At 41.6% G+C, this 106,560-nt stretch overlaps 1 protein-coding gene and 1 pseudogene across 1 annotated transcript; both read right to left on the bottom strand.

Annotated features, from left to right (window-relative positions):
* Nucleotides 1-13,751: 13,751 nt before the first annotated feature.
* Nucleotides 13,752-34,431, bottom strand: LOC119140904 (mucosa-associated lymphoid tissue lymphoma translocation protein 1-like). The gene is given in 13 exon segments (XM_037372568.1): nt 13,752-14,947; nt 15,677-15,802; nt 16,696-16,853; nt 18,303-18,454; nt 19,127-19,252; nt 20,326-20,400; nt 21,755-21,932; nt 27,550-27,750; nt 29,573-29,608; nt 30,747-30,773; nt 32,526-32,558; nt 33,294-33,375; nt 33,977-34,431. Coding segments are annotated over 13 exon segments (1,914 nt in total). The 5' UTR covers nt 34,238-34,431; the 3' UTR covers nt 13,752-14,488.
* An 11,104-nt stretch (nt 34,432-45,535) lies between these two features.
* On the bottom strand, nt 45,536-96,340 carry LOC119140905 (annotated as a pseudogene).
* Nucleotides 96,341-106,560: the final 10,220 nt, after the last annotated feature.

Raw genomic sequence — 106,560 nt, forward strand, 5'->3', positions numbered from 1 at the left:
CCTCTGCCTCAGAAATTATGCTCCCATGCAGCTGCTGCTCCCTCACTGATGCCTGCCTACACCAGGGGCTCAGCATCTGTGGCTTTGTTCCAGCCTGGACCTCACCATGCTGCCATGCCACCCCTCCGTATCACCTCCATCACATGCCCACTGGCATGTCCCAAGGTGGCCGATGTGACCCAGCGGTGGGCAGGTCATGCCGTTGCCCTTGGGGCAGCAACCTTGAGGAAACTCTCCAGGTTTTGGCTGCACAGAAAGACCTTTTCATAGGATTTTAGTGGAACTGAAGTTCTCTGCAGAAGAACGTTGACACCTGGCGGCTGCTCCAGCCAACTGCTCAGGTGGCGGCCTGCAGCCCTGCCGAGGGCTTCCAGCCAGCCAAAGGAATGTTAACAGGGAACTGAACAATTAAACAATTAGAGAAACAAGTACAGATTTACTGGCATTAACTATGTGCTATCCTGTACGCATGTGTGTGACAGAAGGGGTGTGTGTGTACACACTTGAAGGACCACCAGAACCAGAGCTTCTGTTAATGAGCCTCGACGGACCTGTCCCCAGCCTCAACAGGCACAATGTGTTCAACAAGCATGCATGCACTAAAAGCAGCCCTGTAGGCAAGGGCAGGTGGAGAAGCAGAGCAAGAGCTTCCCAGGGTCCCATCACCTGGGTGAGCCCTGCACCTCTGTGTGCAGTTACACATGCACAAGAGAGTTACACACGCAACAGACCTTTGCTTGCTTCCTCCCAGATCTGGCCTACAGGGTCCAAGGGAAGAGGTTTCACCGCAACATCCCTGGTGTCAGGGAGAGGCACGGAGTGGCACCAGGCTGTAGCAACCTCTCCACAGCATCGCAGCAGAACCCGTGGCAGAGGATGGAGCTTCCTCTGGCACGGCTCTTGCCTTGGGTCCCACTCTTGCAGCTGGTGGCACATCGCAATCACTGTGAGCCTGGTGAATACTTTGAAGGAAGTATATAAAGCCAAAAAAGCCACTCCTGTTGAAATCATACCGAAAATTAAATAGCTGAATAAAAACTTAAGTTTGCTATGAAAGCACACAGTATGAGATAGTCTACTGAACTCCCACCCTAAAGGTTCAACAGGCATCCAGTGTTTACACTCACAGTAAAGCAAGGTTTAAAAAAACCAAACATCGGGAGGCAGTTGTAGAAGTAGCTGTTGGGGTGCAGCAGGGTCAGGGCTGGCCACACCGGGGGCTCAAGCCAGAGGGGATGTGTGGGGGACCCCAGCATGGGCACTGCCCTCACCCGCAGGCACAATCCCACCTCCGACCCTGGCAGGCAGAGCCAGGGCTGGCAGCAGGGTCCACTTCAGAGCCCCTTACAATTTCAGGAGAGAAAATAACCTCAGAGTCTTATTTTTACCATTCTGTCCATTAAAGATGGATAAAAATTATTCAGTAAGTGAGCTGTGGACTTGTGATAAAAACAGAATGGTAAACAGCAAAACCTGATCTGAACCCTGTTTAGTCTGTCATTCCCATGAGCCAGGCTCAAAAGCCACAGCACAATCTCTGCAGGCAGAGAAACTGTGACCCAATTCTGAAAGCCTTTCCCCACCCTCCCTTCTGCGGGAACAAAACAATTATACAAGCCCAACGTGTGAGAAATGGCTTGGCTTCAGATAAGGCAAAAATTTACATTTTGTACTGCATGCACGCAAATAATAATCTAGGTAGCAAAGTCAACTGCTGAGCATCATCTCTCTACTCACTATGGTTTTTTTACTTCTTCTTAGAGCTGTCCAAAAATGTCTGTCTTACAGAATTAAAACCAACTCCAGTTTTTAATACATCAAAATTCTAATTATACCTTTTCTACCTTATATGCACACCATAGTTTGAACATCTTCAGATCTGGCAGGCAGATAGAGTTTAACAGGAACTATTACATCAACAGATGCTACTACCTAGTTATCTTTGCTCAGCCTGGGAATAAATTGAGGGGTAAGGCAAGAAAACATGTTTTCTTACAGAGCCACCATCTGCTAATTTGAGAAGCTGCTGTCACTGATGACTCAGTATCACTTGTATATATGGAAATATTACTAATATCATTCTCAAGGCAGCTATTATTATATGTTAAGTTTATTAGAACTAGCACCAAAATGATAGCAGTAAGAAAATATTGCAACTAATGAGTCTAAAAGGAAAATAAATAGAATTAGTTGAGAAAGGGCAATTATTTCTCTTGGGAACCTTTAGATAGCAAACCTGGTTTTCATTCTTCTTTTTTATCGTATTCTGTTCAGATAGGGAAATGTTTGTTGCTTGACACCAGACAGAGCTTTTCCACTTGTGGAAACTTACAGTTTCACACAAACATAAGTTTTGTTTATCAGAGTTTATAAAGAACTGCCAGCAGCAGAGACAAAGAGTCACAATTATTTGTTTTATAAAACAAGCTAATGGGAGACCACGAGGTATAAAGGTGTCCCAGCATGCATGGGGCACCAGGGGCCTGCTCAGCACATGCCTCATCTCATCGGGATTACAGAAGGTAAAAATAAGCTGATGGGAAGATGACAACTGAGCAAAGAGTAAAAACCCCTCATTCTTCACAGCCGCTAAACAAGTAAAAATGACCCTGTACACCAGGAGGGCTTGCATGACTTGAATTCTATCACACATACACATATAACCAAACCACAAGCCAATCCTGATTTTGCCCCAGCAGACAGACAATGAATTAGCCTTAGCTAATTATTATTTATTTATTAATTAGCACCGCTTTTCCTTCCCACTGCCCAGTGCACTGCACCTCTGCACACCAAGTACCTGCACTACTCTTCCCATCTCACTGGCTGGATTTGGTCTTGTTTCCTTGCCCCAGGAAAGTACCAGAAGACTTGATGTTTTACAACCAAAAGCAAAGATACATTTGTGTCCCAAGCAGTTACTACCCTACCACCCACAAAGAACCAGGTACGCTCAAACAGCGTGCCTGCACACCCTTAAATTTTCCTAAAGATCATTAATATTTTCTTACGTATGAAAGTCAGATGCACCCCTTAGACCCCTCAGGAGCTGTCAGACCAGTCTGTCTTGTCAAGCTGTGTCAGCTGGCATGAGGAGACAGCCACATCCTCTGCTCTTCAGATTTTGCCAGCTCTGCAGTTTCTCTCAAGTAGCTTCACCTGACACGAGCACCTGCTGCCCTGCCCTCTTTCATTCTTCACAAAAGGGATCTCCTGCATTTCCGGTGGCATGCCTACAAGCAGAATTTGACCCAGCATTTCTTTTTCACTTCTGTTTTCACCTTTCCCTTCACATCTCACTCTATCCTTTCAGTCTTGCACCCTTCAGCCTACTCCCCACAACACATTCTCACCCTGAACCCGCAGTAGGGTCAGCAAGTCCCGCCTGGCTGGGAACCATGCCCTACAGAGAACAGGCAGGTTTGGGGAGGGGCTGAGCTCCCTTGCAGCCTGCTATCGGCAACAGGTGCCAAAAAATATGGATTTAGCATCACAGCTGGTGAAGGAGACCCTTACAGGTCTGTCCCTTTGGTCAGCAGCTGTATACTTCTGTTCACCCACTAGAGAGCATGTGGCTGCACAAAACCCACACAGCAACAAATTCAGTCTCATAAAAGATCATATTTTTCCAGAGACATGCAACACCGTGTATTCTATGAAAAGAAAGGGACTGTTACAAACCCACACACCAAAAGCACCTCTTGTTTTAGTGGCTACACAATTTCCTAGGACATCTGGTCCCGTCTCAAGTGGATGCAGGTACCCTGACTCCCAGGCCTGAAATTTTGCACCAGGATCTTGCTGATATTCTTAGAGACAGTGACAGAACACGGACCTCTGTGCAATGACACTTAAAACAGCAAAGATGGAAAGAAATTTCCTTTTGATGTACAAGTATGTTATCAGAATAATTTCACAATTGGCTCTATGAGGCAATTTTATTATGTGACTGTTTCAGGGATCAAAATCTGCAGGAGTAATTTTGCAACACAGTGAAATGGAGTGATATTTTAAGTTAACATGTAGCAGCATTTACTTTATATACCATTTAGGGCATCTCTATCTCTTGGCATTTATTTTTTAGGCATATTTAAATGCCATGTACTCTTAAGAATGATGGGCTATTAAACTATACGTTCACAGACACAGTATAAAACAAGTCTTTTTGAAAGCTTATTTAAAAGAAGTGTATCAGGAAAAAGGAAAAACGTTCTGGTTAATTTTTCTGCAAGCTGGTTGCAGTGGTATTAATTGCCTCACGCTGGCCACTTTTCACTGTTTCTGGTCTCTGATGCCCAGGGTTGAGGGAGTGAGGGCAGAAGCTTTTTGCTGCTGTTACTTCAGCCTGGCTGCTGGAATGCTGCTTGTGGGCTCTGTGCTGAAGACATCAGTCAATTAGGATTAACAGTCACTTCAAATGACTAAAAGCAACATGAATGGGCAATGCAGAAGTGAGAAACTCTCCAAAAAGACAACATTTGCTGGCCTCTGCCATGCAAGCTGTAGAAGAGAGCAGAGCTGTGGACCAGTGCAGACCAGGGTCCAAGAGCTTTCTTTTGTGAAGTGCTGCAGCTTCAAAACTTGCTATGATGGGAACAAAAGCAGCTTTGTACTTTAATCTCCAGAGAGGACATTTAAGATACAGAACACAGTGTCATTACTTAATATAGCAGTAAGCAAGCCAAATGCTCATTCAAGACCCTTCTACAGCCTAGGTATCCTGGACACAGCTAAATCCAGCACGTGAACTCTCGGGTGAGTACAACCTCAGTGGGCAGCTCCTTAGGCCCTAGCTGCCCAAGCCTCCTTGCAGGCAGCAAGGTCTCAGAGAACTGGACTCAGACTTCTTTGTTCAACCTGAACTATTCTCTCCCTTTACAGATATTTGCTTTTGGGTTGAAGATAATGACAATTTTTCATCACAAGCAGTATGTTTTTTGGCAGAACACAGATGTAGGCAGAAATGTCTGTTTGATAGAAAAGCTTCTTGCTAAATTTTTTTTTTTACTAGCTCTGGTCTTCATCATAAATAACTTCATAAATAGCAAAGTAACTGGTGTCAACCTCAGTAATACAGTCTGAATCTGACCAATTTATTGGTGCTGCTTCAGGGAGTGTTTTAGTAGTAGTAACTTTCTCACATGAGAACTGAAATAAAAACTGCTACATGCTAAGTAGAATGTGCACTCTAGAAATATCTTTTTGCATCCCAGAGAATGAATGACCTCACAAACAGTTGTAAAGTTGAATGGAAGCCAAACCCCCTAGAAATTCCACATAGAATCATCAGTCCAAAGCTAGAGGCCAAATTTGGAGGACCATCAGTGAATGAAAAATTACAGATCCACAAAAATTTCAGAGTTTAATTTATTGTAGATTATTTGGTGCTGAAGATGTGAGCTGAATGTGGCCAAATCAAAAGCAATGGACATCTGTTTATCTATTATCTTTATATAAAGTAGCACTACATCTGAGAAAGGATGCTAGAGAATAAGGTGCAGATGAATTGCGACCTCTTCCATCCATCCATGATCCGAAGTTTAGTGAATATAACTACTTTAGTCAAGTGTTTCTTTTATGCAGGACGACTGTAAGCCAAAAAAACTTCTTCAGCTAAAGCCTATGCAGACAAGTCTTGTGGAAAAAGGAGTGTTCTAAGTGCCATTTATTGTGAAATTAAATGGCAGAGTTTAAAACACCAGACAGACTAGGGTATTTTGTAACTATTCACTAACTGCAGAAAACTGTCTCCAGCTCAGCCTTAGAAGAAGTGGTTGCACTGCCAAATATTCATGCATCCACCACAAACAGAAGATGACATACAAACTCTCAAGCAGGAATTTGAATGTAGTCCCCGTAATGTGAGCCCAGTGTGCTAGACTCAAGCATTACGGCTGGAGAAAGAACGTCAAAAAGAACTTGGAAACTCAGTGGATAAACAGATCACCTAAAAGTGTCCTGGGGCTTCTCAAATGGAACGGTGCTGGTGCTTGCTAAATCAATGAATGCTTAGGCAGCAGAAACAAACTTAGGTGCACAGATGTGAATTCTGTAAATTAAAAAACCAGACCATGATGGAAAGGACGATGAGAGTTCGGTGGTTGTTCGCAGTACCCTTCTAATACTCTACATCTCATACTACATTTTCTATGCTTCCATTCAGGGAAAATATAGTACTGTTGAGGCCCATTTAAAACAGTGAAAATCATACATATATGTGCACATAAACTTCATACTTTTAAAGAAGCATGGTATGCAGTAACTAAGAGTTATAATGCAAAAATATTTCCATAATTTTAAATTTAACTTATTAACAATCTACAGAGCTCCTCTGAAAGCATCCTTAGAATTTATGGCTTTAGTTGGTACTAGGAGATTTATCACTTTGGCTCACCAAGTAAAAGAGTTCATGACTTAATTAGCTCTGTGCACTCAAGTGAATATTTATTTCACTTATGTCCCTCTGTTAATCATGCAATTCTGCCAGCATTTTTCTCCTGCTGTGTTTAACAAAATCTGGCTCCCAGCAAGCAGGCAAGCTCTAGCACTTGCAATTTTTGTGCCTCCAAAGTCAGCATTTCTAGTGGGAAAGTGTTAAGTACCTGTTTCTCCATCACTCTGAAGGCTGCCCTAGGAAAAGCCCAGGAGGGGCACAGGAAATGGGCTGTGCCTCGCTGATCTCAGGCTAAGGTTAGAGCAGTTTCCAGAGGAATTGCAGCCTGCACAGGTCTGAGCACATCCCCAGTTTTATGCCAGCTGAGTGTTGCCATTGCTTCTGAAGGGTTACAGCAACACAGGTTTTTTCTCTTTCTATACTTCATAAAGTACAAAGTATTTTAATGTGGGTTTCACTGACATTTATAAACTACCTCTGTTGGGCTTACAGTGTCTCATCTGACCCCACAAGAAAAAGAAACACTCCTCAAAAAAGAAGAGCCAAACAAAATATATTGTGCACAGCTAGCAAATGGTTTGCTCCCATATATCTCATCAGGGGAAAGTGTGTTTTAACATGACGGGGCTGCCCTATTATAACCAGGATCATGCCAGTGAAGATAGTATGACAGAAATTAGCAGGGAGTCTCCCACTGTAATGTGTAACAAGCCCCATCTCTGATTTATGTGCTGCAAAACCCACTCCACCTTTAACCAGCAAATAATTTCTATGATTACAGCATAGTGTGCAAACGGCTGCAGTTCTCTACCTGCCAGGACAGGTAAGTGGCTTGGCATGAAACAGCTATTTTCTGATTAAAATGAACCCATTATTTCCAGTAAAAGCAGAGCTGATAATCTAATAGGTGTTCCAAATAAAATATTTTCTTTGCAGCTACAACATTGAAACAAGAGTCTGCAGCAGCCTTCTGCGTATCACTAAGGCAGGCATAAAGCAAAACCTACAGATCTCTGAGAATCTGCAAATCACTGTTTTATAGCTACTCTGTACTTCCTTGAAAGACTGTAATGCTTCTTACAAGAAAAAAAAATATCAAATTTGGTACATTCTGACCACCTCAAAGCAGTTCTTAGGAATTTCTGTACCAATCCTCACTTGGTCCTGTGAGGCAAGTATCATGGGTACTACTGGCATTCAACAGAAGGGAAAAGAAAGGAGAAAAGCTGGCAGACATAAAGAAGACAAGATGTGAATAGAGAAGAATCCTGGGACCACTTTAAATACCTACAGCACTGAAAACCACCACATTCAGAGAGAAATTAATCTGAGCAGATTCAGCTCTGCAGAGGGTAGACAGGCTTCTCTAGGTCTCTAGGCTGCCTGATGGTAATCAATAGGAGAGGCACCTGCCCCCACAGGGTAACTTGTGCTGTCCTAGCATGCACACCCAAAGTACACCCTTTTACAGGATATCATAAAGTAGAGCTGCCTCACTCTAGAGAGGTGAAATAAATCCTAACTGCCACATAAAGACATAAGAACGCCCAGGAAACATTTGAGAGCTGTCTGATCTTATGTGTAGTGCAGTCATTTGCATAACAGGTTTAAAACTTTTCATACTAATTTCAATTGACTTTGAAAAATGGAAGCAGGGTGCTATCAAATGACTGATTCTGTCTAAAGAATGGATGGGGATGTCCTAGTCACGTCCTCTGGCATCCGCTGCAGATGCAGGTGTGGAGGCTGGTCACTGTGGTAACACTCACCCACATGGATCCTGGTCCCATGCTAACAGTGTATGGCAACAAGGATGAAAGGCAGCATTTTTTCTTATTAGCTCTTAAAATAAGCCTGGTATGGCTAAATTGCAGCAGTAGTACCTTAGAAATTAAGTAACTGTTTAATTTCAAACAACACAGGTGTTTTAACTCCATTTCTAGACTATTGCAATTACTAAACTAAAAGGATGACCAAACTTTCAAACTCAAATTCCCAACCCTTCCTCCCACACCTGATACCCTAAACCTATCTCCAATTCATGGCAAACACCATAGATCTCAAAATACCACACTTCACAAAGCACGGAGATCTTACTACGGCCGAATTAAAATTCTGTGCAAGGAAGGAGTAATACAGAAATGCATTATACTTACAGGAGTCAGGAAAATATATCAAGGTGAACGTAGCCCTGAAGCTTAATGTATGTGAGAGCTGCCAAAGTTATTAATTAGTTGCCAGAATGAGGGAAAGTAGTTGATGCATTAAGAAAAACAGTAACTAGAATGACAGTAAAGCCAGCCTTGCAATCTTAGTGAAGAGTTAACACAGTGCAGATGGTCTTCCGTAGCCAAAGAGACGGTTTAAGGACTCTCAAGATAAAAGGGGGTTTTACTGAGGAGGTAGCTTGCAGAGCTTTATATAGACACAGAAAGTAAATTCAACCCTACCATTTCTCCGGAGGGTATTTCTCTGATGCAGTATGAACAGTGCTTTGACTGGATTGCAAGAGGAGATTGCTTGAGCAAGTCAAAAGGTGGCACTATTCAAATACCTCCTGCTGTTCAATCAGTTGCATTTTGAGAGAAATAGCCATGTCTCATGCTGGGCAAGGAAAACTTGAAAAACTTCATTAAGTCAACGCACTACATGAACCAGACTGAGGATAAACCTTTACCCATGGTATCTGGCTATTGTCTTTCCACAATCTCAATGTTAGGTATGACGTTCACTGGTTTCTGTGACCTCTGGTGTTAAATAGTGCAATTCAGCTGATCATCTCTACTGCAAGAAGGATTCAAAACTCAGCTGTGCCAAAAATCAGGTCAGAGAATTACATGGCTTAATACTTCTAACTAGGGTAAACTTTAGGTCCAAGCCGATATTCTAGCTGTTTGATGCCTTCATGATGTAACAACTGTTCTGACGTTCCCACAGCATGACAAGTGGTTAACAGCACACTAGTACAGAGTTATGCAGGACTGTAAAATCCTTCCTACCAAACCTACCAACAGCATCATGATTTTAGAGTGCTATTCCAGAAACACCTCAAGAGAGAAATCTTCTGCCTTACAGAACTTGTACAAAGTGGAGAAGACAGAGAACAAAGTGGAGTGGCAGAGAAGGATGCTCATACAGGACTATACGAATATCTTACTGCTTATAATAGTATAGATCTCCTTTGGTGGTTTGCCACAACACAGAAATACACAAAAGGATGCTCACCAAAAGCCAGTGGCAGTTGGTGCCATGGTAAGTCCCAGCACTGTCTTCTATAGATCACAGAAAGGCACGGCCAGCATAGTTAGCAAGGCCAAGGATACAAAATTCAAAATGCCAAACCAAAAGAATTCCAAGCCATTAATTTTGGAGACCTCTTTTGTTATAAGCCTCTCATGCTCCTCTATTCCTATTACTTGCTAAAAATGGGATCACTCTCAGAAATCTAACATTGCATTAACAATATCTTCTTGCATTTAAATTACCCCACCTTAATGCAGTGTGGGGAGGGAAAATGGAAGTGTATTGGCCTTTTGGAAGCACAAGAACTCTTCCTTTACCAGAGACGCCTAAGGTTATTTGGATTACCTCAAAACCTTTCTTCCAAGCCTATTCAACATCCAAAACCAACTAACAAAACCCTAAGCTATACAAAAACCTACAGCTGTGGATAAAGCAGACAGCAAAGTAACTTAGCCTAGCAGATACTTCAAGCAAAAAGTAAGTATTATCCCCAAACAATTGCACCTCAGGAAAAAAACAAACCCAAGGCTTTGGTTCAAAAAGAGCATCACAAGCCAAAGAAAGCTTTAACAAATGCCTAGGTTTATTCATGTATTTTAATTCCACTGATTTCACTGGGATTTAAATGTTGGTTTAATTTATGCATGCTGATCTTGTAAGGTGCTTTACTGCATATGGGCCAAAAGAAATGGGCAGCTTGCCCTTAAGAACCAGAATATTTCCGCTTAACATCAATGATTAAAACTGTTAAAGAGGTTCCTGAAGGCAGCAATAAAATATGAAAGTACCTTTCCATCACCATTCCCTTTTTAAGGAGAGCTCAGAACAATATTCCTCCACATACCCTACTGCCACAGGTAGTTTTGTCAGACATTCTGAAGAAGTCCTTCTCCAATCTCTACCGTTCTTGTGATGTTCTCTTTACCATGTTCGTATACAGTTACATTTCAAGCATCTTAGGTACAGATCCACAAAGTTTAATCAGTTCCTACTTAGGCTGACAAAGACTACCATCCAACAACATACTAGACTTGAGAATTAATCAGTGTACGTTAGAGCTTTCTAGTAGCACCAAATCCACTAAGAGCTGACCAGCTATTCTGCTATACTTGCACCAGCTGACTGCTAACAGCTAATTTAAAATTACGTTGGGAGACAGCTATTCACACATCAGCACTGCTGCTCCTGGAAGCCCTTCCTGTGCCGCGAAGGAGTGCACTTACAAATAGACAAGCAAATACAGTTAGCAAGTTCCCCTACCTTTCTCTGGACATCTTTTAAGGTTTAATAAAATAATGGGATTCTTTCTCTAACCACATTTCCTAAGGAAACTGACAAGATGTTACTGAAACTTGTTTGAGTATCTTTGTGAGACAATGGAGAAGGATCACTTAGGTTTAGCCAGCAGTGAAGTGAAACTTGTGGGGAAAAAAAAGTAAATAAAAATCTTTGAAGTGCGTAGTTAGAAAGCTGTATAGGCCCAGGGTGCAGATATGTTTAACTTGAGCTGAAGCTTATGATTCAGATTTCCCCTTCTTTTTTATTAAGAAAATTATTCTATTATATATATTGTTTTAATCAAGTTGTGGTCTTTTTAAAACTGGGAGGAGTAGGAAAGTATAGCAACTACATATGCACAGCTATATTGCTTTGTGGACAATTTATTATGCAGTAAGAAAAAGAATAAGCTTTGAATAAGCTTTTATACAAGTCAGGAAACTGCAACAAAGTATTAGCTAAATATTACAGTACTAGACCATGTCTTAAGCTATAATTTTTGATTTATAAGTCAAATGCACGGGATACTTAATGCACAAGTAGATCTCATTCATCAATATTTCACTATTCAATACCCTCCAAAAGAAAGGAGAAAATCAGAAACTCAAGCTCATTTCCAGATTACTTTGAGCATGGCTGTCAGTCTGGAAATAACTACGTTAATACTCATGTACATATATCCATCTTTCAGCACAGATGTATGTGAAGATCAACAGATCTAGTTAATGATGTGTTAAAATTCCCATCTGAAACCTGTTATGACCACATACAGCACCTCCTTCTGTGTCCAGTCAACATGCTATAAGACTACCAGACCCCACCAGAAGGCAGCACTCTCAGCTGAAGTTTTAAACTGGTCTATCCACCACAATGAGATTCAGTTATTTTATTATTTTTTTTTGCTACCTACTTCATGAAAAGATTATGATAATTTTGCTAAAATAAAAATGTATTTAATGATGGGGATCTTAAAGCAATACTGCTTATCAATATTACCAGGGCAGGAGAGGCTACTACTCTTATCTGAAAACTCCCTTGAATTTTCATTACCTCACACCCCAGTATTTTCATGCTTTCAAAGCATCAAGACATTTAAAGACCTAATAAAACATCAGCGTTCTCACACTCATCTGCAGATACGCATAGGCAAGTCACAGATTCTTCAGCATTTTTAACCAAAATCAAACATAAAAAAAAAAACCCTGATGTGTCTTTTTTGAGCAAACTATTCAACCTGAATATGCAAAACAGTTTGGTGAGCAAAACTGCCCTTTCCCAAACACAAGATCAATAAATTTTACATCATGTAAAAAGCTTGGTAGTTAGCCCAAGCTAGGTCTATCTATTCCCTTTGTTCAATGAAGCAATAAAGCACCATATGAAAGTAGCTGTTTGCCTTTCAGTAGAGGATCAGCTGTCTTCTGAAGGTGCCTATGCCTCTACCTCCAATAGCAAGATTCTGGGGTTCAGAGGCTAAAGGACCTAGAAGACCAGCTTACTTCTGGTATCTAGTCTGTGGAGAGGCGAACACCACTTTTGAGCTCCAAAGCAAACATACACATGTAGGGCTATATAAGAAGTGTCAGTTTGTGACATGAGGCAAACATTCCTCACCTTTGGCACACTGCATTTAAAGTTGCATTATCTTTTATAAGTTTGCGTGTGCTGGAAGCTTTACTTTGGATTTTCACAGTTTTATGGTAGACTTCTGGCACTTCTATTTGCATGAATATGAATTAATTTGGCCTGAAAAACAACTCAGTAGGGGGTTTTTGTTTCTTAAAATCACCTCAGAAAAGCAATGTCTGTTGTCCAGGAAAAAACATCCCTACATTTCAGCCTGAAGAACCCTCAAATTTTCACTCATCTTGCTCATTCATTTTTAGCCTTCAGCATGCCTTACTGCATGACTAACTATACAATACTTTGCTTGCTATGAACAGGCATTTTTTCCTCACACATCCATTTAGTGTTCTTCCAGAACATGAAAAAACTACCTTTCCAGAAATCAGATCAGTAAAAATCTTGTGTGTTACGTAAGAGAAAGATTATCATAGTAAGAACAATCCACCACAGTATGAATCTCTGAATTGCTCCCTTGTCGCGACGGAGGGAAGACACAGTCACTCAATATGAGTGATCAGCAGACTTCGTTTATTGTCCCTTACAGTCACCTTTTATGCCTTCTTATAATTAGCTCATACATATTACAAAAGTTAAGCTCATTATTGGTTAGTTGCCTAAATACCAAGCCCGCCCCTAGTTTCTCTTCTGTAGTTTTCTGTTCCCACCTGCAACATTCTTTTCCCACCACGATCTTCCTGTTATTAGTAACAAGAACAGCCAAAGACAGTGTATTTTGCTTTACTTCAGATAAGCTGAGAGCGATGTGCATTTTTGTTCAGCCAGCTGGACTATGTCTATGTGACCCTTTTCAGCTAGCCAGTTATCCACACTCCCTCTTGATGATTTGTAGTTCTCTTAAAAAAAACAAAACAAAAAAACCAAAAAATGGATAACATTAGTTTACTAGCTCAGTTCAGGTTTTGTTTTCCTTGCACAGCTCTTCATCCATCTGTCAGTTGATGCCAGACACTGAACATCTGACCATGAGAGAGAATGCAGTCAAAGCTGATAATTAGCTACATCCAAGGGACTGGAATATCAGTGACTGATCCCAATGCATACATGAGGAGGGAAAGAAAGTGAAGCTTGAAGAAGCACTGGAATATTAAACCATGGCGTCTTCACTTCTGTAAAAGCTCCCTCTCTGCTCAGTTAATTTACATTATGTGTCATCTTACGTACTCAATAGGAGGCTGTTACAATATATATATATATAAACACATAAAACCTTATTTTAATGTAGTATGTAAAAAGAAATCCCTGGATATTGAACAACTGAAACTGAAAGATGGAAAAGAGAAAGATATGGGGCTAATGGATTTTTTTAAAATCATGTTAAATCATAGAGGACGTGGAAATTCATCTTCTTGCTTAATTCTGTCAACATTTTTTCCTCTGACAGCTATGCATGTTTATCTTGGTTTTGTATAGGATGAACAATTTCTCTCTGAAAACAGAAGATGTATGAAAAATGCATTTACAGGAAATCTTGCAACTCCCATAGGTACTAGAGAAGTAGCTGGGAAGATCCAAGGCTTTACTATTTCAAGAGAAGCTCTGACACCACAGCCAGGCTTTCATGCATTCACGCCCTAATGGAGATAGGCAGCTTCCTCCCAGAAATGCATGACTACTTCCATGTGTTAGCTGCTTGACTGCCAGAGAGTGGAACAGAACACTCTGATCAGAGTTCAGGTTTTTCCCATTTCAAATGTCAAATGGTAGGAGGAAAAAACCAACCAATCATGCCTTTTTTGTTCCTAAATCTGTCAGTCCAGTTCTGTCTCTTTGGATCTGAAAATTTTCATCACAACCTCATTTCCAGTACCACCTCTAGACTCTTCAATCCCTTTGTCCTGAAGCCCCCAAACTCCAGAGGATGGATAAGCAGTGTGGAGGGTTTGCTACTCAAGGATGATACTCTTGTCTATTCTGTACAAATCACAGCTATGGCTGTTTAGAGAATCTGAGGTTGTCAGACAGAAGGAATTCCAGTTCAACAGTATCATCAGTGGTCTCTACTGGTACATTGCTCTTTTCCACAGGGCTTGAGTAATTCTGTACTTCATGTCTTGAAGCCAATATCCTTGAACTCCTATTGCAAGAACATGCTTCTGGTTGTCTGATGCTGTCTGAGCAAATATGGTTAGGATGGTAAATGCCTGGACAGGAAGTTGTTTGGTGATGACTAGGGATGTAGTATTTAGTTGTCAATGGACTTGAGTCTACATGAAAAGAATCATTAGCCGTGCAACAGGTCTGGAAATAGTTATTATTTCTGAATCCATGATGAAGGCCTAATTTAGCAATAAGGGGCTTCTCAACATTAACTTACTTCCTTTCATCCATTGTATCTTCTATTCCTGGATACTCATAGTGCAAGCAAACAGTAAAGATCAAGTGTTCCTGCAAAAGAGAAAAGGGGGGCAGGGGGTGGGTGGAGAAAAGTTACACTTCCTCCCCAGATAAACAATATAGGAAACACTTAAAGAGGCACAGTCTACTGGAGAAAGACACTAATCTTTTTTAGGAGCTAAAGACATATATTAGGGAAGACTTGTTTACTGAGGACCTCTCTTGCTTAATACCTGCTCATCTGATAGTCTGTTTCTAGAAGCACTTGTATTATACCTGCTGCCAAAAGCACTGAAGAAGAGATACGAAGTAATGTCCAGCACAGATGTTTGTGATACAGATACGGAGATAAACTTAACAGTGCCACAGTATGTTGAAGTGAGAACCTTCCAGAAACTGCATGTCCAAGAGCACAGATTGGAATGGAAGGAGATGATATGTAACATTTTCATCTCCTATGAATGACTTTGTAAGATGCAGCTCTGCTTCAGGTCACATCTCCACAGTGTGCAATAGATTATCTTCACAAAAATAATAATCTTGTCGAAATTCAGTATGGGCCTAAAAAATATAAAGTGTCTTGCACGATGGTATCAGCATCGCATATGCATTGATTCAACTAAGAAACTAAAGTCACTGAATTGCACTACTAGCCATTTTTCCCATCCAAAGAACATATTATTATGCAAGTAATACACAGCTATCTCAACAGAACTGCAAAGCAATGTGATTGATGTAAATTATCTGAACAAACTTGTGAGGAATAATATATATATTAACCCTTAGTTTTTGCAGTGAACTTAGCCTAGTGTAGAGGCAGTGTTTGGGAAGGTCCTTTGATACTAAATAGCTTCCGGTTTCCTCAGGAGTTCCTTTATTGGCCTCTTTAGGATCCACATCCAGGTCCTGTTGCAAGAAAGAAATGAGAACTCAATTGAAGGTACAGAATTTGTAGATCATAAAATAGTTAGCAGTATTTCTTTTTATAAAGTCAGCATTTTCTTCTTAAAAGGAAATAAAACACCAATCTTTGATTACTTGCAAAAGCTGCTGAAACCACTGTTAGTCACAGGCAGCAGAGGTTACATCTGAGTAGGTTACCCTCTTTTGCTAATGGTTCCTGTCAGGCTTGCTTCAGGGTTGCTTTTTTGCATGTTAACTTCTACCATGAAGTACAGTACTATACCACTAATTCTATGAGCTAAAAATACCTGCATTTATTATGCACATTAACTCAAATATTTAATTCATAAAGCATCAGAAGTGTCCTGTTTGTTCTGTCTAAAAAGGTTTTCTGCCCCATGTCCTCTTTCAGAGACATCAAAAAAGACAGTTTTTTGCCCCAAGGAGCTTTCTGTTTTAGTCTTATCCTTCACTTCACTGTGATCAGCTGAGTAACATCAATGGAACTGGACAGGATCACCCAGGTGCAAAGAACTGTAAAACTAAAGCCTAAGAAACCTTGTTCTGCAAGGCAGATGTCTCCTCAGCTCACATAGGAGCTACTGACATTTAACTTCTTTAATTAAATATAACAAATATATGATATTAGACAACAAAAAACAAATGAGACTTTGAAAGAGATGACCCCAGATTAATTTTAATGTATTTTATATATTTAAAAATATGATTAAAAAAAGAAGTGTAAATGTGTGTGTTTGTACAGGCACACATATGCAAGCACCTGATTTCAACATTTAGACCTATTTTATGACAAAAGATGCAGCCTGACATGGACAGACCAGATAATTTTCAGCTTCAGTGGAAGGAGATCACTGAGACCAATAGGAAGCACTTAAAAGTGCGAAGTCTGTAACGTAGGCTCTGCAAACTACTATTTCAGGTGGCTTCTTTAGTATTGGTGTGTAGATTATCATGACATTTGAAAACTCGGCTGCAAACCCCAACTGAATCTGAACACCACATTTGAATTCAAGATACATACTTTCTGGAAGCTCTGCAAATAAATAACACATCATTAAGTTCTAAATCAAACTTAGCATATATATTTTCTATTTTTTTAATTTTGTTTTTAAATTCAAAAGTTTTAAAAAGGTATAGACCTCTTCCTGTTGCCCTCCCACTACCTATTACATATTTACACTGAGGCAATCCAGGTTAGAAGCTAATCAGGCAGCAACAGTGTTTGCTAGTATCACATGGTAACCTGCAGACACTGCCAGAGAGCTGACTCAACTTCTGCTTCATCGGTTTCTTTCCAATCTCTGCAACTAGCAAGGTAACATTTACTTTAACTAGGGTATAGCTTACTGACCCAAGAACTTGTTTACATATCTGTAATCCAACCAGTAAGGTTAATATGGTCTATATCCAATATGTATGAGACACAGCTATAGCATTGTAAGAACTGAATCTGACAGCAGAACAAGTTTCAGGTTCATTTTTTCCCTTTCACAAAGCCTATTAACACGTTCCCAAAGCCTAGCCTGCAGCATTTCTCTATATTTTGGTTCTCTCTCAATCCATAGTAATATATCTGAAAGCACTCGAGAGCCAATGACATCATTTTGCGTCTGTATGCTTTGTACTGATTTTTCTACTCCCACTGGAAGTGGATTATTTAACATTATCATAGACATATCTTTATACAAATATAAAGGTTATCCTCTTCCCAAATTCCAAACACATTCTCTTCTATGCATGGCTTAAAACAAATAAACCATAAGATAATATTATATCTTTATAATTTTTGTTTTGCATTTCAATCATTTAACAACCAAGAATTAAGGGCTTGATTGCACAAATAAAAATCCACATCTGTGAAAGACTCTGCCTACATGACTAGTTGTCTTAAAAATGCCACCCCTGGCCCTCTGTCCAATCTGTTTAAGAAATTTGAAAACGTACTCCAATATGTTTAGGTGAAAAAGATACAAAGATCTTAAACCTCGCTGCCCTTCTTAAAAGAAATCTAGAAAGCCTGAAACCAATCACACCCTTATATTAGTTTTCTTAGTTTGTATACATGGAAATCTCCTTTTTGTCATGCGCCTTGACCATACAGTTCACCTGGCTATTTTAAGTGATGGCTTTAGAATGAGATTAGCGATGTCTTAAAAGCATCATTGTTAGACCCAAACAGACTACTGGGAAATTATTCCAGGAGGTAGACATCATATAAGTCTCCCAACAGCGTTTGAGCTGTTTGAAATACACTTACTCAGGGTGAATTCTATATGTCACCTTGTTCATTACGATCTCATGTAGAGGTAAACCCCAGCACAAAAATTTACAAGACCTGAATGTACTAATGAAAATTCAAATACAAACTTGAATTTCTTCCATTCAGTATCACAACCCACAGACTAGAGATTATTAAGGAAGTATGTCCTCTTATTTTTTCCATCATGCCAGCAGGACCATCCAAAAGTAGACTGTACTATACCATGAGCTTTAGCCCACTGTAGGTTCCGGGCCAGAGACTCTGCAGAAGCTGTCGTTTGTTGAATGGGATCAGTTAATGCCCTTTTCTCAGACAAACTGCTGCGGATCTCCAAAGCTTGCTTGCCTTTGGTAAGGTGACATTTGCCCATATCTAAAAATAAGATGCATACAGCTTCTTTCAAAACTCAATGCTGCTGAAATTGTAACTGAATTAAGTACATCACTGCATTGCTGTGTGGTTGCTATGGTTATGCCAGTGTCAGCATGTCCATAGAAACTTGTAGTGTTAGAAGTATTCATTGCTCAGCTATTCGTTCAGTTAAAGCTAAAACAGCATGCCAGATACCTGCAGAGAATCCTGAGGGTTTTGCATGTGTCCTAGTCAACATGCTCACATGTTATTCAAAAACCAGTTCAAGCAGGTCCTTCTGAGGACTCAGTTAATTGCTTAAACAAACATGGCAACGACTGGACTATCACCAGCAGCTGACACCACAAGACAGAAGAGTAGTTTTTGTGGATGGACAGATCAAAGCTTCATGCAGAAAGACACTCAGAACACATGAGGCTCACTTTTTAAAAAGGAGAGTATAAAATTGATCACTATTAAAGAAGCTAAAATCCCTTTATAATATCACAATCTTTGTTAATGTGCTGCCCAGTAGCACCTGCCTCTTGATAAAAGCTGCTATTTTAACAAAATGCAACAAGAAAGAGCTTAAAGTAACGTAACACATTCACCATGAGAAGAACAACATTTAAACAAAGAACTTTTTAGTAATGCAAGCTGTGAAGACTGTTAGCACAGTAAGCTGGAGTTCATCTTCTGCAACCTCATCAAGCAGTACAGTAATCTTCTTGTCTTCTAACAAACAGTCCTTCAAGAACTTCATGAAGATTCCATTGGCCAACCCCAACTGCTGAATTTCAAAAGCTTCTGCTCCTTGGCACCTATGAGATCACCAATATCAGACAAGGGAAAACCACTGAAACGTCTGTATGATTAACATCAACATGAGGACAAAAGGAGTAAAGTTATGTTGGGAATGGGGAAAAGAAACCCTACAATTTGAAAACCAGGTTGTGTCTAACACCAGCTGCCTTTTCACATTCATTTGCAAGCAACCTATCCTGGGAAGATTTCACTTACAGTCAAGCCACAGACCAGAGCTGATTTCAAACTGCTTATATGAGGAGCTCAAATTTCTTATAGAAGACTTCATTAAAGCTCTACTACTTTTGTTCAACAGCTTTTACATTTGACTTGAAAATTGATAGAGGTTATTTAGCTTTCTGCTTAAGTAGTCTCTTCAAATAGTTTAAATTGCAGCCGTAACTTTATTCTTTACACCAAGAATAAGAAACACAGGGACCAATCTATATGCTACTTCTCCCATAACTCTTTTACTTACATTTCTATTTTTTTCTATAAATTTAACTTGCATTAACACATGACCAAAGAGGGTACAGCATGTAGGTTATAGCTCATAAACTGCTCCACAGTACTTGACCTTCTGTACAAGTTCACAGTGCAGTAAGTACCATTAGAAACACACAGGACATAACTCCCCCTTCCCCATCAGCATAAACATAAAAAAAAAAATAAATCGAACACTATGGTCTGAGGGTAAAATTTGCTTTTTACTTCTCTGGTTTTTTTCATCTCTAATAAATAATACTTTGATGAGTAGAGCACTCCTACAAGTAACCATTAGGAAAAGATCAGGAACACTGTCCAGCAGTTTCTGGTTTGCTGAATGCAGTTCTCTATCTGCCATTACCCCACATATGAATAGGAACATTAAATACTGGGAATCACTACATACGCATTTCCACAGTCAGACTGTGGAATGATTCAAAGAAAGAAGCAAAAAAGATAGTGTGAGGACACAGATACAGATATGAAGTACTGGTCCTTTAACACCACAGTTAGTATTTTGCCTGTAAAAAATTAGCTATACAATCTCAGTGCTCAATTCTGGCTTCAAAATTCCTGTAGCACAGCAGGAGAAAAATTTCCTTACGTTGCATATCCAAAAACGATGTTGGCCGTAACCTTCAGAGCATCTAAGATAAGAATTGTGTCATCATATTCATTTCTACAATAAATGGAAACACATAAAAGAAAAACAATAATGTGAGAACTAACAATGGTAACAAACTCTAGAGTTGTTCAAAATATTGAAACAGCAATTTTATTCTCTCCTGCAATTGTGGAATGAATCCTGACTGCTGAAAGACAAAAATCAGCATCATCATCAGTCTTCATGAAGGCAATGTAGACATAGTCAAGTGTCACATGTTACCCAGCTGAGGGCAGGCTGTATTAACCAATATAGAGTTTGGTTACAATTTCTTAAAAAATGATTTCTGATAACTAGCCATTTGAGGTTATAACAAAAACTGTATGAATTCCGCCGTCCCTCCCCTCCCCCGCCATGGTGTCTGTGTAGTTAACATGAGGCTTATGTAGCTGTACTTTCTATGTGGACAGCAGATTGTAAACTGAACTGGGTCACTGGCATTTCATTAGCAGTGAAGTTTAGAGGCTCTACAAACATTAAAGCACTAGCAATTTTCTATTATGAAAGATTCCTTAGTGACCAAATTTCAGACGTGCTGACTGAAGAGTTGATTTCAAGTGCAACTTTAATTGGATATAGTAGTCTCTTAACATGGAAGGAAAGCAGTAGTTTGTTTAGAAAAATCCAATAAACCAGTTGATTTTTAGCTCTAAATAAAGATACAACATTCCCAGCATAAAAGCAGTCTGCAAAATCCATGTCTTTGAAGAGTTCTAAAATAAGCACTTCACTTGAGCCCTTCTGCCAAATTAACATGCCTTTCATCATGGAGTCTCCTTCCTGTAATGATGAAGATAATAAATGATGCAAGGGGGAAAGGTCATTTTCCTTTTTTAAGATGCCTAATTTTATTTTTATCTAAGAGTGACACTTCATAACTTTTAAACTTTTAACTTTAACTATAACTTTTAAACAAAAGAAGAAGAAATAAATGTCATTCAAATCAAGAGGCAAGTATCTATCCATTGAAACAGAAAGTCTAGTCGCCAGCTTCACATTCCCATCCAAGGCCAAAGGCAAAACAAATCTATGAATGAATCCTATTAACTTTAAAAGTACTCGGGTACAGGCTGTGAATTCTCAGAACCATGAACTTTCAAGTACAGTGAATTCTCAGCCTAAAGTCTTCTCCTCAGTGCGAAGTCCAGCTTTCTCTCAAGATCTCTTGCTAATCTCTCAAAGTGGCTGTTCAGTTTTATTTGTTCATTTTTAAGATACACTCAGTTTCAATCTGTTGCTGCAGTGAATGAACTGAACTTCACAGATGGTTCTCAAAACCACAGTCATACCTTTCCTTCTATCATGAAGCAAAATAATTCCTCAAACATTTAATGTCAGTTTGCACTATTCATGAATTATGAGATTATACCTTTTCCGACACATATCCAGTAGGAATATATTAAGTCCAGTCTCTTTTTCCTGCATTAGTTTGAGGATGTTCTGCACGCACAGACAGTTGGCAGATCGGTAGGGATTTGGAGCATCAATAGGAACCATAAAACTGTTTCCATAGTTTTCGTAGCCATGGCCAGCATAATATAACAAACCTGAGAGTTCAAAATACACGTGACTGAAAACACAATTCAAGAGTACATTTCTATAAATTATAGCACAGTCAAAAACTTAATGCACTACGTCTACACTATGTGTCTGTGGGAGATTAAGATCATTCAAGCTACTCCAAGCAGTTATGGGTTTTTTTGGTATCAATATGTCTTTGTTAATACAGGAAGAAAGGAGAGACAGTGGGGGAATCACGTTATCATCAACTTCACAATACACAGACACCACACATTTTGAAAAAAAAATATTTAAAAAATCACTCATGCATACTGGCATCAAACACAAAGTTAAATACTCTTTAAATGCTTTAAGTAGAATTATGACCTGTAACAGAAATAATCTTTTATGTATGATATATAACTCAGAGACATGAACAAGGAAATGTGCCGACTGTAAAACATATTCTCCACATGTGCAATTGCAAAGCTTTGAGCAGCAGCAAGTCAGTGGAGATTTTCTAGATGGAAAAAAAAAATTACGCTGAACAGTATAGATAGATTATTTTTTTTTTTTTTAGATGAGAGATGCTGTCATCTTTAAAATTATTCTCCCTTAAGTTTTGGGGTTTTTCTACTTACCATTAAGCACTGGTAGTTCTTAAAAGTACTTCAAGTAGAAAAAAATCAAGAGAAAAACCTTGCTTGCACTATGAGAGCATTTTGCAAGTTTTTAGTTTTGCTGTTTCCTCTGTACCGTCACTTCCTACAGTTGTTTTTGTCTTTTTTATAAAAGACATAATATATGTCTTTTATATATTATATAGAGAGAGGGTAAAGAGGGATAAGAAAGATTTTTAAATTTGGGGGGAGGGAAGATTATTCCATGAGCATGTTTGGTAGGATTCCAGAGCACATTCCCATTACTAAACTACCAACAACTGATTTTTAGTTGATTGTATCTACATCTCTTTACAGTTACAGCCTTATGAATCTTGAGGGTCTATTAAACAAACAAATACTTTGCACGCTTACCTATATACAAAAGATTATCCTATAATCACCTCCTTCAGGTGTCAATACACAATGGCCTACAGTATTTTAAGATTTAAAATCCTCAATAAAACATGCAATGTTTTGTATAAAGAAAACATATAATGAAATTTTAAAAAGCTTTTCTTAACCCTGAAAAAGGGAACTGTAACCTAGGGCTTAGATTTTACTTATATGACTAAAAATGTCAAATATTAAAATCAATTTGCCCTAAGATTAGATGATTTTAGCATTAATAACCTCCACTGCTGTAAAATGCAGTTATGAGATGCTTGTATGATTAAATGCAATTTTCCTATTGTCTGCTCCCAGTACTAATTTTGCATATCTATGGCAAGTTCCATCTTCTAAAAAGAAATTTTATTTATCTGTACAAAGTAGTCTATTGATCAGATATTCAAATATTTTATAGTGCTGCAGCTGAATAAAATTCAACAGAGATATGATGATTTATGCTAGAGATATGGTCTTATGTCATTACTCTTACTAAAAATAGCTGTGAAATTTATGTCACTAGAAAACTTGAATATTCAGAAAAAATAAAATAAGGCTCATCCTAACATACTAAAAAGATCTACATTTAAATCAGGTTGAGTAGGTAGGTATGCTAGATGTTTTTATCTTTTCATTACAGATAGCTACAACGAATGAAAACACTTCTCTCACACAGCCCTGTACTTTTTGTAAAGGAATATAGCACTTCAAATTAATCCTTTGGTTCTCTTACTTGTAAGCTCTCAAGTCATTAACAACTATGCCAAGACCTTGCAAACTGCTCCATTCAATCAACAGCGCTCAATTTCTTTTTATGGGAAACATGCATAGTCAAGATAAGCAGCCAGCAAGTGCATACAAGGTAAACTCCAGGGTACAAGGTTTCACTTAAAGAGCCTAACGGTTATTCATCTGCCAGAGTCTTGGAAAATGGCAACAGCTTTATTCAGTTAAAAGTCAGATTTCTAAAGGGCACAGAACTGAAAGTGTATGATTAAAAACCTAAACAAATAAAGATACTATGGGGCTATTTATAAGATATTGGGCTATTTATAAGATTCCAATGGTTACCTGAGACTAGGTAGTTTCAAGAGAGTTAAAAATGAAGTGCCCAGTTGCTGACTCCATGTCAGGTCCTAAGTTAAAAGGAAACGCTTATATTTGATTTCCACAGAGTTTGGATCTGGACCTAAATCAAGGTCATATTTGAAATTATATACATCTGAGTGTATGTTAGATAAGTAACTGGACTGAGTGTTTCTTTAATGTAATGAAATGTTTCTTTAATGTAAAGCATGATTTATCAGAGTATTTCCTCAATGAATAGAAATGTCTCAGAAATAACAACCACATTTCTTTTATATCCTTGGCAGATGACTATGCTATGCTTATTTGATGAGTACCTGCAACAGTTAACATGTTGAGCTCAAGACCAGAAATAAATCTCTGCATACCCAGAGTAAGCAGAGTAAACATGGAGTGCCTCATTAGACACTGTGACACAACAATTTTAAGTAAGCTCAAGTTCCTCGTAGATGTCAGCATTTAAGCAATATCTGCCCGCCCTGCCCCCCCCCCTTTTTTTTTTGTAAAAAAAGAAAGCAGCCTAACTTTCTAGCCTTTAAAACATATGGGTCTATGCTTTTACCTTTTGTGGAATACAATATTAATTACATCTTACATCTAGAATAATATAAACTAAGGTATCAGAGGAGACCATCATCACTGCATTTACTGCTTCTGCTCTTAAAGAATGCTATCTCAAATGCCATTTTCCTGGTCACAAGCAAGAATTACACAATGTCATATTAGGCACCATGAATATGTGTAACAAGGACTAAAACAGAAGTAGCCACTGTGTGTCTTCTATTTGGAGCTATGCCTACTAAAAATGCAATAAATCATTATCTATTTGTGCACTGACAGCATGTTTTATATGCTTTAAGACATTAATAGCCACTATCCAGAAAGAACAAGTGACCATTTAAATTGAAGTAGTTATTGCCAAACACTGAAAGAATACTCTGCTTACCTTTCTGAAATATCAACTTGCTGGAAAAACACACCTGCAAAAATAAGCCTTATAAAAGCTTTCATATGGTGCTGTGGTGAGAAACTCTTTATAGCTTTTCAGTACTGTATTTTCTAAATTCATGTCAACAATTACAGAAAAAAATTGAGAAGGTACAAGAATCTAAAAGCTCTCTCAAATGTATAAGCACATTATTTCCCAGGGAACAACAGAAGAAAACTGCTATCAGAAAGTCTACTAAACTTTACTGCCATACTTAGTTTTCATGCCATACAAGTTTTGGCTCTGATATTAATACGCAAATATCAGATCAGCCAGTTCTGCACAGACAGAGCATCAGGTAACACACCATTCAAAAAGTCATACTAAGAAATAACCTGACCTTGTGTTCCAAAAAAAGAATCAAATAATGTTTTCTTGGGTGGGCATTACTATAGGAGTTCTGCAATTTAAGTAGGATAACCGGCAGAACTTTTTGGTCTCCATTCTAAAGAATTTCTGGAGCTATTTACACTACCTTAGCTTTTAGAAAAATGACAAAAACAGTGGCAGTCGGTAGCAAACTCCTCAAAACCCACAGCAGAACAACTGTTTCTTACACTCCAAACCAGGTCATTCTAGGCCTTTTCCATGAAAGACATGAAGGTTTTTGTTCTGTGCATCAATTCCACTATGCCCTCCCTCAGCTAGCACACCACCAGTTCTGTCTTGTGTTTGTCCCTCAAAATCAAGTTTATGCAAGACAAGGTATCCCAATATATGAGTAACCATCTAAGAATCAATGCCTATCGGTAGTAGCAATGCATACCAGACCCAATTGGTTAGTCATTATCCAAGCAGAAGGCACCTCCTGCGCATGTGGAGGAAAGCTTAAAATTTTTATTAATATTCTATTATAGGTATCTTATAAATGGATGTGACTCAAATTACAAAAAGAAAAACGTGTTAACCACATATCTTTTAGTACGCATACTTTGCTTAATTTGTCTTCCTATAACTTAAACCAATACTGATAAGATGCTGCAGTACAATTATGAAAGCGATGCTGCAATTTAGAGGTGGGAGTCTTGGAATTTTGTGGGGTGTTATTTTTAAGTCTGAAGACTAACAAAAAAAAAAAAATAGATAAGGGTTGCTGCCTGCTTAAGCAGCATAACCCCTATTAAGCTTTCCATCTAATGTGCAAAGACACACGGGAAGAGTAAATTTTTACTATAAATTCAGACCTTCCACAGAACTCAGAAACAATAGTTGTAGTTCTGCCTGAAGAGGAATCTTAGTATTCAACTCAGTGAAAAGTTCTTTATTATTGACGACTGTAGCCAGTCAAAACCTTAAGTCCACAGCTCATTAATTTCTCAGCTAATGCCTTTCCTTAAGCAAGGTATATTCTGCAAAGGATAATGTGAATTCCCCTCAGTTTTATTTTAGTTCTTTAAAGTGCACAGACATAAGAGAACTACATTTTCATTTCACATAAACTTATTTTCAATTTTCTTTTTGAAGTGGAAATCCAGGTTTGCACAACTCGCTCTCATTCCCTGTCAAGAACATTATGAAAAACTCTGTGCTTGCCAGGCCAGTATCACAATAACTGAAAGGAAGCAGCAATTCAAAATAAGAATTTCTACTGAACCTGAAAACCTGGCAAAAAAGAGGGAAAAAAAGATGTCCCACTCTCCTCCCCCCGCAACACACCTGGTATCAGAGTGCAGCTCACTGTCAAGGCAAAGGAAAGCACTCCTCTTCCTCTGTTCTTTACAGAGCTGGCAAGTGAGGACTAAGAGAACAGAGCAGCCCCTCCCAAAGAGCACCAGAAGGATGGAAATCCAGAAGGAAAAAGCACTCTGCAGACATCCAGTAGAAAGACAGGGGATAAACAGAAGGCAAGCCCAGAACATTCATGTTGTACTTAAGGCTGTTCCCCACCTCCCCAACAGAAGTGCAACCTAACAGTCTAAGTAAGCCAAGGGACTGGCTAGTGTGAATCAAATCATTCATTTGCAGGCACAGAGAAGGGAGGAGAACACAATAAAAGTTTACAAAGAAGATGTTTAAATGGTCTCCTAAAGGCACCAAGGACTGCTGCCCAAGACTACAGGTAGTCTTGTATACTGCAGTTACACAGTTCTCAACTACCAGCTCATTTCCAGAATACACTAATACAGGTAACAGAACAGATTATTCTTGCTCTTGCTTCAAAGACTAATGACTTCTAGTACAAATGTGCATCTTCTGCAGAGCATGTTGTCAAATATACTATACAGATGCAGCAGGTTTTAGCAGACAAAACATATCAGTACTACCAAACAAGAAAGTGCACTGCAGTTTTAGGCAGAAAACATAAAGAAAAAAGTTCAAACATTTTATTTGTTCTAAGAATAAAGAAAGAATAACATTTTAACCAAAGTCAAAAGGCATGCTGGTGTGCGTTCTTCACTTTTCCCATTCTACATACATGCCATTTACCATGAAGTTTGCTTTGCTATTGCATATGGTGAGCTGGCAGAGGTAAATACCAGATGTTTGTGTACTTGATGCATCATAAAACTGACCTACTTCAGAAGGGATGTTGCATGTTCTTACCATATACTCCTTTGTCCAGGAGAAGTAAAAATTCATCCACTGCATTTCTCATCTCAGACTCAGTAAGATCCAGCAAAGAAACAACATTGAAATCCAGCTGTCTTAGCAAATTGGTCAATTCATAGACATCAACCATTGGAGCCTTGAGTTGGTGATTCCAGTAGCTCATATTTCCTATTAACAGAGCTACCTTATCTGTTGCTGCAAAGACAAGGGAAAAACAAAACCACATCAGGTTTATATATTCCATGGGTTCAATACCTTTACATTTAATTTCTTCCAAAGTGAAAATAGTATCCAATCTCACTTCAGGCACAAGATTTTATATGATTTTAGAAATCATCCTACATCAGTAATACAGGTCAACTCTCTTCTCATCCAAAAAACCATTTCAGCAAGGTCTGACAGTTCACATATCTGACCTGTGACGCATCTCAGGCTGGATAATCTGTCAAGAAGTGAGTTACTAAGGCTATCTCCCATTTCTTTCATTTTTCTGAAAGTACAATTATTGAATTCCCCCATGCAAGAAGAAAGTTAATAAACATGAAAAATCTTATGGCAAGTGGCCAAAGCTACAGCCGGTATACTTTTCCAATAACCTCAAATTTTCTTATGCTTCTGTAAAAACAAACAAAACCCCACCACACACAAAAACACACTTTCACATGTCCCGTCTCTCTAAACCACAGTACATTTAGGTGGAAACTTTTACAGGTCAGAAGTTAAGTCTTTTTTCTGTTTGTTAAGGTTTCTTTTTACTGTTGCTTTGGTTAAAAACAATTATACAGAGATATAAGAAATTTACAAAATTTGGAGGAAAGTCTACTGATATTCTCATAGTTTGAGAGATGTTCATTTTGATTTTAATATAGTCTAAAGTAATTCTGTCATAAGTAAACAAAGCAGCAATGAAACAGGAAAAAAGTCACATGAACAGAAATGCTTTAGGGACCACTAGCCTGATTTTTATGCAAAAAATTGCAACTAAGTTACAGAAAGGCACTTATTCAAAGTAAAGCATTTCCTCCCTGGTTTGTTACTTCTCCTCTCCAACAGGTATTATAGTCCCACAGCTCTGGTGGCAAATGACGTCATATGAATGCCCAAAATCATCTTCAGAATCAGTAACCCTGCACAGCTAGATTCAGAAGAGCATGTCTGTCCATAGCTTCCAAGTTTAACATTTCACCTCCTTCAAACAAGATGTTTCCAACATTTTTGCAGCTGGAAAACCTCCAAGGTTTTGAACAGTGTAAACTATTTTAAACAGCAGAGACTGATTAACAGTGGCATACTGTCATTGAAAAACACTTTTAAAAGTACAGGCTTTAGAAGTGATTTATAAAAGATGAACCAGAACCGGGGAGCACTTCTACTCCCTCTCACACAGATGAACCTGAAAGTGGTAAAATTTTGACAGAGGCCAGCAGCCTTTCCACCTGGTTTAGCATCGACAAGACAACATGCCTGACCATAGTCAAGTCTACCATGCAAATTTAAGAATGCAGTTAAACCCCAGCAACTATTCTTCATAACACGCATATGCTACACATCCATCTTTATGAGCTCCAGGTCAGGATCAAAGCATCCTCACACCGTGCATAAGAGCTAAGCTTGCAGGGAGAGCATACCCTTAGCAGACAGACTACCAATCCTTTTTAATCATATCATCCTAATACCTCTATCTCCAACTGCCAAAATAGTCAAAGTAATGGAGTAACACACTAGTTAAGGTTGTGGCCAGAGGAATTTGAAACAGTAAACTGAAACTGATGAGAAGTTGTAGATGCTCCACTGAGTCACTAAAAATACTGGTGTCCTCACCACAGTTTACTACTGAAAGGGCATCCAAGCATTATAAAAGGACTATAAAAATACACAGAAGTCTCCCTCCCTGCAGCTATTTGAATGCACTACAGTTATTTCACTAGCAGTGGCAGAAGAAGCAATATTCAGAAGCTAAATGTATTTCCTAGATATGAAATACATACGTTCATTACAGCTACACAAAACTACTTACCAACAGATCTGTGATTTGATTGTTCTTGTAAGTCTGCTTGAAATAGATTGAAAGAGCAGATCATCAGTAACTACAGTCATAGTTGCCAGTGTCAGAAGATGAACTGCACGTTCCATACAGCCATAGTCTATTGGTACTGCTTTGCTTAATATGTTACTAGTTTAAGAAAAAAAAAAGCGTGCTTCTTTTTTTCTGGTGAGGTTTTAGGGTGGTGTTTTTGTCATTGTTGACCTGATTTCCTTCACCCTCTTCCAGCAAACATAGCCCAACAGGATATGAATAGCTAGTTCTACAAGTTAAGAAATAATAGATGATTACAGTATAATTTTGAATCTCATAAACTGCACATCAGCATTTTTAGTAACTTCCAAAACAGTTCATCCTCTCCAAATGAAAGCAGACATGTAAGATTAGAGATGTTTAGCAGAGATGACCATCTGTAGGTGAAAAGTCTTTTATTTTGTACTTCACAAAGGGCTGGTAGAGCCAATGCTGTGCCAAGAGGAACAGGTAAGTGATATGCCAAAGTGGTACACTTTGGGTTACATGTTATTTATCATGACAGTACCACTTCAGTGACTAAAACTAACTCTTGGCAAAACTAAACATATCTTTGATATCTAACCTAGGAAATTATATGACCTTTGTGATTCGAGATTTTGGGAACTCTATATCTGGGATAATCTTTTATGGAGCACTACTCCAGATGTGTGTTTCTATAATAAACATCAAACAGGCTTCAAATCACATTAGCTCACTCCAACATGAATTTAGGAAATATACCAATTCAATCTATCGTGTGACAGTCATCTTACATCTTTTTCACCTTAATCATCTGAAAAAGCAGCAGCATACTAAAACTTAGAATCCAAAGCAGCCACAGACAAGAATGCAAAAGATAATTCCTTCTATATTTGTATAAGTATACATGCAGTATAGAAGACCAGCCTTGTGTGATTTTACAAAGATAATAGCAACCCTATGATTCACTATATTCTTCAAGTTAATGTATTGGAACCAGAAAGCTGTGCTGCTCTTAACATGATATGAACCTCTATTAAGCTATATACTGTAACTATATATTAAACTATATATTGTAACCCTGCTAGGCTTCAGTGATTTGTAACATAAGATGAAGATGCAAAATTAAAGTTTTTCAAAACTTATCACTTACCTGGTCTTTGAAGATCAGTTAGACCTTCTGTGAAGAAATACACCAGTAAAATCAAAACGAGAAGCAAAAAGATACAGTTTTACTAATAAAAATATAATTGTCATGCCATTATTAATAGAAGCTGAGCATTAGAAAACAAACTACCTTTCTAAATACTTTTGGCTTTGCATTTCTGTAAATCTAATCTTTCATATATTTATTCCACTCAGAGAGAAGAGAAAATCCTGTATCAGTACACGAAGCTATGCTAGAAACAGCATTATAACATAGCATATCTCAAATCAAAAAGAGAAACATACTATGCCCCAGTCCCACAGACATGCAAGCAGCTGGAATGAACAAGGAACAAGATAGCAGAATCAACCATTTGAAAAATAGATGGTTGAAGGACTGCTGTAAAAGCAACATCCTGAGCAAGAAATCTTACTTTGTAAAGCCATGTGTATTCAGAAAGACTTCAGATAAAATTTTCAAACATTCTAAGCTACGACAGGTTTCACCTGTTTATTCTGAAGACATTAGAAACTATGGAAAAGAAAAATAATTTACCTGAAGCACCAGAAGTCTCTTAGAACAGGCCTGCTCCATCCAGCAGAGCCCTAGGCAGACCTCTTAAGCCACAAAAAGCAGGCTCATATATCCACGTGAGAGACTGTAGTAACCTAGGACAATATTACTGTAGGTGTTAATATAACTTAGTAGCAGAATGATGTTGCATCCAAGCAAACTGTAGTTTGGGTGTAGACACCAACAAATATGGTGGTTACCTTCTGCTTCAAACAGTAGTTGAATCACAGGCAACAAGGAGGCTTCTGCATGGCACTCTATCAGGTAATACACACACCCCCAAGCTAGAAAAGATGTGAAGGCTCAAAGAGACCACCAGTCACAGAAGCTATGCCATGGAAGCGGCTGATACCGAAATGTGTATCTCTTGCATGTTCCAATAAGTGACAGTATACAATCCCATCACAATGTTAAACCTTTAACAAAAGAGCTAAAGGGGAACATCAGCTCTGGTTAAAATCTGAACAAGAAATGATGCAGAGCAGTTTGATTCCAAGAAAACTCTACAATTCTATGAAAAAAAACCTGGGTAGAGAGTAATTTATTGTACTTTGCAAATCCATTTGTTTTTTTCATTGTTGGTGGATAAGCTGGGGGGGGTGGGGCAGGGGGAGGCTGCTGTGAGCAGCCTTACATCTTTATACATGATCCCCCCATGATGTAAATATTACAGGCTTTGAGATGCTTAGCAATCAAGGGATGGCATTAACACTAAAGTTCACAATGCACTTCTTCCTCCCCACTGCAGCAATGCAAAGGAGAGCAGAAATTGTCCTAATAAGGTTGCTAGAAATACCTCTTGCAAGAGCTGACAGTGGAACTAGCTCTATCCAACTCTCTAAGGTCACCCAGGTTCCTATACACTTTTAGGTTTTCTTGCAAGGATGTTGCCTCCTGAGCCCAGCCAAAGGAATCTCTAGATCTTTAATTTCACAAGAAACTGCAAGCACAGGACAAAAGTCAGTGCAAAAATCAAACAACTTTGAATACTACAGAAGAAGGAAGTAGTTTGCTTTTTCTCCCATGTGCTCTAGATCATGGTATCAAGGCAAAGAAGACAGAAGCACATGCAGAAGGAACGTTGTATCACACATCAATGTTTTAAAATAGACTGAAGCTCTTAACCTACACATGCTTTTCAGTAACACACTCAATCTATCATCCCCATCACTAATTTTTAAAAATCAATTCACAACTAAAGATTTACTTTACCTTCTGTGCACTCCACTGCCATAGCTTTCCTTCCTTGTGTTTTAAGACAGGGCGGGGGGGGGGGGCGGAATTGGAAGACAATTTCTCTCAGTTATGAGAGTTAGCACACAAAGTGAAAGACAAAGGTCACTTCCAAGCTTCTCTACAATCTGGCTTATTTTATAGCAGTACAAATCAGCACTGACCACAACACTGTATAGTAATTATTACTACAATTCAGGAGTACTAAACTAGACTATTTCTTAGGATAGGAAACAACTTTTCATATGAATTATGTAATAGTATTCCCAGCTAGATCTGAAAGCTATACAGATCTTTTCTTTAGTATATTGCAAATATACGCACATACACTAAACTGTGTTATATTCATTTATTCTGCTTGCTATGAATAATCTCACCTGTTCTGATTGCTAAAGGACTCAGCGTAACACAGTTCATATCACCAGCAAGGGTTAAACCATATTTTAGTTGTCAAAAAACACGAAGAGATCAGCTTGCAATCTGCTGACAAGCCACATACATGTTAGCAGTGCCAAAAAGTGATAGCATTCCTATGCTGGTTACCATAAAAACTCAAAGCCCTTTATAACTGATAAAGCTCTAAAATTCCATTTGCTGCAGGCAAGCACAGCTATTTTAACAAATGGATAAACTAAAAAATGCAGAAAGCACGTTCTTAGCTTAATACTGAAAGCTTCAAAAGTAAATTCTAATGATAAGAAAGAAATCGATAAATCAGATGACCCGTATCAGAGAAAAACTCCTTACCTATTACAACTTCTATCTTCTTGCTGTCTTGATCTTCCTGGTCATTGAATACATGACACCAATACGTCCCTTGATGTTCCATTCACATGAGTTACCTATGCAAGCATCATCATAGTCACCCACCAGACTCCAAAAGAGCACCTGTATCAGTTTCATTTAAGCCCACATGCAGGAAAGAGTAAAAACTAAAAGCAAAGCCTAAACAAATCCAAAAGCTACCGAAACCCTCATTCTTCAGTAAGCTGGACAGCATGTGTGTTCTAGAAATGCTTTCAAGAATTGAAGACAGACTACAAATCCACCTCAGGCTTGAGATGCATTAAGCACTGAATGCAGCAGCTTGTACAAATCTGAGTGCTTTGCAGGGCAAGACAGAAAGAGAAGATTACATTTTTACTGATACTTTGTTATGTCAGTATGTCACACCAATCTAAAATACACTATAGACTTACATCTCATGACTACCACCTGAAATGTGTTCAGGATTAAAATTACGCACCCAAGCACCTCAGAACAATATGAGCAAATAAGTAACAAGAACAGGAGTACAACTTACAGCAAGCATTTCTATATGAGGTTATCAAGGCTATAAAGAAGTTATTTTCTTCAAAGAAGCTTTATGTGTAAGGTTAAGGGTGGTTACACATTAGCTCCCCCAAGGCTGCCACTTTGCAGTAACTTACCATGTAGACATTTTTGCTCCCATTTGCCAAGGGAAATCCATTCCTGAACCACTGGTAACGAGGAATTGGGTTTCCAACAGCTCCACATTCTAGTACCAGAGCATCTCCCACTGTCAGGTTTTGTGGCTGAGGCTGAACACAAATGTGCAACTTATTTTTAGGGAAACCAACTAAGCTCCCTTTATCAAAAAACAAAAGGGGAAGAAAAAAGAAAGGGTGAGACAATCTAATCACATATAGATTAATAAGAATTGATGACATATGGCCACATCTTCCTGGAACTACAAGACTGTTTTAATAGCAATGAGATTAAGTTACTTGTCTTTTAAGAGTAAGCTAAAAATGAATAGCTACAGCTTTCCAGTTCTTCAGCTAAAAAGCAAAAAGCAATGGACATTAAATATATCCCAGAAGTAAAAAAAACAAATGTAAGGCCTCTTTGCATTATTTATTCCTGCCTGTAGGATTATAAACGGTCCAGAGAAAAGAGCAAGTACAAAGAAGAATGGCTACTGAAGGACTGACTGAGGTCACATAGACATAGTCCAGCTGGCTGGACAAAAATGCACATCGCTCTCAGCTTATCTGAAGTAAAGCAAAATACACTGTCTTTGGCTGTTCTTGTTACTAATAACAGGAAGATCGTGGTGGGAAAAGAATGTTGCAGGTGGGAACAGAAAACTACAGAAGAGAAACTAGGGGCGGGCTTGGTATTTAGGCAACTAACCAATAATGAGCTTAACTTTTGTAATATGTATGAGCTAATTATAACAAGGCATAAAAGGTGACTGTAAGGGACAATAAAGGAAGTCTGCTGATCACTCATATTGAGTGACTGTGTCTTCCCTCCGTCGCGACAAATATTTTACTTCCTGCTGACACAACTGAAGCTTAGAAAGAGATGCATGGTGACCTTTTTTTTCTGCTAAAGCCGTACATAGACAAATAGTATCTTTCAAGCAATCTTTGTATGTCTTGCTGGCAAGTAACAAATCATCTACATATTGTACACATATAGAACCTCCAGGTAATATAATATCTTTTAAATTTTCTCCTTGCCAACCCAGCACATGATCCTTAAAATAGTTGCAGGTGTCAGAGGCAGCTTGGTCCACAAACACACTTGCTGCCAATTCATTATTAAAATTCTGGAGAATCATTCCCTCATACTTCAACAAAGCCTGTTGCAATCTTCCCCAGTAGTCACTGGGGTGTTCCCCTGGCCTCTGTCTACATTCCTGTACTTTTAGTTCAATTTACTCTTATCTCCTGGCAAGCTCTAATCACATTTATCAGATTTCTAACCACTATTCAGCAATTATCTCTATCTGTTTGATTATTATAATCCCAATTAGGATCAGCCTAAGGCCAGGCAGTGTGATTTCCCCTGGCTGTAGGGATAATTCCACATTCTTTTCAATTATCTTTCTGTCTGGACCTGGATGGAACAACTCTCTCAATAACAGGTTAACATCAGTCCAGGATGGATTATATCCCAAATATATATTGGAAAATAATAATGCACATAGACCTGCATCTTCCTTTAACCTGGGCATTTGATTTCCCCACATAACCAAATCCCTGGGGTTCCAGGGGTGATGGGTGTATACATGTAACACTGGAGGTGGGGGAGGAACAGTTCACATGCACACACCCATCTCTCCACCACTGGCTGCATTGCAAGAGGATTAGGGATAACGTTAGAAAACACAGAGTAAGGCCCAGCAGAAGCAGTGAGGACAGCAGAGGCAATTTGGGGGGGGAACCAACAAGCAATACAAAGGGAGGAGTATAGGGTGGTGCAGTTACCCACAGCTGCTGCAGCTGAAGTTCTTCCTCAAGGTTTTCGTACTCGTTTTTGATCATCCTCTTTATGGTGGTCATAAGCCAAATTATTCCATACATATCAATAATCCATTTGCTGAAATTTTTTTTCACCTTCCAAAATTTTCCAGAGGGTAGCTAATTTCTTTAATTCAAAGGATCCTTCGCGGGGCCATACCCCTGCTCCTCTAAGTGCTGGCCAGTCTTCCTTACATAACATTACAAGTGAGTTGATTAATCTGAAGAAGGATGCGCATACTAACTTGTAAAACTCAAGGTCCTTTGTGTGGGCCCAAAGGATAACATCAACAGGAGGCCTCACACATCAAGTAGAATATGAGTTAGAACAGAGTCAAAATTGCTGACCCCCTGCAGTGCTTGAGAAGGGATAATACTTAACAGGGTCAATACAAGGAAAGTCTAACACTAAATCTTTTGAAAATGAAATATCATAATGGACTCAAGAAACAAAGAGTATGCTTTAAACTCTTTGCAAAACATGGTCAAGTTCCAAGCCTCTGTGTCTATGCACAGTCACTAAAATCTATAGAATCACAGAATGGTTTTGGTTGGAAGGGACCTTTAAAGGTCATCTAGTTCCAAGCCCCCTGCTGTGGGCAGGGACATTTTCCACTAGATCAGGTTGCTCAAAGTTCCATGCAACCTGACCTTGAACACTTCCAGGAATGGGGCATCCACAACTTCTCTGGGCAACCTATTCCAGTGCCTCACCACCCTAACCATAAGAAGTTTCTTCCTTATATCCAATCTAAACCTACCCTCTTTCAGTTTAAAGCCGTCGCCCCTTGTTCTGTCACTACAGGCCCTCTGTTCATCTTCGTAGATGATCTTCATAGCTTCCAGGAGGATCTATCTGTTCCATGATCTTACTGGACACAGAGGTGAGGCTGACTGGTCAGGAGTTCCCAGGGTCCTCCTTTCCACTCTTTTTAAGAATGGGTGTGATGTTTCCCTTTTTCCAATCACCAGGGACTTTGCCTGACTGCCATGACTTTTCAAATATGATGGAGAGCGGCTTAGTGACTACATCTGCCAGTTCCCTCAGGACCCTGGGATGCATCTCATTGGGTTCCATGGACTTGTGTATGTCCAGGTTCCTCAGGTGGTCTTGAAGCTGATCTTTTCCTATGATGGGAGGCACTTCATTCCCCTAGTCCCTGCCTTGAGATTCAGGGACTTGAGAAATGTGGGAAGAACAATTGCCAGTGAAGCCTGAGGCAAAAAAAATTGTTGAGTACCTCTTCTTTCTCCTTGTGAGTTGTCACCAGATCCCCTGTCTCATTTTTCAGGGGGGGTGGTGGTGGTGGTGGTAGTGGTGTTTCTTTTGTTGTCCTTTTATGACTAACTTACTAGTAGAAGCCCTTATTATTCTTCACGTCCCTTGCTAAATTTAGCTCCAGCTGTGCCTTAGCTTTCCTAATCCTGTTAGGGATTCCTGAGCAGTATCCCTATATTCTTCCCAGGATGGATGTCCCTGCTTCCAATGCCTATGCATTTCCCTCTTGTGTTTCAGTTTGACCAGGAGGCCCTTACTCAGCCATGCTGGTCTCCTGCCTTCCTTGCCTGATTTCTTGCACGTGGAAAATGAGAGTTCTTGTGCTCTGAGAAAAATGTCCTTAAAGAATTGCCAGCTCTTATCTGCTCCTTTATCACTGAAGGCAGGTCCCCAGGAGGTCCCATCCACCAGTCCCTTAAACAACTGAAAGTTCACTTTCCTAATGTTTAGGGTCTAGACTATATTTTTCATCTGGCCTGTATCCCTCAAGATCATGAATACCACTGGGGCATGATCACTGCAGCCCAGGGTACCACCAGTCTTGACCTCTCCAATAAGTTCCTCTGCATTGGTGAGCAACAGGTACAGTAATGCATCTCCTCTGGTTGGGCTTAGAAATCACCTAGCTTAGCAAGTTATCCTCAATGCACTCCAAGAGTCTCCTGGACTGCTTACAACTTGCTGTGCCTCTTTTCCAGCAGATGTCAGAGTGGTTGAAGTCTCTCAGCAGGATCAGGGCCTGGGAGTGTGATGCTTCATGTAGTTTGAAGTAAGAATGCTTCATCAACATCCTCCCCTTGATCAGATGGCCTGTAGTAAATACCAACCGCAAAGTTTCCTTTGTTGGCTTGGTGTCTAATTTTCACCCATAAGCTCTTCACCTGTACACTGCTGTTTTTCAGGCAGCTCTGTGCAATCAATCATTTTTTTTACGTAGAGGGCAACCCCCACCCCTCCTTCCTTTCCTGTCTCTCCTGAACAGTCTATAGCCGTTGATTGCAGTCCTCCAGTCATGCTATTCATCCCACCAAGTTTCAGTGATAGCAAGAAGATCATAGCTTTCTAGCTGCACAGTGGTTTCCAGCTCCTCTTGTTTCTTACCCATGCTGCATGCATTGCAATAGAGACACTTCATTTGGACTGTCTCATCTTTTTGGAGGAACTTTTTTGGAGGGTTGGGGGGCATTCCTCACTCACTACTCTGGTAGGTGCACTCATCTACCCTGTTGCTTGTGAATACACAAGTGTCACAGCTTTGGACACCCCACCCCCCCACCCCCACACCCCCAAGTTCATCAGTTTAAAATGCAATTCACCGAGTCAGCCAATCTGCCAGCAGAGTCTCCTTCCTCTTCTAGATAGGTAGATCCCAGCCCTCCCCAAAAATCTGTATTTATTTAAGAATGTCCTGTGATCATAGAAGCTAAAGCCCTGGGTGACGACACCAGCCGCAAAGCCAGGTGTTGATCTGCATGATGGGTCAACATCTGCCCACACACCTATCTCTAACTTTCAAGATAGAGGAGAAGATCACTTGGGCCCCTGTCCCCTTCACTTGTGCCCCCAGCGCTCTGAAGTCCTGCTTGACCTTGCCTAAATTATGCTTGGCTGTGTCATTGGTGTCCACATGGAAAAGAAGTAGGGGATAGTAGTCTGTGCTTTTTACCAGTTGTGGCTGTGTCTCTGTGACATCCTGGATCTTGGTTCTTGACAATCAGCAAACTTCCCTTGAGTGTATATCAGCCTGGCAGATCAGTGCCTCGGTGCTTCTCAGTAGAGTCACCCACTGCTAGCACTCGCTGCTTCCTTTTGCAGCTTTTTGCAGCTTAGATGCTTGTATTTGTGGCTTACACCAATTTACTCATAGTGAATAGGTCTGGAATGAAAAGCATACTTGAAGTTCAGGTTAAATGCCTGTTAGTCTAAGTAATGAGAGAAAATAGGCAATATTAATCAATTTTTAACAAAGCAGGACACAGAAACTAGATGGTTATTTTCTGTTTTATAGGTTGTTCTTTATGTTGCGATGCATTTTTTCTTTATATTGCCCAAATGGTGTTTTAACTTAAAATTTTCTTTAAAATCTTTAGATCCAAAGTATTCTGAAACATCCCTTACTTTAATGCAAATTAATGGATTCACTGTGAATTCTAATTACATATTAAAAGAAAAACAGAGAAAGAAAACATTAACTTCTAGAATTAGTGGCATGGTCAAAATGTGTTAAAACTTTCTGTCTTCTGTGTAAAAGTCACAGAATGCTAATAGAAGGTTAATAGTTGCTTTTGCTGCCCCTTCCTCCACACTGGGAAAGAAGTATATTCTCAGTCAGTTTCTTAGGTTGATTTTTAAAGAAGTTGAAATAAATGAGTGGTCTGACTGATTCAGAAGCTATAAAAGATTACTAAGTACATCATGGATTACAAAGTTTTAAACATGTTTTTGAGGGAAGAAATAATTATGCCAACCAGCAGGAATCAGACGTTGAGAAGAATGTGTGGAAAAGTTATACCAGATCTCCTCTCTCCAACACAGTTTTAATTAAGTGAAATAATTAAATATCTAAAGCTCAATTAGCCTATAATAGCAATTTGAAAAATTCTGTGTTCTGTTTTCTTGAGCTTTTTGAAGAACAAGAAATTGGATATGCTGATGTTTTCCAGCCAACTAAAGGATGAAAATAAAAATGTCTCCATAGAAACAAAGCTTCTTTCTAGATGGTTTCTCAAGATATGCCTGAACTAGAAGCAGATGTCTGATTTGAGAACCTTCAGTGTAAATGAATGACTTATCAGCAGGTATTGGAAATAATGTGGAAGTCCTATTAAAGGGCCCTGGGTTCCTGTCACTCAGGAAGCCCCTGCCAAAAAAGGGTTGGTTGTCCAAATAAAATAGAATAAATTCTCATTAGGCTTTAGCTTTTCTCAGGAAATTATTTTCTCTGCATGTTCTTTCTCCTGTGAATCTGAACATAAGTTGTTTCTTCTGTTCATCTATTCTGCTGGCTCTCACTTTCTCCACCTCTTTTTGGATTAACACTTGATATGTGCTGCTACTTTAAGAGTTGTGACATTTGTGATTTTTAACCCCCCAACCCTCTTTCCCCCACCTCCTGTGATAAAATAACAACCAGAAAAGAAATCTAACAAGGCATTGCATGCCTGTTGAGAGAGAACAACCTTGATTTAAGGAGAGAACAGAAAATATGTGACAGGGGAAGTGGATCAGCAAAGTTATAGACGGCTAATTTCTCCAGTTTGTGTGAATTTATAGATTATGTTGTAGCCCTTGACAGTATAACACCAAGTGTTGCTAAAAAGAAAAAGATTTTTCTTTTAGAGGGACCACAACTTTGAAAGAGTTTCGATAAATGTGTCAGCTTTGATTACTGATGATACACTTCTAGGATTCAAAATCAGATTATAGGGGGTTTTTTTGGTGTTCGGTGTGTCGTTGTAGTCATCTCCGTGTCCCCCCGTCCCCCCCCATCTGACTAAGAAGTATGTACATTTTGGTTTTTCTTTCCTTTTGAAATTATTGAGAAAATTTATCTGCAGTTAATAATGTGTTGTTCTAATTTAACATTTGTGCTGCATTTGCACTTTCTAGCATCAATTTTGGACCCAGACACCATTGCACTAAGCACTGTGCAAATGCAAGGCTAGAATTTGTTTACTTACAGCCAACAGATGAAAAACTTTATCACAGACCTTTCAGAAGCAGACAGGACATGTTTTCCAATGTTTCTAGATTGAAAGTCAAGACCATATTCCCCGCTGCTCATCTCTGCTTTTTTTCAGTGTCTAAGATGTACATAGTGATGCTTTTAATAATACTCAAATGGATAAATGTGAATAAACACAAAACAAGGCTTCTGAAAAGCCTCAGTATTACTATGCAGCGTTGTTGTGGGTTAACTAAGCACCACAGCTTGCTCACTTCTCCCCCCACCCCAAGTGGAACAGGGGAAAAGGAAAGGAAGAGTAAAAGCAAGAAAACTTGGCGATTAAGATAAAACAGCAAAAAAATTGTTTAGTAAGTGAAGGCTAAGTGGATAAAGAGAGAATAAAAAAAAACCCCAACAAGTGATGCAAAGGTAATCACCCACCACCTCCTGTAGGTAGACTGATGCCCAGACAGTTCCTGATCAGAAGATGGCTAACCCCCCCCTAAAATCCCCTCTTTTCCCTTAATTGCCAAGCATGACATAATACGCTATGGAATATTGTAGGGGACTAAAATAAGTTGACCTTGTAGAGGAACAAGGCTGAATTGGCAGAGCTGTTAGTGTACAGATAAGCGGCCAAATTTGGCAGTGAAACCCCAAGAGTGTGAACAGCTCGTAATAAGTAACTGCTTTGCTACACATAGACAAATTCCCAGGTGCTTGCTGCACGTAGCCACATTCCAGGGCAGAACTTGGGTAGATAAGCATTTGTATATAACTAGCATTTATGTATGCAATAAACGATCTCACTTCTTCACTGACTTGGTGTCCTGGTTTAACCCCAGCCGGCAACCAAGTACCACACAGCCACTTGCTCACTCCCCCCCACCCGGAGGGGTGGGGAGGAGAATCAGAAAGGAATGTAAAACTTGAGGGTTGAGATAAGAACAATTTAATAATTTAAACAGAATAAAGAGGTAAGAACAACAACAATAACAATAATAACAATTAAAACAGAAAGGTGGGGGAAAAGGGTAAAATCCAAAGGAAAAGGGAAAAGGAAAAAAACAAGTGATGCACAGTACAACTGCTCACCACTCTCTGACCGATGCCCAGCCAGCCCCCAAGCAACGATCCCCCCAGCTAACCCTCCAAGTTTTATATACCAAGCATGACGTCCCATGGTATGGAATACCTCTTTGGCTGGTTCAGGTCAGCTGACCTGGCTGTGTCCCTTCCCAGTCTCACATTCTTTACATCTTGCCCAGTCTGAACAGGCCCAAGACCTGCTGCTTGAGCTATCTCTTCTTTAATTTGTTCAAAGGCTTGTTGTTGCTCCGGACCCCATTTAAAATCATTCTTCTTTTGGGTCACATGATAAAGAGGGCTTACAATCAGACTGTAATTTGGAAAGTACATTTTCCAAAAACTGATGACACCTAAGAAAGCCTGAGTTTCTTTTTTATTAGTTGGTGGAGACATCGCTGCTGTTTTGTTGATCACATCCACTGGGATTTCACGACGTCCATCTTGCCATTTTATTCCCCAAAACTGGATCTCCTGTGTGGGTCCCTTGACTTTACGCTGTTTTATGGCAAAACCAGCTTTCAGAAGGATTTGGACTATTTTCTCCCTTTTCTTGAAAACTTCTTCTGCTGTATCACCCCATATGATGATGTCATCAATGTATTGCAGATTTTTTGGAGCTCCACCCTGTTCTAGTGCAGCCTGGATCAGCAGATGGTAGGGCTGTGTTTCCACCCCTGGGGCAGTTGATTCCAGATGTATTGGACGCCCCTCCAAGTTGAAAAAAACCTGTGGCCTGCACTCCGCAGCCAAAGGGATTGAGAAAAAAGCATTTGCACTATCAATAGTGGCATACCACTTGGCTGCCTTTGATTCCAGTTCATATTGAAGTTCTAGCATGTCTGGTAAGGCAGCACTCAATGGTGCCGTGACTTCATTCAGGCCACGATAGTCCACTGTTAGTCTCCACTCTCCATTAGATTTTCACATTGGCCATATGGGGCTATTAAAGGGTGAGTGGGGCCTGCTGATCACTCCTTGGTTCTCTAGTTGGTGAATCAGCTCCTGGATGGGAATCAAGGAGTCTTGGTTTGTGTGGTGTAGGGAATGGAGGCAGTGAGTTGTTTTGACATTGATAATATGCAGCTGTGGCCTTGCTTTGACGATGTGCAGCTGTGATCCTGCAGCAAAGAGGTAAATAACTTTGAGGGAGTATGAGAAGAAACCCAGGTGAGACAGAAACAAAGGAGGAATGTGATCTCACCTCTAGAAAATAAGGATACAGTGTGAACAGCAGAGAGTAGCCTATAGTGAACAGCGGCTGGGTGCGTGGACAGTAGAGTTTGACCAATAATAAAGCTTTTAGCAGCGCGTGTACAGAGTATAAACTTATAAAAGCTGTAACTAACTAACAATAAAAGTCTGCTTCACCATCCTTGCAATGTCTGTGCCTCGTACGCCACAAATGGCGCCCCACAGTGGGGTTTTTTAAGGAGGGAGGCTCACAGAGCCCGAACCGGTGGCATAGCCCGACTGAACCAGGAGCCACGGAAAATTTTGTGCACCCATCACCTTAAAAAACAGATGAATAGTTGGGAACGATGGGCGGGAAGTTATCCCGAGATCAACAGCGCAGCCTGGATGTATTGCGACGGCTGCTTGCAACTCAGCAATGAGCTGTGGCGGGTCCGCAGCTAGTGACTCTGTTAGAATGGATCCGTGACAAAGTGCTGGACTTTCCACCTGATGGCACTTTGCAAATTTCTGCCTGGCAAGCGGTCGGCAGACGATTGTATGATGCTGCCGCGGAGGGGGACTCCGCGGTGGGGAATACATTTAGCAACCTTGTGGCAAATTCTAGCTACTCTTCTTCAAGTTTCGACTAATTCTACTAATGGTGCTAAACCAGGTGAGGCTGTAAATTCCAACAACAGCGTGAGCACTGAACCAGGGGAGGCTGTAAATTCCACTGACAGCACGGCTCTTCTCAACACACCGTCAACGATGGCAACTCCGTCTGAACCTCCTCTGCCCCCAAAGCTCCTGTCACCGATTGCAGCGACCCTCACAACACAGGACCAAGTGTGGGAACAGTACAACTGTTAAGTTCAGACTGGGCAAGATGTGAAGAACATGCTCTATAGTAATTATTCCATTATACTAATGGAATTGTAGAAAGGACCAATGGTCTCTTAAAACGACTTTTGAAACCTCACGAGGGAAATTGGGATGTCCGCTTGTGGGAAGCTGTTAAAGGTGTAAATGATAGATGAGGGGTAAACGGATGCCCCAAAATAACCGCTTTTTGCCCAACGGCTCCTTCCTTGATTCCCTCATTAAAGGGACCAAATGATTTAAAGAACCCAGCTCACTTCCCAGGGCAACCCGTTCTGGTGGCACTTCCTACTGTGGGAAACATACCACTGGTACTGAAAGCCCCACTGAATGCATGTGCTTGGGTGGCCTCTGATGCCCTGGGAAAGGAACATAAGATAAATACCCATCATTTTAACTCTTTTTGCCTCAGGGAGGCAAACTCTGTTGTTTTATTTTTGCAGGAGAACTCCGAGGGACACTGAGAACATGAACTATAAATAGATGAAAATTCAAAGCCCTAAATTTTAAAATTACTAATAGTAAAATTGGACTGGTACTACTTTTTTGTATTTTCCCACTTACGCATAACCAAAAGGGTGCTGAATGGCCTTGGTCTAAAGTTACTGTTGGGTATACTGGTTTTACCGGGCAGTATCCAAAGAATCACTTTCCAAATTTGGCCACTGTAGTACTGCATGATGATAAGCCCTATTCCCCACTTGAATGGGAGTGGGATAGGAAAGACTGGATCAGAACCTTGACTGGAATAATTGGAGAAAAGATTACGGTAGGATGTAGAAAAGTGGAAGGACTTCTCTATGAAAAGGCCTCTTTAATTACCATCTCTGGGAATCTTTTGGATCCAAATTTAACAACCAGAATTCACCCCAGTATTTCAGCAAAACTTTGTCATACTGCTGAGTGGGAATGTGATAAGCAAGAATACCTTATTATGTGCTGTCGCCAAAAGCACGTCGGCAATTATACCACCCTGGACCCAAGTACCAACAACGTTGAGATCTCTAAATCTTGTAAAAATGACAAGACTGACTGTTGGTATAACTTCACCTTGACGAGGCCTGTCTATGTGGTGTGTAATTGGCGAAGCAATCCGGCAAACCAATCAGATCTATTGAGTCTGACCTTCAAATTCAAAATAAATGCTGTAACTAAAACCCCAGTGATGCTTGTTGCAATAGTCACACACCATGGCATGGACACCACCCTCACACTAAATGATAAAAATAAAGTTTTACCCCCTTTTATGGTGGCTCAGGGTGACAACATCTCCATACGATGCAGATTAATTACTGAGTCCCTTATTGTGCCAACAAACAGCTATGGAGTTGAACCCCATGGTTCTATTTTGTCATGTAAAAACCAAAGCCAAGACTGTTGGCTGAATCCGTTCTCTATCTCCCTTGGCCTTGCACCTGTCTTCCCTAACAGCTGCAGCTTGTTACAGCCACGGGTGGGTAGTACAACAAAGTTACTTGGTCTCAGGATTCAAGAATAGATCAAGGCCACTTTCTTGTTAACTTCAGCACAACAACTTCAGCACAATTCTAATTCCAGGCCTATTCTAATTCCAGGCCTGGATTGTGCAGATCTTTAGGGATTCTGTGGCCACTCTTCTGCAGCCATTCTTCTACAAGGTAATAGCTAAATTGAAGAAACCTGGAAAAGCTGCGATCTGCAGCTCTACACCGAACTCTGGACTCCGCTTTTCACCTTCCAGGTTCCACCCGCCTCCGACCTCCAGCTCCCTAATCGGACAACTTCCCTTTGGGTCCGATGCACAGAGACTTCCGCATTTAAGCGAACAGCATTTAAGCTGAACCGCATTTAATCGAATAAATGGGTCCCTGTTCGGGTGCCAGATGAAGAGGGTCCCCCGTGGAGAGTCGGCCAAGTCACGACAATCACACCTATATGGCTACATGCCGTGCTCACTTTATTAAACAAACAGGTCATATTTATAACTTAAACCAACCGCTCACAAGACTTTACACACAGGTGATTGGATAAAAGTCTCTGCCCACGCGGGCGTCCGTGTCGCTGATCGGTGAGCATGCTGCAGGCGCCTGATCAGTGTGCCGATGAGAGTGTGCTGATTTCGCGGTTCCCAGGACTTGCTCTGCACCTGGCTTCTTGTTTGTGCAGAGCTTGTTTTCCTTCTCCCACTGCTTGTTCCCAGAACTATTTAAAACTGCTCTGCAGCTTCAACTAACAGGCCTGGGTTGTCCAACCCGGACAATGGTAACATATGTCCTCGGTCCTTTAAAAATCCCTCTACACTTCACCTTCTCTAATAATCGAGGCAGCCACTGATTGTATCCATAACGTGCCCGGATACAACTAAGAGCCAAAGAAAGGTTATTTTGGATTATACCAAGTGCATCTACAATCAATTCGTGATCTTCCACATTCACCTTTTCCCATTTTGGTAGCACATCTGCTAACTGCCACTGGTTAGTTCCCAGAGCCAATAGGGAAGATTGCAAAGGTCGTTGCAATCCTGCCAGATCATTAGCTGTAGTTGCCAATTTGTTCATTAATATCTCTGAGTCAATGCCATTCAGAACCCCCAATCCTGTTCCCAAAACACCAGTTAGGTCTCTCCAAGTCCATTTCCCAGAAGGTGTCCGTTTCTGCAGCCAGGTTATCCATCCCTCGTAAGAGGGTTTTAGGAAAGGAGAGCAGGCTGGCTGAATATCTGAAACATTAACTTGCATCAACAACTCAACTCGTTTAAGAGACCATTCTGGATTAAACAACATTTGTTGCTGACCTGTATTTCTGATTATGTATGGTCCAATTTCAAAAAATTTTGGATTGGGTAGAGCCATTGGTTGAGTGGTAGGTGTAATGACTTCCATCCTGAGTTCACCCCAGTATTTTGTGCTTTTTATACCACGCATAATCTTATAGGGGTACTGCACTGCAGTCAAATTCAGCCAACAGTCTTGGCTTTGGTTTTTACATGACAAAATAGAACCATGGGGTTCAACTCCATAGCTGTTTGTTGGCACAATAAGGGACTCAGTAATTAATCTGCATCGTATGGAGATGTTGTCACCCTGAGCCACCATAAAAGGGGGTAAAACTTTATTTTTATCATTTAGTGTGAGGGTGGTGTCCATGCCATGGTGTGTGACTATTGCAACAAGCATCACTGGGGTTTTAGTTACAGCATTTATTTTGAATTTGAAGGTCAGACTCAATAGATCTGATTGGTTTGCCGGATTGCTTCGCCAATTACACACCACATAGACAGGCCTCGTCAAGGTGAAGTTATACCAACAGTCAGTCTTGTCATTTTTACAAGATTTAGAGATCTCAACGTTGTTGGTACTTGGGTCCAGGGTGGTATAATTGCCGACGTGCTTTTGGCGACAGCACATAATAAGGTATTCTTGCTTATCACATTCCCACTCAGCAGTATGACAAAGTTTTGCTGAAATACTGGGGTGAATTCTGGTTGTTAAATTTGGATCCAAAAGATTCCCAGAGATGGTAATTAAAGAGGCCTTTTCATAGAGAAGTCCTTCCACTTTTCTACATCCTACCGTAATCTTTTCTCCAATTATTCCAGTCAAGGTTCTGATCCAGTCTTTCCTATCCCACTCCCATTCAAGTGGGGAATAGGGCTTATCATCATGCAGTACTACAGTGGCCAAATTTGGAAAGTGATTCTTTGGATACTGCCCGGTAAAACCAGTATACCCAACAGTAACTTTAGACCAAGGCCATTCAGCACCCTTTTGGTTATGCGTAAGTGGGAAAATACAAAAAAGTAGTACCAGTCCAATTTTACTATTAGTAATTTTAAAATTTAGGGCTTTGAATTTTCATCTATTTATAGTTCATGTTCTCAGTGTCCCTCGGAGTTCTCCTGCAAAAATAAAACAACAGAGTTTGCCTCCCTGAGGCAAAAAGAGTTAAAATGATGGGTATTTATCTTATGTTCCTTTCCCAGGGCATCAGAGGCCACCCAAGCACATGCATTCAGTGGGGCTTTCAGTACCAGTGGTATGTTTCCCACAGTAGGAAGTGCCACCAGAACGGGTTGCCCTGGGAAGTGAGCTGGGTTCTTTAAATCATTTGGTCCCTTTAATGAGGGAATCAAGGAAGGAGCCGTTGGGCAAAAAGCGGTTATTTTGGGGCATCCGTTTACCCCTCATCTATCATTTACACCTTTAACAGCTTCCCACAAGCGGACATCCCAATTTCCCTCGTGAGGTTTCAAAAGTCGTTTTAAGAGACCATTGGTCCTTTCTACAATTCCATTAGTATAATGGAATAATTACTATAGAGCATGTTCTTCACATCTTGCCCAGTCTGAACTTAACAGTTGTACTGTTCCCACACTTGGTCCTGTGTTGTGAGGGTCGCTGCAATCGGTGACAGGAGCTTTGGGGGCAGAGGAGGTTCAGACGGAGTTGCCATCGTTGACGGTGTGTTGAGAAGAGCCGCACTGTCGGTGGAATTTACAGCCTCCCCTGGTTCAGTGCTCGAGCTGTTGTTGGAATTTACAGCCTCTTCTGGTTTAGCAGTTAGTAGAATTAGTCGAAACTTGAAGAAGAGTAGCTAGAATTTGCCACAAGGTTGCTAAATGTATTCCCCACCGCGGAGTCCCCCTCCGCGGCAGCATCATACAATCGTCTGCCGACCGCTTGCCAGGCAGAAATTTGCAAAGTGCCATCAGGTGGAAAGTCTGGCACTTTGTCACGGATCCATTCTAACAGAGTCATTAGCTGCGGACCCGTCACAGCTCTCTACTGAGTTGCAAGCAGCCGTCGCAATACATCCAGGTTGCGCTGTTGATCTCAGGATAACTTCCCTCCCATCGTTCCCAACTATTCATCTGTTTTTTAAGGTGATGGGTGCACAAAATTTTCCGTGGCTCCTGGTTCAGTCGGGCTATGCCACCGGTTCGGGCTCTGTGAGCCTCCCTCCTTAAAAAACCCCACTGTGGGGCGCCATTTGTGGCATACGAGGCACAGACATTGCAAGGATGGTGAAGCAGACTTTTATTGTTAGTTAGTTACAGCTTTTATAAGTTTATACTCTGTACACGCGCTGCTAAAAGCTTTATTATTGGTCAAACTCTACTGTCCACGCACCCAGCCGCTGTTCACTATAGGCTACTCTCTGCTGTTCACACTGTATCCTTATTTTCTAGAGGTGAGATCACATTCCTCCTTTGTTTCTGTCTCACCTGGGTTTCTTCTCATACTCCCTCAAAGTTATTTACCTCTTTGCTGCAGGATCACAGCTGCACATCGTCAAAGCAAGGCCACAGCTGCATATTATCAATGTCAAAACAACTCACTGCCTCCATTCCCTACACCACACAAACCAAGACTCCTTGATTCCCATCCAGGAGCTGATTCACCAACTAGAGAACCAAGGAGTGATCAGCAGGCCCCACTCACCCTTTAATAGCCCCATATGGCCAATGTGAAAATCTAATGGAGAGTGGAGACTAACAGTGGACTATCGTGGCCTGAATGAAGTCACGCCGCCATTGAGTGCTGCAGTGCCGGACATGCTAGAACTTCAATATGAACTGGAATCAAAGGCAGCCAAGTGGTATGCCACTATTGATAGTGCAAATGCATTTTTCTCAATCCCTTTGGCTGCGGAGTGCAGGCCACAGGTTTTTTTCAACTTGGAGGGGCGTCCAATACATCTGGAATCAACTGCCCCAGGGGTGGAAACACAGCCCTACCATCTGCTGATCCAGGCTGCACTAGAACAGGGTGGAGCTCCAAAAAATCTGCAATACATTGATGACATCATCATATGGGGTGATACAGCAGAAGAAGTTTTCAAGAAAGGGGAGAAAATAGTCCAAATCCTTCTGAAAGCTGGTTTTGCCATAAAACAGAGTAAAGTCAAGGGACCCGCACAGGAGATCCAGTTTTGGGAATAAAATGGCAAGATGGACGTCGTGAGATCCCAATGGATGTGATCAACAAAATAGCAGCGATGTCTCCACCAACTAATAAGAAAGACACTCAGGCTTTCTTAGGTGTCATCAGTTTTTGGAGAATGCACAAATTACAGTTTGATTGTAAGCCCTCTTTATCACGTGACCTGAAAAAGAATGATTTTAAATGGGGTCCTGAGCAACGACAAGCCTTTGAACAAATTAAAGAAGAGATAGCTCAAGCAGCAGGTCTTGGGCCTGTTCAGACTGGGCAAGATGTAAAGAATGTGAGACTGGGAAGGGACACAGCCAGGTCAGCTGACCTGAACCAGCCAAAGAGGTATTCCATACCATGGGACGTCATGCTTGGTATATAAAACTTGGAGGGTTAGCTGGGGGGATCGTTGCTTGGGGGCTGGCTGGGCATCGGTCAGAGAGTGGTGAGCAGTTGTACTGTGCATCACTTGTTTTTTTCCTTTTCCCTTTTCCTTTGGATTTTATCCTTTTCCCCCACCTTTCTGTTTTAATTGTTATTATTGTTATTGTTGTTGTTCTTACCTCTTTATTCTGTTTAAATTATTAAATTGTTCTTATCTCAACCCTCAAGTTTTACATTCCTTTCTGATTCTCCTCCCCACCCCTCCGGGTGGGGGGGAGTGAGCAAGTGGCTGTGTGGTACTTGGTTGCCGGCTGGGGTTAAACCAGGACACCAAGTCAGTGAAGAAGTGAGATCGTTTATTGCATACATAAATGCTAGTTATATACAAATGCTTATCTACCCAAGTTCTGCCCTGGAATGTGGCTACGTGCAGCAAGCACCTGGGAATTTGTCTATGTGTAGCAAAGCAGTTACTTATTACGAGCTGTTCACACTCTTGGGGTTTCACTGCCAAATTTGGCCGCTTATCTGTACACTAACAGCTCTGCCAATTCAGCCTTGTTCCTCTACAAGGTCAACTTATTTTAGTCCCCTACAATATTCCATAGCGTATTATGTCATGCTTGGCAATTAAGGGAAAAGAGGGGATTTTAGGGGGGGGTTAGCCATCTTCTGATCAGGAACTGTCTGGGCATCAGTCTACCTACAGGAGGTGGTGGGTGATTACCTTTGCATCACTTGTTGGGGTTTTTTTTTATTCTCTCTTTATCCACTTAGCCTTCACTTACTAAACAATTTTTTTGCTGTTTTATCTTAATCGCCAAGTTTTCTTGCTTTTACTCTTCCTTTCCTTTTCCCCTGTTCCACTTGGGGTGGGGGGAGAAGTGAGCAAGCTGTGGTGCTTAGTTAACCCACAACAACGCTGCATAGTAATACTGAGGCTTTTCAGAAGCCTTGTTTTGTGTTTTATTCACATTTATCCATTTGAGTATTATTAAAAGCATCACTATGTACATCTTAGACACTGAAAAAAAGCAGAGATGAGCAGCGGGGAATATGGTCTTGACTTTCAATCTAGAAACATTGGAAAACATGTCCTGTCTGCTTCTGAAAGGTCTGTGATAAAGTTTTTCATCTGTTGGCTGTAAGTAAACAAATTCTAGCCTTGCATTTGCACAGTGCTTAGTGCAATGGTGTCTGGGTCCAAAATTGATGCTAGAAAGTGCAAATGCAGCACAAATGTTAAATTAGAACAACACATTATTAACTGCAGATAAATTTCTCAATAATTTCAAAAGGAAAGAAAAACCAAAATGTACATACTTCTTAGTCAGATGGGGGGGACGGGGGGACACGGAGATGACTACAACGACACACCGAACACCAAAAAAACCCCCTATAATCTGATTTTGAATCCTAGAAGTGTATCATCAGTAATCAAAGCTGACACATTTATCGAAACTCTTTCAAAGTTGTGGTCCCTCTAAAAGAAAAATCTTTTTCTTTTAGCAACACTTGGTGTTATACTGTCAAGGGCTACAACATAATCTATAAATTCACACAAACTGGAGAAATTAGCCGTCTATAACTTTGCTGATCCACTTCCCCTGTCACATATTTTCTGTTCTCTCCTTAAATCAAGGTTGTTCTCTCTCAACAGGCATGCAATGCCTTGTTAGATTCTTTTCTGGTTGTTATTTTATCACAGGAGGTGGGGGAAAGAGGGTTGGGGGGTTAAAAATCACAAATGTCACAACTCTTAAAGTAGCAGCACATATCAAGTGTTATCCAAAAAGAGGTTGGAGAAAGTGAGAGCCAGCAGAATAGATGAACAGAAGAAACAACTTATGTTCAGATTCACAGGAGAAAGAACATGCAGAGAAAATAATTTCCTGAGAAAAGCTAAAGCCTAATGAGAATTTATTCTATTTTATTTGGACAACCAACCCTGTTTTGGCAGGGGCTTCCTGAGTGACAGGAACCCAGGGCCCTTTAATAGGACTTCCACATTATTTCCAATACCTGCTGATAAGTCATTCATTTACACTGAAGGTTCTCAAATCAGACATCTGCTTCTAGTTCAGGCATATCTTGAGAAACCATCTAGAAAGAAGCTTTGTTTCTATGGAGACATTTTTATTTTCATCCTTTAGTTGGCTGGAAAACATCAGCATATCCAATTTCTTGTTCTTCAAAAAGCTCAAGAAACAGAACACAGAATTTTTCAAATTGCTATTATAGGCTAATTGAGCTTTAGATATTTAATTATTTCACTTAATTAAAACTGTGTTGGAGAGAGGAGATCTGGTATAACTTTTCCACACATTCTTCTCAACGTCTGATTCCTGCTGGTTGGCATAATTATTTCTTCCCTCAAAAACATGTTTAAAACTTTGTAATCCATGATGTACTTAGTAATCTTTTATAGCTTCTGAATCAGTCAGACCACTCATTTATTTCAACTTCTTTAAAAATCAACCTAAGAAACTGACTGAGAATATACTTCTTTCCCAGTGTGGAGGAAGGGGCAGCAAAAGCAACTATTAACCTTCTATTAGCATTCTGTGACTTTTACACAGAAGACAGAAAGTTTTAACACATTTTGACCATGCCACTAATTCTAGAAGTTAATGTTTTCTTTCTCTGTTTTTCTTTTAATATGTAATTAGAATTCACAGTGAATCCATTAATTTGCATTAAAGTAAGGGATGTTTCAGAATACTTTGGATCTAAAGATTTTAAAGAAAATTTTAAGTTAAAACACCATTTGGGCAATATAAAGAAAAAATGCATCGCAACATAAAGAACAACCTATAAAACAGAAAATAACCATCTAGTTTCTGTGTCCTGCTTTGTTAAAAATTGATTAATATTGCCTATTTTCTCTCATTACTTAGACTAACAGGCATTTAACCTGAACTTCAAGTATGCTTTTCATTCCAGACCTATTCACTATGAGTAAATTGGTGTAAGCCACAAATACAAGCATCTAAGCTGCAAAAAGCTGCAAAAGGAAGCAGCGAGTGCTAGCAGTGGGTGACTCTACTGAGAAGCACCGAGGCACTGATCTGCCAGGCTGATATACACTCAAGGGAAGTTTGCTGATTGTCAAGAACCAAGATCCAGGATGTCACAGAGACACAGCCACAACTGGTAAAAAGCACAGACTACTATCCCCTACTTCTTTTCCATGTGGACACCAATGACACAGCCAAGCATAATTTAGGCAAGGTCAAGCAGGACTTCAGAGCGCTGGGGGCACAAGTGAAGGGGACAGGGGCCCAAGTGATCTTCTCCTCTATCTTGAAAGTTAGAGATAGGTGTGTGGGCAGATGTTGACCCATCATGCAGATCAACACCTGGCTTTGCGGCTGGTGTCGTCACCCAGGGCTTTAGCTTCTATGATCACAGGACATTCTTAAATAAATACAGATTTTTGGGGAGGGCTGGGATCTACCTATCTAGAAGAGGAAGGAGACTCTGCTGGCAGATTGGCTGACTCGGTGAATTGCATTTTAAACTGATGAACTTGGGGGTGTGGGGGTGGGGGGGTGGGGTGTCCAAAGCTGTGACACTTGTGTATTCACAAGCAACAGGGTAGATGAGTGCACCTACCAGAGTAGTGAGTGAGGAATGCCCCCCAACCCTCCAAAAAAGTTCCTCCAAAAGATGAGACAGTCCAAATGAAGTGTCTCTATTGCAATGCATGCAGCATGGGTAAGAAACAAGAGGAGCTGGAAACCACTGTGCAGCTAGAAAGCTATGATCTTCTTGCTATCACTGAAACTTGGTGGGATGAATAGCATGACTGGAGGACTGCAATCAACGGCTATAGACTGTTCAGGAGAGACAGGAAAGGAAGGAGGGGTGGGGGTTGCCCTCTACGTAAAAAAAATGATTGATTGCACAGAGCTGCCTGAAAAACAGCAGTGTACAGGTGAAGAGCTTATGGGTGAAAATTAGACACCAAGCCAACAAAGGAAACTTTGCGGTTGGTATTTACTACAGGCCATCTGATCAAGGGGAGGATGTTGATGAAGCATTCTTACTTCAAACTACATGAAGCATCACACTCCCAGGCCCTGATCCTGCTGAGAGACTTCAACCACTCTGACATCTGCTGGAAAAGAGGCACAGCAAGTTGTAAGCAGTCCAGGAGACTCTTGGAGTGCATTGAGGATAACTTGCTAAGCTAGGTGATTTCTAAGCCCAACCAGAGGAGATGCATTACTGTACCTGTTGCTCACCAATGCAGAGGAACTTATTGGAGAGGTCAAGACTGGTGGTACCCTGGGCTGCAGTGATCATGCCCCAGTGGTATTCATGATCTTGAGGGATACAGGCCAGATGAAAAATATAGTCTAGACCCTAAACATTAGGAAAGTGAACTTTCAGTTGTTTAAGGGACTGGTGGATGGGACCTCCTGGGGACCTGCCTTCAGTGATAAAGGAGCAGATAAGAGCTGGCAATTCTTTAAGGACATTTTTCTCAGAGCACAAGAACTCTCATTTTCCACGTGCAAGAAATCAGGCAAGGAAGGCAGGAGACCAGCATGGCTGAGTAAGGGCCTCCTGGTCAAACTGAAACACAAGAGGGAAATGCATAGGCATTGGAAGCAGGGACATCCATCCTGGGAAGAATATAGGGATACTGCTCAGGAATCCCTAACAGGATTAGGAAAGCTAAGGCACAGCTGGAGCTAAATTTAGCAAGGGACGTGAAGAATAATAAGGGCTTCTACTAGTAAGTTAGTCATAAAAGGACAACAAAAGAAACACCACTACCACCACCACCACCACCCCCCCTGAAAAATGAGACAGGGGATCTGGTGACAACTCACAAGGAGAAAGAAGAGGTACTCAACAATTTTTTTTGCCTCAGGCTTCACTGGCAATTGTTCTTCCCACATTTCTCAAGTCCCTGAATCTCAAGGCAGGGACTAGGGGAATGAAGTGCCTCCCATCATAGGAAAAGATCAGCTTCAAGACCACCTGAGGAACCTGGACATACACAAGTCCATGGAACCCAATGAGATGCATCCCAGGGTCCTGAGGGAACTGGCAGATGTAGTCACTAAGCCGCTCTCCATCATATTTGAAAAGTCATGGCAGTCAGGCAAAGTCCCTGGTGATTGGAAAAAGGGAAACATCACACCCATTCTTAAAAAGAGTGGAAAGGAGGACCCTGGGAACTCCTGACCAGTCAGCCTCACCTCTGTGTCCAGTAAGATCATGGAACAGATAGATCCTCCTGGAAGCTATGAAGATCATCTACGAAGATGAACAGAGGGCCTGTAGTGACAGAACAAGGGGCGACGGCTTTAAACTGAAAGAGGGTAGGTTTAGATTGGATATAAGGAAGAAACTTCTTATGGTTAGGGTGGTGAGGCACTGGAATAGGTTGCCCAGAGAAGTTGTGGATGCCCCATTCCTGGAAGTGTTCAAGGTCAGGTTGCATGGAACTTTGAGCAACCTGATCTAGTGGAAAATGTCCCTGCCCACAGCAGGGGCTTGGAACTAGATGACCTTTAAAGGTCCCTTCCAACCAAAACCATTCTGTGATTCTATAGATTTTAGTGACTGTGCATAGACACAGAGGCTTGGAACTTGACCATGTTTTGCAAAGAGTTTAAAGCATACTCTTTGTTTCTTGAGTCCATTATGATATTTCATTTTCAAAAGATTTAGTGTTAGACTTTCCTTGTATTGACCCTGTTAAGTATTATCCCTTCTCAAGCACTGCAGGGGGTCAGCAATTTTGACTCTGTTCTAACTCATATTCTACTTGATGTGTGAGGCCTCCTGTTGATGTTATCCTTTGGGCCCACACAAAGGACCTTGAGTTTTACAAGTTAGTATGCGCATCCTTCTTCAGATTAATCAACTCACTTGTAATGTTATGTAAGGAAGACTGGCCAGCACTTAGAGGAGCAGGGGTATGGCCCCGCGAAGGATCCTTTGAATTAAAGAAATTAGCTACCCTCTGGAAAATTTTGGAAGGTGAAAAAAAATTTCAGCAAATGGATTATTGATATGTATGGAATAATTTGGCTTATGACCACCATAAAGAGGATGATCAAAAACGAGTACGAAAACCTTGAGGAGAACTTCAGCTGCAGCAGCTGTGGGTAACTGCACCACCCTATACTCCTCCCTTTGTATTGCTTGTTGGTTCCCCCCCCAAATTGCCTCTGCTGTCCTCACTGCTTCTGCTGGGCCTTACTCTGTGTTTTCTAACGTTATCCCTAATCCTCTTGCAATGCAGCCAGTGGTGGAGAGATGGGTGTGTGCATGTGAACTGTTCCTCCCCCACCTCCAGTGTTACATGTATACACCCATCACCCCTGGAACCCCAGGGATTTGGTTATGTGGGGAAATCAAATGCCCAGGTTAAAGGAAGATGCAGGTCTATGTGCATTATTATTTTCCAATATATATTTGGGATATAATCCATCCTGGACTGATGTTAACCTGTTATTGAGAGAGTTGTTCCATCCAGGTCCAGACAGAAAGATAATTGAAAAGAATGTGGAATTATCCCTACAGCCAGGGGAAATCACACTGCCTGGCCTTAGGCTGATCCTAATTGGGATTATAATAATCAAACAGATAGAGATAATTGCTGAATAGTGGTTAGAAATCTGATAAATGTGATTAGAGCTTGCCAGGAGATAAGAGTAAATTGAACTAAAAGTACAGGAATGTAGACAGAGGCCAGGGGAACACCCCAGTGACTACTGGGGAAGATTGCAACAGGCTTTGTTGAAGTATGAGGGAATGATTCTCCAGAATTTTAATAATGAATTGGCAGCAAGTGTGTTTGTGGACCAAGCTGCCTCTGACACCTGCAACTATTTTAAGGATCATGTGCTGGGTTGGCAAGGAGAAAATTTAAAAGATATTATATTACCTGGAGGTTCTATATGTGTACAATATGTAGATGATTTGTTACTTGCCAGCAAGACATACAAAGATTGCTTGAAAGATACTATTTGTCTATGTACGGCTTTAGCAGAAAAAAAAGGTCACCATGCATCTCTTTCTAAGCTTCAGTTGTGTCAGCAGGAAGTAAAATATTTAGAATTCATATTAAAAGAAGGACAGAGATTAGTAGACCTAGAATGGGTCCAGGCTATTGTAGAAATACCTCAACCGGTAACAAAGAAAACAACTGTGAGGATTTTTAGGCACAATAGGATACTGCAGACCCTCGATACTGGGGCTAGAGGAGTTAAGCCAGCTATGGACAGATGCTACCAAGGCAGAGGAAGTTGATGTCCAGAGAGAGAAAAGACTTTCCAAACTATAAAAGGAGCTTTAGCTTCTGCTCCGGCATTGGGATTGCCGGATTACTCCAAGCCCTTTGAACTATTTGTGCATGAGAACAAAGGACTAGCTAGTGGAGTCCTTACTCAAAAGCTAGATCCACATCGCCACCCTGTGGTTTATTACTCATCTGGATCCTGTAGTGGTGGGGAATAATTCCTGTGCTAAAGCAATAGCAGCAACAGCAACTATCACGAAAAAGAGCAAACCATTAGTTCTCGGTCACCCAACAACCGTGTATGTCCCGCACAAAGTAGAACTGATTCTTAAACAACATGCTACACAAGCATTGTCCCCACAAAGAGCACGTTGCTATGGATTAACAGTTTAAAATGCAGAAAATATTACTTTAAAAAGATGTAATGTTTTGAATCCTGCAAATTTACTACCTGTTCCCTCCAATGGTGAGCCACATCATGATTGTGCTATGGTAGTGTTCCACTCCAGCCACCTACGGGAAGATCTGTGACATCAACCTCTGGAGAATGCTGATCTAACCCTTTCCACCGATGGGTCTTTGTATTACATGAATGGAAAATGACACACGGGCTATGCAGTGGTGAGAAACTTAGAGGTACTTAAAACCTCTGTGACCCTTAGTGAGTGCCCAAGAGGCTAAATTAACTGCTTTAGCAAGAGCAGCCTGGTGGGGATGTAATCAACAGATAACTATTTATACTGATTCTAAATATACCTTTGAAGTGTGTCATGCAATGGGTATGCTATGGAAAGAATAAGGATTCCTTACCTCAGCGGGAAAAAAAATATTTCTAATGGGTCTGTGTCATGGTTTAACTCTGGCCGGCAACCAAGCACCACGCAGCCGCTTGCTCGCTCCCCCTCACCCAGAGGGATGGGAAGGAGAATCAGAAAGGAATGTAAAACTCAAGGGTTGAGATAAGAACAATTTAATAGGTAAAGCAAAAGCCATGCAAGCAAAGCAAAGCAAGGAATTCATTCAGCACTTCCCATGGGCAGGCAGGTGTTCAGCCATCCCCAGGAAAGCAGGGCTCCATCAGGCGTAACGGTTACTTGGGAAGACAAACGTCATAATGCCAGATGTCCCCCCCTTCATCCTTCTTCCCCCAGTTTATATACTCAGCATGATGTCATATGGTATGGAATACCTCTTTGGCTAGTTCATGTCACCTGTCCTGGCTGTGTCCCATCCCAATTTCTTGTGCCCCCCCAGCCCTCTTCGCTGGCAGGGCCTGAGAAACTGAAAAGTCCTTGACTTAGTATAAACATCACCCAGCAACAACTAAAACCATCAGTGTGCTATCAACATTGTTCTCACATCAGAGCCAAAACACAGCACTGCACCAGCTACTAAGAAGAAAGTGAGCTCCATCCCAGGCAAAACCAGGACAGTCTGAAATCTTGATGCTGTTGGAAGCTATCAATCTTCCAAGGGAAATTGCTGTAGTACACTGTCCAGCTCATATCAAAGGATCCAGTGAAACTGAAAAGAATAATGAATTGGCAGATAAAGCAGTAAAAGCTGCTGCCTGCCAACCTATATACAAGTGTACTGCTATAACAACTCCCTCTACTAGTGATTGGCCAGATATCAATAATGCAGCCCAAATATATGCAGAGGTCACTCAGGAAGAATGGGCTTGATGGGGAAGTTGGGAGGCTGTGAAAGATGAAACTGGAATTTGGACTATTGGAGGAAAATCCATTTCACCAAGAAAATATGTAATGACTTTGGCTAGGGGGTTTCATGATAAAACACATGGAGGGGTGGTAGCAATTGTTAACCAGAATGAGATAATGTGGGCAGCTCCAGGAATACATATGGCAGTAAAAAGGATTGTGAGTTCTTGTCCCACATGTTGGACGTTTTCCAACTCAAAATCCAAGCAGAAGGCTGGAGGATGACCGTGGGCATGGTTCCCATTCCCAAACCTGTAAATTGATTAGGCTGACATGCCTCCTGTGAGCAGACTTAAGCACCTGCTGGTGACTGTGGATCAACTCTCAGGATGGGTAGAAGCTTTTCCCACCAGGAAAGCTGATACTGTGGGAGTGGTCAAAGCACTCTTGCGGGAAATCATTCCCAGATATGAAATACCTGAAACCATAGAATCCGATAGGGGTTCTCATTTTTCAGCGGAAATACTAAACAACATTTATAAAAGTTTAGGAATACAGCGACAGCTACCTGTTCCATATCATTCGCAGTCCTCAGGACAAGTGGAAAGAATGAATAGGACTCTTAAAAATAAAATTGCTCAAACTTGTAGTCAACTGGGTTTGAAATGACCTGAAGTTTTAGGAATAGTGCTATGGTATATTAGTAATACCCCTCACCAACCTCTAGGGTTGTGACCAGCAGAAAGTGTTTGGCAGGCATTTAGCTGTACCTGGGACCTTTGCCCCACTAGGACCAATCTCTTAGATGGAGATGAATGAGACTTGGATTGGGAATACAAAAACATCTACCAGAAAATATGGCACAAGCCAAATGGTTTCAACCAGTACCAGCAGGAACACAGATACATGATACCCAGTTTGGGGATACAGTAATGATAAAAGTCCGCTCTTGCAAAATGAAGTTGGACCATAAATGGGAGGGTCCATATACTGTGCTATTAACTTTTTATTTTGCTGTAAAAGTTACTGGGAAAGAGAATTGGATTCATCACTCATACATTAAACAAATTCCTAAAGGAACATTGGTTAAATGAATAACAGCCAGCCATGCAGAACCCCACCAAACCTGCTGTGGAGATTAAAGCCAGGACCATTGTAATTCCCTAAGGAAGAAGGAATTCCAGAACCATGTTGGTTTTGTTTCCTTTCTAGAGGAAAGTACCTGGACCAGAGACTCGGCTCCTGCAGCGTGGCCAAGTGGACTATTAGATACTGTTAAAAGAGGACAGTGTCCTGTTTGGTGTATTCATCATCCATATAGAGCTGCTGTATATCCAAGCAATTCCCCAAGAGGAGAACAACTCAGGTTTTATCAGCATGGTTGGCTTCAGTTATCCTGAAACAATTGTGGCCCATGTCATCCTAGAAGGTGTACTAATAATTGTTTTAAAGGTCATTGGGAACATTGTTCACAGAGTTGAAGTCAAGGAAGTATAACTAGGGAAAGCGCCTCTGGACACATAAACTGGTGCTGTGCATGCATACTACACCAGCCACTAACAGTTATATGAGCTTTGCAACAATACAGGGTATTGATAATTTGGGAAAAACATCCAGATGAATTACACACATCTGTAATGCTCAGCCTGTTTAGGTCTAGTCATATAGCCTTTATATTGATTATATGTGTGTTGCGTTAAAGGGGGTGGAGTAATTTAGCAGAAAATACCGCCCACCCACCCCCACCTTCCAACTCTCCTCACCGAGGTGGGAGGTTAGGTGTGGCTAGGTTTAAATTCTAAGTGATGTCCAATTTACCACTATCAGTCCAGTCGTGTCTAATATGTATATTAAGCTACCACAGTTCTGGATACACTGATAGCAGTCTGCACTGCCAGTCCAGTTGTGCTCATGAACTAGCACGGCCACACTCTAGGGTATGGTTGCGTTCAATGAGAAACTGCGACAACCAGCTACTTAACAGTGCAGTTTTATTTGTGCAACAGATATACATATTTTTGGATTGCCAGTGATAGTGACTGTCTGCAAAAAGGCATGTGCAAATAAAAAGTTATAAAGCACAAAACGCATGGAAAAGTTACAAACAATACACTCCGCTCCACCCTCCACTGCTACTCTAGGATAGCAGGTTGTGTGGCTTAGGGAACTGTGGTGATGTAGATTCCATGCATGCCAACCGTTCAAAAGGCAATAGCTGTATTTTACCCTAAAAAGCTTTCTGTAATACTACGCTTCTATTAGGACCCAATTTTTCTCTAGTTCCCCCCCTCAAGGTGATTTTCCCACAATGTGGGAGCTTGTGATATTGATACTCTTAATACTCCTTAGATCCTTTTTAGTAATACTTTGTATATATTTACATTTATCAAGAACTAAAATAATTGTGCCAGAATGGGTAGCGACCCTAATAGGCCAACCTCAGGAACCATATACTCCCTGGGCTTCTTTCATTGATTAACACTTTTTATTAATAGTACACTAGCTAACTCTAATCTGGCTTTTGCCTCCATACAAACAATAGCGGAACATCTAAAATGGTGTTTCAAACCCAAATGTATTTAGATTTATTCTTAGCCAGTCAAGGAGGTGTTTGTGTAGCTATTAGTCAATCTCGCTGTTTCTATGTCAATAACATGGGCAAAGCGATAACAGATGCTAACTATTCAATTGTTAGTTTCCCATCTACACCCAGGTCCCTCAAAACATTAATGGGAAACACTGTTCAGCCACTGGGGAATTAATTCTTGGTTATCAAGCCTATTAGCCACTATTATTAAGATTTTACTTCCTGTATTTGTTATGTTCTTATTGTTCTGTTGCTTTTTTCAATGTGTTCAGACTTGTTTAAGAAATATAATACTTAGGAGCATGCAAGGGTGTAGATGTACCCTCCTTGATGACCCTTTATAAGACAGGTATGCTTATAAAAACAAAAGGGGGGACCGTCGTGCGATTTGGTATACTACTTATATAGAACTTGCTTAGCATAACTTGCTCAGCGTAACTTGCTTAGCATTAGTAGCTAAATCTGCTGAAGCCTTAGGCTACAAGCTGTGAATTTTCACCTAGATATTCTGAACTTACCTAGTTAAGTAAAAGGAGGCCCCAGAGCTGGTTCAAATTGGAAGATAAGGAAGCAAGGAAGGCCACTACCATTGTCAGCTGATGCAGTAACCTTAGAGATAAGAGAAGAAACAGCCCGCCTAGAGACAATGAAGGGACCCAATGAAGAACAGGAAGACCCCAGACCCTAATATTAATACTAGTAAGAACTGTTGTGTGAGGGGTGGGAAATTTAGATTGTAAAGGTATAATATAACTGCCCAGGGGTTTCTTTGTTCAGGGTCTCTCTTTGGAAGCACCCAGCTCAAGCTGCTCTGCATGTCAGATAAATAAACAACTTATTTACTCAGCGAATTGGCAACTCATCTTCTTCAAGCAGGAACCTAGGGCCAAGCCCTGTTGACTGTGGCATAATTCCTGGCACATGGTGTAATTCCCTCAACAGTCTGACTATGGTTCCAATAAGAAAAGCTTCTATAGGTACATCAGTGATAAAAGGAAGACTAGAGAAATTAACTCTATCCCAGCCAAAACCAGGACAAGAAGTTTGTGAAGAACTGCAGCCCATGGAAATGACTCACATTGGAGAAGTTCATGGAGATCTGTCTCCCATGGGAGAGACTCCACGCTGGAGCAGGGGAAGAGTGTGAGGAGGAAGGAGCAGCAGAGACAATGTGTGATGAACTGACTGTAGCTCCCACTCCCTGTCCCCCTGCATCACTTGGAGGGAGGGGGTAGAGAAATCAGGCCCAGGAAGAAGGGAGGGGTAGGGGAAAGGTGTTTTTAAGTCTTGAGTTTAGCTTTCATCACCCTACTCTGATTTGAATGGTAATAAATTAAACTAATTCCCCTAAGTTGAGTCTGTTTTGCCCATGACAGTAATTGCTGAGTGATCTCCCTGTCCTTATCTTGACCCACGAGCCTTTCGTCATATTTTCTCTCCCTTGTCCAGTTGAGGAGGGGGAGTGATAGAGTGGCTTTGGTGGGCACCTGGCATTCAGCCAGGGTCAAACCACCACATCAGTGAACAGCATTGTGATTTTAAATTCAGCCTCTTAAATTCCAGCTAGACACTCTGGCAGTGTTCTGTGTAAAGTCCCCACTCACTCATCAGGAAAAGTTCTCTGCTGACATCAAAGTCGAAGTTGGCATGTGCGGAGATAGTCAAGCCTTGCTTTAAGCAATGTGTGCCTAGCTATTGTGAGTTCTGCATTGAAAAGTCATGGTCGTGTGAGCTACTGAAGGGAAGAAATGCACTGATAAACTTCCGTAACCTGGGACTGAGTAAAGTCTCACAAATTAGACACATGCATCCATATATACCTCCCCAACCATTTTTCTTTTTATCACCCACCCATGTTTTATCCACCTGCCCAGTTAATGGACTGATCTGATAATCTATTTCATTGGATGCTTAGCAGTAGCTTTGGCTTCCTAAGTCATGTAAGGTACAGGAAAAGCCTAAAATATATTGGGTCTTTACAAGATGTACAAGATCTGACAAGGGAAGAGATGAGCAAATTGCCAATCTCTGTTAATGCCTGGGATAAATGTGATCATGTTTCTACTGATTGAAGCATTCTGCAAATTGAGTGAATGTTTCTTTTCAAATTAAGGGTGCCTGTAATCATATGAGCTTCTTGAAGTTTTGACATTTGCTTACTTTTGTACTGATCAAGTCAGGAAAAAAATAGGATTAAAAGGGGAGAGAGGAACAAGTCAGAAAATGTGGAAAGAGGTCATTACCTCAGTCCTAGAAATATTCACTAAAAACAGACATTATTTTCTTACCATTTTCTAGGTCATATCTGCAGCATAACAACTTCAGAATACTTTAGAGACAAAAAGGCAGAAGAAAATGAAAGTGTTTTCCCTGAAGGATCTAAACATATAGAGTGAAAGGGAACAGAAATGTGAAAACTTAAACTAATACCTTTGCCATGAATATGACCTATGTTAGACGTAACCAGGACTGAAAATGTGGGGCATTGGGACAAAGTAACTGATTTGCATGTCTGTTGAAGGATACTAAATAGGATTTCTCATGAGGCTGTTTTGAGAAATGATCTGTATGGCTTTAAAGCAACATAAAGGCTAATTAGTGCTAGGTTATATCCTTCTGGTCAAAATAAAGAATTAGACAGGGAACATAAATGCCAGGAGAAAGTTGTTAGGACCTATAACATGAAATGCAAATCCACTTAGCTATTCCTAGAGAAGTTAAAGCTTCAAACTTAGTCATTATTACTTTGAATCCTTCAATATAGAAATTAAGGGGTGGGGTGGGGTTTTGTCCTGGTTTCAGCTGTGTTTTGAAATTGCTTGGAGGGGGGAATTACAGATCTAATATTATATCAACCCTTTAGGGAAAAATACAATTGCCACTTTCAAACAGTCGGCATGCACAGAATCTACATCACCACAGTTCCCTAATATCATACAAACTGCTATCCTAGAGGAGTAGCGGAGGGTGGAGCAGAGTGGAGACACCACGGCCAGGCTCTGCTGTACTCCCTGCAGGATTTGGAAGGTGATGGTACCATACAGCTGATAAGCTGCATAGCGGCTGTAAAATATATGAGAAGATGCCCATTGCTGGGTCAACAACTGTGGCGAAGACCAAGCAAGAGGGTCATTATCTGCGAGAGAGGGCCAGGAACTAGGCTCCTTTAGCGCTTCAAAGAAAAGATAAGCTTTCTAACAAGTACATGCTAACTGCTAAAAGAAAACAAACTGCTGAAGAGATAAAAGTCAAGGATGCTAGGATAAAATAATTGTGGTAGTGGGAGATCGAGACCTCCTACTCAAATGGCCCCCCCAAAGAGAGTGAATCCCCCGCTGGGGGAGCATGAGCAGTAAATTTAAAATGAACTGTTTCTTTAAATGAAAGTGAGAGAATTTTACCCCAATCATAATAAAGGAATGTATGATTAGAGTCACTCAACCTCCACGTGTGAGTAAGAGAAGTATAAAAAGTAAATGAATGAGGGGACAAATGGGGAAGACACCACGGAGACAGACTCCTGGGACCGGCCGACAGACTGAGCCTTTCTTCTCCCCCCCTTGGGACACCTTGGGTGAGACTTAAATTAAGTGCTTCTTTGGGAAACTTAGAAATCTCTCTAGAGAGTTACTTTTTAATGCTTGTAGCCAGGCTGTATTGTTGTAACTTTTCCACACATTTTAGACTTTATAATATTTTACTTGCACGTGCCTTTTTGCAGACAGTCTCTATCACTGGCAATCCAAAGAACCTGTATATCTGTTGCTAATAAAACTGCACTGTTAAGTAGCTGGTTGTCGCAGTTTCTCATTGAACGCAACCATACCCTAGAGTGTGGCCGTGCTAGTTCATGAGCACAACTGGACTGGCAGTGCAGACTGCTATCAGTGTATCCAGAACTGTGGTAGCTTAATATACATATTAGACGCGACTGGACTGATAGTGGTAAATTGGACATCACCTAGAATTTAACCCTAGCCGCACCCAACCTCCCACCTCAGTGAGAGTCGGAAGGCAGGGAGGGGCAGTTATTTCCTGCTAAATTATTCCATTCCCCTTTAATGCAACAAGCTGGGATAGATTTAATTTTCTTCTTAGTAGCTGGTGCAGTGCTGTGTTTTGGCTCTGATGTGAGAACAATGTTGATAGGACACTGATGGTTTTAGTTGTTGCTGGGTGATGTTTATACTAAGTCAAGGACTTTTCAGTTTCTCAGGCCCTGCCAGTGAAGAGGGCTGGAGGGGCACAAGAAATTGGGAGGGGACACAGCCAGGGCAGCTGACCCGAACTCACCAAAGAGGTATTCCATACTATATGACATCATGCTGAGTATATAAACTGGGGGAAGAAGGACGAAGGGGAGGGACATCTGGCATTATGGTGTTTGTCTTCCCGAGTAACCGTTACGCCTGATGGAGCCCTGCTTTCCTGGGGATGGCTGAACACCTGCCTGCCCATGGGAAGTGCTGAATGAATTCCTTGCTTTGCTTTGCTTGCATGGCCTTTGCTTTACCTATTAAACTGTTCTTATCTCAACCCTTGAGTTTTACATTCCTTTCCGATTCTCCTCCCCATCCCTCTGGGTGAGGGGGAGTGAGCAAGCGGCTGCGTGGTGCTTGGTTGCTGGCCAGAGTTAAACCACGACAGTTTTGTATGTGCATTTTTACCTTCTAATCACTGTTGCTGGTACTGACAAGACTTTTATAACCCCTGTTAGGAAATGGGAAACTAAGAAAGTGCCACTGCAGGAAAGCATTCACATTCAGCTTGGCTCAGTGCCATACAGTCCATTTTAATCACTGTTCAAAGTGGAAGGATAACAGTTTTACTGTGGTGCTCAGTTTGAAAAGAGGGCTCTAAGTAAAAGACGGATATTCTTCAGAGGAATTTCTTGATAGCATAAAACATTACCTCTTTAGTGTTTTCTTATTGTTCTAAAACTAAACAAATAGCCTTGTATGTTCTGTTTAAATTCACTTGCTGTGAAAACGTAACGAGTGTTAATATTCTTGAAATATGCTGAATGTTTGGAATTTTTTGTGTGCATCCATCATCAACTTTTGATGAATGCTCACAGAGCGTTATTGCTTTCCCTTGCATTGTGGTACATCACTGAATCAAAGCCTGTAATACACACTGGTGGTAATTGTTCTATCAATCTTTCATGGTGGTGAGCCCACAATTAAATTGCTGCATTGAATGAATGCTCTGGCTAGTTGACCTTTTTCTTTATCCTGTGTTTATATGCTCTAGCTAAATCCCAGTATTCTCCTCTCTTTTTCTGTTTCTATATTGATAGAGCTGCTTGAAGTGTCTCATGTGTCTGCTGAAGGAAATAGCATGAAAGATCAGTAACTGGAAACACAAATAAATATTTGAGGAGAAGAGAGCTGTAGTCCAGCATTTCCTTGGCACTGTTCTGTTCCTCAGATTTCCAAAGATGATTATATTTACCCTCAGGCCTTCTAAATCTCTGTAACTCAGTGGCCTTTTACCTCTTGGCTTCAGTGTGCCTGATTTAAATTAAAGCAACATTTAGGATTTTGCATGCTGTTGTATTGGGTCTGGCTGGGATGGAATTAATTCACCCATAGCAGCCTTCATAGTGCTGTGCTTTGTATTGGTAGCTACAAGGGTGTTGATAACGCACCAGTGTTTTGGCTACTGGTGAGCAGTGCTCCCATACCATCATGACTCTCTCCAAACGCCACCCCCCTGTAAGAGACTGTCGGTGAGAACCACCATCACCACAGCAGATGTTTGACTCAACATTGCTACAGCAGGGAACTCACACCAAATGTTTATCTGTGGCAGGAAGCCAACACCATCACCACAGGAAATGTTTATCTCAACATTGTTAAGGCAGGAAACCCACCAACTGACACCACGGAGCAATGGGGGGGGGGGAGGAGCTAATCCTGAGAAACTTAACCAACCCCCTGTGCATGCATCCAGACGTGGGGTTGGGGGGATCGAGGGGTCTGGAGACCTCTGAGGACCACCTGACGGTATTGAGCATGAACACCACTGCCGGGTGGAAGGTGTGGTTAAGCAGAACAGCTCGTGACAACCCTATAAAAGAAGAGAACCAACCAACATTGGATGGAACATTCCCCCACTGGACTTGGAAACGAATCAGACTATTGGGACACCACAGCTCCAGGGTGGTAGCTATTGCTGTGAACTCTTTCATTCTTTCCTTCTTTCTTTCCTTCCTTTCTCTCTTTATCTCTCACTCTCTCCTTTGCATTTGCAAACCTGTTGTCAGGCAAATAAAGTTCCTTGGCTCTTGACTCTGTTTTGAGTCTTAATTCTGTTCCCGAGAATACAAGCAGAACCTCGCTCCAGTCTTGGACCAGCATGTGATACACCCTATCCCCAAAGGCCAGTTGGCTGGGGCTGGGCAAGATCTTGGGAGGGGACATAGCTGAGACAGCTGGTCCAAAATAACAAAGGGATATTCCATACCATAATGACGTTGTGCTCAGCAATAAAAGCTAAGAGAAAGGAGGAGGAAGTGGGGACACTGGTGGTTATGGCATTTGTCTTCCCAAGAAAACATTATGCGTACTGAGGCCTTGCTTTCCAGGAAGTGGCTAAGTATCTGTCTGCGGATGGGAAGTAGTGAAGGAATTAATCTTTTTTGCTTTGCTTGCATGCATGACTTGCTTTCCCTATTAAACTGTCATTATCTCGATCCATGAGAATTCTTACCTTCCTTCTATTTTCTCCCCATCTCATGGGAGAGGGTAAAGAGCAAACAGCTGGGTGGGCGTTTGGCTGTTTAGCCTACCACAGTCCATATTTGGCACCCAGCATGGGCCTTGAGATAACAATAGTTTTGATCTGAGCATGCTATAGTTGTTATAGTTGTTAATTGGCATGCTTCTGTGCTAGAAATGGAGCTTGCTTGCTTTACTGTATATTAGAGTCTAGGGCTGGTAAGCATCTGCTTTTGGCTTTTGCTGTTGTCTCTGCTGCTTATCTGTTTTTCTGTGCCTTGGAACATTTTGATAAAAGCAATAGCTGTAGAGGAATGAAGGCAGTGGGTTGATTAGCATTGATAACATGCAGCTGTGGCCTTGCCTCAGAGGCAGTGGGTTGATTGACATGGATGATGTGCAGCTGTAGCTGGTTCCTGCTAAGTGGTTAAATAGCCCTGAGGATTGTTGGGTTGGGTATAGCATTGTTTCCAGTACTGTGGTCTGAACTCTGAAGGAAGGTGCTACTGTACAGATAGTAGAATCTGACCAATGGTAAAGCCTTGTTGCAGCCTGATAGCTTGCCTGTGCTACAACAATTGGTGCCCTGTGTGAGGCTGGCTGAGTTGGACTCTGGCTGCAACAACTGGTGCCCAACATAGCTGAGACAAGCAGGAGAACCTGCAACCCATAACAGACAATGTGAGAGGTGAGCCATTGCAACTAATTGATATGGGTGTATTGCAGTATTTGTTGTCCATCTTAACTCAAATTGCAATTTTTGGTACCTGATGTAGATGGGGACTAATTGATATGGCTATGGAAGAATAAATTCCACTTTAACAATGCTTAGAGACATATTTGAAAAAGATGTGTAAAGTATAACAAGAATGCAGTAAAAGCTTTGCTAGGAGGGTGCAAAGTAAATGATGTGCCAATTATGCTAAAAAAATGTTTCCAGTGTTTGGACATGGTGAAATGCTGGAAAATTTCTTTTTGAGGCTGCCTTGAGGGGCGATAAAATAGCAACAATGTTGCTAACAACATAGAGATTAGTCTTGAACTTACTAGAACAATTAGAAGTTGATAGGGAGACAAATTCTATATTTGCAATGCTTATGGATATATTTGAAAAAAGAGGTGTAAATATGACAAAATGGCAATAAGAATTCTGCTAGTGTGGTGTAAAAAGTATGATTTGCCAGTTACAGTGAAAAAGGTTTTCAGCATTCAGATATGGCAAAGTGTTGGAAAGTTACTTTTTGAGGCTGCCTTGAGGGGAGACAAAATTGCCAAAGCTTTGTTTACAGCATGGAGATTGATCATAGATTTGCTAGAACAATCAGATGTGGACAGAGAAATAAACCCTATATTAACAATGCTAATGGAAATATTTGAAAATAAAGGCATAAAGTATGATGAGATGGCAATAAGAACTCTGCTAGGGGTGGTATAGAAGGAATAATTTGCCAGTCAGTGAAAAATGTCTCAAGCATTCAGATATGGCAAAGCGCTGGACTGTTACTTTTTGGGGCTGCCACAAGAGGGGACAAAATTGCTACAATGTCATTGACAACATGGAGATTGGTCTTTGATTTACTAGAACAATCAGAAGTGGACAAGGAGACAAAGGCTGCAGTTGAAATGGCCACATCCCCCGGTTGCAGAGATGGTGCCCAGTAAGGTACCTTTGGTGCCATTGGATTCTCTGCTGTCACCTGATTCATGCAGTCAAGGCCGGCAGGAGGAGCAGAGCGGCGCCAGGTCAAGCGGGCAGAGTTTGTTCCTTTTGGGGCGACAGGGAGATCTACTCATCATCCCATTTCCTATCTGCGATAGGTTTATCGGAGGAGACCTCGGGTCATGTTCAACAACCAGTCCAAATTACAACATTGGGACCAGATCCTGCTAAAATCTGGAAAAAGATGCGGGAGCAAGCGCTCATGGAAAGGGATATCGATGCTGCAACTGCCATGGGGGGCAGGGTGTTAGCCTCCCCAGTGCTTTGAAAGGATGGTAATGCTCCCCCAGAGTGGGAAGCTTTCAACTGGGGAGTGATAAGAGTTAAGATCAACCTGTATACAGTATGGAATAGGCTCACCCTATGCTCAGTCATTGTTACGTAGTACTTTCACAGCAGAACTTACTGCTCACGATTGCTGTTCAATTGCACAAATTATACTGACCCCTATGCAAATGTTAATGTTTGAGTCAAATTGGAGGTGCTTGGCAAATGAGCAATCATTGATGAATTTGGAATACCCCCAGGATGATCCACATCTTGGGGCAGGGATTCCACAATTGATGGGGGAGGCTCCAGTTAACTCTACTCAGTTACAAGCTCACCTGGTTCCATTATGCTATACATCCCTGAAAAGTTAATTGAAAAGACCAATGAAGAAGTAACTATTTCAAACAGGTTAAAATTCATAAATTTAATATTTGCCAGCTAGGAAAAGGATGTTGGAGGGTTCAGCTCTGTGGCATGGGCACAGCAGTAGTTACTAAGTTCACAGAACTAGAAATTAAAATTGGTGAGGGCAGGATGCCTTCAGCTGACACAATTTAGACCAAAGTAGGCTTGCAGTGTGTTTAACAAATTTGAATTTTATAGTGTAGCCAGAATGATGGGAAAGGACAGAAATGAAAATCAGTTTTGTCTTACCTTTGTTATCCTTCAAAATTATTTTCCTTTGCTCTTTTCTATCTTCTTTATGAATCATGCCTGTCTCACTCTTCAAAGACTTCTCAACACAGCTAGGATCCTTGCTGACATTTCCTCTCTCCTCCAGTCGAGGCTTTTCTTGACAGCGTTGCTGGTGGCAATTTCTTCTTGGCTCCAGCAGATGAAGGCCCACTCCTTGCTTTGTCTTGTTTATATTTGATGGGCTCAGTCTCAGCAACAGCTGGTGATGTCTGGTAGGATTTTGACCCTTCCTGATTTCTTAGCCTTTCCTTATTGACTGGGAACAGATCATATGGGGTTGACACTAAGGAGAATGGCTGAGTTCTGCTGCATGATGGTGGTTCTTGAAAATACTGGTTGTTCCCTGAATCATCTGGTGGCAAATTAACTAAACCAGTTACTACTCTCTGATGTCATGACTTCTTTATCATACTCCGTAGACTTAATTGAATTATCAACCTCAGTTAACTTGCTGGAAGAGATCAAGTCAGGACAGGACTGCTTAGTGCTAATATTCATAAACTGTCTCTGAGCCTTAGAGCTAGCTAAACTGTGCAAAGGAGCTTCATCTGGGTTATATCCAATAGCTCTTAGAATCTTTTATTTTCACACAAGACTGCTTCCTCATTTTCTTCAGGCACCCTATGGAGCTGATCCTTCAATGCTTTGCAGAAAGTTTCCAGCCTACTCAAATTTTCATCTACTTTGACAACAGTTTGTGTGGATTTGGTTTTTACCTGACTTCCTGTGCCAAGACACCCCATTGATGATATACTGGTAAGATGGCTCTCTGACTGGCTTACAGGTGTGAAGAATGGTAATGTTTCTTTTACAGTCCCTTGTTGGATATCCAAACTGATCACTGGTATCTCTATAATCTTAATTTGCTATGCTGTGATACTCATTTTGAGTCTTTCTAGGCAGTGGGGGACTAACTGATGTTACACTTACAGATGCATATGCCTGACTTTTTTTTTTTGAAGAATCAGTTTTTAACCCTTCATCAGACTTGTATTTTTTGTTGACAGCACCTTCACCTTGTTCTGATGTATTATGAGGGGAAAGTGCAGCCTGACTCTCTGAAACATGACTAACTCCTGAGTCACAGGAAGTTCCAGCCCTTTGTTCATCACCCATGCAAATCTCTCTCTGGTTTTCTCCTGTTTGACAAGGTTTGTATCTGGGCACTTCTACATAAAAATATCTTAAAAAATGGATCCCCAGGGGAGGGAGTGAATGCCACTTCTTGTTTTTCTATTTCTGTCAGCTGGTCTGTATTTTGGGGTAGATTTTTTTTGTGTTATGGTTTCAGGAGTCTTAATTAAAAGTGGGCAATTGCATTACATAATCATATTTCTGTGCATCAGAAAAAACTTGAAAAACTTGACAGTCCTTATTTTTTTGAAAGATGATAGCTGTCAGAATTAGTGTCATTTTGCACATCCAAGTCTGAGTGATCTCCTCTTTCTTGTAAATTATTTTCAGAATTTTTATGTATGGTGTTAACGGAAGAGTGTTCTCCATGTGTAAACTGACCAGTATTTTCACTGGTGAAAATGCCTGTCTTTTCAGGGAAATAAGCCAATGCTTTTCTTGCTGGATAACAGCCTCTAAAATGACACCCTTTACCCGTTAGACTCGTTTATCAAGGATGTATTGTGCTCAGTATGAAGCAATTGTCCCATGCAACTTATCTGACATGTAAGCTGGGTTTTCTTTTTCACATGCTAAATTAACACTGAGCATTTTTTAATCTTTGAAGAGAATCTGCATCACAAATTTGGGAAGCATTATTAATGGTAAGCTTTCCTTCCCAAGCGACAGTCATTTGAATGGATCCATTACTGTCAGTTAAAGTTTGATTTGGCTTCTGCTCCAAGCACTCATCTGTATGTATGATACTATTTGCTGAAACACAAATGGATGGTGTTTCCATTTTATTTCCAGTGCTAGAATCTAGACATATACTATCAGTTTCTACCACTTGTGCAAGACAAATGTTTCCTATGGATGCATGGTTACATGCTTCATCTGTTTTAAGTAAGATATTAGAAACACTGCACTCTCTTTTTTTCTCTGTTCTTTGTCTACTAGCTGGTTGCACAATAGGTTCCTCTGATAGCAAATTTATTGCCAAAGGGTGATCAGAACCAGTCTCCTGTACAAAGTCCAGTTCTGTGACTTTGTTATCTGTTGGCCTAACATCTAAACTTGTGATGCCCTGGTTTTCAAATGGGATTTGATAATCTGACTCTTCTTCATGAAGAAGCTTCCACAGCTTGTCATGCACTGCAGATATATCAGCATCTTCTCTGCACCCAGGTTCTCCAGATTTCAAGACTGGCTTGGGATTAGCTTCAGACAGAGATTAATCACATGACAGACTGCAGAGAATATGTGTCATTGCTACTGTGTGAGTCAAAACTACACATTTGTGATGAGCCAAGGGAGGAAGACCATAGCTTTGCAGAAAAGAGAACAGCACATAAACATTCTTGTTTATCAGGAACAGTCTGTATCCCATAATGGAAAAGGTTAAATGTAATTCTTTGATTTGTTGCCATTACTAATAATATTAATTCTTTGCTCACTGAAGACTTGTTGGTGACAATTTACTTTCTTATCACAAGAAGCATGGTGTTGAGAACAGGTCTGTAAATTTGCATTCTTTGTAATGTCTTTTCAGTACAGAGCACTTCTGAAGCTGGATGGATGGTTCCTGCACTCTCATAAATCATGAAGTTGCTTTCCTTTTCTATTTCAGGCTCCATAGTTAGTCTCTCGCAATTCTGGGTGAAGACTTCAAGATTAGCACCTTGGTTCTACAAAGAAGAAAAGAGAAATGTAGTTAAATCGCTGCTTGACACAAGCCTGAAAGAGTCCTGGCTTGAAATATACCTTTTTATTTACTTATTAATAGTGTTTGTCAACAGTCAAGTTTCTGACTTGTAGCTGTGAACCTAACGGACTGAAACCATACTCCTGGGTCTTAATAGCCTTGAACCCTGACAAGTTTCAGATCTGGAACCAAATGCTGAGAAGTACAAAATTTAATTAAGAAAAGATCAATGATTGATATAGTCCAGCTAGATAAAAACCAATAAAATAAACCAATTGTATCTATGTCTTTTACTAATGGTTGGAGTGTCTCACCATACTTATGTAATTATTGCATAATCCAAACCAATGCATTTCTGGAACTACCCAGACTGTTTTTTTGGGAACTTGCATTCCCCTTTGCTTCCATCATGGGCATTGTTATTTTAGGTTTCACAAAGATGCTTCCTTAATATGTATCAGTCTTGAAAGGGGGTGCATTCTCTGAAACTTGTCTGCCATGCTATGTACTTCAGAACAAGGCTCCAACCAAAACCTGAACATCTCTGAGTCTGTTCTAAGCTATCTTCAAAATTTGTCTTTAGTCATCTCTGACCCCTTGAGGTGACAACTCCCCCTTCAAAAGGGAGTGCCAAATGTCATTTCAGCTCTTGCTTCTGTCCAAGTGGTAATGAATTCTCATTGTAAGGCATGTTCAGCCCTCCCCTAGCAATGAGACATGCCCTGCAACCTCAGGGGTACTGTGGGGAAAACTGGGGCAGAAAATAAAAATGCATATTGTTCCCACATCTCCTTTACTCTTCTGTATCAAAATATTCCACACTGTCACTTTATGTAGAAACAATCCATTCCTCAGTTAATTAAGTTCAGTTTGGCTTAGTTTATGCAAGGAGTGTAGACCTTATTAAAGAGAGCAACTGGCTGCTGTTTGGGCTTGCAGGGGATGAAAAAAGTGCTGCCATCTGCCTGGCATACTAAGTCTGTTAAACTGTTCACTGTTCCCCTTAGGACTGAGCATTTACTCTTAAATGCTTTTTCCACAGCTCCTGCCAAGCTCTTGTTCTCCAGGATTTTCTCTAGTTCTTTTCAGTGCTAAATCAATTCCTTTGAGTTGGTGAGTGTATTTCACCCGTAGCAAATCATAGATGGAGAAGCCTACAATTTTTTTACTGGACAAAAATACAATGTTTCATAACTGAATTATGCTTTATGCTTTTGGTTACTGTCTATTTGCCAGAACAATCTGTAAAAGTAGAGAGAAATTTATCTGTCAACCTTTGGGAAAAAAAAAATTAATTTCAAATAGCAATTTACAGGGTATAACAACATGGACCTTAGGAATTAGTTTGTACATTTGACTGTGTACCTTTCTAGTGGCTGGAGCTTTGCACCTACTCCCAGCAGAAATGATGAAATGCTCTAAAAAAAAAAATTAGACTGAGTTTAAAAAACACCAATATCTGTAGACATTTTTCATTTTTTTAGGTTTTACCCAGCCACAGACTCCACTTCATAACTTCATCACCTTGTAGAAAGGTGGTTGCAGGCATTGTGAATCGTAATCCCACTTTAATAGAATGAATGGATGTATGTGGGAAGGTGGGAACTGCTGCCTTCCAAACAGAGCGTCTGGCAAAGACCTTTGCTGTTGCAGTCAGGGTCATTCACTGTTGTTACACATGTGGGCAAGAAGGTCACCTAAAGAAGGACTGTCCAAAGAGATGGAGGCAGGGAAGGGCTGATGGCTCTGGTTTGGTATGCCATTGGTGTAACAAACCAGGGCATTTTGCAAAATACTGTAGATCTAAATTTAACACTCAAGGACAGTTACTTGTAGGTGGCAACAGAAAGCAGGGGAATGGGGAGAGGAGCCGTGGTGATGATAGAAATGAATCCTCCACAACCATTCCAGGCTTATGCAGCCAACTCGCAGCCTGAACTTCAGGGAGTGCCAGATTGGATGTTACCACAGCAGCTGCCATCACAATAGAGGATGATAAAGTACATAAGGTCCCACTGAGTGCTGTGGGACCCATCGGCAATAAAATGAGTGCGCTGTTGCTTGGATGTTCTAGTGTAACATTACAAGGTTTGTTTGTCTTGCCAGGAGTCATTGATGCTGATTATATGGGTCAGATTCAAGCAAGGGTGTGGACCCCCCCACCCCCCCTCCCCGTGTCAATTGCTGAAGGTAGCTGGATTGCACAATTAATTCATTTCTGCGTGCAAGTTAATTATGCCCATGACAAAGTCCAGGGCAAAGAAGGGTTCAGTTTGACAGGAACATCACAAATTCTCTGGACTCAGAGCATACAAAATGCTCAACCAACTCTAACCTGTAAAATCACCTTTGCCAAAGGGACTCCTCCTGCAATACAGGTGACTGGAATGATTGACATGGGAGCAGATGTAACTATTATGTCTGCGCACATCTGGCCTTGCTCTTGGCCTGTCTGTTCAGCAGGTTCCATATTGGCAGGAGTGGGTGGTGTGATGCAGCGTCCAAAGTTGGTATATGGTGCAAGTTTGAAGCCCCGAGGGCCAGACAGCAACAATCTGTCCCTATGTGCTTGATGTCCCTATGAATTTGTGGGGGTGGGATGTTTTGGGACAGTGGGGAGTTATTATTGGTACCCAGAAGGATTTTTAATAGGGACCACTGTGATGGAGTGTGTACAAAGACTTACTCTGCCTTTGACTTGGAAGACAGATACCCCTGTTTGGGTGGAACAGTGGCCTCTTCCTGAGGGAAAAAACGTGTAGCCCTCCAAAAATTAGTCAAAGAACAATTAGCACAAGGACACCTAGAACCTTCCTATAGTCCTTGGAATGCCCCTGTGTTTGTGATAAAAAAGAAATCAGGCAAATGGCATTTGTTACAAGATTTAAGGAAAGTAAATGATGTAATGGAGGGAATGGGAGCCCTGCAATCGGGCATGCCTTCCCCAACGATGATCCCGTGAAACTGGGACATTTTGATAATCGATTTAAAAAGATTGTTTTTTCAGTATTCCTTTACATGAAGCTGGTAAATGTTTGCTTTTTCAGTTCCTAGCAGAAACAACATGACTCCTTGTAAGCGATACCAATGGACGGTGTTGCTGCAGGGTATGAAAAACAGTCCTGCTATATGTCAATGGTATGTAGCAAAGGCTTTGTCACCTGTATGGAAACAATTTCCACAAGTATATTGTTATCATTATATGGATGATGTTCTTGTATCAGCTGCAAATAAGGCTGAACTTCAGCAAGTGTATCCAGTATTGCAGCAGTCGTTGGCCACCTTTGGGCTATGTATAGCACCAGAAAAGACTCAACAGCAAGCCCCGTGGAAATACTTGGGAGTTAAAGTGCTAGATCAAACGCTTGAGCCACAGTCTATCCAGCTCCCAGTAAACGTCAGAACCCTAAATGATTTGCAAAAATTATTAGGGACCATAAATTGGGTGAGGCCATACTTGGGCCTTACAACAGACCAATTGAAACCACTCTTTGATCTCTTGAAGGCTGACACTGATTTAATGTCTCCCCGATCACTAGCTAAGGAAGCCAGCTTAGCCCTAGAGAGGGTGGCCGATGGTCTGCAATAAAAAAGGGTACACCGTGTAGACTTAGAAACTCCGATAAGTTTATATATTGTCATTGCTAACTATCATCCCACGGGATTGTTGGGCCAATGGAATGAGTGCTGGCAAGATCCGCTACATGTCTTAGAGTGGTTATTTTTATCTGTACAACCATGGAGGACAGTGAGCACTCAGATTGAGCTAGTATCAAAAATCATCACCAAAGGACGTACGCGGTGCGTTCAGCTCACGGGCCAAGATCCCAATTACCTGATAATTCCCATTGAACGTGACTATGTAAGCTGGTGTTTGGCAAACAGTTTACCATTTCAGTTGGCTCCGGAAGGATTCAAGGGACAAATATCCTGTCATCTTCTCAGTCATAAATTATTACAAACTTATTCGGACATACAGATACTTCAAAAGCCGCTGTTAGCAGATAGCCCAGTGCAAGGCCCTACGGTCTTTACAGATGGTTCTGGGAAATCGGGAAAGGCAGTGGTCACTTGGTATGATGGAAAGCAATGGCAAGAGTTGATACACTTGACACGGGGATCACCTCAATTGGTTGAACTTAGTGCTGTCACTGTTGCCTTTAAAATGTTTTCTTGATGTGCTGTAAACATTGTTACAGACTCTGCTTATGTTGCGGATGTTGCACGACTCATTGACTGTGCACTGCTTAACAAGGTAAATTCAGAACAACTATTTTTTTTATTAAAAACATTATGGGTAATAGCGAGTCAACGTACACATAGATGCTACATCCTGCATGTCTGCAGTCACACTGGATTGCCAGGATTCATCTGTGAAGGAAATGCCCGTGCTGATGCTCTTGCAGCTCCCGCTTGGACTCCTCCAGTGCCGGATCTGATACGACAGGCCCTCATGTCTCATCAATTTTTTCATCAGGGGGCTCGGGCACTGCTCCGTCAATTTAAAATATCTTTTGTGGATGCAAAATCCATTATCGCTGCTTGTCCAGGGTGTCAGCAATTGGGTCCCAGACTAATGTTTCCACGAGGGGTCAATCCACATGGATATCAGTCCTTGGATCTGTGGCAAACTGATGTCACACATGTGCCTTCTTTCGGTTGTTTACAGTATGTTCATGTCTCCGTTGATACCTTCTCAAAAGTTGTGTGGGCGTCGGCCCATACTGGGGAGAAGGCTCTGGATGCCATTTCACATCTTCGACAGGCTTGGGCTGCTCTGGGGGTTCCGAAGCATCTCAAGACAGACAATGGACCAGCATATTCATCTGCACGCATGGCCAAGTTCCTTGCCTCTTGGGGGGGCAGAACATGTTACTGGCATCCTGCGTTCCCCAACTGGCCAAGCCATTGTGGAACGTGTTCATCATACTTTAAAGCTACTTCTTGAAAAACAGAAAGGGGGAATGGGTTCTGAGACTCCACATGCTTGTCTATGGAAAGCTGTGTATACGTTGAATTATTTGACTGTGCTGGCTGGGAAAGAATGTCCTGTGATTATCTCACGTTTCTTGTCTTTGCGGGGAGGAGATCCTCCTATCTGAGCAAAGGTTTTAATGAGAGATCTACAAACGGGAAAATGGACAGGCCCGTGGAATTTAATTACCTGGGGATGAGGGTATGCTTATGTCTCCACAGATGCAGGGCCACGGTGGCTTCCAGCTAGGTGTGTTAAGCCTGTTTTAGATCCTAGAATTGACAAGAGGACATCAGATACTGGCTGTTCCACAGAACCCTTGAGAGGGGCGTCAGAATATCTGGGTGACCCTGATGCGGAGGCTGAATCAGATGTAGCTTTGTTCCTTCTTAACTCAACCTGAACAGCCTTTCCACATATCCTGCCAAGAGCCCTACAATAGATGATAGACACAGCCTTTTTGGTTAAAAACAAAAAGGGGGAATTGTAGAGGAATGAAGGCAGTGGGTTGATTAGCATTGATAACATGCAGCTGTGGTCTTACCGCAGAGGAAGTGGGTTGATTGACATGGATGATGTGCAGCTGTAGCTCGTTCCCACTAAGTGGTTAAATAGCCCTGAGGATTGTGGGAGAGGGGGTTGGATAGAGGAGCAGCAGTGTGGTCTGACCTCTGGAGGAAGGAGATACAGCACAGATAGTAGAATCTGACCAATGGTAAAGTCTTGTTGCAGCCTGATAGCTTGCCTGTGCTACAACAAATAGCCATGCATCTTGGATTGGCATATGGCCCTGGCATTGCCGTTCCTGTACTGTGTGAGCTATTTTGTGGAAAGAAAAAACTCTTTCCTCATCTCCTCTGGGATTGACATGGCTAGCTTTGCTGCATGGCCTCCCAAGGTTCTTGTACATTCTTATGTAAGCTGCTTGATCCCATTAGCTAACATCACTGGCTTGTTGTTGAGTGTGTGGAATCTGGTTTGTTCCTGGCATAACAGTAAACAACTTGGTGAGGTGACAGAGAAACGTGCCCTGAGGCAGTCAATCCCTGGGTGGCAGGGTGTGTGGGAGGATTTGAGTGGGTGGATATCAGCAGCTCCTAATACTATTTTAGGGCTTGGCCTATGCCTATTGAGCCTCTGTCCAGTACCATCAGAGTTAGCAGGGTAAGGAGGGCTTCTACATCTAACACCACCATGGCTGAGATGGGGACTCAAACCCCAACTACACTAATCACCCCGGTAGTCAAAAAGAAACAGGGGAAGTGGAGGTCAAGGGGTCCATATCATTGATTAGTAAGGGAGGAGGAAGGGTCTAATCAAGAAGCTGGTCCTTCAGCAAGGAAACAGGACGAAGTGACCGAAATCACCCAAGAGGTGGAAACCACCTGGTCTCTAACCCTGGGTGAACTTTGAGATATGCAGAACAATTACAGCCACCAGCCAGGTGAGTGGATTGCTGCCTGGTTTCTCTGATGCTGGGATAGTGAAGGCAACTGTCAGGAACTGGAAGGTAAGAAAGCCCAGCAGGTGGCATCCCTAGCTAGGGACCAGGGAACTGAGAAAGAAATCGGAAAAGAGGTGACAATCCACGGCTTCTCTAGGCATCTCCTGTTCTATGTGAAGGCGAGATATCCCATCAGGGAAGATTTTTTAAATTACTAAGGGAAGTGGATCACAGCTGAGGAAGGTGTCCAATATGTGAGAGAATTAGCAGTGGTGGAGGTTGTCTACAGCGACTCGAACTGTAGGGCAAGGCCTCAAGGACAAGAGTCCAAGCACTGTTAGCCTGATGAATGGAGACGTGTTAGAACTTGTAGGGCACCAAACCCTGGGAGGACAAGGAGTGTGAATAGATAACAATTAACAGGATGAGTCATGCTGAGAGAGGATAGGGGAGTGAGGAATGGATGGGGCCAAGGAGAGGTAACACCTTGCTGTTAATTGATGACTGTAAACACTTACTTTAAGTGTCCTTTGTTTGTAGTTAACCACCAATTAGGGATTGCCTAGCCTGCAATGCTTAGCTTAAAGAACCAATCTGTTTAAAGCGCGCAGCTTCTGAAAACATATAAACTCGTGATTGCGTACAATAAATCGACATTTGCTTGCATCAAGCAGCGTCCCGTCTCTCCATCGCAGCATCGGACAAGAACCAGGTCTCCAAAGATCCAGATGATGTCTGGTATACATGGGCCATGTGGAAGAGTTTTGTCTGAAATGCACTGGTGTCATATGCCAACATCCTGGCGATGATGGACTAGCCAGACCTCAAGATACCAACTGTGAAGAAACTGTCTTGCCAGCTCTGGTGTTTCAAAGAGAATCTCTTCCTTCTTTTCTCCACAAGCTAGTGTTTCAGCTACCAGAAGCACCTAATGGAGTCATTTTCCACCTGCCTGGAAGGAAAGGGAACCCCGGGCACTTGCTGCGTGGCACCCTGTGGTTCTTCCTGTGTGACCAGGGAGAGGACACAAGGAAATGGGTTGGAGACTCTACATATAAGCTATAAGCCTGTATACGTGAACTGAGGGGGAAAACAGCTGCTAAGAAGATGCCATCCAAGAAGGCTGCCACTCCAGGTGCTGTCAAGATGGTGGGAGGCAGCCAGCAATCCCCCAGATGTAAAAGAAGGTCTAAGAATGCCTCTCCTCTTGATTTTGGTGAAGGGACTTATGGTCTTGACACTGCAGGAGTCAGGTAGCAAATACTCCAACCCAGAATAAAGGGTCCCCACCTCTGGCCAGGCAGAGAAAACAGATGAATGGGTTTACTGGACTGTGTGGATTTGATGGCCTGGCACATCAGATCCATGGGAATATAAGGCTCTGGTAAACACCAGTGCACAGTGTACCCTAATACCATCAGGTACAAGGAGGCAGAACCCATCTGGATTTCTGGAACAACAAGGGCATCCCAACAGTTGTCTGGGTTGGAGACTGAGTTGAACCTAAAAGGGAACAAGTGGTAGAAGCATCCTACTGTGACAGGCCCAGAGGCCCCATGTATCCTCAGCAAAGACTATTTAAGAGGAAGGGACTTTAAGGACCCAAAAGGGTATCAATGTGAGCCTTTTGTTTAGCTGCCATGGACGCAGAGAAGATTAAATATCTGCCTGATGTCTCAGAGGATCCCTCTGTGGTGGGTTTGTGGTGTGTTGAAGAACAGCAGGTGTTGATTGCTATCATGATGGTGCACCAAGGGCAATAGCACACCAACTGAGATTCCCTGGTTCCCATCCATGAGTTGATTTATCAACTTGAGAGGCAAGGAGCGATCAGCAAGAGTCCCTCATCCTTTAATAGTCCCATATGGCTAGCGTGAAAGTCTGATGGAGGGTGGAGGCTAACAGTGGACTACTGTGGCCTGAACAAAGTCATGATGCTGTTGAGTGCTGCCATCCAGGACATGTTAGAACTCCAGTGTTAATTGGAGTCAAAGGCTACCAAGTGGTATGCAACAAATGATACTGCCAATGCTTTTTTTTTTTTTTTTCCAATTCCTTTGGCATTAGAATGCAAGCCACAGTTTGCTTTCATGTAGAGGGATGTCCAATATACCTGGAATTGACTACCCCAGGGGTGGAAGCACAGCCCTACCATTTGCCATGGACTGATCCAGACTGTACTGGAACGGAGCAAAGCCCCTGAACATCTGCAATATATTGACTATGGCGTACGAGGCATGGACTTTGCCAGGATGGTAAACCAAAGACTTTTATTGTTAGTTAGTTACAGCTTTTATAAGTTTATACTCTGTACACGCGCTGCTAAAAGCTTTATTATTGGTCAAACTCTACTGTCCACGCACCCAGCCGCTGTTCACTATAGGCTACTCTCTGCTGTTCACACTGTATCCTTATTTTCTAGAGGTGAGATCACATTCCTCCTTTGTTTCTGTCTCATCCGGGTTTCTTCTCATACTCCCTCAAAGTTATTTACCTCTTTGCTGCAGGATCACAGCTGCACATAGTCAAAGCAAGGCCAAAGCTGCACATTATCAATGTCAAAACAATCCACTGTCTCCGCTTCCTACAACTGACAACATCATCATGTGGGGCAATGCAGCAGGGGAAATGTTTGAGAAAGAGAAAAGAATAATCCAGATCCTTCTGAAAGCTTGTTTTGTCATTAAAAAAAGCAAGCTCAAAGGATCTGCATGGGAGATCTAATTCATGGAAAGATGGACATCATCATAACCCTATGGATGTGATCAGTAAGATTACAGCCATGTCCCCACCAGCTAACAAGAAAAACAAGCTTTCCCAGGCATCATGGGTTTCTGGAGAATGCATATGCCGGGTTGCAGTCAACTTGTGAGCCCTTTCTGTTGAGTGACCTGAAAGAAGAACTATCGTGAGTGGGACCCAGAGCAACAAAAAGCCTTTGAGTGTATCATAAAGGAAATAGCTCATGCAGTAGCTCTTGGGCCTGTCCAGACAGTAAGAGCTGTGCATAATGTGCTCTACAATGCAGGTGAAGAGCATGGCCTCACCTGGAGCCTCTGGGAGAAAACACCTGGAGAAACCCAAGTTCAACCTCTAGGGTTCTGGAGCCAGGGTGTAAGGATCAGAATCCTACTATACCCTGACTGAATAAGAGATAGTAGCAGCATATGAGGGGGTTCAAGCTGCTTCAGAAGTTGTTGGTACAGAAGCCCAGCTCCTCTTGCCACCAGGATTGCCTGTGCTGTACTTGGATGTTCAAAGGAAGGTTCCTCTCTACGCATCATGAAACCTACGCTACGCAGAGTAAATGGGTAGCATTGATCATGCAACGGGCTCAAATGGGGTAACTCAACCACCTAGGAATCCTGGAAGAGATCATGAACTGGCCAGAAGGCAGACATCTTGGAGCATTGCCCAAGGAGATGACCTGTGCCCAAGCAGCAGCACCATATAATGAGTTACACAAAGATGGAAGGCACCATGGTCTGTTTACTGATGGATCCTGTCATGTGGTAGGAAACCATCAGAAGTGGAAAGCTGCTGTGTGGAGTCCCACACAACAAGTCATTGAAGCCACTGAAGGAGAGGGTGAGTCAAGTGTTGTGGTTTAACCCCAGCCAGCAACCAAGCACCACGCAGCCACTTGCTCACTTCCCCCCCAACCCGGAGGGGTGTGGAGGAGAATCAGAAAGGAATGTAAAACTCGAGGGTTGAGATAAGAACAATTTAATAATTGAAACAGAATAAAAAGGAAATAACAATAAGAACAGCAACAATAACAACAACAAAACCAACAGTAGTTATAATGGAAAGGTGGGGGAAAGGATAAAATCCAAAGGAAAAGGGAAAAGGAAAAAAACAAGTGATGAACAGTACAACTGCTCATCACCCGCTGAACGATACCCAGCCAGTCCCTGGGGCAAGGATCCCCAGGCCCCAGCTAACACATCCCACCCCCATCCCCCATGTTTATATACCAAGCATGACGTCCCATGGTATGGAATACCTCTTTGGCTGGTTCAAGTCAGCTGACCTGGCTTTGTCTGCTCCAAATTTCTTGTGCCCCTCCAGCCCTCTGGCTGGCAAGGCCTGAGAAGCCAAAAAGTCCTTGACTTAGTATAAACATCACCCAGCAACAACTAAAGACATCAGTGCGTTATCAACATTGTTCTCACATCAGAGCCAAAACACAGCACTGTACTAGCTACTAAGAAGAAAGTTAACTCCATCCCAGCCGAAACCAGGACAGTCAAGTCAGTTTGCCGAAGTGAAAGCCATCCAACTAGCCCTAGAGACTGCAGAACAAGAAAAGTGTCCAGTACTCTATACTGACTCCTGGATGATGGTTGATGCCCTATGGGGGTGGCTACAGCAGTGGAAGAAGATCAAATGGCAGCACAGGGGTAAACCCCTCTGGGCTGCTGCATTGTGGCAAGACATCATTAACCAGGAAAAAAAGCATTTTGCTGTAAAGGTGTGCTCAAGTGCCCAAGAGCTGTGCCACAAAAGAATATCAGAACAAGAAGCAGGTAGACTAGCCCTCCAGAATTGAAGTAGCTCAGATGGACCTGGATTGAGAGTGTGAGTGTGAGCTATTTGTAGCCCATGAAACATCAGGACATCTAGGGAGAGATGCAACATACAGATGGGCTCGTGATCAAGGGGTGGACCTGACCATGGAGGCCATCACACAGGTCATCCACGAATGTGAAACATGCTGCAATCAAGTGAGCTACATGAGTAAAATCTCCCTGGAATAGAAGGTGGTGGCTGGGTTTTCTATATGGTGAGGCCTGACAAATTGACTACATTGGACCACTGGCCATCCCCAGGAAAGCAGGGCTCCATCACGCGTAAGGGTTACTTGGGAAGACAAACGCCATAATGCCAAATGTCCCCACCTTTGTCCTTCTTCCCCCAGTTTATATACATAGCATGACATCATGGGGCTTACTTGTCCTGGTTTCAGCTGGGATAGAAATAATTTTCAAATTAGTAGCTAGTAAAGTGCTATGTTTTGGCTATGATGTGAGAGCAATGCTGATAACACGCTGATGGTTTTAGTTGTTGCTGGGTGATGTTTATACTAAGTCAAGGACCTTTCAGTTTCTTGGGCCCTGCCAGCCAGAGGGCTGGAGGGGGAACAGGACACTGGGATGGGACACAGCCAGGACAGGTGACCCAAGCTAGCCAAAGAGGTATTCCATACCATATGACATCATGCTGAGTATATAAACTGGGGGAAGAAGGAAGGGGACATCTGGCATTATGACGTTTGTCTTCCCAAGTAACCGTTACGCCTGATGGAGCCCTGCTTTCCTGGGGATGGCTGAGCACCTGCCTGCCCATGGGAAGTGCTGAATGAATTCCTTGCTTTGCTTTGCTTGCATGCGTGGCTTCTGCTTTACCTATTAAAGTGTTCTTACCTTAAACCTTGAGTTTTACATTCTTTTCTGATTCTCCTCCCCATCCCTCTGGGTGAGGGGAAGTGAGCAACTGGCTGCATGGTGCTTGGTTGCCAGCTGGGGTTAAACCATGACAGTCCTCTTTGGTGCCAAACGTGGGGCTCGAAAGGTTTGAGAAAACAACAGATTTGATTGGAATGTGCTAGATCAAATTCATAGCTGTTATTGCTGTTTAGCTATTAGGGGCAGATTTCTGTGCTTGCCATGGGGCTTGCTTGCCTTACTGAATATTAGAGTCTAGTGCTCGTTAATGGCTGCTTCTTGCTTTCGCTGCTTGCTGTACTGCTTATCATCTTACTGTGCTGTGCCCAGGAACATTCTGATAACAGCAGTGGTGATGTGCCTGGGCTGGCAGGTGGCCAGGGCATTGCTGCTGTTTCTGTGCTGCTGTACTGGACAGGCTGGAACTCCAGTGTGAACTCCAGTCAAAGGGACTGTGACCTGTGGATGAGTCCACGTGGGAGCAGGACATCCCAAAGCCCCTGTGGCCATGAATAAGCCCATGCCTGAGCAGGTATATCATGGAGTGTTTGTGCCCATGGATATGTCTGTGCTGCAGCAGGTATGCCTCTGAAGGGATTGTGGCCCAAGGACAAGTCCATGCTGGAGAAGGTACACCTCAAAGCATCTGTGGCTGTGTGTGGATAACTGGCTAGCTGAAAAGGGTCACATAGACATAGTCCAGCTGGCTGGACAAAAATGCACATCGCTCTCAGCTTATCTGAAGTAAAGCAAAATACACTGTCCTTGGCTGTTCTTGTTACTAATAACAGGAAGATCGTGGTGGGAAAAGAATGTTGCAGGTGGGAACAGAAAACTACAGAAGAGAAACTAGGGGCGGGCTTGGTATTTAGGCAACTAACCAATAATGAGCTTAACTTTTGTAATATGTATGAGCTAATTATAAGAAGGCATAAAAGGTGACTGTAAGGGACAATAAACGAAGTCTGCTGATCACTCATATTGAGTGACTGTGTCTTCCCTCTGTCGCGACAAATGGCGCCCGAACAGGGACCCTAGAGAGGGCTGAACCTGCGAGCCACGGTTCGACGGAGATTCGGGTACCGGTCCTGAAAGCAGCGCGGGAGGCGGAAGGGCACAGTCCCCGCGCCCGGGAGCACCTACAGAGGGTCCCGCCGGCCACGCGTCGCCGAAGTCTCGCAAAGGCTGCAACAGCGCTGACGACGGTACGGAGAGACAAGCGACGTACGATTCGCTCATATGCTTTTTAGAAAAGCGGAGCGTTCGGGACATAGACTGTAAAAAGGCATTACCCGGGTTATTAGCGTATGGGGTAGCATCCGGGTCCCCCGCGGCAGCGGCGAGCGGCGGCGCAGCCCGGCAGGCCCCGTCCCGGCCGCGGTTTCTCTCCGAGGCGGCACCCCCCCCCTCCGATCGGCGCCATGGCGATGCAAGCGGCCAAGCGAGCTGACATCCGGCTGCCCCCAGAGGTCAGTCGGGTCCTTTATATTCGGAACCTGCCGTATGAAATCACAGCGGAGGAAATGTAGGATATCTTTGGGAAATACGGACCTAGTCGACAAATCAGAGTTGGAAACACTCCTGAAACAAGAGGAACAGCTTAAGCTTCTCAAGGAAAAATACGGAATTGATTACAAACCCACCAACCCCCCCCCCCCCCCAAAAAAAAAAAAAGTGCTTCAGATGTCCCCTACAAGAAATGGGTTTCTGCCTTGACCTAGCAAACATCTCTGTGCTTAAAGAGAAGCCTTTTTGCCTTGATGGAGATAATTTATTCTGTATTCTGTATTTATGCTGTATTCTGAATGTGGAAATTGGTTGGGACTAGGAGGCTGGCTTAAAGGCATTTTGCAAACGGGATTATTATTTTTGATCATTATTGTAATAAGTTTTTTTTGATCAAAACCAGCCAAAATTATTTGTAAGCATTAGGCATATCTGAAGAGAATGCCTTTATTTGAATCAGCAGTTAAGGTGTAGTTTAGTCTGAGGCTGTGGTTTTATCTGCTTCTGGTGAATTTTTGAAGTGATGAAATCAGAGATACAAGGTATACTAAGAGTTATGAGGTAATAAGGTAATAATCTAAGTAAGGCTGCTGTCTTTTATATCTACAAGTGCAATATGCTTTTATGTAGCAGAGAGAAACTTTAACAATAATGTTGCTTGAGCGAGATGTGCATGTGACAACTTGGGAAAAGGGATATCACAACTGGAGTGCAACAGTGTTTCTATGTCTGGCAGAGTGAAATCTTTCAAGACCTGAGTTTAGACAGTCTAAAATAAATTGTTAGTATTCAGAAAACCCATCTTAAGCCTCTTTTGCTTACATAGTGTTATGGAAGTCAACTGCTTTTGTAGAGAATTAATGATTTTTTAATACATATTAACGAATACTACTATTTTAACTTGAGGCAGTTGAGTGAGAAATACTCACGTGTAGCATTTGAGGGAATGTCAGCATAAATCGCACTTACAGTAAGACTGCATTTTTAATTACTGTACTCGTTAAGATTCGATGATGCCATAAGGCTAAGGCCTTTTATCACAGATCGGTTCTGAACTAAAAGGTGTGTGCACATGTAGATATGCACATTTGTGTTATTTTCCTTAATTGGCTACAAAATAATATAATTAGGTTGGGGACTAGATCTTGGGAATTTGTCTATTATACTTCTGTTTGTTAAGGAACGTGCATAACACACAGCACCCATGTAGGCTTGGCTTGTGGCACAGTTGTCAAATTTAGCATAGACATTCAGACAGATAAGCAACGTACTCTTCTTGTGTGTATCACCTACAAGCCATTATGGCTTAGTGTGTAAATCTGTATGTAACTATTGAAAAATCCCCTTATGAATGTATATAGCTTAGAACTAATTTTTTCCCTTTGTTAATTCTTTGATATCAATGAGGAATTCTTCAGAAACTGTATGGACTGGTTGGTTGCATAAGGGTAGTTGTTATTTGGACGGAAAATTGTTAATGGTCAGGGATTTTCCACTAAAATATTTGCAAATATTCCTAGTCAAACATCAGTTTGGTTTCTTTTGGGGTTTTGAGCTTGCATTAGTCCATGTTCAGAACTGTAAAATTACCTTTGAAGTTTTTAAACTTTTTATATCACTGGAACAGAAAGAGCATCTAAATTAAAGCGTCAAGCTAACTTTATTTTTCAAGTATTTCAGGAATTATACTTCTGAACTGAGATTTTATAAGTTGGCTGTGTATTTTCCTGTGTTAAAACGCTGTTATTGAAAATGGTCAACCAAGCCTATGTCACCCAAAATAAAAACGGGGGAACTGTGGATAACTGGCTAGCTGAAAAGGGTCACATAGACATAGTCCAGCTGGCTGGACAAAAATGCACATCGCTCTCAGCTTATCTGAAGTAAAGCAAAATACACTGTCTTTGGCTGTCCTTGTTACTAATAACAGGAAGATCGCGGTGGGAAAAGAATGTTGCAGGTGGGAACAGAAAACTACAGAAGAGAAACTAGGGGCGGGCTTGGTATTTAGGCAACTAACCAATAATGAGCTTAACTTTTGTAATACGTATGAGCTAATTATAAGAAGGCATAAAAGGTGACTGTAAGAGACAATAAACGAAGTCTGCTGATCACTCATATTGAGTGACTGTGTCTTCCCTCCGTCGCAACAGCTATGGATTAGTCCATGCTGCAGGAGGTACACCTTGAAGCATCAGTGGCTGTGCATGAGGTCATGCTGGAGCACCTCAAAGATGTGGCCATGGATAAGCCCATGGTAGAACAGGTACAGCCCTGGAGGGATTGTGGCCAGGGATAAGGCCATGCTGGAGCTGATTTACTTCTGAAGGGACTGTGGCTGTGGGTAAGGCCACACTGGTGCAGGTCTATGGTCATGGCCCCTGGAGAGACTGTGGCTTGTAGCTGAGACTCCACTTGGAGCAGGTACAACCCTAAGGGACTGCAGTCTGTGGATAAGTCCAAGCCAGAGCAGGGGCAAGGGGAGTAAGTATTGTTTAAGTAAAAAGAAAGAAAAAGAAAAAGATTGTGGTGAATATTCATATTTCCTGGCCACCAGACAGAAAAACACTGCAATGTTAAACCCTACAGGGTGGTCCGAAGGGACCAGGGTTGGAGATTGTAATGGATATACCTTTAAATTGTTGTAACCCATGATTTGAGTTTCATGTTATAGGAATGACTATAGCAGGAACCACCTGAACCACTGGAGGACAAGGCTTACAAGAAGCAGTGCAAGCACAACAGTGACCCGACATGAGCTGGCTTTGTTGCCCGATAATCCCATAGAACACACAACCTCTCTTCTCCTGAGTGACCACCATAAGAGATCGTGTTCATGGACTAAATGAACTCAATGGACATTTTGTGGACATTTGATAGACATTTTTACAGGGGTGGTGCATAGACCAGGGGAATGATATCTGCATAATATATCAAAGGATGATGGTGTTTAATGAGGTGGTATTGGGAAGTGTGGCATGAATTAAATGGTATGGAATAAGGGGTGGATACTGCCCTGGTTTCATCTGGGATAGAGTTAGTTTTCTTCTTAGTAGCTAGTACAGTGCTGTGTTTTGGCTCTGATGTGAAAGCAATGTTGATAGGACACTGATGGTTTTAGCTGTTGTTGGGTGATGTTTATACTAAATCAAGGACTTTTTGGTTTCCTGGGCCTTGCCTGCCTTGTTTGCAAACGGCCCTACAACAGATGATAAACACGGCCTTTTTGGTTGAAAAACAAAAAGGGGGAAATGAGGGATATGAGGGATTAGACTGGGCTGCTGGTGGCTCAGGCTTCAATGATGAGATAGAGCTGTGTCTTTAAAGAGAGCGAGCCACAATCTTGACCAAGTGAACTCAAAGACAAGAAGGAAGAGAGAGAAAACAGGATATGAAGCAAGGCTAGAGCTGGATGCGGGGTGACATGTCAGCTTCTGGCTGAGAACATGAAACCCACACATCTTAGCCAATCAATAGTTGTTGCTGAGCATGCTAGATGTAAGGATAACCAATTGGAGAAGCTGGGGGAAGGGTATATAAACCTGGAGATTCAAATAAAGGTGAGTTTTTTGATGCTTGCTATTTTGTTCGTGTTGCGTTATTTCCTGACCGCTATAACTCAATAACAACAGCTGTCATGCCCAGAAAGGCTCGCAGTTCTCTCACCGTCTGTGGTCTGGGCATCTGGCAGACGGCTTCTATCCTCGCTGTTCCCAAAGAATGTTGTCCACAAGAAACTTCATAACCCAGGTACATCACTTTCTCTTGCACCAGCTGCACCTTCTGTTGAGAGACTTGATAGCCGCTTAAACCCAGAAAGTTTAAAAAGAGAGATTGTCCACTGGACACATTCTTCCTTTGTTTCAGTTGCTATTAGCAGATCATCTACATATTGTAGAACACCATCTCCCAGTAGCTGCTGCCATAGCCCTAATTCTTTAGCTAACTGATTGCCGAATAAAGTGGAGCTGTTTTTAAACCCTTGAGGTAACACTGTCCAGGCTAACTGCATCTTTCTTCCACTGGAAACTGATTCCCATTCAAAGATGAGTATCTTTTTGCTCTCCTGTGCTAAGGGAAGGCGGAAAATGCATCCTTCAAATCTAACGCTGTAAACCAAATCAAACTGTTTCAGATTATCTTAAGATTTTACTGAATCTATATTTTGTGTTTATGTAACAGTTATAAGAACATTTTGATTCTAAGGAGTTAACCTTCATGATAGAATTATGTTAGCACTTATTAACCAATGACGTATGAATTGCTGTGCTGCTTGTTATCCGAGACTGTTACTTGAAGTCCCTATGTTATAGACCATAATAACCTTAGTCTTTGCTCTCTAGACCATAACCAGAGCACCTGGGTTCTATTGTGTATAGGATGAGTTATTGGACAGCTTGGCAAGGCAGATATCCAGCCTTCCAGCTTGGCAACAAAACTTACTTTTAAAGTGTCCTGAGGTGAACTCCCTTCATTATAATACTAAAAATCACGCCCACAGGTCAAGACGACCCTTCCCCCACGCAAGTGTAGTAACAGAAAAGGATGACACAGCAAATATTACAATTATATGCAAATTACTAACCAATCATTGTAACTGGGAGTGTACGACCTTGTAATTTTGTGTGTAAATGTAACTGTAAAATCTACACAGGTGTGCTTGATTTGTGGAGATGCCACCAAGCACCCAGTGCTGCAATAAAGGAGTGCCTGCTTCTTAATGCTACATTGGTGTTAAGAGGTTTGATTCCCAATTTTGGTGACAGAACTGTCCCTTAATTTTGTCAAAAGAGTGTATGAATTTGCAACTACTGGGTGTATGGTTTTAGCTATTCCATTTACTGCTCTTAAATTCTGAAACAATTTATAAGCTCCATTTGGTTTCCAATTTTATATTTAAGAGTTTTCAAAAGGTATGCTTTCTCTGATTGGCCAGTGGTTCCTGTGACAAGAACAAATTTATCACTTTTAGGCACCAATTCCTGATTTAAAACAGAAAAATCCATTAATCACACATCTATCTATATAAAAACACATATGCATGAGTCAAACAGCAATAGAATCTACTCCACTGAGTTTCTTCTAATCTCTGGTTAAACCCACACCAAATACACCACAAATTCAAGGTTCTATCTAATCTTATTTCCTGGTTTCCCCTTGGTCCCAAAATATATTTATCTCATCTATTACATTTACATCTAACATAAAGAGGGCAATTACAAAAGAATCATTCTTATTCTTGGTCTTACACAGTGTGGTATGCTTACAGTTAACTTTTCAACATCACCTCCCATAAATCTTCTAACAATGTAGTTACTAAGACTTCAAGAACCAAATCATTTGGCACACTGCCCTCAGCAATGAGTTTTCTCGAGCAACTCGGGCAAAGAAACAATAACAGGTGTTTCACACAATTTAGGTAACAAAAATGTTCTAGATCCACAATACCCTTTCCAATAACAAACGAAACAACACAAAAACCAAATACAATCGCAGCTCCAATTCATAACATGCAAACACAAAAGACTTAGTCAAAACAAGACAAGACGAGAGGGGTCCCCACATTCAATCACACCAGGGACACAGCCCACTTCCCTCCGGAGGACTACAAGCATCCTTAATTCCAGGAATGCTGTACATACCAGGTAGAGGGAGTGGATCCCTGTACAGGGAATTAATCCCTCTTAAGGAGAAGTCTTTCCTTCTCCATCCTGCAACCAAGACGTCTCGTGTTGACTTACAGGTTATGGCCAGACAGAACAGGTCAGGAAAATATATAAATGTATATATTTTTATTTCTGAGCACTTCCTGGTACAAAGGAAGTAGGCAGCCAATCATAAGGAGTTCTAAGAACATATAGGTAAGATAGTGTCAAAAATAGACATCAGCCAACCACAAAGCAGTATGAAAACACATGGGGAATGACACCATCAAAAATGGCAGCCTCCCTATAAGTAGTCAGTGGGGGCTTCCTTTTCTGGGTACACTGGTAGGAGTGGCTAGTCCTGCCAGCCAATCACAGGGCTACCTGAGAATACTTGGGTATGACAGTGTCAACAAATTGCCATCAACCAGAGAGCAGTATGAAAACACATGGGTTATGTTATAAACAACCAGAATCCAATTTTATAAAAATCATACAATTTTATTTAGGTTCAATCAATTTAGGCTGAGAAGCAATAAGCAAAGCAGCGCTGGGTATGCAGAGAGCCTCCCTTAGGTCCACCACACACACACCGAGTTCTAGAAGCAGTGTCTTTTATACCAGCATCTTAACCGAAGAGGGTCCCCTGTGGAGAGTCGGCCAAGTCACGACAATCACACCAATATGGCTACATGCCGTGCTCACTTTATTAAACAAACAGGTCATATTTATAACTTAAACCAACCGCTCACAAGACTTTACACACAGGTGATTGGATAAAAGTCTCTGCCCACGCGGGCGTCCGTGTCGCTGATCGGTGAGCATGCTGCAGGCGCCTGATCAGTGTGCCGATGAGAGTGTGCTGATTTCGCGGTTCCCAGGACTTGCTCTGCACCTGGCTTCTTGTTTGTGCAGAGCTTGTTTTCTTTCTCACACTGCTTGTTCCCAGGACAATTTAAAGTTGCTCTGCAGCTTCAACTAACAGGCCTGGGTTGTCCAACCCGGACAATGGTAACATATGTCCTCAATCTTTTAAAAATTCCTCGACACTTGACCAATCTCTTTTCGCCAGATAATCGTCCTGTTGTTCTTCCATTGGGTCATTTGAGTTGCTGGGGTACGCCTCCTCCTCCTATTGGGTCTTTTAGAAGTCTCGAGGTCTTTGTCTCTTGGCGTGCTTTTCTCTTATTGGATCTTTTGAAAGTCTCATGGTTTCATCTTTCGGCAGGCTTTTCTAAGCAGCAGTTGCATCAGTTCTAGGGGGGTTTCTCAGAAGTGGTTACATTGTTTCAAGCGAGAAGCGCACTCACCTGTATTTTATTCTTACATATTCTCAATTTGTGATAAACACAGTCATGATTGTAAGAAACTATGGACTAGAGTATTGTTTATTAAGATTTATGTTAAGCCCAATGTAAAGATTAGGCAACAAAAGATAAGATAACCGCCAGGTGTCCAGGATGCCGCTTGTGAAAGATAAGATAACCGCCAGGTGTCCAGGATGCCGCTTGTGCATATGAATGAAGGGTCAACACCTCCACTACTTCATGAACACGAAAGTAAAAAAAGTATAAAAAGGGACTGTTTGAACTGCTCAGGACGGCAGTTGGCGGAGCGCAGACTCCCCTGTCGTCCAGCGCTGTCTTTGCTCGTATTCTACTTGCTGTAATTAATAAAAATTTTAATTGGATTATGATCCATTGTGGTCTCAATTTATAACATGATTCATGTCAAAATAGAATATAGTGTGATAAGTGTAATTGTTGTACCCTATGTAAATCTAAAATAGTTTGTGACCATTATAACATGTATCACAATTGTAATGAATAGGCGCATGTGCTTCTCCTTTGAGACAATATAAAAGCTCCCTCTTTCCCTGAGGCAATCGCTGCTTAGAAAAACCCGCCAAAGGAGACAAAGAAAGCACACCAGGGAAAGCCTGCCAAAGGAGACAAAGACCCTGAGATTCAAAAAAGCACTCCAAAGAAGACCCAATAGGAGGAGAAGGTGTACCCTAACGGCCCAGTGGGGAAAGAGCAGGACGAACATCTGGCGAGAAGAGATTGGTCAAGATGCTGGTATAAAAGACGCTGCTTTTAGGACTCAGATGTGTGTGTGGTGGAGCTAGTTGAGTTCTCCATGCACCCAGCGCTGTTTTTGCTTATTGTTTCTCAACCTAAATTGATTGAACCCAAAATAAAATTGTTTTAATTGTTATAGTTTATAACAAATTTGATTCAAACATTCATCACAATTGTGATATAGGTTATAGGGGTCACAAATTATTTTAGATTCATCCAGGGCACAACAATTACACTTATCACACCATATTCTATTTTGACACGAATCATGCCTATGTTTTCCACAGTTATTATCTTCAACCAAATGGCAGTTCCCTGCTTTAAAATGATAGCTCCCCTGCCATAAAATGGCGTCTGAAAGAAAACGTTGGTCTCCTGTGTATGTAGGGGAAGGGACATCCTGGTTTGATGTACTTCCAGATAAACTGGAAGAGGTGCCAATCACAACAGACCATGTGACCAGAAGAGGGGAAAGACTTCTGGGGCAAATGCCCCTAAGGCTTCATGCAGGGAGGCAGTACTTCTGCCAAAAGCTGGGGGTGGGGCATCTCTCACTTTTTATCTTTGATAACAGTTATGTCTATACTACTGCTCACTCTTTAATTCTTGATTTGTTTATGAGCAGTATTTATACAAGTTTCCCGTCTTTCTGGCATGTCACATCTCTTTTTTTTCATAGCTGCCACAATCCTGATGCATAAATAGTTTTCCCTGAAAATTTTTATTACCCCAGTGAGTGTGTGTTTCTTTTCCATTGCTGCAGTTGCTGTTCCCTAGTCCAAAGCAGAGTGCTTGTCACTACTTTAGAACAGGTCAGCAAATAGTCATGAGGTGGCTTTTAGCACAAGCCCCATATTTAATATGAACAGTACTGAAATTTGTTCACCCAATGGCTAGTTAGCAATTTGAAGCTTTCATTATTTCTTTTCAATATTCTTAATGTTGATCAGGAAAAAGAGACAGCAATTAGGCCATAATTATTTGCTTTATGCCTGACTTGATGCCTTAGAAAAAGCACTTAATTTTTCTGTTAGGGAAACCTTGGTTTCCCAGTCTGTTTTAAACAGTAGTGATATCCTGACCATGGAAGTCAAAGCACTAAGCACTTTGACCCTGATCCAAACATGCCTACACAAATTGACTTTCATAGCACTTTGTAGACAATTTAAAATTAAACATAGATTAAGTCTGCAATGCCTCAGGGAATTTATTAGACTCACATATTTCTGATAGGGTCCTCCAAGTCGCTGCTCCCGATTATAGGAATATTTGGAACACAGATGCTCCCAATGTATAACTCCATAATGAGTGGCTAGAGGCATGCAAGTCAATAAATATCTATTTTGGGGACCTACACCAGTGGTCTGTAAGTGGGCTCAAAGTGTTTCCATGTGCTTGATAAACACATTCACTTCATTTAGAAAGGAATGGCAAGTAAGACACAATCACAGCTCTGAAGTGTCAGAAGCCATCCTCCACTGGTAGTTTGTATTGAAGATTTGTGTCTTCTTATCTTGGATTAAAGTTGTTCCTATACTACTTGTACTCCCTGCTTGGCAACACTGTCTAATAACACAGCTGAATGTTTCATATTAGTAATTTTAAAAGTTGGGGGGGGGGGGGGGAGGTGTCCAGATGGGAGCATTTTCCAAACTGATTCTCCAAATCCTGAATTTTGTGTGTGTGCATTTACAGACTTGTTTCCCTTTAGTTTAGAAGATTATGACGTCCTTCCTGTGATGTGGAGAATAAGCTGCCTTGTAGCAACTTTACTAAATTTCTTTCTTACCACTTTATGTCTCACATTGCCATAATGTATGCAAAGTGCTTAGCTCCTCAAGAGAGCTTTACAGATCATTTTCCTCCAATAATAGGCAAATCAGCAGCAAAAACACTTCATGGTTTAAACGTACTAACAGAAGTCTGATTGCAAAAATATGTACTGTATAGTAACTTCCTCAGTCAGAAAGGCTCAGCATTTTCACGAGTAGATATTATATTTTTCAAAATCTCTCTCTTTTTTCAGCTATTCAGAGTATATACAGCCAAGAGGCATTTATTGCCTCTGCACTACCAACTGCCCTTGACCTAACAACTTTATTGATTTTCCACCCTTGTCTTTATTCCTATTGGTCTATGAGGACAGACACTGCTATTGGTGTCTCTCAGCTATTAATTATAATCTATATGATAAGCATGAAGGAAGCCCTTTAAAGAAGAATGGTATTCTAATAAATGTTCACATACATGTAGAAATAGACAGGCAAGGAGAAGAGAATACATATTCCAGGTTATAGTATGATTGCAAGCCCTTTCTATTGAGTGACCAGTAAGAAAAATTACTTTCAATGGGGCTTTGAGCAGCAGCAAGCCTTTGAACAAAGTAAATGGGAGATAGTTCAAGCAATAGCACTTAGGCCAGTCCGGACAGGACAAGATGTGAAAAACATGCCTTAAACTGCAGCCAGGGATAATGGCCCCACCTGCAGCCTCTGGCAGAAAGCACAAGGGGAGACTCAAGGTCAACCTCTAGGGTTTTGAAGCTGGGAATATAGGGGTTCTAAAGCCTGTTCCACTCCAACTGAAAAAGAAATAATAGAAGCATATGAAGGAATTCAAGCTGCTTCAGAAGTAGGTGGTATTGAACCACACCTCCTTTTGACACCTTCATTGCTTATGCTGAGTTGGATGTTCAAAGGGAGGGTCCCCTCTACACATCATGCATCTGGTGATACATGGAGTAAGTGGGCTGTGCTGATAACACAATGGGCTCTAATGGGAAACTCCAACTTCCTAGGAAACTTTGAAGTAATGATGGACTGACCAGAAGGTAAAGATTTCTGAATGTCACCAGAGGAGGTGACTCATGCTGAAGAGGCCCCACTGTATAATAAATTACCAGAAAATGAAAAGCAATATGCCCTGTTTACAGATGGATCCTGTTGTACTGTGGGAAAACATCAAATGTGGAAAGCTGCTTTATGTAGTTCTACATGACAAAATGCAGAAATTGCTGAAGGACAAGGTGAATCAAGTCACCTTGCAGAGGTGAAAGCTATCCAGGTGGCTTTGGACATTACTGAATGAGAAAGATGATATTTTACTTCTATACTGACTCATGGATGGTGGCAAATGCCCTGTGGGGGTGGTTGCAGTAATGGAAGCAGAATAATTGGCAATGCAGAGGTAAACCCATCTGGGCTGCTACATCGTGGCAAGATATTGCTGCCCAGGTGGAGAACCTGGTTGTGAAGGTATGTCATGTAGATGCTCATGTACCCAAGAGCTGGGCTACTGAAGAACACCTAAACAACCAGCAGGTGGATCAGGCTGCTAAGACTGAAGTGGCTCAAGTAGGTTTGGATTGGCAACATAAAGGTGAATTATTCATAGCTCAGTGGGCCCATGACACCTCAGGCCATGAAGGAAGAGATGCAACATATAGATGGGCCCGAGATCAAGGGGTGGACTTGACCATGGACACTATTGCACAGGTAATCCATGAATGTGAAACATGCATTGCAACTAAGCAAGCCAAGTGGTTAATTCCTCTCTGGTATGGAGAACAATGGCTGAAATATTAATATGCGGATGATATGGAGAAATAGTGTGAAATGGGGACAATGGACATCGATCGTGATTGTATGTGTCTGCTCAAGGAATGTGGGTATGGTGACTGGTCATGGGTGCGGTGTCTGGTCACATAGGCACACAGCTCTGAGGAGACACCTGCCCTTCTTCCTCTGACAAAGGGGCTATTTATAAAAAGGATGAGAAAAGGATGAGAGACATTCCAATGTTATCTAGAGGGAGGGAGTGCTAAGTCTCCTTGCTGGAGAAGATCGAATGGTCACAAGGACATGAATCACCTACAGACCTGCAAGACCACCACATCCCAGGCAAAGGACTGATAAGCTAATTAACATAGGAAGCGAGAGTAAGCGGGTTTAGGTAACGAATATGTATAGGCGTTAATTGAATATTCATTTGTTCATTGTATAAATGTGAGATGGTTCGTCACTTCGGGCATGCACGCTTGTGGAGGAGCGATCCCCCGTGCATCTGCGCGCAATAAACATACCTACTTTATAACTTTCGAGTTATAGAGTCTAATTCCGCACGTCAGTTTGGCGAGCCAGGCAGGAGGATTTCTGCTCGGCTGAGGGACCAGCTGCGGAGCGGACGCTCCTAGGCGCGCCCCGGGAGATTTCCTCGGAGGAGCCTCCTCTTCTCAGCTGTTCACCCGGGAGCAGAAGAGAAACCCCTGGATCCGCGGATAAAACGGTATGTTTAGTAACGGGGCGGCTGGTGAGACGCACGGAGACGTCCGGCGCGCAGCGTAGTCCCCAGGAGGAAAGGTACCTTGGGAGGGGGTTTGCTGACCAAGGGGTGGCCGCTAGCGATCTTGAGGGCAGATCGAGCAAACCCGAGGTTACTGCCATTCCTAAAAGCCCGGAGGCCTCGTGACGGAAAGCGGGGGGCGGGACGGAATAAGGCGGGATCTCACAGGAACAAGAGGGACCTCACGGCAAAAGTAAAAGGGAAACTTTTGCGTAGGAAAAAGAGGAAGCTAAAAACTTCCTTTAGGTTGTCTTAAGAATTGGGGAATTCCTGGAATGTAACAACTGAAATAGCGCTCTGTGTCTTGTTTGTTCTATGTGTTGTCTTGTTACATGTTCAAAACTCGGAGTTATGAAATGTATGTTGAAAAATATTACTATTCTGGTAATTCGTGGCAAATAGCGGAAAACTTAACACTCTGCTTAAGACCAGGAAAAATTTGGTTTTTTGTTTGTTGTTTGGGTTTTTTTGGCAATTGTTCATTGAAATGCATACTTTGTGAACTGTTAGTGCTCCTAAGAGTTTGTACATAAGTGCACGGTACCGTATAACATACTGCTTGTGTGACTGCGGGCTGCCCGGAGAGTGTGAATGGTGTGATTGAGATGCGCATTTTGATTTTCCGTGTATAGCTTAATTATTTTGACTGAGTGTGAGTGCAAGAGTGCTTGAGACAGGCGTTTGAGTGCAAAACGAGTAAAACTCTATCCGCGTTTCCAACCTTGGGTGGCTAAGGCGGCCGGAGAAAAACAAAGTAATTAAAATTGCAAAATGGGAAATGGAAGGAGTAAGCCCTGTGAAAAATCGCCCTTGGGTTGTATATTAAAACATTGGAGTGATATCGTAGGACAGGGTGGTACCGAAAATAGAAGGAAATTGGTTAAATATTGTAATCAGTGGTGGCCTTTGTATAAATTGGAGATGCGAAATGGCCTCAGGAGGGAGGAACGTTAGATTATAACACTCTCCTGCAATTAATGTTGTTCTGAGAAGAGAAGGAAAATGGGACGAAGTATCGTATGCAGACATGTTCTTCGCCCTCCAGGACAAACCTGAGTGGAAAAAGGACTGTGGATTAGTACCCCCTCGGGATCCTATGGTACTAGCACTAGAAAGAGTGCGGGATTAACATCACCTGATCTTTGATTGTGGCTCTAGAAAAGGATAGGAAAAAACTGAGACCTAAACTAGAAAGATGTTCTCGTTGAAATTTTTGTGTTAAAAAGCTCAGGTTGCGGTTCCTTCTGTGGAGCAACCAGAATGAAACACGTTGTAAGATCTAAAAACTTGTACTGATGTATGTAAAACCTGAGGCGTGTGTGTGTGTGGAGAATCAAAGACCTTGTGAAAGTGTTGGGGTGAGTTTGTACAAACCCCCGTACCCCCTCGAAGGTGCGACTGAGTCATGCTGGACGCATGGCAGGGTGTTTGCTGTTTGCCTGCGAAGGCCTGATATGTAATAACACAGACTTAAAGCAACAAGTAGCAGATTTGCATTCAGGGTCAGAAAGAGTTAAAACAGAAGTGCTGCTGCAGAGGCAGGTTTGTGTAACCTGCAGAGCAGGAAGAGCATCTCCTGCCCCGAACCCTTCTGCTGGTGAGGAGGAGGGGTTGCTGTTGCTGACAATTGAGCAGAAGGACCTGACAATGTCACCCCAATTGCTGCAGCATTTGCAGTACAACAGGACCGGTAACGGCCCCTTTTAGGGCAGGGAATGGGTATGAGGTGGAATTTTAGTGAATACAAAACCAACTTATTTGTTAAACTTCAGTAAAAAAAAAAAAAAAACCAAAAAAAAAAACGTTACAGGTGTGGGAGCTTCTGGCCACCAGGAAAACATCCTGAAACCTTTAAAGTACAAACTAAAAAAACAAATAAGAATGCCAAATTCACTAAAATCTTTGTTGGGATGAGATTTATTAGAACATCTAGACGTTTAAAGAAGGGGAAATGAAATTAAAAGTTAAATATGATCAAGTAATTGAAATATTGAGCTTATCTTTAATTCAGCAGAAAGAGGAAAAGAGGACCTCCCTGAAGTAAAAGAAATTTTTAACCAGGTGTACCTGAAAATAAATTCCAGGAAAGGTGAAAAATGCTTTACCTGTTACAGTAAAATGATAAGGGGGAGGCTTGCTCAGTTCAGATAAAAACAATATCCCTTGGTCAGCAAGGCTGTGGGGATATTGGCAGAAAAAGTGAAATAAAATACACTCTGTAGTAGATCTACTAATGTAAATCTGTGTGTTTTGCCATGACAGTGACTTGTTATGGGATGTGCAGATGAAACTGCATTGACAATGAAGTACAAGGAATAAGGTTGGTCAGGTGCCTCCTACCATAGTCAAGGGCAAGACTGGGTTGGCCTCTGTGTTTGCCACCAAGAAGAATCTTGAGCTCCGCTGTTGGCTGCAACCCAGTAGGTGTTGAGCGGTGGGAACATGTGCCATGCCAGACCTTGATGTGAGGCATGGCCCACTCTGAGGCACTGATTTGGAAATTGGAAACCGCCTGGCCGACCATGAGGCCAGACGAGTAACAGAGGAGGTAGGAAAGGAGGAATTATCCTTAATACCAGACGATAAAATCCAAACTGTAAGTACAGATCAGGAGCCAAACTATTCTAAAGAAGACCTAAGGGTAATTCAGGACATGAATATATAAAATAAGTAAGTGGACTTATTTAAGGGATGGTTGTATAGTGGTACCATCCAATTTAATATGGACCACAGCCCTATTATTAATAAGACGCATTGGGGAGCTGATACTTTATATAAAAGTCTAAATCAGAAATTGAAAGGGTGAAACTTGTATACTGTAATAAAACAGGTGACTCAGCAATGTGAAATGTGTTTACGCAATAATCCCAATACAGCAAATAAAATAAAACTAGGGAACATTAGCAGAGGAAATGTTCCAGGGCAACATTGGCAGATCGATTTCTCGGAACTTCCTAGAAAAGGGGGGTATCGATATTTATTGGTACTAACAGATACCTTTTCAGGTTGGCCAGAAGCCTTCCCGTGCAGAACTGCTAAAGCCCGGGAAGTGACCAAAATACTACTCCAAGAGATAATACCTAGGTTTGGAGTCCCAGCGGTAATGTCCTCGGATAGAGGACCACATTTTGTGTCCAGAATAGTGCAACAGATCAGCCACCATCTAGGAATAGATTGGCAATTACACACCCCATACAGACCACAATCGAGTGGCCAGGTGGAAAAGATGAATCATCTAATCAAACAACAGATTGTCAAGTTAGGCCAAGAAACAAATCTAACTTGGCCCCAGTCTTTGCCATTAGCTCTTACACGAATTCGAACTAGACCGAGAGCAAAAGAGGGGCTTAGCCCATTCGAAATTTTATATGGACGACCCTATGGGGTACAAAAGGGGATGTCTTCACAGATTGGTGAAGAAACAATGACTTCCTATATGGTGGCACTAAACAAAAAATTAATAAGAATTGAGAAGCATGTGATGGGAACACGCAGTAGGGGTCTGGATGGACCTGTTCACGATATACGACCAGGGGACTATGTATACGTTAAGTGTTTTGCAGATAAAACCCTGGAACCACAGTGGACCGGACCTTTCCAAGTCCCACTCACCACCTACACTGCAGTCAAGGTTGAGGGACAGAATTCTTGGATTCACCATACCCGGATTAAGAAAGCCCCTGCAACTTCGTGGAAAGTAACCCCAGATAAAAAAGAACTGAAACTCAAATTTACTCGGACAAATGGGAACAATGTGGGTGGCAAGTAAGTGAACCTGAGCGGTTGCGGATCCACCATATGGGAAGGGCACCACAACAAACAATATAGAACAAGAGTCGGGGACTGAGCCAGTGGCCAGGCTCGCCCAACTTGTTATTAGTAAGCCCCAACTCAAACAAAGATATTTTGATCAAAACAGATTTTATATGTATATATGAGGAACGTTTAGATTCTTAAAATGATCAATAGTGGGTTTAAACCATTTGTGTTTTTTTGTACCCTCTCTCTTGCCTACAACCAAGAGCCTGATAACTGGCCTTGGAATCATGCCCAGAAAAAACACACTGGAATAATGGGAAAGGTGGACTCAAAGACGAAACTAGCTATGGTGGTTTTTTCTGAAAATGAGGTGTACCAAAGGAATCAATGGGATCGGGAGGATGTACACAAAGTCGACCGATTATGGGGAAAATTAGGAGATAGGATAAAAGTAGGGTGTCAAACATATAATGAAAAGGATAACACCAAGATTTCGGGAGACACCCTGATTAATGTCAGAAAGGTAGATAAGGAATTTACCCTTCTAAATACAACCATGTGCTTTAATTCACGGGAATGTTGGCACAATTTTACCTTAACCGAGCCCATCTTTATAATATGCCTAGGAAAGGAATCCCCAAGAACAGCTCTGACTTATAAGATCAAAATAACAATCATGCTAACCACTGTTCCTACCACCACCACAGTTACAACAACCCCATTAACGCTTGATCTTAAATTAACTAAACCAGATCCAAAGATTTATACAATTGGACCATATGTAATCAGAAATACAGGTCAGCAACAAATGTTGTTTAACCCAGAATGGTCTCTTAAAAGAATAGAGTTACAAATACAAGTCAATGTTTCTGATGCTAAGCCATCCTGTTCCCCCTTCTTACGAACCTCTTATGAGGGATGGACAACTTGGTTAAGAAAAAGGGGAAATATTTATCGAAACAGAATAGTGAGAGATGTAACTGGAATGTTGGGAACGGGACTCGGAGTATTAAATTCCATAGACTCAGAGGTGATAATGAATAAACTAGCCGCCACCACGGCCGATCTATCAAAACTACAACAACCACTAAAATCTTCATTATTGGCATTAGGGGCACACCAATGGTTGATATCGAAGGTACTCCCCAGGTGGGAACAAATAAACATGGAAGATCATCAACTCATCACTAAGGCATTAGGCGGTTTACAGGATGACGTCGCCCCGGCTCTAAGTTGCATCCAAGCCCAAATGTGGATGCAATCAATAGCTGCATCCATAATAAGAGAAGGAGAGGAAGGCATATTTCCTACGGAAATTCGAAAGATGGTTTGGGACAGTGCTACGGAGGTAGAAAGAAAACTCCAATCATGGTGGAATATGGTGAACTTTACCTACGACCCCAACACACACACCATCACAGCTTTTGTGTTAACCATACGTAATGCAGTAATAATTACCGTACACCCCATTGTAGCCCTTGGAATTAACCATAATGGGGTGCTCCTATACCCTTTTGAACATAGAACATGGGCCAGAAAGACAGGCGACAAGTGGCAAACAGTAGATTTAGAATCTTGTATTATGCGAGAACAGCAGGGCTTCCTCTGTGAAAGCAATACTATAATGGCTCAGGATACTTGTTTAGATACAGATCAGAAAATATGTCATTTCGAGGCCCGACCAAATGCAAACTTGAAAACAGTAATTATATATGCAGGGAAGGGATGTGCGTGTTTGAGAACTAAGTGTAACACAATAACCATGGATGGGGAGGTAAAAGAGACTGCACAGTATTCAAATTATTGTATTTGTAATTTTACTACTATCACAGGATGCGATTTTAGTTACTCAGCCGCAGTAGTGTCTCATCAATTCTTAAAATCCAACTTTACCCTATCACAGATGATAACTCCTACCCCATAGGACTAAATATAAGCAGTATAAAAGAACTATTAAAACATGCAGATTTACAACGTATACTGGAAGAAACCAAAGAAAAGGGTAACACTTATGTATGATGCTTTATATCATTCGGGAAGACTGCTTAAGTAAAAGAATTTACTTAATTTAACAGAAACGGGGGGATTGATATGGAGAAATAGTGTGAAATGGGGACAATGGACACCGACTGTGATTGTATGTGTCTGCTCAGGAATGTGGGTATGGTGACTAGTCATGGGTGCGGTGTCTGGTCACATAGGCACACAGCCTTGAGGAGACGACTACAGTTTTGAGGAGATGCCTGCCCTTCTTCCTCTAACAAAGGGGCTATTTAAAAAAGAATGAGAAAAGGATGAGAGACATTCCAATGCTATCTAGAGGGAGGGAGTGCTAAGTCTCCTTGCTGGAGAAGATCGGATGGTCACAAGGACATGAATCACCTACAAACCTGCAAGACCACCACATCCCAGGCAAAGGACTGATAAGCTAATTAACATAGGAAGCGAGAGTAAGCGGGTTTAGGTAACGAATATGTATAGGCGTTAATTGAATATTCATTTGTTCATTGTATAAATGTGAGATGGTTCGTCACTTCGGGCATGCACGCTTGTGGAGGAGCGATCCCCCGTGCATCTGCGCGCAATAAACATACCTACTTTATAACTTTTGAGTTATAGAGTCTAATTCCGTATGTCAATAGTAGTTAGTACAGTGCTGTGTTTTGGCTCTGATGTGAGAACAATGTTGATAGCACACTGATGGTTTTAGTTGTTGCTGGGTGATGTTTATACTAAGTCAAGGACTTTTCAGTTTCTCAGGCCCTGCCAGCGAAGAGGGCTGGAGGGGCACAAGAAATTGGGAGGGGACACAGCCAGGGCAGCTGACCCGAACTCACCAAAGAGGTATTCCATACAATATGACATCATGCTGAGTATATAAACTGGGGGAAGAAGAAGGACAAAGGGGGGGACATTTAGAGCAATGACATTTGTCTTCCCAAGTAACCGTTACGCCTGATGGAGCCCTGCTTTCCTGGGGATGGCTGAACACCTGCCTGCCCATGGGAAGTGCTGAATGAATTCCTTGCTTTGCTTTGCTTGCATGGCTTTTGCTTTACCTATTAAATTGTTCTTATCTCAACCCTTGAGTTTTACATTCCTTTCTGATTCTCCTTCCCATCCCTCTGGGTGAGGGGGAGTGAGCAAGCGGCTGCGTGATGCTGGGTTGCCGGCTGGGGTTAAACCATGACACACACACCCAGCTCTGGACACCTGAGCATGCGTGAGGGGAAGGGCAAATGTTGCGACGGAGGGAAGACACAGTCGCTCAATATGAGTGATCAGCAGACTTCGTTTATTGTCCCTTACAGTCACCTTTTATGCCTTGTTATAATTAGCTCATACATATTACAAAAGTTAAGCTCATTATTGGTTAGTTGCCTAAATACCAAGCCCGCCCCTAGTTTCTCTTCTGTAGTTTTC

The sequence above is a fragment of the Falco rusticolus genome, chromosome W (genome assembly GCF_015220075.1).
Source record: "Falco rusticolus isolate bFalRus1 chromosome W, bFalRus1.pri, whole genome shotgun sequence".
Taxonomy (NCBI): Eukaryota; Metazoa; Chordata; class Aves; order Falconiformes; family Falconidae; genus Falco; species Falco rusticolus.